Below are 139,007 nucleotides of genomic sequence, written 5' to 3' on the forward strand. Positions count from 1 at the left end.
AGGATGGTGTCCTGTGTCACACCTGTCTTCTGAGTTAGGTAAGCGTAGAGGTGCGGGTGACAGGTATTGATGCTGAGATGGGATGACACGTGCAGGAGCTGAAAGAAGGACCTGAACTGACACACTTCTGATCACTTATCTGTCTCTTAATTTGCTCTCATTCCCCCACTGACTGTCCGTCACCTGCCCTGCACTGCTCGAGGTGCTGGGATGCTCCCTGAGTCAACATATTGGACAAAATCCCCTCCGTGGAATCACAATCCGTGCTCCCACGAGACCCCCAGGCAGAGTCAAGTCTGAGAAGCGCTGTTACTGGGCATTTGGCCCCAGCAGGCATGAGCAGGAAGGCTGGTTAGGTGGGGAGATTGCGCAATAAACAGGACTGAGCCCAGCTCCTCCCCTTCCTCACTCCCCTCCTCATTGCCTGTCCCACCCCTCAGCTGGGATAGGAAAAGCGCTGTCAGCCCCCAGCTTTCCTCCGAAGCCCTCCTGCAAGGCCACGAACATGAGCCGGCTCTGCCTCTCCATCGCCCTTCTCGTCCTCCTGGGCACCCTGGTGACCTGCACCCCGGGGGATAAACACAAGAGCCATGCCAGAGGTAAGTCCCGCACACCTCTCCTCTGCAGGCTGGGGGGGGGGATGAGGGGAGTCCATGGACGGGGCTGGGGGGCAGGGCTGGGGTGGGTGCCGACAGCCCTCTCTGGAGTTCTCCTGGGAAGTTGGGCAGTTGTAACTCCAGGGACATTTCATGACTCTCAAAAGGAAAAACAAATTAAACTTAACATTAAAAAATCTATATCCCGCCAAATCTACCAGATCAGGAATCCCATCTCTGAGACTCTCTATTCATGCTCAGTGCCGTTTCCCTGAACCTCACTGTAGTGTAATAAAAAGATCAATATTTGATCCTTGTCCTGGTCCTGGAACAGACCTCCTGAAACTCCTGGAATTGACTGTCTTTTTTATGGTAATGAGGTGAGTAAAGGAATGGGACCTGAGAGACCTGCAGGGTGGGGCTGGTCTCCAGAAAAACTCATCATGTGTTTATAGGCTAGAACTTTCATCACCCCGCATCCCGGCACCTCTGGGGTGACGGGAGGGTATTGAGATGGAGCTCAATCACCGATGGCCGATGATTCAATCGATATGTCTATTTATTGACACCTCAATCAAAATCCATAAATATTGGGGTTCCGAGCGCTTTCGGGGTGGTGAGCACACGGAGGTGCCGTGAGGGTGCTGTGCTCCACTAGGGCATGGGGCCTCCGCCCACCTCTGCTCCCGCTTTGCCCTGCGCATCTCCTCCATTTCGCTGTCCCTGAGCTTTTTCCTCCATAATAACATGAGAACGGTAAGTAAAGGGTTTTCCTGATTTCGGTCACCGCTTCTATTGGTCATTGAACATGGAGGTGGGCTCATGGAACCTCTAATTTTTAGCCAGTGGGTTACAAGTGTAACTCAGGATCGCGTGGCTGGCGTTTGAAGTAAGGACAGTCTTGAGCCCTCAACCTGTGGGATCTGCACTAACTCCACGGATTTAGTGTCAGAAGTGAATTGCCTTCTGGGATGCCCAGTGGATATTTGGGGAATTGGTTAATGTTGGTAGAGACACCACATATTTGGTGTCAGGGAAAAACCCAGACTCACTCTTCCCTGTGATTCGGGGGCTCAGGTGAGACTCAGAGATAGGGGAGTAATGAACGTGGGACACTGCACCCAGAAAACCCTTACCAGTCACCTGTATTTTCAGAATTCCTGCAGAATCAGGTAGTTTATCAAATGGGTTGTGATATGATAGTATCTTGTCCTGACCCTACGACCCACATGCCGTGTGTCCTGGGGCAAGTCTTCTGCAGTTTCCTCACTGAACACGGGAACCATGTTACATGGGTTCTTTGAACAGCTTACCAGTCATGAATTTAAAGAGTTTAATCACATTTCACGGCCAATTTTCTCTGTTTTCCACCAAGATGTGTTAATCTGAAAAAATTTCTCTACCCACCTCCTTTGGGCAAGAAAAAATATTTAGGTGTCAAATAATGATTATTCCTTTAGTATTAAAATTAATCAGAAAGATGTGGGACCACTGAGCTGAGCAACTGCAGGGAAAGCAAGAAACACAACGCTCGTGTGAGATGTGGCTCCCGGGACCAAGGCTGATACAAACATAGTAAAGGCTCAAGGCCCTTTCCCTTGTCCCGCCAAAATTTTTAAAAAATATTTATTTATTTGGCTGTACCAGGTCTTAGTTGCGGCATGCAGGATCTTTCAGTTGCAGCATGCGGGCATGCAGAATCTTTAGCTGTGGCATTTGAAATCTTAGTCGCAGCATGTGGGATCTAGTTCCCTGACCAGGGATTGAACCCGGACCCCTGCATTGGGAGCACAGAGTCTTAACCACTGGACCACCAGGGAAGTCGCTCCTTTGTCCCCTTTTGACTGTTATTTTATTATCCCTTTAAGATACAGAATGTTAAAGGTAGATTGATAATTATGTAGAGCTGCCCCATCATCAAGTAGACTTTGCACTAACAGGAGTTCCATTATATCCATTCTATTCAATGACTGTGCGCTTGGCATGAGCATGAAATGGGAGATTCGTTCCCTGGCCATATATTTATTAAGTCCCTACAGGCTTGGTTCTTGGTGTGGGGAAAGAGCTGTAGACAGAATACGGAAAAATACCTTGCCTTCTCGGAGTGAGACCGACAATAGCAAAAGGGGGAATCCTCTGCTACGTTACGAGTGTTTGGAAGGTAGAGAGTGATGGGGATAAAGGAGGCTGTGCTCTTTCTGTAGACTGATCAGCGAAACCCTCTGTGATGAGGGGGCCAAGTTGGAGCAGAGGCTGCAGCAAGAACGTGCCTGGTGTGAAGCAGCAGCAGCAATTACCAGGGTGACTGGAGCTGAGTGGGTGTTGGGGGGGGGGGACGTGGAAGGAGATGAGGCAGAGAGGCCATGGGGGCAAGTAGGACTTTATAAGAATCAGAATTTGACTCAGAGATGGGGAGTCACTGAGAGATTGATCGCGGGAGCAATGGGGTAGGACTCAAGTTGTAACAAGATCTGTGCGGCTGCAGTGTGCAGAGTGGCCTCTAGGGGGCCAAGGGCAGAGACAGAGGCCCGTGGGCAGGCTGCTGCAGGGGTCCAGGTGAGCCGTGATGGAACGTGTAGCTATGTTGTTCCCTGGGTCGATGCTAGTCCTTTTGAATAACATGAATGTCTTGCTATGAAGGATTCATTACCTAGTCATGATGCATTAAATCATTAGCCATTGGTGACTATTCAACCTCCAGCTCCTCTCCAATCCCTGAGGTTTGGGGTTGGGGGAAGGTGGATGGAAGGCCTCAGAGGAGAGTAGGAATGAAAGTTGCAACTTTCCTGTCAGGCAGTGGTTTCCTCTGGCAACCAGAGCCCATTCTGGGGTTACTAGGGTCTTCCCAAAAGTCACCTACTTCACATAACAAAAGACACCATTATTGCTCTCAGCATTTAAGAAATACCAAGGTTTTTAGGAACTTCCCTGGTGGTCCAGTGCGTAAGACAGCGCGCTCCCAATGCAGGGGGCACAGGTTCGATCCCTGGTTGGGGAACTAGATCCCGCATGCATGCCGCACCTAAGAGTTCATACCACAGCTAAGAAGTCCGCATGCTGCAACTAAAAGATCTTGCCTGCTGCAACTAAAACCAAAATAAATAAATATAAAACAAACAAAAAAATTTTTGAAAAAGAAATACCAAGGTTTTTAGGAACTCCATGCCAGGAAAATGACAAAGAAAAAATGTATATATTTCTTATTATAAATCACAATATCAATATAGTGTCAATATTCAATTTCTACAGTCCCCATGAGGTAACAGAAGTGAACACACTGGTATGTTTTCTTCATGCCTTTCTCCATTACAGCCTGATTCCTTCACACTTTTTTATTAATGGTGGAAACCTTTTATCATACAATTAAGTGAAGAGAATAGTATTATAAAACCCAGGTACCAGCTCCAATAATTATTGATATATGGAGAATATTTTTTACCTGTGTCCTCCTTTTTTTTGGTAGAGTTTTTTTTTTTTTCCAACTTTATTGAGATATAATTGACATGGGTAGAGTTTTTTGCTGTTTGTTTTTGGCTGCGTTGGGTCTTCATTGCGGCGCACGGGCTTCTCATTGCGATGGCCCCTCTTGTTGTGGAGCACGGGCTCTAGGCGCACAGGCTTCAGTAGCTGTGATAGGCGGGCTCTAGAGCGCAGGCTCAGTAGTTGTGGCGCACGGGCTTAGCTGCTCCCCCACATGTGGGATCTTCCCGGACCGGGGCACGAACCCGTGTCCCCTGCATTGGCAGGCGGATTCTCAACCACTGCGCCACCAGGGAAGCCCCAACGTGGGTAGTTTTTTGAAGCTAATCAAAGGCATCATACCAATTAACCTTAAATACTTCATGAAGGAGATATAAACTTTTACATGATTATCATGTCATGTCACGCCTAGCAACATTAATAATAATGTCCCAGAAAGCAGGTTGTCAATGGCCTTTTCAACTTGACCAGCCCCCAGAACCCTAACATTCTCTATCACAAACAAACTGGTGGTTTCAGCTGTGACCTTGTAGACCGAGCTGTGATGCCCACCCTCCTAACTGACTCAGAGGCCCTCCCATCTCAGCAGGTTCTCAGCCTGCCTTCTGCCTGGAGCCTCATTACACGGGTCCCTGCAGGGCCCGGAAGATCAGGTACTTCTACAATGCCAAGTCCGGGCACTGTGACATCTTTGTATATGGCGGCTGCCGAGGGAAGAAGAACAACTTCCTGACTGCAGAGAGCTGCATGAAGACCTGCGGTGGTCATGCGGGGACACGAGGGTAAGAAAGGAGGCGGGGCAGCGTGGGAGGGGAAGGGCTGGGGAAAGAGATGGCGCTCAGGGGGCCATGCACCATTCACACCTGCACAGTGTCTTTCCTCCTCGCTGCCTCCCAGGAGAAGTGGCTGCGGTGTCTTGTGAAACCGCACACTGAGCACATCCTCCACGGGCCAGCTTGGCAGAAGGTCACCCTAGAAGCCCCGTCATGAGAATCTGAGCCTCCTCACGTGCTCCCCTTTTCTCAGATGGCAACACTGAGTCAGCCACCCTACAGAGCAGGTCCGCAGAGCTCCTGAGCTCCTCACCTAGGCTTGGAAACTCACTTCCTTCTTGGTCATTCCGGTTCTGGAGTGGCCTTTGGCTGCATATTTCTGGGAAAGTCTAGGATCCGTCACGATGAGCGGTGTCCAGGTCTGGGGCTTCAGAGATGTCAATCAGCAAGTTCCTTTCTTTTTGCAGAGGACCTGCGAACTGTGCTCCCCTGAAACTCTGAACTCAAGGAGGACGCATGCAGGGCTGGGCTGTGGCTGCTTCTGAAACAGTGTGGTCTCCTCTGAGTCTGTCTCAACACCACCCTCCTCAGCAGAACCCTGCCTATTTCCTTCCCAACATGGGTCTACTTGCTTTAGCTCTGTCTCATCCAGTGGGCTCTAAGCACCATGAGAGCAAGGCTTCCCTTTATTCCTAGCACTTAGCACAGGTCCTGGCACAAAGGAGACAGTCCATAATTATTTGAGGAAGGAAGGAATGAATGCAGATGCACATTCCTCACAGTGGCAGAGGTCTTTTCAATAAAGAAGCCCCTTTCCCTCACAGTGATGTTGCACATTTTCCAATATGTGGCTTCAAACTGTCTGTCTTATATTCCAATAAATTCATATTCAAATTAAACTAACTGGAGTGGATTCTGTTGTTTGCAACCTAAGAACCTTAACCAATAGGGTCCATGGAAATGGTGGTCCTTCTCAGTAGTCTGCAGAGCAGCTGTCACCTCCCTTTTTCCTGTCCTCAGACTAGGCCCTACCAGGTATAGGAAGCAAGCCCATTACAGCACCATCTACCTCTTAATGGCCACCACAAGCTACCCAAAAACCCATGGGACAGACACCTCAACATGAAAGCTTTCATTCCTTGGGCCAGGTCAAATCTGGGTGCACATTGCTCTCCTGGACTCTCCGAAGGAGAAAAGAAGAAGCATGTGGCTTAATTGTCCATTTTTCCGAGGAATCCCCTTGCCTGAAGTCACATGTGGGGAGGGGGCTTCTTACTTCAGTTAAGGAGGGGCTACTACCCTTTTTGAGCACCAGGCTCTGTGCTACATTTTGCCTGCATTCTTTGATTAATCATCCTAAGAATCCTTCAAGGGAGGAAACGGCAAAATAGCGATGTCACTTAACTGCTGTATGAGTTTCCTAACACAGGAGGTCCAAGCTCTCCCAAGTAGAGTGACTTTGACAATGTTTTCATATTTCTGCCTCTGGGAAGATGTGGGATGGAGGTACCTTTGGAGAACAGAGAGTATCTGGTTCACTACAGATGAGGAGATTGAGTCACGGGGACCACAACAAGTGTAGTATTTAAATAAACAAGGATACAGATTGGTGCTGGTTCTGTTACTCACTTCTTTGTAGTCTTGGGCAAATTTCTCAACATCTCTGAGCTTTACATTCTTTAATTATAAAATAAGGATAATGCTTGTACTTGCTAATGTCTCTAGCCAGAGACCACTAAAATCACTCCCGTTCTAGTTGAACTAGTTGGGTTTATTACTCACTGCAGCAAGGAAGAGCAATCACCTTGGAAAACAATATGGTATCTTATTAAGAGAATGTTAGAAAGAACTTATAGGACATGGGCTTGTGTTGGGTGATTTGGGGGAGGGTTTCAGGAAGCTGGCTTTCCTCTGGATGAATGCTGTCAGGAAGTGGGGAAGTTCTCCGAATGGGTATCTTTATCTTAACTCTAAGAAGGGACGATTAGATAGAAGTTAGAGCTGTATTTGGTAAAGCAGCATCTGTTACTCACATGAGACAGAATAGGGGGATGCTTGGTCATTTGGGTGGCTTGTATAATTTAGTTGGTTTTGCCTGTGTTTAAACATGATTACAGAGTGTCCTGTTTTTGTCATGATATATCATGGTCCCAGAATGGCCTTGTTTGATGTTGATGTCTTGTGAAATGTTTACATTCATCAGGAGAACGTAAGGCCAGTGATGGTGCCAGGTCAGCCCCCGAATCAGAGGTTGCTTTTCTCCTTCTCTATCAATCTCAGAGAATTATGGTGAGAATTAAGAGGATGTGATACTTGTAAAATGCTTTGCACAAGTGTTGAGACTAAGCCCTCAATGAATGACTGTTCTGATAACAATAATGGTAGTAAATAAGTTGCAAATTGTAACAAATAATTTATTTAATATATTAATAATTATTATTTTATAAGAATGTAATGGAAAAGGACTTATTACTAATTAGAAGAATTTGACTTCACTAGGTGTGGATATTGCTGTGTGATCTTGGGCAACTCCCTTCACCTCTCTGAGCCACAGTTTCTTTCTTTGCAGAATAGGATGCTGGTATCTGCCTTAAGAAAGACACGGGTACTTTGGGAACTACATTGATTATGGTGCCGAAGTTCTTTGAACACTTCTGACCAGCCCATTTTTTAAGAAAATTTATGTATAATTGATTTACAATGCTGTGCCAGTCTCTGCTGTGCAGCAGAGTCAATCAGTTATACACACAGACATTCTTTTTTTATATTCTTTCCATTATGGGGTATCACAGGATATAATATAGTTCCCTGTGCTATACAGTAGGACTTTGTTGTTTATCCATTCTAAATGTAATAGTTTGCATCTACCAACCCCAAACTCCCAGTCTATCCCCCTCCTTCCCCGCCAACCCCTTGGCAACTACAAGTCTGTTCTCTCTGTGAGTCTCTTTCTGTTTTGTATTTTTGTCTTTCTCTTTCTGACTCACTTCACTTAGTATGACAATCTCTAGGTCCATCCATGTTGTTGCAAATGCCATTATTGCATTCTTTTTATGGCTGAGTAATATTCCATTGTATATATGTACCACATTTTTGTTGTTTCCATGTTTTGGGTATTGTGAACAGTGCTGCTATGAACATAGGTGTGCATGTTTTTTTTTTTTAAAGTCTTTTTGGCTATAGTCTTTTTTGGGATAAATTTATTTATTTTATTTATTTTTGGCTGTATTGGGTCTTCATTGCTGCACACGGGCTTTCTCTGGTTGCAGGGAGCAGAGGTTACTCTTCGTTGTGACGTGCAGGCTTCTCACTGCGGTGGCTTCTCTTATTGCGGAGCACAGGCTCTAGGCGCGTGGGCTTCAGTAGTTGTGGCGCACGGGCTTAGTTGCTCCATGGCATGCGGGCTTTTCCCAGGCCCGGGATTGAACCCATCTCCCCTGCATTGGCAGGCAGATTCCTAAACGCTGTGCCATCAGGGAAGTCCCTGCATGTATCTTTTTGAATTATAGTTTTATCTGGGTATATTCCCAGGAGTGGGATCGCTGGGTCGTATGGTAATTCTATTTTTAGTTTTTAAAGGAACCTCCATACTTTTTTCCGTAGTGGCTGCACGAATTTACATTCCCACCAACAGCGTAGGAGGGTTCCCTTTTCTCCATACCCTCTTCAGCATTTGTTATTCGTAGACCTTTTAATGAAGGCCATTCTGACCGGTGTGAGGTGGTACCTCATTGTAGTTTTGATTTGCATTTACAAAGATGCAAGCCTTTGTTTGTTGCATCATTAGCAAATATTTTCTCCCACTCTGTAGGTTGTCTCTTCGGGTTTTTTTTTTTTTTTTTTTATGGTTTCCTTTGCTGTGCAAAAACTTGTAAGTTTGATCAGGTCCCATTTGTTTATTTTTGTTTTTATTTTTATTGCCTTGGGAGACTGACCTAAGAAAACGTTTGTACGATTTATGTCAGAGAACGTTTTGCCTATGCTCTCTTCTAGTTTTATGGTATCATGTCTTAAGTTTAAGTCTTTAAGCCATTTTGAGTTTATTTTTGTGCATGCAGACCAACCCACTTTTTTTTTAAACATCTTTATTGGAGTATAATTGCTTTACAATGCTGTGTTAGTTTCTGCTGTATAACAAAGTGAATCAGCTATATGTATACATATATCCCCATATCCCCTCCCTCTTGCGTCTCCCTCCCACCCTCCTTATCCCACCCCTCTGGGACGAAGTGAGAGAGTGGCATGGACATATATACACTACCAAATGTAAAATAGATAGCTAGTGGGAAGCAGCGGCATAGCACAGGGAGATCAGCTCAGTGCTTTGTGACCAAACCATTTTTAAAAGCACGTGGAGTATTAGTTTCCTTCGTTCCCGGCTGCTTTTAGATTTTTCTTTTCTTTTCTTTCTTTCTTTTTTTTTTTTTTTTTTTGATGTAAACCATTTTTAAAGTCTTTATTGAATTTGTTACAGTATTGCTTCTGTTTTATGTTTTGGTTTTTTGGCCCCGAGGCATGTGGGATGTTAGCTTCCCAAACAGGGATCAAACCCACACCCCCTGCATTGGAAGGCAAAGTCTTAACCACTGGACCACCAGGGAAGTCCCCCTGGCTGCTTTTAAAGTGTGCCGTCCACTGCATTTTAAAAAAAGAACAAATAGGATTTGGGGGGATGTCACCTTTCATAAGACCCCTCAGGGAATTCCTCAGTGCCCAAGGAGTGTCACTGTTTCCTGAAATGGTCCCTTTCTTCTTCAGAGGTCACCTAAAGCCCTTTTGCTGCAGTGATAGGTCTCACCCAGTTCCAGTCTCTTGCCCACCCCATCCCGCCCTTTATTTGACGCTCTGGTATCTCAGAAATGTAGGTGGGGTTGGGGGCTTCTGCTGGCTCTCTTTGGGATCAGGTCACTTGCTGTTCAGCCGTTAGGACCCACACTTTGAGGAAGGCCCTGCCTGCCCCCTGGAGGCAGCACGAGGAAGTGCGACCTCCACCTGAAGCCGCGCACACCCCCTTCCCTGTGAGGCAGGAATATTGAAGTCTTTTGGTAGCTGCCTTCAAAAGCTGTTGTTGCGGGCTTCGCTGGTGGCGCAGTGCTTGAGAGTCCGCCTGCCGATGCAGGGGATACAGGTTCGTGCCCCGGTCCGGGAGGATCTCACATGCCGCCAAGCGGCTGGGCAACTGGAGAGACCACAGCGGTGAGGCCCGCGTACACAAGAAAATTTAAGAAAGCAATACACGTTTGTGTTAAAGACAAGCCATATGTAAATGTGTGAAGTTTAAAAAGTGGGTCCCCTGTTTTACACAGTGCCAACCATCCTGCCCTCCAGAATCCCACGTCCTAGGATTTTTAAGCAAGAAAATAAATGTTCATACTGCTTTGAAAACGAGGCCAGATTCTCAAGCTTGGCTGCGCACTGAAGTCCCCTGAGGAGTCTCTGGGTCCCACACTCAGAAATTCTGATTTGATTGGTCTGGGATGAAGCCTGGGCATCGGGACATTTTTTTAAAGTTCCCCAAGAGATCCTAATATTCTAGCCAAGATTGAGAATTGCTGCCTAACAGAAGGTCTTGAATTCCCTTCCTAGAATGGCCTCTTCCCTATTCTGGGTTAAGTTTCTCCCAGTATATTCAGCATGGTCAATGTCATATGCAGTGAAGATTCACAAAATGGTTCAGTGAGGTGAGTTGACCCATGTGCTTATTTGTTTGAGGGATGCTGTCCTTATTTGGGAAAGTGTAATTGTCAAAGTGGAGTTTGTTGCATCCCATAAAAAGAAACACTTAAGTCCTGAGTGTCCAAGGCTAATGGTTGAGGGAGGGTGTGTATGAGTGTTTGATAAATTCCTTTGTGTGATAACTGGACCTAAATGTAGTTAGGAGTTAAAATAACAAGTGATTCAGTAAAAGAGGCCAGTTTCCTTATTTGCTGATTACTCATGGATATTTAAGATTATTTAATGTAAATATCTTTTTCCTAGTTATAAAAAATGATACTTGTTCACTGGCATTCAAATGATACTAAAAAGAATTTTTAGGGAATTCCCTGGCAGTCCAGTGGTTAGGACTTGGCACTTTCACTGCCATGGGCCCGGGTTCCATCCCTGATCAGGGAAGTAAGATCCACAAGCCACATGGCGCAGCCAAAAAAAAATATTCTTTTTAAAATAAAAATCCCTTTAGGGCTTCCCTGGTGGCGCAGTGGTTGAGAGTCCGCCTGCCGATGCAGGAGACACGGGTTCGTGCCCTGGTCCGGGAGGATCCCACGTGCCGCGGAGTGGCTGGGCCCGTGAGCCATGGCCGCTGAGCCTGTGCGTCCAGAGCCTGTGCTCCGCAATGGGAGAGGCCACAACGGTGAGAGGCCCGCATACCGCAAAAAAAAAAAAAAAAAATCCCTTTAAATTCTACCACCCAGAGATAACTACTCTAAATATATTGGTGAACAACTTCCATGTCATCATTCTACTGGTTTATACATATATTTTACATCTGCAGATCATACTAGATCTCCGATTTTGTAATTTGGTTTTTTTATTCAACAAAAGTTATGGACCTCTCTCCATGCTGATGCGTACAGATCAACACTATGCTTTTTGTTTTTTGGCCACACTGTGCAGCATGCGGGATCTTACTTCCCCGGTGCCCCGGCAGTGGAAGCCAGAGTCTTAACCACTGGACCGCCAAGGAAGTCCCAACACTATGCTTTTTAGTGACTGCATAATGGCCCATGGATCCCCTGTTGGTGAACATTTACATTTTTTCCAAATTATAATTCTTCGCAATTATAAACAAAGCTACAACAAACATCTTGATGTCAAGTTATGAGAGGCTGTAGGACACAGCACTTGGGATTTGAAATTGGATATGGGTTTAAATCCCAAGCCTCTCTCAATTTACAGGTCTTATGATTTTGGGGAAATTACCAAACCTCTCCGAGCCTCAGTTTCTTCATTTGTGAAGTGGGGACAGTAATACCCTCTCCATTAGGTTAAATAATGGCAAGTATAGCGAACACCACTTGAGTAAAAGCATCTTGACCCAGCTGCTTTTGCCCATGGTCTGGACTAGCTCACTCACATCACCTCCCTTCCTAGACACACACACACACACACACACACACACACACACATCGTTTGTATGTTCTAGAGGCTCTTGGAAAACCTTCAGAGGTAACCTGAACAGTCCCATCTGTTAGCTGTACAGACATGACCAATCCTATACTGTGTTAAAGATTCTGCACTCATACTTGTGGGGTTCCTAGAAAGCCCCTCACCCTACCCATCCCTACCTCTAGACCCCAGAACCCAAGCCAGAATAGCCCACACCCATTCATACATTTACATCTGTTGACTGAGCACTTACTTGTCCTAAGTGCAGTCAGGGCCAGATGGAGGACAGCCCCTGTGCCTCCAGGAAGCTCCTAGTCTAATAGAAGGTAAAGGAAAGTAACAGCCAGGATGATAAGGAACATGAAAGCTAAGTCCAAGGAGGGGAGAGGCACACAGCAGCTTGGTGTATCAGGGAAGACTTCCTGGAGGAAGCAACATCTCACCTGGTTTTGTCAGTCAGAGTGAACCTAGCAGTTGAGGGGTGTGTGTGGTTGGTGGAGCAGGGCATTCTGTTTGATGGGCAATCCACCAAACCACTATGATGGGAGAACTGGGGGAGGGAGAGGCAGACCACAAACTAGCTTATACAGTTGAGCCAAGTGTCAGAAGAAGAGACAGACAATGGGGGTAGGGCAGACATCTGCCTAAGGACTTGTTTTACAGGAATCCAGGGTTTACGACCAGGAGAGGTAGGCGGTGGTGGGCTTCAAAGCCTGTGGGTGGTCTAAGGACCACCTGCAACAGAAGCTCCAGAGGAGCCTGATAAAAACATAAAAACTCGAAGGCTAGGCTACACCCAGAACGACTGAACTCACAGGGTCTGGACCCCAGGAATCCGCATTATTTCACAAGTGCCCCAGATGATTCTAATTCAGTCTGGTTGGAAAACCACCACGCAGAGCTCTTCCATCTCTCCAGCCCTACGCTTGGTGATAGGGGACTGGTTCTCAGGGCTCCTAAAAGGCGCACGATGATTCATTTTCCTGGTCATGGAAATGCTGACATAAAACACTCCCAGCCAAACCCAGGGAGTTCTGGGAATTACAGTCAGACGGTGGTGGGCGGGGAGGGAAGCAGGAGACAGAAGGAATTTCTGGCAGGGGTGGGAGGAGGTAGGGGAATTTTATTTGGGTGGTTGGTTGTTTCTTTGGTGGGGAGTAGGGGATGGGGTAGGAGGTCCTGTTCAGGCACCCAGCAAACACACCCTAGTCCCTGGCTCTTCCCAGGCCTCAGGGACAGGAGGCAAGGAAGCAAGGAATTAGGCACTTTTTATTCCACACCCAGTAAACCTCACCTACCACAGAGCGATACGAATTCCTCAGCACACCCTGTTATCCAGGCCACCGTATAACAAACCTTTCTGCAGTGATGGAAACATCTGTCCTCGCTGCCCAGGGCTGCAGCTGCTAATCATTTCTGGTTACCGAGCACTTGAAGTGGGGCTAGTACGGCTGAGGAAGTACACTTTCAATTTAAATTAATTTCAATTCAAACACACATCTGGCTCATGGCTACTGTCCTGATAGCGCCACTCTAGGCCTGGCCCAATCCAGGGGTCAGCTTGGTTCGGAAACTGCCTCGGGGGAGGGCAGGCGGCAGGAGGAGACCTGGGGGTCAGTCGCCGCCCACCTCGGAGAGGAAGAGCAGCCCCACTGTGAGCAGGGCACGCCTCAGAGAGGGGGGACGCCTCGGGCACGCCGGATGAGGTTGGCCAGCCGCCTGGCCAGGCCGCCCTTGCTGGGCGCCTCAACCTGGAAGGTCCGGGTGAGGAGGTTGTAGAAGGAGCCGTAGCACACGGCCACCACCGTGCACGTGAGGCAGATGACGTTGTAGGGCATGCTGAAGTCCGGCGTGGGCAGGTTCACCAGCAGTGGCTCCGTGTAGAGCCGCACAAAGTAGCTGGAGCTGTCGGAGACTGGGAAGCTGGGGGTTGGGAGGGAGAAGTGAGGCTGGACCGGCTGCTACCCGGCGCCGTCTCGCCACCCCCTCCTCGGGCCGCACTGGGCCAGTCTCGGCAGTAAGGGTTTTCAAAGCCTTCTTAGCCTCAAAGCCTTTCAAAGCTCAACACAGAAATCTGATCACACGAGAGCAGCTCCGGTGTGCCGTGGGAGAGGGAGGGGGCCCTGCCTTCGCTTGGCTGCCTCTTCCTTAGCCTTCTGGTCTCAGCCTAAAGGCCATCTCCTCAAAGCAGCCTTCCTGAATTACCCACCAGACTACTCCCCAGTGACCCTAGCAGCCCCCCTCTAGACTGGGCACAAGAAGGGCACGGGCAAGTCCGTTTTGTTTACTGTGGTACACCTGGTGCTCTCTGAAGTACCTGGTATCTGATAAGCGCTCAATTAAATATCTGTTAAGAGAAATAATGAGTACACTTGGGCTATATATACTGCGCTTCTCACCTGTTGATTCTCCTAGTAGCTCCTTAGGATCATTCCATAAAGACTGTGCAAATATTAGAGGCTACTAGGATTTTAATTAGGACTGAGGGAACCTACTCATCACTTTGGAAGAAGCCCCAGCCCACCCCGAAGGAACCTGATCCTCTGAGCTGGTGTCACCCCAACGCCCAGCGGCTGAGGTCACACTTACAGGGTGTTGAAGAGGGGACTCTCTTCCCAGTCCACGGGTTGGGCGGCCACCTCGCTGGGCACGAGGGCACTGAGGACAGATGGGCTGCAGAGAAACAGACAGATATTCTGTGAGCCGTGTTCCTCACGGCTCCTCCATCAAGGGTAAGTAGCAGAGAGGGTGGGGGCAGCAGGTCGGGGGAGCCCACCTGACATAGAAGCCGTGGTTGGGGTCCGGGGTGTACTCGGTCCACTTAAGCAGCGCCCGCTCAAACTGGATGGAGACCTTGGTGACCGAGCTGGCCGGTAGCTGAATCAGCATCTCCAGGAGGTGGGGCTGCATCCGGTCCTGGGCAGGCTGGTAGTGGATGTAACCTGGGGACAGGTAGGGTCCACCCATAGCTCTTTTTTTGTTAGTTAGTTAGTTAGTTAGTTAGTTATGGCTGCATTGGGTCTCTGTTGCTGCACGCGGGCTTTCTCTAGTTGCGGCGAGCGAGGGCTACTCATCATTGCTGTGCGCGGGCTTCTCATTGAGATGGCTTCTTTTGTTGCGGAGCACGGGCTCTAGGCGCACGGGCTTCAGTAGTTGTGGCTCGTGGGCTCTAGAGCACAGGCTCAGTAGTTGTGGTGCATGGGCTTAGCTGCTCCGTGGCATGTGGGATCTTCCCGGACCAGGGCTCGAACCCATGTCCCCTGCATTGGCAGGCGGATTCTTAACCACTGCGCCACCAGGGAAATCCCACCCATAGCTCTTTCCTGGGCTCAGACTACCTGCACCTCTCATCCCTACCTATCAAGGCCTTGGGGCCTGGATCAGGGTGCCTAGAAGGAGGGCTTTGGATCACAGAAGCCAGGCAGGCTCACAGGAGGGAGGAGGATTGCAGAAAAGGGAAAAGGTGTTTCCAGGGCAGCCATCCCAGGACGTGCTCAAACTAATCCATCTTCACATCATGAAAACTGGGCCACGAGACATCAGGTGCCTCACGTGATGTGCCTGGGAGTCCACAGAACCACCTGGGAAGTTTTCTTGCCAAAAATATAAGACCTGAATCTAATCAAATTTCTAAATCTAACCACTGATACTCAAGAATACACAAGGGACAGAGGAACATGTCAAACACAGGCAAATCCAGAATGTAGAACATCCTATACAATAAATGACCTAGTTTTGCCAACAAATAGATTAAAAAAAAAAAAAAAAGCCTGGGAACTGTTTTATAGGTTAAAGGAGATTTAAGAGTACCACACCAATCAAGACGTGAATAACAAGGGAAATGGGGGTGAGGGGGAGTGTATACGGGAGCCCTGTACTTTCTGCTCAACTTCTCTATAAACCTAAAACTGCTCTAAAAAAATAAAGTCTATTACTTTAAAAAAGAGAGGGAGAGAAACTTAAGAGCATATCAAGCAAATGTAATGTGACAGGTTATTTTGGTCCAATTCAAACAAACCAACTATAAAATTATTTTCAAGAACACTGGGGAAACAGGAATGACAATGATAGATTATATATTTGTATGCTTTAGTATTTAAAGGTGAATTGATACAATGTCTAGAATTTAAGATACTCCAGCAGAAACATAACCAAACCAAAAAATAAATAAATAAAGGGAGAGATGAAACAAAAATGACAGGAAGCTGTGAAACAGAATGGAGAGCTCAGAAATGAACCCACACTTATATGGGCAATTAATCTATGACAAAGGAGGCAAGGATATACAATGAGGAAAAGACAGCCCCTTCAATAAATGGTATTGGTAAAACTAGATAGCTACATGCAAAAGAATCAAACTGGACTACTTTCTCACACCATATAAAAAAAAAACCTCAAAATGGATTAAAGACTTAAATGTAAAACCTGAAATGATAAAACTTCTAGAAGCAAACATAGGCAGTATGCTCTTTGACCTAGCAATATTTTGGGGGGTATGTCTCCTCGGGCAAGGAAAACAAAAGCAAAAATAAACAAATGAGGTTACATTAAACTAAAAAGCTTTTGCACAGCAAAGGAAACTATCAACAAAATGAAAAGACAACCTACCGAATGGGAAAGGTATTTGCAAACGATATATCCGATACTGGGTTAAAACGCAAACTATACAAAGAACACATACAACTCAACGTCAAAAAAACACCCCACATTACAAACTGGGCAGAGGACCTGAATAGACATTCTTCCAAAGAAGACATACAGATGGCCAACAGGCACACAAAAAAATGTTCAACATCACTGATCATCAGGGAAACGCAAATCAAAACCACAATGAGATTATCACCTCACACCTGTCAGAATGGCTATCATCAAAAAAACAGCAAATAGGGACTTCCCTGGGGGCACAGTGGTTAAGAATCCGCCTGCCAATGCAGGGGACATGGGTTCGAGCCCTGGTCTGGGAAGATCCCACGTGCTGTGGAACGACTAAGCCCATGCACCACAACTACTGAGCCTGCGCTCTAGAGCCCACGAGCCACAACTACTGAGCCCAGGTGCCACAACTACTGAAGCCTGTGACCCACAACAACTGAGCCCGCAAGCCACAACTACTGAGCCCGTGAGCCACAGCTACTGAAGCCCATGTGCCTAGAGCCCATGCTATGCAACAAGAGAAGCCACCACAATGAGAAGCCCGCGCACCGCAACGAAGAGTAGCCCCCACTTACCACAACTAGATGCCCACGCACAGCAACAAAGACCCAACGCAGACAATAAAAAAAAAAAAAAAAAAAAGACAACAAATGACAAGTGTTGGTGAGTATGTGGAGAAAAGGGAACCCCAGTGCACTCCGTTGGGAACGTAAATTGGTGTAGCCACTATGGAAAACAGCAGGGAGAGTCCTCAAAAAAATTAAAAATAGAACTACCACACAATCCAGCAATTCCACTCATAGGTATTTATCTGAAGAAAATGAAAACATTAATTCAAGAAGATATATGCACCCCAACGTTTACTGAAGCATTATTCACAACAGCCAAGATATGGAAACAACATACGTGCCCATGGATAGACGAATGGATAAAGAAGATGTGGTACATATAAACAATGGAATATTAGCCATAAAAAAGAAGGAAATCTTGACATTTGCAACAACATGGAAGGACCTAGAGGATCTTATGCTAAGTGAGATAAATCAGACAAAGCCAAATACTGTATGATATCACTTACATGTGCACTCTAAAAAATAAAAACAAATGAACAAACATAACCAAACAGAAACAGTCAGAGATACAGAGAACAAACAGGTGGTTGCCAGAGGCTGGTGGGGGTGGGGAGAGAAATAGGTGAGGGAGAATGAGAGGTACAAATTTTCAGCTGCAAAATAAATGAATCACAGGTATGAAGTGCAGTGTGGGGAATATAGTCAATAACTACGTATAATATTTGTATGGTGACAGATGGTAACTAGACTCATCATGACGGTCATTTTGAAATGTACAGAAACACTGAATCAGTATGTTATGCACCAGGAACTAACATAGTATTGTAGGTCAATTATACTTCAAAAATAAACAAAAAAGGGGACTTCCCTGGTGGTCCAGTGGCTAAGGCTCTGCGCTCCCAATGCAGGGGGCCCGGGTTCCATCCCTGGTCAGGGAACTAGACCCCACATGCCGCAACTAAGAGTTCACATGCCGCAACTAAAGATCCTGCATGCCGCAACGAAGATCCCGCACACGGTAGAAAAGATCCCGTGTGCCGCAACTAAGACCCGCTGCAGCCAAATAAATAAATAAATATTAAAAATAAAGAAATAAATGAACTCATAGAAAAAGAGATCAGATTTGTGGTTACTAGAGGTGAGGGGTAGGTGGAAGGGGAACTGGATGAAGGCAGTCAAAAGGCACAATCTTCGAGTTCTAAGATAAGAATTCGGGATGTCATGTACCACGTGTTAAATATAATAGGCACTGTTGTACATTATGTATGAAAGCTGTTATGAGTAAATCCTAAGAGTTCTCATCACAAGGGAAACAGTTTTTTTCTATTTCTTTAATTTTGTATCTGTACAAGACGGTGGATGTTCACTAAACTTACTGTGGTCATCATCTCATGATGGATGTAAGTCAAATGAGTATGCCGAACACCTTGAACTTATCATGTGCTATATGTCAATTATATCTCAATAAAACTGGAAGAAAGACATCAACAACAACAAACAAAAAATAGGATATGAAGCTGGAGACTGCTGAGGCTGGATAATGGGTACATGGGGGGTTCATTACACTATTCCATTTGGGTATGTGTTTGAAATTTTCCAGAGCAAAAGTTTAAAAAAAACAAAAGAAACAAACAAACAAAAAAATGAAAAACCTACGAAATACATACGTAGGATGTTTGAAGTAGAGATTTTGAAGGTGGTACAGATAGTGGGGCTGAAAATAAGTAAAACTATTAACCACAGGCTTGAAAATATGGGAAACAACAGAGGGGTTTAGAGAAGATTCTAAGTCGAGCTGTTGGGAAGTGCTGTAACCTCTTCCTAGGAAGTCGTCTTCTGTATGACTAGTCTCCCTCCACTCCAAAGGAAAACAAGTGCTTTTGTGCTATGCCTGGCATCTCTTAGAAAGCACTCAGTAAATATTAACTCCTCCTTAGAAAAATAATAGAAAATAAAAACAAATTTTAAAAATCCCACCTCTTTACCCCACCCGAGGAAGCAAAACCATCTATTCCAGCTGTTATCTTGTTTCCAGTACTCTGTTTTTCTTGCTAACCCGTTCTCCACCTGAAAGAGCCTATGAATCATCAGAAAACAAAAACATGTGCCCAGAGCACCAGGAAGCAGGAGGAAGCAAATGAAAAAGATATGGGAACTCCTGCCCTTATCAAGTCCTATTAAGAGTCACCAGAACTATGTGGTTTAACTCTGTTGGCTTTATCAATACTTCCAGATCTGCCATTGGTGAGGTTACCCTTTCCATTTCTCAAACTATTCCTAACTCATGATGCCTGTGTAGACTGCCGAGGCACTTCGGAATGACGCTGAGAACTGAGGCTTTGGGGGACCTCGAGGGGAGGTAGGGGGCTGGGTCAGGATTCAGTACTCACTTGGTTTGTTCTCCTTGCCCTTGGAGGTGATGGTGAGGGTGTGCACGTACAGCCGCAAGTACCAGGGCACAGTGTCCAGCAACAGCACGGGGAAGGCACGGTACGGGTGGGTGTTATACAGCAGCGTGCTCAGCTCCCCGTTGTGCAGCCCGTAGCCGCTCACGTACCGCTGGGCGTACAGGAAGGGCGTGGTTGGGGCCTCTGTTCAGAGAAAAGTCAACAGTTAACCACACCTTTTTAAAAAAAAAAAAAAAAAAAAAAAAAAAAAGCATCACTCCCCACCTTCACTCCCTGGACCAGGCTGAGTCTCAAAGCCAGGGAGGGGAGCGGGTAATGCCTTGCCATCAGAACTGGGAAACCTGCATTCTGGAACCATCTCTGTCTCCCCCAACCCACAGCAATGATAACAGAATTACTAATATTTACTAAGTACTTATATGGGCCGAGCTCTGTGTCCCTTCCAACCCAAACCAAGTGCTCCTCACGATATTCCACACTTTTCCTTGGTAACACTGAACATAATCACAATTGTTTGATGCCTGCTTCAACTATCAGATGTTAATGTTGCTCGAAAGCCGGGTACTTCTTTTTTTTTTTTTTTTTTTTAAATTTTTATAAATTTATTTTTTTTATTTATTTATTTTTGGCTGCGTTGGGTCTTCGTTGCTGCACGCGGGCTTTCTCTAGTTGCCGTGAACGGGGCCTACTCTTAGTTGCGGTGCGCAGGCTTCTCATTGCAGTGGCTTCTCTTGTTGCCGAGCACGGGGTCTATGTGCACGGGCTTCAGTAGTTGTGGCTCGCGGGCTCTAGAGCACAGGCTCAGTAGTTGTGGCGCACGGTCTTTGTTGCTCCGTGGCATGTGGGATCTTCCCAGACCAGGGCTCGAAACCGTATCCCCTGCATTGGCAGGCGGATTCTTAACCACTGTGCCACCAGGGAAGCCCAAAACCCAGGTACTTCTGTCTTCAAAAAAATTTTTGTTGCCTGAACGAATGAATGCATGAGTGACCTCCATGTTTTCCATTAATTACCTCGTCTGATCCGCTAGGTATTACTGTCCCCGCGTTCAAGATGAGGCAGTAAGGTTAGGAACCTGCCAAGGGCACAGAGCTTAGAAGAGGTGGAGTTAGAACCAGGATGTCTGACTCAAGAGTTCTGGGTCTAAACACAAGCCTGTCACCTCGCGGTGAAGAGGCAGGACTGTGAGTCTCCCCCATGAGCTGAACCCTCTGTAGCCTATAGGGGCTGCAGCCGCCCTCCTCCCACCCACCATTCCCTAGGGGTCTCTTCCACTTGAGCTGGAGGTTGAGGCTGCGCGAGTTGTTGATCACGGCTGTGTCCAGCAGGTCGTAGACGGCATAGGTCTTCCGGGTGCCCAGGACGACGTCCTGGTACGTGGTGAGCGGGGGCGGGTACACCTCCAATGTCTCATTGTCCTGGGGACACAACGGCAGGGCTGAGAAGCGAGTGGAGGGGCAGGCTGGCCTTGGGGGCTGGGGGGGCGATGTGTGTGGCTGGAGGCCTTAGTCTTAGTACCTGGCTATAGTTGGTGAGGTCCACATAGACTCGGCTCTCCGAGGCCAGGGGGCAGGGCTCTGTGAGGGTTCGGGAGAACATCCGAAAGAGGGACCAGTCTGAGGAGCAGAGAGGGGTTGAGCAGGGGCGGGACTAGGCCTGCTCCGCGTAGATGGGGTGGGGCTGGCAGTGGGTGGGCAGAGATGGGCTGCCAAGGTAGCTTACCTTGCTTCCCCTGCCCCGTGATGAAGGCATCAAATACAACGGAAAGGGTCTGCCTCAGCTCCCAGGAGATGCTGGCACAGCGTGCATCCTACCACAAGGGCCAGAAGGCAGCAGTGAGGACCTACCACTCCCCCAGCCGCACAGCCCCAGGGACTACTACCCGGACTCAATCCCTCGTCTATTCTGTGTCTCCCCAGCCATCAATTTGCTACCACCCACTACCGAGCACCGGCCCGCGTGCCAGCAGCTTTATGCGCATCACTGGGATGAACCATCGGCCGACCACCAGAGGAACTGATACTACTGTTATTCTCATTTGACAGATGAGAAAGCCAGGGAAATAAAATGACTCACTCAAGGTCAAGTCAGCTGGTGAGTGGCTGAGCTAGCAGCTGCACCCACACGGCTATCACTCTTAACCACGACGAAGACTGAGTGAATGCCTGCCAGGCAACCACTTGGTTTCCTTGGTGCGTGGCCAGTGCCCTGAGTCATCATCATCACACTGACTCCCACTGACTACTGGCTCAGCCCTCAGTAGACACTGGGCTACGTGCTTTACCTGCTCCTTTTCTCAGAGCCCCTGGATGGCCCCCATCACCTGTTCCCCATGACTTACTCTGCAAACAGGGCGAATATGCACTGCCTGGGAGTGGTAGCTCGTGTGGAACAGGCGATCGGCCTTCAGCAGCACGGAGAGGCCTGCCTGGAGGAGGTGGCAAGAGAGAAAAGGCCAGTGCCCCGCACGGCAGGGCACCTGGGCATGGGGCCGAGGTTATCTGTCAGGCAGTGAGGGGGCATCTGCCGACTCCATCCACTCCCTGGGGCTCCCACCTACATTTAGGCCCCTCTGGCCTCACCTTGGAACTGCAGGGCAAGAGCTTCTTCCACGGGGTGAGGTTCTCAGTGCAGACGACCTCCCGAGGCAGCACCGCATAGCGCAGGAAGGAGTGATCCGTGCCTGAGAGACGGAAGCCTGTCTGGGGAAGCTCTTGGGGCGCCCCTCCTCAGGACCCACACATACTCTCTAGCACCACCGCCCTAACAGTGTCAGCTCAGGGGGAAGCGGGGAGGACACCCTCCTCCCTTTGGGAAGGCAATGCGGAGACAGCAGAGTCTCGGGAAACCTTCCTCTGGGGCCTGCACACCCAGGGGATTTATGACCTGGCCCCGCTGAGGAAGAAGGAAGCAGAGGGGAAAGGAGGCAAAGGCTTGGGTAGGAGGAACAGGAAGAAGGAAGGGGCTGCGGAGGCTGTCTCACCATTGGCCAGCCCCAGGGGTTTGAAGGAGGCGCTAGGCGTGACTGTGTTGGTGGAGTCGATGAAGTTGAGAGAGGCGCAGAAGATCCCTGAGAGAACGTTACTGAGCTCCTTCCAGGACTTATCCACGCTAAACGGAGACACAAACCCGCTCACTGTCCCGGGGCTGTGTCTGCTTCCTCCCTCCAAGCCTGCAGCTGGCTGCCAAGCCATGAGGCCAGCCAGCTGCTGGAGCCAGAACTGCCCCGATCGGCCTGCTTCCTGGGTCTCCCCAATCAGCCCCTTCTTCCTCACTCCCCTCTGGCCATCCCTGCATGCCCAGAGGCCTCTGCTTGGGTGGTTCCTCCTCCCGCCTGGTAATGCCCTCCTAACTCCTCCTGCTCCCCTTCGAAGCGGTTCCCTCCTCCAGGAAGCTTTCCCACCCTCCTCAACCACAGCCTCCTCCTGGGCTGCTGCAGTTCTGACCATCCGAGCCTCTCACCAGGGTCCTCCTGGGAAATGGCTGGATGGCAACAGCATCTCGTCCTAAGCATCTTTTCTCCTCAACTAGGCTGTGAGCAACCTGAGGACAGGGAGCAAGTCTGGGTCACCCACGTGCCTCCCACAATGCTATGCAAAACGCCCCACACGCCAGAGGCTGAGATCAGCTCACTGATCCACCCTGGGGTGTGCTCAGCTGGGCAAAACGACATACTTCCCTGTGAATACCCTGGGTGAGTCCTGGTTCTACCCTCAGAGTGGGAAGTCTTTCATCTAAAGAGGCTCACTGAGCAAGGGAAAACAAGCATTCTAGGACCCCACAGAAACATCAAATTAAATTAGATTTTTTTCTTAGAGAAATACCAAAACAGATTTGCTCTTTATACTAATAACAGAATAAAACTAGAATTCTGAACATCACCTCCATATTATAGATAATTATGAGGGGAGACAGTGACAGCAGAGCAGCTAGGATAAAAGGCAAAGAAGCCAGGGTTCAGACAAGAGAGGAAGCCTTGGCTACTGTGGTGTTTGCTCCTCATTTGACATCACCTTAGAGCCGTCCTGGGGGTTTTCAATACTCCTCTCTTCAGAGCTTTCCAATTGCTCCAATCCTTAGGCCTCAAATAAAGATTGCAAACCGGAAGCCTGAAAGCTCTACCCAAACCACAGCCATGTTTCATTTGACGTGCACATTAACCCATGTGGCATTTCTTTAATTTTTTAATTACTTGGTGATATTTAAACTTGCCAATTTTCACATTAAAATCCAGATTGCTGGTAACTCTTTAAAAATGAGAGTATCTGACGACAGTAGGCCCCTATTCCCACGTGGCAACAATCCATAGGAGCTGAGTGGCAGCTGTCCTCCCAAGCTCTGCCACAGTCCCCATCACTCCCTATTCTGACTCCAATTTTTTTTTTTTAATCATACACGTGCTACTGATTTCCCATAGTCGGATTAAGAGGATACTGTGGTCCAACCGCAGTACCTAACCCCCCCACCACACACAAATAAAAGCAATTTTTCTAATACAGAGATCTGGTGTCTTGTAGGCCAATTCTAGCCCACATATATTTTGTTTGGCCCTTGTGGCATTTTGTTATTATTATGTGAATGAATGCCTTTTAAAAGGCTATCCAGTTTGCCGCAGCTTCCTACTGCCTTACATCCAAGCAAGCACCAGATATTGTTATCTGCCTCTGTAGATATACGCATACGCCACCTCTGGTCTGGAAGTATTAGGGGAAGGAAGTATATTCAGCCAAGTAAAGAATGCCACTAAGTCATAATATTTCTTACTTCCAACGCCATATTTACCCCCATGGAACTGCTGCCCCCAAGGGCAGTAGGAGGAGGACAACACCTGCCCTGCCATGTTCCCACCACGGCCTGCCACAGGCTTCAAGGTGGGCACTCACTCAGTGACGGTGTCTTGGAACCAGGCCCACAGCTCTGCACCTGATGGGGCCTGCAAGAAGGGTGTCCCCCAATATCGAGTCCTCCAGAAGCCTTGGGTTAACGACAGGTGCAGCTCCCGTAGAGAATACTTGGAGATCAACTGCCCCAGTGCTTTGGGGAAGAGCCTATAATGAGATACTGCAGAAAGAGGAGCAGGTGAGTGATGATCCTGGGGGGAGGGTTCTCAGCCACCCCAAAGAAACAATACACCCCAGTTCTGGGGTCAGAGGAATCTAAATTCCTGACCAGACTCAGTCACTTACAAGCGATGTGATCTTGGACAGGTGCCTTACCTCTCTATACCTCCAATTTCTTCCTTGTAACCGTTCACAGAACTTATCACCGCGCCCAGCACCCACGATAAACCGTAACCGTCAATAGCATCATCATCAGTGTTGTCAACAGAGGGTTTTAACTAAAGGTTTAGAGTGGCAGCCTGGAGCTGCGGAGAGAGCACTGGACTAGAAGTCAGGAAGAGTCACTGCTCCTCTCCGGGGCTCAGTTTCTTCACTGGTATAATGGGATTCTTCAAAAACTATCCCATCCTTCTGCAAGGACCATCTTTGTTTGTTTGTTTGTTTTGCGGTACGCGGGCCGCTCACTATTGTGGCCTCTCCCGTTGCGGAGCACAGGCTCCGGACGCGCAGGCTCAGCGGCCATGGCTCACGGGCCCAGCCGCTCCGCGGCATGTGGGATCTTCCCGGACAGGGGCACGAACCCGTGTCCCCTGAATTGGCAGGCGGACTCTCAACCACTGCGCCACCAGGGAAGCCCTGCAAGGACCATCTTTGTCGGGCCCCAAGCCCAGGGACCAGAACCTCACCCAGGGATCAGTCCTCGCCCCCAAGGCTAGCCTCCACCCCACTCCCAGCAGGTGCCACAGATATCTTTCTCCCGTCAGCGTCCTCTTCTCACCTTCTTCCCGCTGCAGCTCCGAATCCCAGCGCGTGCGGAACTGGAATGTGGCGGCTACGTCCCCAGAAGGCAGTGGGGTGATGACGAGCTCCTCCCGCAGGCTGTCGCGTGGGGGCTCTGCGTGGCCCCAGACGCCCGGCCCGAGAAGCAGCAGCACCAGCAGACAAAGCAGCGTTGCCGCCGCCATACCTGAGGCTGTTTCCGCCTCCCAATGGCCCCGCCCCCGCGAAAGGCCGGCCTCCAATAGGAAGAGCGTCTGAGAAGCGACTTCCGGTGCCGTCCCGGAAGCCAGGGTGCGGCTACCACAGCGACTGCCAAGATAGGCCCTTGAAGGGCTGCTGAGTGTAAAGGGGCGCTGATAGGGCACAAACGGCAGTGGGCACGTGGCGTGGCTGGGACGTGGATTGAGGACCCCTTTCCCCACGACAAAGTTCTTAATAATACCGACTCCCATTGTGCCTCCGTGATAGTTGAAGAAACAGACTTAAAAATGTTATTACTTTTGCAAGGTCACACTGCCGGGCTCCTGTCTCCCTGAGATTCGTGTCTCTATTTGCCCTGTCCGAAGCCTAGCCAAGAACTTTCCTGAAAAACCCTCAAATAACTCACCCTTTTATTATGAAAAATCTCAAACATACAACAAAGTTGAAAGGATGAATACCTGTTACAGTGAACATCTGTATCCCCATCACCTAGATTCCACTATTAACATGTTACTGCACTTGTTTTATCAAGTATCAGCCTCTATCTCCCCCAATTCATTTTATGTTTTGATGCATCTCAAAGAAATTTCAAACATAAGGACACTTCCCCTTAAATAGTTCAGCATGCATATCATTAACTAGAATTCAATAGTTGTTTACATTTTTCTTTTGGTGTAAAATTTACAAACAATGAAATGCTCAACTCTTTAGTGCACATTCATTGAGTTCAACAAGTGGATACACCTGTGTAACTCTTATCAAGATATGTTTGGAAAATCCCTGAAAGTTGGCTAATGCCCCTTGTCAGTCAATGTCTGTGACCCCTGCCTTCCAGATGCAACCACTGTTCTGATTTTTCTCCAGAAAATGGATTAATCTGTTCTACAGCTTCGTATAAATGAAATCATCATATAGTATGTATACTTTTTTGTAAAAGGTTTCTTTCATGGGAAGAATGTTTTGGAGAATCATTCATGTTCTTGCATGTATCAGCAGTTTGTGTCTTTTCATTTCTGTGTAGTATTCATACATTGAATATACCATAGTTCATCTGCTCTCCTGTCCATGTACACCTGAGCTCTTTCAAATTTTTAGTTCTTATGAGCTAGGCTGCTATACACGTTTCTTTGTAGGCATATGCTTACCTTTCTTTTAGGTAAGTATTTAGGAGTGGTCAAAGAATAGGTATATGTTTAATTTTACAAGAAACTGCTAGATCTTTCTCCAAAATGTGTCATTTCATACTTGTACCAACAATGTATGAGAGTCCCCATTGCTCCACATCCTGGTGAACATTTAATTTGGGGGGCTTTTTCGTTTTTGCCACGTTGGGTGTGTTTGCAGTAGTATCTCATTGTGGTTTTAATTTGCATTTCCTTGGTAACTAGTGATGTCGAACAGCTTTTCATGTGCTTCTTGGCCATTCATATATTTTCTTTTGCAAAAGATCTGTTAAAATCTTTTCCACCTCTCCCCTTTTGTGCTGATTTGAGTTGTAGGAGTTCCAAGCAATTCCTGCTTTGGTTTCCCCACCTGCCCAATGGAGTACACATTCATGAAGGATTTTGTAGACAGTCTTTTGGTAAAACTGACAACCATTTGGCTCTGAAGAACCAGAGATCTGGTGTCTTCCAGGTGTGCGTAGATATACCCCTGACCAACTGGAGAGGAAGTGTCAAAAAGATGTCTTTGTCCCATGATGCCCTCATTCTACTTACATCCAGTGTTCCTGCCCCCACTAGACATGGAATAGAAGAGACGCCATGAGCTTAGATGTCAGACAGATGTGGGTTCAAATCCCCACACCAGCCTTTAATCCATATGAGCATGAGAAACCTGAGTGCCACTCTTCCTCCTCTGTAAAACGGATAAACCTGCTTTCAGGGTTGTTGTAAGGATCAGAAATTAGGTACATGTAGAATCTGGAATGTAGTAAGTGCTTAATAGCGTCTACTAACCTTTACTCAAAGAGCTCTATGAGGCAGGCACTATTATCTCCATCTTACAGATGAGTAAACTGAGTACAGAAACTGAGATAATTGCCTAAGATCACAGTGAGTAATGGAGCCAGAACTCGTGTCCACACTATCAACTTCAAAAACAAATTTTCTAAGGGAGTTGCTGGTATGATTATGATTACTTTGTACTTCTATGCTTTGTTTCCTTTTGAAATTGCCTGTTCCCATCACTCAAGACCCAGCCACCCCCAAAGAAGACTTGCCTTCTCCCTCTCTAGTGTGCTACAGCCCACATTATAGTTCCATTATGTGGCCATGTCTCTTCCTGGAAGAGCTCTTGGCCACCTTAGTGTTTCTGTTGCGTAAGCAAGGAGGCTAGCACATAGTGGGGGCTCAGTAATGTTTGAATGAACAAACAACATCGTAACACCATTCCATGTTGTCCCCACACCGCCATACTGTTCACAGTATCAAGTTCTGTGCACCCCGGGGACTGCTACATTGTGAGCCGTCCTGGGAATCTTCCTAAGATGTGGTCCCTCCTGTTTCCTCCACAGCACAGGATTCTACAGGAGGAGTTTGTCTTCTTCCCTCCTCTCCAGAGTCTATGACAAGTCTATGCAATGGACAGAAGACACCACACTGTGGCTTGGAGACTGAAAGCTGGGCTGCTTGCCTCCGAGTTGGAGCCAAATCATCCCCCGTCTCCAAGGGCCCTGTGTGGCCTCAAATAAAACAGTCAGCTGGAGATGCTGGCTCTGGCTCTGAAGGCCAGCCAAGCCCCTGTGGTTTGGCAGAAGAAGAGGTCATTGTCCAAACAGGAAGTGGTCCTGGGGTCTCAGCTGACCCTAGATTTCCCCAGGCAGGGCTGGGGCTCATAGCAGCCGAACTGGAGGCTCCCCATAGGCTCACAAACAATTCCACCTCTCCAGAGGGCTGCAGATCCCTCTCCCAGGACAGGCTCCCTGCCCCAGACCCCACAGATCTTAGCATTGTGTGCCTGGGGTTGTTGACATGCTGACAGCAACCAAGCTAGGCTAGCTTCCCATCATTCACCTTGGAGGAGAATGGGCACATCCCAGGAGCTGAGAAGCCCTCAGAGCTGAGCTGTGGCTATTATGGGGTGCACCCCAGGAGAAGGCTCAGCCGCAGTCAGACAGGAGGCTGAGCCTTGCTACTCCAAAGGAAGGGACAAAGAACAAGAGGACACAGACCACGTCTTCTGTGTGCAGCAAAGTCATCGGCAACCCAGAAAAACCACAAAATTTAACATGAGGCTGGGCTCTGGCCCAGCTGAGTGGATGATCTCAACTTGGACACAGACACTTTTAGACAAAAGGAACACAACTCCCACAAGTTTTTCAGTAGTGCTAGGAAAAGCACTTAAGAACTGTCACTTACCATGGCCTCCTACAGGGGTGGAAGCAAAATGGGGCTATTGAGAAGACTGTAGCCCTGTCACTCAGCCTGGATGGTACAAAGAGCTTTGGGATTTAGGCCGAAGGTCACTGATTCCATGGATGGTTTGATGTATGACGGGAGGTGGAATGATTTATTTTTTCTAATATGAAAAATGACTTGATGTTCCTTAAGGCTAGGTCCTATAACCCTCCTTTTATTCCAGTCTCTCCCTGGGCAAGCTCACTTGCACCCATACCTACACTTACCTCCTATGCAGTGATAACTCACCTATTGATTTTCCAGCTCAATCCTCTGATCTAAATTCCACTCTCATGGGTCCAAGTGCCTACTCAAAACGTCCTCTTGGTCTCAAAAGCAACTCGAACTCAACATGTCCAAAACCCAATTTATGGCCTCTTCCCCAAACCTGGTGCTCTCCTAAACTCCCCATCTGGATGAAGAACCCTCCAAATCATCCTGCTGCACAAGGCAGAAGCTCAAGGATGGCACCCTTGAGCCCTTCCTCTCTCACACCCACCTATGAAAATATTTTGAAATTTGCCTCCCCAATATCTCCCCATTCCTTCCACTTTTCTACAACCCCCAACCTCCACCCGATTCCATTTTTATCTAGATGGCTGCAATCATCTCCTGGCTTCCAGCCATCCACTCTGGTCCCCTCCAATCAGTACATCTCTACCAGGAGTCCTTGCAGCCATTCTCCCCCTAAACTACTCCTACTCCACCTTCAGATCTCAGCTCAAAACCACTTCCTCCAGGCCAACACCTCGTGACCTCTCTTAATAGGCTATTAACTCCTTCCTAGCACTAGTCCTAATTGCAGTTTTACATTTGGGCCCCCAATAGACCCTGAACTCCATAAGAGCAGGGCGGGGTCGTTTTTTTTCCTTTTTTTGTGCCACTACCACATTCCCAAGGCCAAGCTCAGTGTCTTACACATGTTCAACACTGACATTTAGTATTTATTGAATGAATGTCATTTATTTGCTCATACCCTGCCTCAACCCAGTTAAGCTAATCATCACCACTATCTTCTAGGCCACCGTTGTCTCTTGCCTGGATTACTGTGTTATGTCTGTCTGGAGCCTGTCCTCTTCCAGTATGTTCTCTACACTGCAGCCAGAATTATCTTTTTAATAAGCAACATCAACCACTTGTAATTCTTCATTACTCCCAATAAAGTTCAAAGTCGTAACGTGTAAACTGCTAGTTATCTACCCAATGACTGCTGTCCTCTTGTTTCTCAGTAACATAACCCTGATTTTGTCAAGACAGCAGGGTGCCGTACGAAAGGACGACCCCGGCCTCTGCAGTAGCCAGGGTACTTCTGAGAGGTTTGACAGGAAGTATAGGAATCAGACGCATTGGTAATTGAAACTTGAAGGGTTATTGTCTTTCCAAACGCCAGAATTTCCTTTCTTCTAGATAATGTTGTGTCCCTATGTCTATAAAACATCTGTAAATGAAACATCCCTCAGGTTACCAAGTTCTGGCCAATGACATGTAAGTGGACGCTATTGCTTAGAGCTTCCAAAAATGCTTGTCCAAGTGGGACTAGGCAGCAGGCCGTGCCTTTTTTGCCCATCCTTAATTTCTTCTCCTGCTTTCTACCAGCTTGAGACATGATGGCTGGGGCCTCAACAGCCATTTTAGCCATGAGGTATCAATGAGAATTCCAGCCATGGGCCTTAGATGGCTGAGCAAAAAGAGCCAAGAAGGACCTTGGTGTCCAATAACTGTGGAATGACCATATAGCCCTGTACTTTGGACTTCTTTTATATGAGGAAACCAAATTTATATCTTAAGTCACTGATATTTTACTAGCAAACTGAAACTTGATACAGGCTTCAAAGCATTTCATGACCTGACCTTTGTCAATCTTGCCTCTCCCTTCATCTGCTCAAATTCAACAATTCAGTCAAGCTGAATGTTTTTCAGTTCCTCAGGACTTTTCTCTCCATTTAAAGTCTTTCCAAGCTGCTCTTTCTGCCTGGGTTACAGCCCCACCTGGCTAACTCCTACTCATCCTCTGCATCCCAGCTTAAAAATCAGCTCTTAAATGACCATAAAAGCTAGGTTAAGATGCCCATTTTCTGGTAACAGAACAGTTCCTCAGCATGCTACTTATTATGCTGTGAATTGTGGTGTTTACTTGATTTTCTCTTCCATGAAGCCAGGCAGCCTGTCTTGTTCAAAACTGTATTCCAAATCTGCAGCTAATTCCAAATAACTACTTCTTGAATAAATGGAGTAAATGAGTCATGGGAATATGGTATCGGTTAGAGAGCTAAAGAAATGTATTGGGTTTGATATCTGTACAATGTGAAAAGATGAAGTGGAATGGTTGGCATATTATTATCTGTTTATTATTCATACCGTGCCCTGTTCCAAAAAGGATGTAAGGAAGCAGGATGGCTGGAGTACCATCTCACTGGGAGTGTTAAGGAGTTCACGTCTATTTAGAGACACTCTATCAGGAGACTGCAGGATAGTTTGGAGGAGGGAAGAGTGCTAAGAAAAGCAGTGGCATCTTGTCCTATCTCATTCCATCTCCTCACTTGCAGGCCCTACCTCAGGAGTAAGCCAAAACCTGGCAGGGAGGTTGCAGCAGGGAAAGGTTAGCAGTAAAGCAGGAGCGGGTTAATTCCCAGAAAGGTACACCACCCACCATCCTTTCCTCCCTCTGGTGCCTACTGCAGGTAAAGAGCTGGTCTTCTCCGAAGCGCTCTGGCTGGGCCTGGGGTCTCAAGTGGAGAATAGGCAGCTCAGTCAGTCTGTAGGTGGGGGCCCACTGCTAGCTGTAGGCTCCAGGCTCTGCCCCGCCATCTCCCCCATCCTCCTCCTCGTCAGACTGTGCCAAGGGCGTGTCTGCTCCGCCGTCACTGACATCCGGGCTGTGCGGATTGGTGGAGGAGTCAGAGGACAAGGAGGAAGTGCGGGATGTGGTCCTGTCTGCCATGGGCATTGGCAGACCCGGCTCCTCGGGAAGGTCGTCCACCCCTGCCCAGAGAGAAGAGCCCATTAGGGCCACGAACAGGGCTTCAGAGGACTCGTAGAGGCGCTCGCGCCAGGAGACACTGAGGCCCAGAGGGGAGCAGGGACTTGACCAGTCACCCGGCCAGGCTCCTGACTCCCAGTCCCTTCCACTTCACCGCACCACATCTGGGCTCTAGAGTCAGGGCAATCAAGTCAAGAGTTCAAATTCGACCTACGTCACTTCATTGCTACTGAGTAGCTTTGGGCAAGTCACTTTCCCTCTCAAGGACTCTGCCCCTCCTCTGTAAAAAAGGGAACCCGACATTCCGGAGAGTTTTGAGGATGAAATCTGAGAATGTTCATAAACTGTCTGGCATATAGACCACCAATAAATAGCAGTTTTAAGTAAAAGAATATCAGTCTTATAGGTTAAGAATATGGGCTTTGGAGTCAGATAGCTCTGGTTCGAATCCAGCTTTTCCACTTTTGGCTATGTGACAACAATTTCTCTGAGTCTAATGTCCTGTCCCTCTTTTATATATATATATATATATATATATATATATATATATATATATATATATATTTTTTTTTTTTGCCACATGCCACGTGGGAACTTAGTTTCCTGACCAGGGATCGAACCCACGCCCCTTGCATTGGAAGCTTGGAGTCATGACCACTGGACCACCAAGGAAATCTCTCTAATGTCCTTCTTTATAAAATGGGAATAATCCCACCTGCCCTAATAGGACATTGTAAGGACTGAGATAATATATGTAAAATACCTTAGCACAGTATTAGAAACCTAATAAAGTGCTAAATAAATATAATATTAAGATGACTAAACCTGCTTAAGTTGTCTAATATAAAAATCATATTTTTATGTTATTTTAATTATGTTAATTAGCTACATTAATTTCACAAATATAAAATTGACAAAGGCTAATAAGGAGGTTGGGCCCTCCTAGAGTTTTGGATTAGGAATCTGTAACCCAGCTTCCCTCAAGGTCAACTTCCCTAAAATCGGAACAGACAGCTGTTTCATGGGTGGAAATGCCCACTCTCAGCCCCTACATGCATACTTCCCCAGTGCAGCCTTGCAACCTCACTTCAGAGCCCTGACATCCGGCTCTGGCTAACCGGTGCCCAAGTGCCCCAAGTAGAGGGGAATACCAGGAGCCTGGGGGGTCGGTGGAAGATCTTCGCAAGGCAAGAACACGTCCGCTCCGTCCTGATCCCCAAGGTCGATAAGTTCCACTTGCTCAAGTGTGTCCACGTTCACCTCCATGGATGAGATACTACCTATGGGGGCTGCAGATCAAGAAGGGGGCAAGTCAGGAGGAGCCAGGCCAGAGCTGATAGGATGGTCAGAGACACATGTCAGGTCTGGAGATAGATGTTTAGAGGACCAAGAGAACTAGGGGGGAGGTACCAAGATTCAGGACCTATAGGACTTCCTCCCTGCCCCACCCTAGTCCCTCTCCCCAGGACTCAGAACTTACGTCTGTGCGACTCGAGGTGCAGGTGGGACAGGGGGAAGACAAACTCTGTCTCAGGCTGTAAAATGTCCTCAAAGAATTTCTGCCGCTCTCGAAGGCGGAGCTGCTGGCGCTCCAGGGCTGCCCTCGGATTTGGGTCCATGTCAGCTCCTGGAAGAGCAAGTACAGCTATGAAGTTGACAGGGGATTCCGTGGGGGCCTGGCCTTGGGGAGCCCCCCTGCAGCCAGCATCCCAGCACTGGGGCCTCTGGACTTGACTACCTCCTCCCCTTTCCTAAAACAAAGTCCATTACCACAAACTTCAAGTCAAACGCAGAGGCGGGGCTGACCCTAGCTCCACAAAGGGGACGCCAGTTCCAGGCACAGCAAAAGAGGCTCCTCTGTGTTCAGGGAACACAGTCAGTGGTCAAGTCTCAGCATCATGCCCTTCGGAGAGGGGCTGGAAGGGCTGGCTCAGCTCAAATGGGGGAGGTACTTTTTCCACTTAATGGACCCAGCCTTTCCTCAGAAGGTTGGGCAAGAGGACAGAGAGGAAGGTCCCTTCCTCCAGGCTGCAGCTCTGGTTCCTGGCCATTCTTCAAAACCCAGACGAAAGCTAAAGTACCCCCTCTCCTACTCTCCCTCTCTACACACACACACACACACACACACACACACACCACCACCACCACCACCAGCATCCCCTCCAAACTCTGCTCTTTAGTCACAGACTTGACTTCTACACTTGGCTCTGCCCCTAAGGAAGTCAGCTTTCCAGCCTCAGTCTCCGCATCTGAAAATGGCATCATCCTCCTACCTGCCTCCAGCACAAGACACAGCCGGTGAAGGTGCTCTGTAAAACGGAAAGCTCTGGTCCCCGTGCTATTTAGAGGACATCATCTCTTCTCTGGCCCCCACAGCTCTTTATTTGAGCTCCTCTCCTCTGACACATCTCACTGTCTGATCTCCCCACTAGGCATCGAGTAGCAATCGGAAGGGTGCAATTCAGACCAGGCCTTCTGGTCCCCAGTGCTGAGAGCTTTCCAAAACACCATTCACTAGGATTCGCTCCATTGCCTTCCTGAGCCCATCACCGGAGGCAAGGGAGTATCAAGCTTGAGGACCAGATCATTATCCTCCGCCTACTGCCTTCCCCACCACATCTGGACTCGGCATATCCGAGACCGTGGCCAGCTCCACCGGCGCTGGGGTGGGCCGCGAGAGACCCAAACCCAAGTGGGCCAGGCAGGGCCAAGGAAGTGTGGGGAGACCATGTGGCCCGGGCTGGCAGCGGAGGAGGGAGGCGCTGACGCCGATTCCTGGGAAAGGCTCTTAGCGCTGCCGCCCAGGTCACAATACTAAAAATACCCAGGGCCTCTGGGGCTGTCTGGGGGCGGGGAAGGGCGACAAAGAGGGTCGGGGTCGGGGAGCTGGAGGGGACCAAGGGCTCCGGGACGCCCCCTCTCTTTCCCCCTCACCCCATCAACCCCAGGAAACTGGAGGGGCTGCCCCCTGGGGAGATGCGGAGCTAAGCGCCGGGGAGAGGAAGGGGGTTGTTTACATAACTGAAGGTCTAGGGGAGAGGGGTGGGGAGAGCTGAAGAGATTTGGGGGGCCGCAGGAGGCCACGGGCCCGGCCAGTGGAATGGAGCGCTGCCTCTTCGTCCTGCCCCACCCGCACCGGAGTCAGCGAGAGAGAAAGAATTCCCTAAAAGGGGAGACGCCGCGACCGCGGGGGAAGCGGGGGAAGGCGGAGGGGTCCGCCGGCCGTTCCGCTCGCGCTCCGGTGCCCCCGGCCTCCCGCTGCACCTGCGCCCGCCCAGCGGAGCCCCTACCTGCCGCGCCCAGAGCCCCCGCTGACTCAGGCTGTCCGCTCCGGCGCGACGGCGGTGGGGGCGTGGTAGCGGGCCGCGCCGGCCGGGGTGGGGCTGCGCCTCCGGGTCTCCCCCGGGACGGACGGGCCCTGGGAGCCGGGAACGAGGAAGAGGCGGGAGGCGGAAGTGGGGGAGGGGCGGCGGCGGGCACACACGCTTCTGCCGGTCGCCCGGCGGCCTCAAGGAGCCCCTGCGGGCGCGACCGTTCGTAGTTCCAGGGCGGGCAAAAAGTTCCCGGCACGCGTCCCTCCTCCCCGCGACCCGTCGGGCCCCTAGGCGCTCCGCCCGGCTCCGCGCGCTCCCATACGCGAGTTCTCAGCCCCTGCGCCCGGCTGCTCCCCGACTCCCGGGCAGCCCCGACGCAAGCTCCACGCGCCGGCACCCGGACTCCCCAGCACCCTCGGCCACGCTCGGCACGCTTAGGCGCGCACCTCTCGAGAAGGCGTATGCAGGATCAGAGGGGCTGGGGACTCGCTGCCGCCCATCAGGGCAGGTGCACCGAGGCGGAGGTCCCCTAATCCTGGGACTCACCCCGCAGCCCCCGGTGCCCGGCTCCGGGATGGACAGGGCCGCCGTCCAGCCTTCCAGCGCACTGGGCGGGGTGGGCGCGGGAACGGGGCGGGGCGGGGTGGGGGACGCCGGCGGGGAACCAACTCCTCCGGGGTGCCAAGAGGGGCGCTGCGCGTCCCGGCTGGCGGGGGTGGAGGAGCGAAGCGGAAACTGCGGGCCCAGAGGAGAGACGCTTGGCCCTCTCGCAGTGCCTCCTGGCTCAGACCAAGGCCAGAAGTCTCCTGGACCGAGGCTCTGTGCTCATTCTCCTCCTCCTCCCTTCCACCCTGTGCCCGTACGTAGCTCCAGAAACGGTGGGGCGGTGGGGGGGGGGGGCGTCTGTCGGAGATGCTTCTGCCGTGGGGTCACTCGATCATTCGTTCAACAAACATCCGCGAGCAAGCCAGAAACTAGGAGTCATCCTTGGCATCTCCCTGTCCTTCGCTGCCCACATTAAAACACATCTCCATTAACTGACGGTTCTCTTTCCTAAATATCTTTCCAATCCACCGTTCCTCTCCGTTTCCACCACCATCTCTCCCTTGGCTCCTACGGAAACCTCTCTGGTTTTCTTGTACTCTGGTCCTGCTGCGCTCCATCCCCAGGGCAGTTTGTCGTCACTGTAGAATGGAGAGTGCTAACCATGGAACCCCACATCAGTCATTTCAAACACGCAGGTCCGATGTGCCACCCCCTGCTTAAACCCCTCCTTTGTTAGAATGAAATCCGGGTGCTGATATCTGAGCTGAGTCTTAAAGAAATGAGTTCAACTAGCAGAGCAGAGGGGGAAGGGCATGTACAGAGGGACAGAGGTGTGAAAAGTCCGGACATATTCAGGCTTCCCTGTCAGGGGACCAGCACTCAGCACAAATACCTAAAGCTCTGCCTCTTCTATTGTTACTGAGATCCCTAAACAATCCTGTGAGATAAGTACAGCAAGCAGCTTTCCCATTATTTTACAAGCAAGGAAACCAGTTTGTGGGAGGCAAAAAGTGCAGTGGTTAGGAGCACAGGCCTGGGAGTCAGGCCCTCTTGGGTAGTAAACCTAGCTCTGGTGTCTAGCCAGCTGTGTAAACAATTTCTCTGATCCTTGATTTCTTTGCCTATTAGGTAGGAATAATTAATGCCCACCTCCTATGAGATAATTCATATAAAATGCGTAGTACAGGACTTGGGCACTCTGGAGATGCTCAATAAACAATAAACAGTAGTTGTTTTGACTGTAATCAGTTCTGGGAAAGGGAGGAAACCGCTTTCTTCCACAAGTTTCTGAAATTATAGGAAGTAGGCTCTAACCTTCTACAGAGCTTATTATGTGCCTGTCACTGTTCTAAATGCTTTGCATGTATTAACTCTTTTAATCCTCTTAATAATCCTGTGAGGTAAATACTATTTTTACTTATTTTACAGATACAGAAACTGAGATATAGAGAGGTGAAGGAACTTGTCCAAGGCCTTACAGCAACTAAGTGATGGAGCGGAAAGTCAAACCCAAGTAGGCTGCTTCCAGAGACTGTGCTTATAACCATGGCTCCCAGCCTGCTCTGCTTTTATCCTGTTGCAGTTTTCATCTTCTGAGAAATGTTTTGGTCAGTCTGATTCTTATTCCTCATTAATGGATGGAGTAGATACTTGGTCCCGTTTTCTAGCGCAGAGGAAAGAGGCCAAGTCAAAAGTACACTGGATGAGAGCTCAGCTCCCAAAGTCACCTCCCCCCTTTTCAGGCCTATCCCTGGGAACAGGACTGCATGGATTATTTTGAGCCGTCCCCAAGATGGTGACAAATCAGGAACCTCTCTGTCCCTTTGCCAGATATTTGCCACATACAAGTGTGGAAGGGGAAAAAGCATCTAAGTTAGAAATAATTCACAGGGCTAAGCTGGAAGGTTATAAGCCAAGAGAAAGGCCCAGGCAGCAGACCCAAGGGTGGATGGCAAAGGGAGTTGAAAGGATCAGTGAAAAAATAGATGGCTTAGACTTCTGGGTTCCATCTAGGATTCCAAAAGCTGGGAAGAGCATCATTACCACACTAATAATTTTTTTTAACTGTTAGGTAATTATAAAATTATTACTTTTGTCAAACCCATCAGTGAGCTAAGGCTGCAGAGCAATCAATTAACCTGAATTCCAAAGAAGGACAGGCACCTCCAAGAAGAAATAGGATGTAGGCACTGGCACACCTCTGAAGTAGGAGGAAGGCAAGGTTTCCATGCAAACAGGCAAGAAGAGTTCAGCTACACTTTTTACTGCTAAAGGCCAGGTGTGGCTAGCATGAGAGTATAGAATCCTTGGGACTCACAGACACTAAAAGTAATCAAAGAAACAACAAAACCAAACTTCGTTCAACTCCTGACAAGATTGGCTCAATTCTCAACACTAATGGCCTAAGAAAAAAGAGATATGACAATTTCCAGGCAAAAATCATATTGACCTCAGCCTCTACTGTTCTACATATTACGTCCAGGAATCAAAAATTACAACACGCACATCAAAAGCAGTTTAAGAAAAACAAAAAACCCTGTTGTCAAGAGACAAAGCAATCAACAGAACCAGATACCTCTCTGGAGTTATCTGCCAGAAAATTTAAAACAAGTATAACAATGTGTGAAAGGCTTTGTTGGAAAATATGGACAACATGCATAAACAGAAGGGGAGTTTTAGCAGAGAGATGGGGACTATAAAAAGGAGTCATATGGAAAATGCTAGAAATTTTTAAAACCTGTAACAGAGATGAAGAATGCCTTTGACAGCCTCATCAGTAAACTCAACACAGCTGAGGAAAGAATCAGTGAACTTAAAGATAGGTCAACAGAGACTACCCAAACTGAAACAGAAAGAGAAAAAAAAGAGTGAAACAAAACAGAACAAAAACCCCAGAAGATCCAAAGCTAACATGTGCATAATTTGAATCCCAGAAAGAGAAGAGATAGAGATAGAAACACACACACACACACATTTGTAGAAATAATGGTCAACAATTTTCCAAAAATAATGAAAGAACCACAGAGCCAAGAAAATCACAGAATAGGGCTTCCCTGGTGGCGCAGTGGTTGAGAGTCTGCCTGCCGATGCAGGGGACACGGGTTCATGCCCCAGTCCGGGAAGATCCCACATGCCACGGAGTGGCTGGGCCCGTGAGCCATGGCTGCTGAGCCTACGCATCCAGAGCCTGTGCTCTGCAACGGGAAAGGCCACAACAGTGAGAGGCCCGCGTACCGCAAAAAAAAACCAAAAAACAAAAAACAAAAAACCATTAAATACCAACAGACACACACACACACACACACAAAATATGATCTATCATATTCAAACTGTTGAAAACCCAAGATAAAGAGAAAATCTTGAAAGCATCAAGAGGAAAACGACACAGTACCTACAGAGGAACAAAGATAAGAATTACAGCAGATTTCTCATTAGAGAAGAATTATATGACTAGAAGATAATAGAATATCTTTAAAATGCTGGAAGAAAAAAAAGACTGTCAACTTGCAATTGTATAAGTATAGACTTAGCAAGAAACTCTCTCAAACATGAAGGTGATATAATAATTCCTTTCAGATAATCAGAAGCAGAAAATTAATTACCAGCAGATCAGCATTACAAAAAATGGTAGACGTTCTCGAGGCAGAAAGAATATGATACCAGAGAAAAACCTGGATCTATATAAAGAAATTAAGATCTCCAGAAATGGATGGAATAAAGGTAAATATGAGACATTTTTTTGTTTGTTTTTAATCATCTTAAAAGATAATTGGGCTTCCCTGGTGGCATAGTGGTTAGGAATCTGCCTGCCAATGCAGGGGACACAGGTTCGAGCCCTGGTCCCAGAAGATGCCACATGCCGCGGAGCAACTAAGCCCGTGTGCCACAACTACTGAGCCTGCGCTCTAGAGCCTGCGAGCCACAACTACTGAGCCTGCATGCCTAGAGCCCGTGCTCCTCAACAAGAGAAGCCACCGCAATGAGAAGTCTGCGCACCACAACAAAGAGTGGCCCCCACTCGCTGCAACTAGAGAAAGCCCGCATGCCGCAACTAGAGAAAGCCCACACGCAGCAATGAAGACCCAACGCAGACAAAAATAAAATAAATTTTTAAAATAAATAAATTTATTTTTTTTAAAAGATAATTGTCTAAAGCAAAAGAGTAGCAATACATGGTGGGTGTAGAGCATATATTAATGTATGACAATCACAGTAGTAAAAATGATGGGAATTAGAAACACACTGTGAAAGAGTCCTTCTGCTATATAAGAAGTGGTATAATATTATTTGAAGATTGACTATGACTAATTGAAGATATATATTGTAAATGCAAGGGCAACCACTAAAAAAATGTTTAAAGAGGTATAAATAACAAGCCAATAGTGGAGACAAAACAGAGTCATAAAAGCATTGGGAGGCATCCTCCCTGGGCCTCTTTGTGTTCAACACGTCAAGATTGTAAGGATCTGACTTCTCTTTCACCTGGGCCCTTGCGCAGGATTAATACAGCTGGCAGCTCTGAGAAATAAGACCAGGTCTTTCTCAGACAAAGGCAGGCTTGCTGACTGCTTGCTATAAAAGTGCTGGGCCTGGGTTCTTCAGCCATGATGCAAAGCCACTGTGTGTGTACCATGCTTCTGGGACCACTGTATCACTTGTTGAACTTCGGGCTGAAGGAATCAACACAAAACTATGCTGATGTTCATGTTGTTTGATGTTCTCTGAGTAATAAACTGTCTTGATTGGATGCAGTAAGTCTTATTGTCTCTTTTTGGTACCCATGAGGTTTTTCTCTGACAAAACATAATCAATTAATAGAAAGTAAGGGGGAAAAAAGAGGAAAAACCCAAAAAAGCACAGATGAAAAATTAGAAAACAAATAGTACGATGGAAGATTTTCATCCAGTTGTGTGAATGAATAGCAACCAATTAAAAGACAGGTTAGTAGATGGGGAAAAAAAGCAAGAGGCAATAATATGCTGTCTACAAGAAACCCAGTTTAACTATAAGGAAATATATGAGTCAAAAGTAAATGGATGGAATAAGATATACCATGCAAACACTAATCAAAGTAAATTGGAGTAGCAATATTAATATCAGAAAAAGTAGACTTCAAAAGAAGGACTATTACCAGGGATGAAGACGGACATTACATAATGATAAAAGGTTGTTCATTTCACCAAGAAGACCTAACAATCATAAATGTGTATGTGTACATCTATTAACAGAGCTTCAAAAACATGAGATAAAAATAGACCTAAAATAAGAAAGAGAAAAAGCCATAATACAGTTAGAGGATTCAGCGCTTCTCTCTCAGTAATCAATAAAACAAGTAGAAAAAAAAGTAAGGATCCAGAAAACCTGAACACTCCCAACTAGCTTGTTCTGATTAACACTTTTATAGCACTTTACCAGCAGAATAAACATTCTTTTCAACTGCACATAAAACATTCACCCAGATACATCTTCTGGGCCATGAAACAAACCTCAACAAATTTCAAAGAATTTAAATCATACAAAATATGTTTTATGACTATAAAAGAATGAAAATATAAATAAAAACAGAAAGAGATCTGGAAAACACCCCAATACTTGGAAATAAAACACAACACTTCCAAATAACCCATGAGTCAAAGATGAAGTCCGAAAGGAAATTAGAGAAATATCTTGACTGAATAAAATTGAAATGTAGCAACCAGCCACCAAAAAAGCTCCCAATGTTCCTTGCCTTCTGTTTATTCATACTTTTGTGTCGTCCTCTTCTGCACTGTATCAAGGTTACTATATGTGGTCAATAAGACATGGCAGATGATGGTACATCACGTCCAAAATCAGGATTAAAAAAATTGGAAAACCCAGAGCTTCCATCTTGGGTGTGTGTTCTCTCTATTGCTTGGATCACTCACTCTGGGGGAAGCAGGCTATTACGTTGTCTACAGTCCTACAGAGAGGCCCATGTACCAAGGAACTGAAGGTTCCAGCCAACAGCCAGTGAAGAACAGAGGCCAGCCAGCAACCCCATGAGTGATCATGGAAACGGATTCACTGGCCCCAGTAGAGCCTTTGGAATGACTGCAGCCCAGGCCAGCAGCTTGACTGCAACCTCGGGAGAGACTGCGGCAGAACCATCCAGCTAGAGCAGTCCTGGATTCCTGATGCTCAAAACCTTTGAGATGATAATACTTCTTTTTTTAAAACTGCTAAATTTGGGGATGAGCTGCTATGCAGCAATAGATAACACATAGGGATTTCGGTATTGAACAGGGTGCCACTATCACAGCACTCTGAAATATGGGACTGGCAGTGGACTGGCCATAGATAGACTTGGGAAGAGTGTACAAAGTCCAAAATGCCTTGAAAAAGCTCTTAATAGAAGCCTCGTGCCTTTGATAAGATTGCAGCCAGGGTATACAGGAAAGTCAGGTAAACACTATTGGGAACTGGGGAAAGAGGAATTCCTGTTATGCTGTGACACAGTTTAGCAACCCTGTTGCCTGTGGTCAAGTGGAAAGCAGAAATCCCAAACGAGTTGGGATCTGGCTAAGGATATCTCCAAATCAAGTGTCAAAGGTGCCACCTGGTGTCTTCTTGCTCCTTGTAGTAAAACGCGAGGGGAGAGAAACTAAAGCAGCAGTTCTCAAATGAGTGATGGCGCCTGGGGCGGGTAGCCGGGGGTGGGGGGGGGGTGTTTGTGTGTGTGTAGGGACATTTGGCAATGTCTGGAGACATTTCTGGTTGTCAAAACTGAAGAGGGGACTTCCCCGGCCGGTCCAGTGGTTAAGACTCCGTGGTTCCAATTCAGGGGGCGTGGGTTAGATCCCTGGTCAGGGAACCGAGATCCCACATGCCGCATGGCAAGGCCAAAAAAAAAAAAAATCTGGAGAGGTTGCTACTGGCATCTAATTAGTAGAGGCCAGGGATGCTGCTAAACATTTTATAATGCACAAGACAAAACCCTCTTACCACCCACCACCTCCTCCCTCCACAAAAAAAGAATTATCCTGCCTGAAATGTCAGTAGTGCTGAGGTTGAGAGATCCTGAACTAAGAAGAAGGACTGTTAAATATGAAGGAGCCAGGACTTCATGGTAGAAAATTCTCACTCTCTCTAAATGGCAAATGATAGTAAAGTTAGAAAATGGTTTCCTAAATTGAAAAAAGAGGGGATATATGTATATGTAGAGCTGATTCATTTTGCTGTACAGTAGAAACTAACACAACATTGTAAAGCAACTCTACTCCAATCAAAATTAATTTTAAAAAAAGAAAGGTTTCCTAGCAGACCTCAAATCCAGAGCATTACCAGAAGAACATGGTGCGAGAATGTGACTATCAAATCTTTTGTTTGCATCTCAGGAAGATTCAAGACAATGCATCAGAGTAGCCTTCAGTCAGATAAAAGACCTCTAAAGAAATTATGGGTGTGCCTCACAGATCCTTTGAATCAAGCAAGAAGGATTCTAGAAAGCTTAAGGGTGTTGCCCCTTAGCCAATTCAGCAGAAGCCTACTAGAGAGAAGGGCTTATCTCAGAGAAATTTGGGGCATGGCTTTTGTCTAATAGTGTGGATCTAAATACGATTCAGAGTGACCCACAAGTTCTTAAAAGGATTCTATATCCAGAAACATCTCCACTTGGACTTAGAGGGATAAAGAGAGTATAAAATGAAAAAAGGATTTCTAGTTCTGAACAAGATGGAGTAGATGCCTTCCTCTCTTTCCCTCCCACTAAGTGCAGCTTAACATGCTGGGCATTATATATATAAACCAAACGTAAACATAGTTGGCAGAGCAGCTAGGAACCTGAGAACACAAACGACACAGCAGTGAGTCCCTGGGTTTTCTTTTTGCTAGGGCTCTGGAGAAGCCAAACAGGCACAGACAAAAATTACCCCCATGAAAAGCCTGTTCTCTCTTGTCAACGGATTGGGAAAGAGGCACCCTAGCAAGAAAGAAATCTTTTGACATGAAGTGACCCCTCCAGCAAAATACCAGAGGAAAAACCTCACTCCCAGTCTTTGTCTTGTGGTAACAAGGCACCTCTCCCTCTCACCTCCAGCTGGTGTTATGTGAGAGGAGGTGGAATGGGGAGACTGGGCTTCATCATTGCTCAGCAGTAACAAGTACCCCTCCCCACAATTTCCATGATGTCAGTGAAGGCCATGTGGGGAGGTAGGCTGCCCTCCCCATCCAACAGTAAGGAGGCACCGCTCCCTCCCCTCAACGTAAAGGTGGCCAAGTGTGGAGCCTAGATGTTCACCTCTGCCCAGCAGTAATGAGGCAACCAAACTTCCAACCCTCCCCTCCCCCTACAGAATGGTGCCAGTGGGGGCCATGTGGGCAGCCTGGACTTTCTGCACTCCCACGTGGTGGCAAAAAGTTGGTGCCCCTATGTCACTGGCCCAGGACAGTAGAGGCCTACCAACACAGAAGAGTTAAATGAGATCCAGAGTCTCACCACATAATTTCTGAAATATCCAGGTCATAAATGAAAATAATTCACCATACCAAGAACCAGGAAAATCTGAACTTGGACAAGTAAAGACAATCAACAGATGCTAGTGGATCACAGTGCTATTGGAATTACCTGATAGGGATTTAAAAACAGTCATTATAAAAATGCTTCATCAAGCAATTGCAGGACTTCCCTGGTGGCACAGTGGTTAAGAGTCTGCCTGCCAATACAGGGGACACGGGTTCAAGCCCTGGTCCGGGAAGATCCCACATGCTGCGGAGCAGCTTAGCCCGTGCACCACAATTACTGAGCCTGCGCTCTAGAGCCCGCGAGCCACAACTACTGAAGCCCGTGAGCCTAGAGCCCGTGCTCCACAACAAGAGAAGCCACCACAATGAGAAGCCTGCGCACTGCAACGAAGAGCAGCCCCCGCTCGCCGCAACTATAGAAAGCCCACACACGGCGACAAAGACCCAACGCAGCCCAAAATAAATAAATAATAAATTTATTTATTTAAAACAAAACAAAAAAAACACAAGCAATTGCAAACTTTTTGAAATACTGGATTGGCCAAAAAGATGTTATGGAAAAACACAAATGAACTTTTTGGCCAACCCAATAAATGAAAAAATAAAAATCTCAGGGAAGCAAATAGAAGATACAAAGAAGAACCACATAGAAATATTAGAACTGAAGAAAAAGTAACTGTACTAGGTCGAATAATGTCCTCCAAAAATTCATGACTACCTAATACCACAGATTGTGACCTTATTTGGAAATAGGGTCTTTGCAGATGTAATTAGTTAAGATGAGGTTGTACTGGATTAGGGTGAGCACTAAGCCCAATAACTGGGATCTTTATAAGAAGACTATGTGAAAACATAAGAAGACACACAGGCGAAAACACCATGTGAAGATGGTGGCAGATAGCAGAATGATAGATCTCAAGCCAAGGAATGCCAAGGATCGCTGGCAATCACCAGACGCTAGGAAAGAGGCATGGAACAGATTCTCCCTTGGAGATTCCAGAAGGAACCAACACCTTGATTTTTGGACTTCTGGCTTCCAGTACTGTGTGAAAACAAACTTCTGTTGTTTTAAGCCATCAAGTTTCTGGTAATTTGTTACAGCAACCCTATGAAACTAACACAAATTAGTTTAAATTTTTAATTTAAAATTAAAAAAATAAACCCTCACTGGATAGGCTCAATAGAAGAATGAAAATAACATATGAAAGGATTGGTGAATTTGAAGATAGAACAGTAGAAATTATCCAATCTGTAAAACAAGGAAAATTAGATTTTTTTTTTTTTTTTGCGGTATGCGGGCCTCTCACTGTTGTGGCCTCTCCCGTTGCGGAGCACAGGCTCCGGACGCACAGGCTCAGCGGCCATGGCTCACGGGCTTAGTTGCTCCACGGCATGTGGGATCTTCCCGGACCAGGGCACGAACCCGTGTCTCCTGCACCCGCAGGCGGATTCTCAACCACTGCGCCACCAGGGAAGCCCGGAAAATTAGATTTTAAAGAAGAAGGAAGGAAGGAAAGAAGGGAGGGAGGGAGGAAGGGAGAAAGGAAGGACAGAGCCTCAGCAACCCATGAGATAATAACAAAAGATTTAACATTTGTGTCACTGGAGTCTCAAGTGGAGGGAAAAGAAGTGGAACTGAAAAAGCATTCAAAGAAATAATGGCTGAAATTTCCCCAAATTTAATAAAGACCTACACCCCCTCCCTATTTTTGAATTCTCCTTTTTGAAAAGATCAATAAAACTGACAAACCTCTGACAATACTAAAAAAGAAAAAAGAAGAGAGAGAGTGACCTAAACTCTCAATATCATGAGTGCAACAGAAGATATCCCTACAGACCCTGCAGATGTTGTAAAGATAATAAGGGACCAATAGGAACAATTCTACACACATAAATTCGACAACTTAGATGAAAAGGACCAATTCCTCAAAAAGTACAAACTGCCAAAATTCATCCAAAATGAAATAGATAATTTAAATAACTCTATAACTATTACAGAAATTGAATTTGTAGTTAATTAAAAACAAAACACCAAAAAACCCACAAAATTCTTGAAAAAGAAATCCCCAGGCCCAGATAGTTTCACTGGAGAAATCTACACAACATTTTTAGAAGAATTAATACCAATTTTATACAATCTTTTTCAGAAAATGGAATAGGAAGGAACACTTCTCCACTTATTTTATAAAGCTAGTATTACCTTGATACAAAGACCAGACAAAGACAGTACTGAAATAAAACAAAACACAATAGACATATTTCATCTAAGTTAACAGATTTGAGGGCATAGAATTATTCACGATGTTCCTTTATTAGCCTTTAGATGTCCCTGAGATCAGTAGTGATGGCCCCTCTTAAATTTCTTTTTAAAAACTATTTATTTAAAAAATAAATAAAATAAAATAAAATAAATTTTCTTTTTATAAAAATATATTTATTTATTTGACTGCGTCGGGTCTTAGTTGCCGCACTTGGGATCTTCACTGCCATTGCGTGGCTCTACAGCGCCCTGGCTTAGTTGCCCCGTGGCACGTGGGATCTTAGTTCCCCTACCAGGAATCGAACCTGGGTCCCCTGCATTGGAAGGTGGATTCTTAACCACTGGGGCACCAGGGAACTCCCTTAAATTTCTAATATTGGTAATTTGTGTCTTCTTTTTTTTCTTGGTTAGTCTGGCCAGAGGTCTGTCGATTTTATTTACTTTTCCAAAGGATCCGGTTTTGGTTTCATTGATTTTCTCTATTGTTTTCCTATTTTCAATTTCATTGACTTCTCCTCTAATTTTTATTACTTCTTTTATTTTGCTTGCTTTAGGCTTAAATTGCTCTTCTTTCTCTAGTTTTATAAGGTGAAAGCTTAGATTGATTTCTGTTCTTTCTTCTTTTCTAATATACACATTTAATGCTATAAATTTCCCTCTAAGCACTGTTTTCACTGCGTCCCACAAATTTTGATAAGCTGTATGTTCATATTGTTCAAAATATTTTTAAATTTCTCTTGAGATTTCTTCTTTGATCCATGTGTTATTTAGTAGTGTGTTGTTTAACCTCTAAAATATCTTGGAATTTCCAGCTATCTGTTATTGGTCTCTAGTTTGTCTCCATTTTGGCTTGAGAACACACTTTGTATGATTCCTACTTTTAAAAATCTGATCAGGTAGGCTTTATGGCCCAGAATGTGGTTTATCTTGAACGTTCCATATGAGCTTGAAAAGAATGGGTATTCTGCTGTTCTTGGATGAAGTATTCTATAAATTTTATAGAATTTTATAGTATAAAAGCCAATTAGATCAAGTTGACTGATGGTGGCGCTCAACTATATCCTCACTGATTTTCTGCCTGCTGGATTTATCAAGTATTGAAAGAGTCGTGTTGAAGTCTCCAACTGTAGTAGTGGATTTATCTATTTCTCTATGGCGTTCCACCAGTTTTTTTGGGTGTTTTTTAAAAATTATTTATTTATTTATTTGTCTGCGCTGGGTCTTAGTTGCGGCTCACGGGATCTTTGTTGCCACGTGCAGGATCTTCGTTGCAGCATGTGGGATCTTTTAGTTGCAGCATGCGAAATCTTGGTTGTGGCATGCGGGATCTAGTTCCCTGACCAGGGATCGAACCTGGGCTCCCTGCATTGTGAGCACAGAGTCTTAGCCACTGGACCACCAGGGAAGACCCCGGAGTTCCACCAGTTTTTACCTCACATATTTTGACACTCTGTTGTTAGGGACACACACATTAAAGATTGTTTGTCTTTATGGAGGATGGACTCCTTTATTATTATTTAATGCCCTTCATCCCCGATAATGTTCCTTGTTCTGAAGTCTGCTTTGTCTGAAATTAAGATAGCTACTCCAGTTTTTTTTTTCTTTGACTGGTGTTAGCATGGCAAATCTTTCTCCATCCCTTTGCTTTTAAACATCTGTGTCTTTTTATTTAAAGTGGGATTTTTTTAAAGACAGTATATATTTGGGTCTTATTTTTTTTTTGTAGGTTTTTTTTTTTTTTTTTTCAGTACGCAGGCCTCTCACTGTTGCGGCCTCTCCCGTTGCGGAGCACAGGCTCCGGACGCGCGGGCTCAGCGGCCACGGCTCACGGGCCCAGTCGCTCCGCGGAACGTGGGATCCTCCCGGACCGGGGCACGAACCCGCGTCCCCCGCATCGGCAGGCGGACTCTCAACCACTGCGCCACCAGGGAAGCCCTGGGTCTTATTTTTTTTATCTACTCTGACAGTCTCAGTCCTTCAATATTTAATACTTAGGCCAGTCACAAAGTGATTACTGATATAATTAGTATAAACATCTAGCATGTTTATAACCTTTCTATTTGTTGCACTTGTTCTTTGTTTCTTTTTCTTTCTTTCCCTCTTTTTCTGCTTCTTTTGTTTTAATTAAGTATTTTATAAAATTCTATTTTCCTCTCCTTCTTTAGCTTATAAATTGTACTTCTTTAAAAAATTTTTTAGCTGTTTCTCTAGTCTGTAACATATGTTTACAACTAATTTAAGTCCACTCTCAAACTATACCAGTTCAAGGGTAGTACAGGTACCATATAAAAGGACCTATATCCATCAAAAAAATAGACATAAAGGGGCTTCCCTGGTGGCGCAGTGGTTGAGAATCTGCCTGCTAATGCAGGGGACACGGGTTTAAGCCCTGGTCCTGTACACATCAGCTTTATCTGTAATAGCCCTAAATGAGAAACAACCCAAATGTTCTTCAGTGGGTGAATGGTTAAACAAATTGTGGTACATCCATACTGTGGAATAATACTCGGCAAAAAAGGAACAAATTAGTGATACACACAACTGGACGGATATCAAGGGCATTATTCTGAGTGCAAAAAAAGCCAAGCTTGCAATGTTACATACTGTATGATTTCATATATATAACATTCCTGAAATAATAAAAATATAGAAATGGAGATAGGGGACTTCCCTGGTGGTGTAGTGGTTAAGAATCCGCCTGCCAATGCAGGGGACACGGGTTCGAGCCCTGGCCCAGGAAGATTCCACAGGCCGCAGAGCAACTAAGCCCGCGAGCCACAACTACTGAAGCTCGCTTGCCTAGAGCCCGTGCCGCAACAAGAGAAGCCACGGAGCAATGAGATGCCCAAGCAACCTAACAAAGAGTAGCCTCCCGCTCACTGTAAAACAGAGAAAGCCCACGCGCAGCCACAAAGACCCAACGCAGCCAAAAATAATTTTTTTAAAAAAAGAAAATTAAAAGAAAAAAATTAAGTATGTATCCCACTTTGAAATATATATATATATACCCCAATAAATCTAACTTTAAAGAAAGTAAAGTACAAACTATGAGATGAAACAAAATAAAACGATGAAAAAAAGAGTAGACCCTCACAGCCATCAGGATAGCTACTATAGAAAGAAAGAAAGAAAGGAAGGAAGGAAGGAAGGAAGGAAGGAAGGAAGGAGGGAGGGAGGGAGGAAAGATAACAAGTGTTGGTGAAGATGTGGCAAACTAAAACCCTGTGCGCTGTTGGCGGGCATGTAAAATAGTGCGGCCGCTATAAAAAACAGAATGGTGGTTCCTCAAAACATTAAAAATAGAGGGACTTCCCTGGTGGTCCAGTGGGTAAGACTCCGAGCTCCCAATGCAGGGGGCCCAGGTTTGATCCCTGGTCAAGGAATTAGATCCCTCATGCCTCAACTAAGAGTCTGCATGCCACAACTAAGAAGTCCACATGCCGCACCTAAGACCCAGCGCAGGCTAAATAAATAAATATTAAAAGAAATTAAAAATAGAATTACCATATGGCCCAGAAATTCCACTTGTGAGTGTACACTCAAAAAAAATTTTAAGTAGGGTCTTAAAGAGAGATATTGGGGCTCCCCTGGTGGCACAGTGGTTAAGAATCCGCCTGCCAAAGCAGGGGACATGGGTTCGAGCCCTGGCCCAGGAAGATCCCACATGCCGCAGAGCAACTAAGCCCGTGCACCACAACTACTGAGCCTGTGCTCTAGAGCCCATGAGCCACAACTACTGAGCCCACGTGCTGCAACTACTGAAGCCCATGTGCCTAGAACCCGTGCTCCGCAACAAGAGAAGCCACCACATGTGAAGCCCACGCACCGCAATGAAGAGTAGCCCCCGCTCACCACAACTAGAGAAAGCCCGCGTGCAGCAACAAGAACCCAACACAGCCAAAAGATAAATAAATAAATTTTTAAAGAAAAATAAGAAAAGAGAGATATTTGTATACCCATGTTCATAGCAGCATTATTCACAGTAGACAAAAAGGCGGAAGCAACCCAAGTGCCCACCAATGGATGAGTAGATAAGCAAAATACGGTCTATACGTACAACAGAATATTATTCAGCCTTAAAGGAAGGGAATTCTGCTATAACATGATGAACCTTGAGGACATTATGCTAAGTGAAATAAGCCATCACAGCAAGACAAATATTGTATGATTCCATTCACATGAGGTCCCTAGAGCAGTCAAATTCATAGAGACAGAAGGTAGAAGGGTGGTTGCCAGGGCTGAGGGGGAGTACGGAATGGGGAGTTGTTATTTAGTATTGAGTTTCAGTTTTGCAAGATGAAAAGAGTTCTGGAGATGGATGGCGGCGATGGTTATGCAACAGTGCGAATGTACTGAACACTACTGAACTGCCCACTTAAAATGGTTAAGACGGTAAATTTTGTTATGTGTATTTACCACAACTAAGAAAAACAGAGTGGCGGTTTCTCATTCAAGTGCCTTGGATTTGGTCCAAAAGGCTGACCAGCTGTGTGTCCTTGGGTGTCGCTATTCCCATAAATGGTTTTTCCTGTGTAAACGGACGAGACAAACAAGACAGAATATGGGAATTTGCTTTAGGAGCCATTGCTGGGGTACAATGTCTGGTCAGGGAGAACGCCCTGCCCCCTTGCGGATGAACTCCCTAAGCTTCCAAAGGGAGGGAAGTGAGTGACGATGAAAAGAACAGACTAGAACAGAACTGGCGGAGGCGCCGGGCCAGCCCCTGGAGCTCAATCAAGCCCCGTTGCCTCGCTTGCTGGAACGCTCCCGGGATGCTCTGACCCTCAGGACAAACTCCAAGCCCCTCAGCCTGTGATCAAGCCCTTAGCAGTCTGTGTCTTGCTCACTCCTCCGGGTTTGGCCACCGCCGCTCTGGGCTCCTACTTTCCACTCCGGCACATACACCGGTTCATAATTCCCTCCCACACCTGTACTTTTAAAATCCCCTCTTTTGAGGGTGCCCTGCCCAGCCCACAGCCCTCTGCCTGGAGACCACACTCCTCCTTTGTTCCTCGTCACCATCTCTGCGAAGACTTCCCTGGCCTCACCACACTGCTCCTCTGTGTTCCTGCAGCGCCCGCCCCCCAGCCCTTGTCATAGGTAATGCCATGTATTTCACTATTTCACGAAATACTTAGTGGGCACCTATTGTCAGCCAGGCACTATTCTAGGCTCTGAGGGGTTAGCAATGAAGAGAACACCAAAAGTCCCTGCCCCTGAGGAACCCATATTCTAGAAGGACCTCTCCCCTGGGCCTGTGCGCCATCCTCAGTGGGGAGCGCACAGCGGGGCCCCAGCCCTGGGTGCCCAGGTGCTGAGTGGCGGGGGTAGATGACCCTGATGCAGCCCACCAGAGTCCAGCGGGGTCCAGGAAGAGCTGAAATCGCGCGGGGAGAGGGAAGCAGAGGAGCCACGGAGAGTGCTGAGGCAGACAGAGGGAGAGGGCCGGGGCTGTGCTCCGTGCCTTTCCTCCCAAGTCACCTCTTCGGTTTCTTCCCTGGCCCACAGGGTGTTTTACCACCGCTTATCTTTGCCCTAATAATAAAGGGCATGGACATGGAAGAAGCTATTCAGTAGTCTGGTCTTGGTCCATCACCCCTAAAAGGCAGAGCTAAGCACCCCAGATGCACGCACACCCCTCCGCCTGGGTATGGCGTGGATTTGGCTCCCACGCTGGGTTAGGTACCAGATTGGTTGACTGAGTGAGGTGGCGCCCGAGAAGCTCTATCTCGCAAGCTCTTCTGATTATTCAGATGCAGCCAGCTGGGCAGATTACTCAGAGCAGCCTGAGCTGTTAAAATCTCCCATGATCTGTCCCCAGCCCTTCACCACGACTCCGCCTCCGCCCTCATCTCCTGACGCCACTCCTTCCCCCTTCCCTCACCTCCTCCAGGCCTCTCCTCAGATCTCATCTTGTCGGTGAAATGGTCCCATTCCATCCTTTTTAACACAGCAAAGCTTCTACCTTTGTTCTCCCTTTCTGGCCCACACTGTTTACTTTTCTTCACACATTTACTCTCATCCAACGTTAACAGAAGCGTGTTGGAACCAACTCTGAGGGCTTACAAAAGCCTATGACATTTTTAGGAACTTGCCTGGCTGGTTGTTAAGCGATGCCATCATTAAAAATTAAATTATACCAACTTCATTAAGTTAATGACATTAAAAACAAAGGTGAGGGGCTTCCCTGGTGGCGCAGTGGTTAAGAATCCACCTGCCAACGCAGGGGACACGGGTTCGAGCCCTGGTCTGGGAAGATCCCACATACCACAGAGCAACTAAGCCCGTGCACCGCAGCTACTGAGCCCACGTGCCACAACTACCAAAGCCCGAGCACCTAGAGCCCGTGCTCCACAACAAGAGAAGCCACCGCAATGAGAAGCCCACGCACTGCTACGAAGAGCAGCCCCCGATCACCGCAATTAGAGAAAGACCGCATGCAGCAACGAAGACCCAACACAGCCAAAAATAAATAAATAAATAATAAATAAAATTTTAAAAAATAAAAGATAAAAACAAAGGTGAAAAATGCTCAAACTCATCCCTTTCTAATTTTTACTACCTTTTGCTATTATCTATGATATTGAGAATCTTTACAGCTATAGAAATATGACAGAAATATATAAAATATAATGGCATGCTACTGTGCATTTCTGTTCGACTCTGTATCCAGTGACATCACACTGGTAGCTTGAAATCAGCCCTGGTAGGAGTATTCACACCACAGAAACAGGTAAGTATGATAAATCAGGTTTTGATTTATTGTTCTGTTGATTGTCTAGACCAGCAGTTGGCCATGGGCCAAATCCAGCCCACCAACTATTTCTATAAATAAACTGTATTGCAACACAGCCAGGCCCACTCATTTCCATATCTGTGGCTGCTTTCACATCCCAAGAGCAGTTGAGTAGTTGCAACTACATGGCCTGCAAAGTCTAACATATTTACTATCTTGCTCCTTACAGAAGAAGTTTGCCAACCCCCAGTATAGCCTTAAGAAAGTAATGGAGGAAATGTTAATAATGTAGATTAAATGTAAATATGCCCTGTCTATAGCTGCTACAGGAAGATCTCATTTTATTTCGCTTTACTGCGCTTCACAGATAGTGTGGTATTTACAAATTGAAGGTTTGTGGAAACCCTAGTTGAACAAGTCCATAGGCGCCATTTTTTCAACAGCATTTGCTTGCTTCATGTCACTGTGTCACATTTTGGTAATTTTTACAGTATTTCAAACTTTTTCACTATTATACTTGTTATGGTGATCTGTGACCTTTGATGTTGCTACTACGACTTGCTGAAGGCTCAGATGATGATTAGTGTTTTTTAGCAATTAAGTATTTTTAAATTAAGGTACGTACATTTTTCAAGACATAATGCTATTATTGCACACTTAATAGACTACAGTATAGTGTAAACATAACTTTCATATGCACTGGGAAACCAAAAGATTCAGGTAACTCACTGTCTTGCAGTGGTCTGGAACCGAACCTGCCATATCTCTGAGGTATGCCTGTACATTGTAAATAGCTACACACACGCAAAAAAAACTGAGCAAATATACTCCCGGTATTTAATACGGCAAATAAGTCGATCAGGTCATTGAGAAATGAGTTGAATTCCAACATCTTTGTTCTTTCACTTTTTCACTTTCTTACGTCAACATTCATGTTGGAACTGCACTTGTTCATCAGTTACAACCGTAGGTTGACTATGGATGCAAGAGTTAGGCAAAATTCAAGAGAAGTATACTGTAAGAATAAATTGGCTATACCGAATTCACAGTAAAGAGTATTGTAGAATTTTATTAGATTTCTTTCCGTAAAATTTATGATAAACACACATTCACACACATATACACACTTTGTTTCAGAGAGCCCATTGTTAAACCTTTACAAGCACACACGCTCTCCACTAGAATGTAAGTTCCTTGATGGTAGGAATTGTTTTTTTTTATTCCAGCGCTTAGAACACACCTAACACATAGCAGATACACAGTCAACATATGTGACATGAATGAACATATGAGCATAGTTGGGAACCCACATTTCATGGGTTGACGGTCAGCCCTTATGTTTCCAGCTCCAACATTATCCAGCTGTGTGGATAAATTATTTAATTTCTTTGAACCCTGGCTTCTTTATTTAAAAAAAAAAAAAAAAAAAAAAAAAAAAAAAAGGGCTTCCCTGGTGGCGCAGTGGTTGAGAATCCGCCTGCCGATGCAGGAGACACGGGTTCGTGCCCTGGTCCGGGAAGATCCCACATGCCGCGGAGCAGCTAGGCCTGTGAGCCATGGCCGCTAGGCCTGCGCGTCCGGAGCCTGTGCTCCACAATGGGAGAGGCCACAACAGTGAGAGGCCCGCATACCGCAAAAAAAAAAAAAAAAAAAAAAAAGACAGGGGAATAAGACAGGGGAATCTTCCTACGTCACAGGGAGGTGGTGACAATATATGCCGCTTTCTCCACAGACAGGAGTTTCCTCCTCACCCTCCACCCCTGCCAGCCACATAGTCCTCGGAGACCCAGCCCTACCACTGTCACACATTTCAGTGATGTCACACTGGGGCTCCCTAGGAGCCCCAGCACAATCAGGCTGACGCCCAGACTGAGCAGTGGCTGAGCTGAGAGGCAGGGAGCAGGCAGTGCCTGGTACCAGGCTTGTTCCATCTGTCTCTGAGGCCTCACAGCTCCAGTATGAGTCCATCAGCAAAGAAGAGGCCCAAGAATAGAGCGGTTTCCAAGGTTGGATTTGGGACTAGACCCAGTGGGGGTCTCAACAAAAGAGTCCAACCATGCCTAGGATGGGGGCCTTCCAGCCTGGGGGGAAGAGGGAGAGGTGAAGGGTGAAGGGAGGTCAGGAGAGTTAGAATGGGCTCCTTGTTTCCACCCCCAAACCAAGGTGACAAAACTCCCAGTCTACGGTTGGTCACACCAAGCCCAGCCCAATGGAGAGGCATTATGGAGGCGTTCGGGGGGTTCCTACTGTGTTAGCATTCTCTCTCTCTCCCTCTCTCTCTCCGTCTCTCTCTCTCTCTCACTCTCTCTCTCTCTCTCTTTCTGTCAGATGCAAGATGAGGAACCACAGGACAAGATACAGCAGCCTGTCAGCAAAGTAATTGAGAGGAAACGACTTAAAGGGGTGAGGTGCCCCATTTTGGTGTCTGCTTAGGAGAGCCTGAGCCCTCATGCAGTGCTGCTCCTAGCTGCCAGGCCAAGTGACCTGGAAGGAGTCACATGGCCCTGCCGTGAGCTGAGCCAAAGTCCTGGTGGCGGGGTGGGACGCTATCCCAGGAAGGCTGAAGCTTCAGTTTTTCTGGCTCCTCACCCCTGGCAGGTGCTGAAAAACTTGTCGCTCTTGAAGCTGCTCAAGAGCTTGAACCCTCGGACCCAGGAACTGCATAACCTGGCCAAAAGGTGCTGGAATTCACTGCTCAGAGTTCCGAAGATCCTCGAGGTCTCCTCTGGGTGAGCATGGCCCGCCCATGGCCCCTATCATGGGCCCAATAGCCACCTTTACTAGAAACAGGCACTACGTTAAGGAATTTCGAAACCTGCATTTTGACTAGGCTCTGGGAGAAAGGTAGTTATTTATTAGCCCTATTTTACTGATGAGGAGCTGAGGCTCAAGAGATGTTGTAACTTGTCCCATTAACTGGACTGGTAAGTGGCAGAGCTAGGATTTGAAGCCGTTCCCGGCTGATATGAGAGCTGTTGTCATAACCCTGGTCATAATCATCCAACCACGGGACTCACCACCACCTGGTGCTCTGAGCAAGAGGGGCCACCCCTCTGCCTCTCCCAAGCCAACACCACGCAGAGATTCACCCGCAAACTAGCCATTCTGCAGAGGCTCAGTTTCCTCACAATTCACATCAGGATGCTAAGAAAGCGGACATGAGGCACCTGCTAAGTGCCAGGTACCATGCAAAGCATTTTCCCACTTAGTTGATTCTCAAAAATTTTATTACGTAGACGGAATTACCCCAGTTTTACAGATGAGGAAACTAAGACTCTGACAGGTTACCTTTCTTGCCCCAAATCACACAGATGGTAAGAGGCAGAAGCAAATTTGAACCCCAGTTTGTCTCCAAAGCCTGTGCTCTCCAAGCCGCTCTGCCACTTCCCTGCCTCCTGCTTGGCAGGACTGTTGTGAGGGTCCTGGGCCTGACACCCAGTGGGCGCCCAATCAGCGGTGGCCATTGTTATCCTCGGTATTGTCATTATCCTGAGCCTGAGGCCTCTCTCTCTCCACACACACTCAGCTAGGACGGGGGCTGCCACATGGTAGGGGGCTCAGTCTACGACAGACACCCCTGGGGAAAGTCTCCTAACACCTCTAGTTAACTCCACCCCTCTGGCTCCTCCCCCTGAGCTGGCCTCCTCCATGCAGGGGCTCAGGAAACACTGAGCCAGAAGGGTCAGGATCATCTAGGCCCAGAGATTTCCAACCCTTTTTAAAGCAGCAGAGCCTCTCTTCAAATTTCTGTCCCCAAGCCCCAACTGTGTTGTTGGAGGGAAGCTATCCTGCCCCTCACCCTGGCCCTCCAGGGGTGGGGGGGTGGTCACTTGAGATACTTTCTAAGATTTCTTGGAACACAATTTGAAAAAAACAAAACCAAAGACAAAACACTGCACCAGTCCACTCCATCAATTGAAATCCAAAGAGGAAGAACCCTAACCTAGTGACCGATGCAGGCAATATATATTTCTAGGTGTCCTAACTACTAGCCATTGCCTCAGGCCTTTCCAACCTCTCGCATCCCTTCTGCTGGTACTTATCACCACATCCCCTGCCCCCAGGAACAAGACCTCTGAGTGGTAGAGAAGCTTCTTTTCAGGCTCTCTCTAGCTTTCCTGACAGGCTCCCTGAGCTGACTACAGAACAGCTGTCTCGGGGCTAGCTGGAGGACCAGGGCCTTGGTCTTGCTCTGCTGACTGCCTTTCCTCTCCCTGCCAGGCACGAAGACGTCTCGGATACAGTAGGACAAAATCACAACGCTCTTCAGGAGGCTGGGTGTTCCAACAAGAAACTGGACTCCAAGAAATCAGAGCCCCTGAGGGAGTCGGAGCAGTTAAGGCTCAAGGCGGCACGGCGGGCGAGGCGCCCGGCACGGCGGGCGAGGCGCATGGCACGGCGGGCGAGGCGCGTGGCACAGCAAGCAGTGCCGTGCAGGGAGGAGCGTCTGGAGCCTCTGGAGCCTGTGGTCCCCATGACATCAAAGGGTCATGGCCTGCCCACTGGCCCTGGAGCCCAGGAGAGGCAATCACCTGCTGGGAACGCCGGGGTCGTCTTCCTGAAGACCCACCAGTACAGAACTCCCATGGAGGGCATGAAGCAGCTGGATGTAGCTGACCGGTGTATCTGGTTTGAGGGGCTGCCCACACGAGTCCACCTCCCAGGGCCCCGGGTGATGTGCAGATCATCCGCCCTGCGCCGGGTCAAGCGCTGCTGTACCCGCCTCTGCTCCGCATCACTTGAGCTGCCAATGGTCCATCCATACAAGGTGTGACAATGCCACTGCCAGGCTAGGGTGAGACAGCCCCAAGCCAGGCCCTGAGCTGGGCCCAGAGTCAGAGGGCTTAGGATCCAGAATCTTGGGGTTTGTGGCTGGCAGTGCTGGGAGGCCCTACCTTCATGCCCAGAGAGGGAAACCCAGAGAGGCGGAAGCCATTGACCAAGTCCACACAGCAGGGCAGTGGCCAGGCTGGGTCCTCTCAGGACCCAAGTAGGGGCTCCGGGGAAGGAGGGCACTGGAAGTGTGGTTCTGAGGCCTGTGGTTCTGAGAACTGTGGTTCTGAGGCCTCCACTGGCTGGAGGCCTCAGGAGGGGCCATCTGCTATGGCTCAGAATCTCACAGAAGTCTGAGTAAGTGAGTTTAGGGATTTCCAAATGTGGGGCTAAGGGGAGGGGGCGTGGTCAAGTAAGGCTCGTCTGCATCTCATCCCCTCTTAGATAAACTCTCCATTTGTTTTATTTATTCGTGCCTCAAATAAGACCTACTCTGAACAAAAGGTCCTTAGCAAAAGAAAAAGTAGAACTACTCCAGCCCCTCCACTGAGGTCCCAAGAAAGGAAGGGGTGATGGGCCTGGGGGTCCAGCTGAATGGGAAGCTGCCCGTTCAGCAAACCGGGCATCTCCAATCTGCCAGACACCGCAGCGCCCTGGTCCCTGAGCCCTCTCCCTGGGCGCCAGCGCCCTCTGGGGGCGGTCTTAGCTCCTAACTGACGCTGAGGTCTCTGCTCGCAGGTGTGACCTTGGATGGGAGCCAGAGGTGTGCGGAGAGGGCGGAGATCGCACAACCGTCTGAACGGGAGGGATGGGGGGGATAATTCGCGAGTCTACAAATAAAATGTCCCATATGGCGTTGAAGAATACTGTCGCTGGCTCTGCCTCTTTATCTGGGGCTGGAAGGGATGGAGGAAAGAGGTCCTCCACGGAGGTAAGGTGGGGGAGGGGGGAAGAGTGTGAATCACGACTTCAGGTTAACTCCACTCCATCCCCAGGTCCCTACGGTCAGTGTAGAAGCCGTAACAAAGAAGCACGCGGGCTGCTCCCCTCCCCCGCCTCTGCAAACTGGCCTCCTGAGCGGTGCTCTCCATTAAGTCATAGAAGGGGGGCGTTGGTTGTGCGCTTCCTGGGTGCTAGGTGCCTCACAATGGTGCTGCAGGCCAAGGAGAGGAGGAAACACCGCGGCGCCGAGAAGCGAAGGTCTTGCGCAGGCTCACGCTGCTGGTTAGTGGCACAGCAAGAACTCTAATCTGGTCTCCTGGCTGCTCCCCGCTCCATTTCCCGAAGGGGGAAAGGTGCAACGCAGCATCCAGCCCGTCACGCACGTGCATTGCGCCCTGATTATCACGGCTCCGGTGTCAATAAATGCCAGCCGGAAATGTGAAATGTGCCCCGCGTGGTCACGGAGAGCACCGAGCCAGGCGGAGCATTGGTACTTCGTCCCACTGCTCCCGTGGGACACAGCACGTCCGCCCTCCAACCCCAAGTCCGGTCGGGGTCACCCTCTGTCGGTAGGATCCACAGGGCCCTTAATCTGCAGTTGGGGAGAGGAAAACAGAGGGAGCCCAGGCTTTCTCTGGACAAAGACTATGATCCTGATCCTCCGTATTCCGCTGGAGACAGGCTGTGTGCAGCGGGCGCCCTCGGGAGAGCAGCATAGCCATCGAGGGGCGCAGAGCCCTCCACCCTCACTCCCAGGGAGCCAGGGCACTGATGGAGATCCTCAGATTGGGAGGGAGAGAGAAGGATGGGAAAGGCTCCCGCTAAACCGGCCGGCTCGCACCCCTCCTCTCCACTGGGGCTCAGCACCCTGACTGAGCATCCGCCAGGCGGCCGCCAGCGGAAACCGGGCCGCGAGAACAGCCTGAGCGGGGTCTGGCGCTGGACCGCTCTGCACCGCACTGCTGAGACTCGGAATGGCGACCTAACGCCAGCGCAGCGCGCTCCCTACCTGCGGCCACCCAGGCGCGGCGCTCCCGTCCCGAGCACCCCGCCCCGCCCCCTCCGCGCAACCTCCACTCCCGTAAACTTCACTTCAAGCTGTCTTCCCGCTAAACTTGCAATCCAGCCCATTTCCTGGGTAGTCTCCATTTCGGTTCCCTTGCTGGGCATCATCAATCACATCAACCTTCTATTCGATCTTTCCTCCCAAGCACCTTCCGTTCCATCAACCTTCAAGTAAACTTCTGTCCAGCGTGCTCTATCAGCGGGCGATTAGGGCAGCGCGCTCCCAAACAAATAATCAAACCGCGTGTGTGTGGGGGGGGGGGGGCGGGGGAGAGGGAGGAGGGGGGGCTGCACTAGTCTTCATGGGAACCTTCCCCAGGGAGCCCCAAGTGGGGGCCCGAATAGCCTGAGCCTAGGCGAGATTGGCAACTTCTGCTTTGCCCAGTTGGGAGCCAGAGCTGGGCCCCAGCTGCCCACGGGCAATGCCATCAAGTGAGCAGACAGAAGCCTGTGTGCCTAGGCTGGGACCCAGCATGGCCAGGGTGCCGCTGGGGAAGCAAGGATGCAGGCCTCATGCATGTGAATGGCTCCCGGCAATGCACTCCTTCCAGCCTCATCCCTTCCACCTGCTGGCATTTAGGCTCAGGCAACCTGCCTCCCATAACCCCAGAACTAGGGTCTCCCCACTACCATTCTCCCATTGTTTAACCACTTCAACCTGAGGCCCCTCTTCGGGGCTCAGTCAGATCCTGATTTGGGCAGGATGCTGCAACCCATAATCTCAGGGATAAGAGACCGCAGGAGAAATGGCTCCCTAACAGTTAAGTGGGGGAAAATTGTTAATGATTGAATTTTAACAAGTCACACGACCTCTCGGAGCCTATCCCGTCTGTTTATTAAAAGAGGGATACTAATAGCCATTCCAGAGGGCTTTGGGCAAATCAGGCTTGTAGCTGAAACCAGTCTGTGGGACGTTGAACGTTTGGCCTTTTTTCCAGGCCTCCTTGCTGTAATAGAGCCAGTACTGGCCCTGTTTCTCACTTATGAGCAGCTGTCTAACTGCCCACCTTTAGGGAACTAGCTGCTTGTTTAAAAAGCCAATCTTATGTTCACAGTCACAAAATAGCATCTGGATCCCAGAGACCGTCCCTCTCCCAATCTGGGCCATGTACCACTTAAACGTGATTGGTATATGAATGGGGATGAGGTTGCTGAGGCAGACAGGCCTAGCTTCTTATCAGCTGTTTGATGCTGGGGAAAGCTGTTTACTCCTAAGCCTCAGTTTCACGGTCTGCAAAATGGGGAAAACGGTGGTGCCTATCTCATTGGATTAAGTTAGAAACATAAATCACTTTACAGTGCATGGCACATAGAAGCTCAATACTTGGTCGCAGGAGCTCAATACTTGGTGGCTGTACCTAGGTCATGGGCAAGCCTGTCCCCCACCTAACAGTTGAGGCTTTGAAGAAAGATATCTCCTCTGTAAAATGGGAAGGGGGCAGTGGTCGCATAATTCTAACTGCTTAGATTCATGGATCACTTTCTTATACGTCAGGTGCAGCACTAAGTGCTTTACATTATGACATCTCACTGAATCCTCACAAAAACTCAGGGAAGTTCAACCCAGGGAAGGTTAAGTAGCTTATCCAAGGTCTCACGGCTGGTAATGGCACTCCAGGACTTAACCTTGCACTCCATTGCAGCTCTCTAAAGCCTTCTAACATTGGGTCCCTAGAATTCTCCCTGGCTTGGCCAGGTAGGCAGGTCAGGGATTAAAACTCTCAGCTCCCTCTCCTCCACTTGTTTCAGTGTTGTTCCACCATCCTTTGCTACTTTCCTACAGAAAACCTCAAGCACGCAGTGGCTTTTAATTCCCTCTCTACAAAGAACCTCTCTTGTGCCTGGAACTGGCCTCTCCTCCCCCAGCCCCTGAGGCTGTAGTCCCTGGGCTACGGCTGACAGCCCTCGGGCACTGCGAGAAGGAAGCTACCCTGATCTGGGAGTTGCTGAAGAGAGTCTTAAGACTCTGCTTTCAGGGGAAGCTAACCTGTTTGAGCTGTGCCTCACAGAAGACTCACGGGGACCTGGAGCTTCCTGCCTCACTGGTGCCTGCTGGCTGCCATTCTGGCCCCTATTTGGCTCTGATCTGGACAGGCCTGCCTAGAGCTAGGGGTTAGAGGCACCCTCTGAGCTAGACATCCCTTTCTACTTTCCCGTCCTTCTTGCGGGCTATAAACTATTCTGAGCACCAGCTATGCACTAGTCTCCACTTGTCTCTCCAGATCGTAGTGGATGGGATGGGGCGGGATGTCTAGGGGGCAGACCTAGGTGTCTAGATGTCAGACCCCTAGAAAGTCAAGAGCTACACCAACTCAGTGGTAGGGTGGAGGTAACTTTCTGATCTAGGTACTTTCCTTTATCCTTTGGAAATAAAAATATTTCCAACATTCCTACGTTCACTTGGAAATCTGTGGCCATATTTAATGTACTGCCTATCAGTTTTTCTTGGAAAGCAAGTAATATTTATAAAGCTTTATACATCCTTAGTATTTAAAACAATACAGTAGGATGAGAAAGTATGATTATAAGGTGCAGATTGTTTAACCACTAAGAACTTAAACATCTTTAACTATCAATCTCTTCAGAATGAGTTTATTAATGTCACTACCGCAACCCAAATCCTGGCTCTGCCAGCTCCCAACATGTAACCTTGGGCAAGTTCCTTACGGTTTCCTCATCTGTAAGATACAGATGATGCTATTTCCTACTTCAGAGGGTTGTTGTGAAGATTAAGTGAGCAAGGAAATGAAGAGCACTTAGTCTACTGCTGGACATCTCTTTATGAAGCACTCAGTGGATGTTAAATATTTATTACTTCCATTGCCCAGTCCTCTCTGGAACTTGCCTCTAGACACGGCTTTGTCACTTTAGAGTTCATAAAGATCTCAGGAAACTCACATATTTTTGACCCCCAACTGTCATTCAGCTTAGTCATGATATTATTAAAAAACAAAAAAACCCCACCTTGGCTCCCCTGACCTTTGGCAGTTTTCATAAATCCAACTGACACTCAAGGGGCAGAGATCTGTCATCGAAGATGTGTAGAAGGATAGCATCAGCCTTGGTGGGAAACTCCCATAGAGGTGCGCTGGAGCTGCCACGACCGGAGCTGGCCACGGCAGGCTGCGGCCACGTGATGTGAGTGCTCTGAGGCTTTCCTCAAAATAAAGTTAGTCACCTGCGTTTATAGAGTCTGGGGTGTCTGGGGGGAAATCCATCCGCCCAGGGGAAGCCATTTCAGCTGGTCATACCTCCTGGACCCCGCAGCCAGGATGAGAATTCCATTAACAACCTGCTTCCTCCCAGCTTGGCTAGAGTGCCGAGTTACTGAGGTGCCTCGCCCGAGCATTTTTCCAGCCTCTGCCCAGGCATGTTCACTCTTAAACCTTCACCCTGTCGGCCTCAACCTCCTATTCTGCAGGGCTAGGAGCCAGGAGGCTAGAAAGGCTTCCTGGGGAGATGGCAAAAGTCCCCAACTGTGTAGCCCTAACACTGAAAGCTGAACACTGACAGCTCTCTCAGGCAGGCTCTGGAGGACCCAAAGGGGAGCAGCAATGGTTTCCAGGCAGAAGTGGGTCTAGACCAGTGCATTCCACTGGGCACGTTCAGAAGCCACTGGCAAATGGGAAAGGTACCCTGAGAGTCATGGCAGTTCACCCAAGGCATGGCGGAGAAGGCTGCAGGCGGGGGTGGGACACAGGTGTCCCCCGGCACTTAGTGTTTTAACCAGTTGGAGGAATACTCGGGTTCAGGAAAAAAAAGAAGGTGGCCTAATCATTCTTTATAGCTCCCAGCTATAAAGAATGTTTGGCTATGCTGATCTCTCCCAGTCCCGAGCACAGCATTACAAAATAAGCACAGGCAGAACCGTGGAAAATACTGTATTTATGTACACAGGAAGGGCAGCTGTAAGCCCCTCACAGAGGACACTCCACCCCAAAGAAAAATCTTAGTAGCAAATTCCTATCTCCCTCGGCACTATCAAGTGCACCTCAAGCTGGAAGGCTGGGCTTCCTGTGTCTGGGCGCCCACTGTACCCTTCCCACTGTGTCATTCCAAACAAGGCAGGAAAAGGGAACTACTGCCAGAACGGAGATCCAGTGGGAGCTGGGACGCCTGGTCATTCCTGGAGAACAGGCAGGGACTCTAGTTCGAGGGTCAGATGGGGAGCGACGCTAAGAGTCTTCTCTGGGTCCTATGGCCTGCTATGCTGAACGCTGGCAGCAGGGTGGAGACCCAGTAGAGAGAACCGGAAGAAGGTCAGTCACGGGTTCACTGGTGTACACACACGAGTGTAGCAGGACACAGGTTGTGCGTTTTCTTTCTGCTTGATGCCTCCACCTGCGGTCCTCTCCCTGACAGCAGCCTGCTACTTTGCACCTACATCTCTTTCTGTGGCTCTGGATCCAGAAACCAAGTGTTGCTCCAAACAGAATAGCTGCAGTTCAGCAGCATGGCAAAGCTCATAGCTGTCCCAGGGAGGTAAGATAGATGGCTAGAAGAGTGGTTCGCTGTGATCAGATATCCTTGATTATTTTTTTTTCCTTTTCCTTTTTAAAATAACAGGCTGGTGACAGGTATGGTGGCTCAAGAGTGACACGGTTCTGATTCTGTTACTACCCTGAAAGAGGTCCCCCTTGCCGACCTCCCAGATACCAAGGCTTCAGTGGACAGAGGCCGTACTTGCAGCTGTGATCCTGCCTGCTACCTGCCTTCTTGATGGGGCCTCACTCTCTCTCCCACACCAACAGAGACTTCACATTTCCCGGGTTCCTCTCAGGCCTGGGCTGGACCTCATCTGGACAGTCGGAGCAGCCCAAGGTGTCAAGTGCCCAGCTGGGTGTCCAAAGGACCCGACTCTAGACACTGGACTTCGGGGCTGAGTTGAGGGGTATCTCCTTGAGCTCCGACCGCATGCACAGGTACTCCCCGATGACAGCCATGAGTGCAATGCACACGGCCTGGACCAGCCACCAGGTCAGCGCCGAGGGGAAACGGGAGCTGTAGAACCAGCAGCCCAGGAGGTGAAAGAAATGGACAGTGACAGTGAAATCCAGACACTGCTTCCCTCGCCGGATGAAGTACAGCAAGCCCAGGGCACTGTGGGGAGAGGACAGCAGTGAGTTGTCACTGGGTTGTCCTGGCCTTAGATTAGGTTATTCGGGGGAGCAGGGACAATTAGGATGACAGCGTAGTGGTCAGAAGCAAGCGAGAGAAGTGGGAGGCAGGGGTTACATTATCAGATGCCCAGAGGAACCTGGCAGGTAATGCTGAGAGTGGATCAGGCTGGGGAGAAGGAAAAAGTACGAGCTTGATGATCAATGCAGCTGCCACTCAAAGGGATCCCAGAGATTGGTGCGGACTGTGGCAGCATGAAGCATACATGTTTCATCTAAAGTGGGGCCTGCAGCCAGGCAAGTCACCATGCTAGAATGCTGGCCTGGAATCAATCCATCATCCCATTTTTTAAGAGAAGCCCGAAATCTGTATTTTTAACGTAAAATGTCCTGATTTTCAACTAAGTGAAAAAAGTCTTAAACATCCTGCATGGGTTGACAACTGTGTAAACCAAACAGAACATATCTGGGAGCCAAATTCAGGTCAAAGTCACCCCACCAGTTTTCAACCTCCAGTGTAAGGTCAAGAACAGTAATGTGAAAGGCATCATTCCAAGTACCTCCTGTGAATTAACTCATGTAACCCTCACCACTATGAGGTGGGTAATATTATTAGCCTGATTTTACTGATGAGGAAACTGGTGCTTAGACAGATTAACTTGTCCACAGTCACTAGACTAGTGGTAAAGCTGAGAGTCAAAGCCAAGTGAGTCAGCCTCCAGAGCCTAAGCTCTTAATCACTTCCCTAAACCACCTCTCAGTCAAAGCCCTCAGGGTACAGATGAGGACCCAAGGCCTAGAGAGAAGGGAAGGAACTTGGCCAATGGCACATGGGCCAAGAATAGACTGACTCCCAGTCCAATCCTTTCCTCAATCTGATTCCACATCAGGGAAGTGATCTGAGATGAAAGCTGTCCCAAGGCAGCATGCACAGAGTGACATAAGAGCTTTCCAGCTGAGTCAAAACAGCGATCAAAGAAACCCTACAGTGGAGCCAGTCCCAGAACTGGCCTCTGCCACCCATTTTAGTCCAACGCTGCCCAGGAACAAGTGCCAGCCTGTTTCATGTCCGAATTTAGGAAGTTAGTTCCAGTGCTAAGACCCCAAAAGCTGGATAGCAAAACTGGTGATACTCACCAGGTGAGGGCATTGAGGACGAAGGACATCGTGGAGAGCCGGCCTGGAGGCGTGGAAAAGCCCAGGATCTGAGGGGGAATCACAAATGGAAATATGCTGGCGAAGTGACCTGGCAGAGCCCCAGGCTCCAGGACCCCAGCAGCCCCACTCAGGAACAAACATCATTCCAGGACCACAGAAGCCAATAGGCCTCTTCATCTGTATGGCAGCCTACTTCCACCAAGCTGCTTTTACAGACATCCACCACTGTATCTCATTTGACCCCTCACAGCAGCAGGGAAGGGATCATTATCCTCATTTTACAAAGGAGGAATAAAAATTCAAAGAAGTTAAGTCAGTTGCCCAAAGTGACAGGGTAAATAAACAGCAAAAGAGTTAGAACGGGGTTCAGCAAGGCTCCTAAGAAGGTACTACTAGGCACGTGGTGGGTGAGTGACCTCCACCACTGTCCATATGGTACTACCCAATACCAAACATCTGCACACTTTCAGCTTTCAAAGGCCTTGACATACATTATCTCATATTATCCTCACAACAACCTCATAAAGCTATTATTGTTGTTATCGTTACCTCTTTTTGGATAATAACTTGCCCAAGGGCTACATAGAGAATAAGCAGCAAGAGGAAAGATTCCATCCCAGATCTCCTGGCTCCAAGAACTGTGCTTATTACCATATACCACAGCTGCCTCTCTGAAGCAAAACACCTCTCCACCCTCCCATTACACTTTATAAGGCACTTTCTTACTCCTAGCCCCCTGTGGCCCTCAGAACATTTTGCTGAGGATTATTCTATTGCAGAAGAGGAAACAGGCTCAGAAAGATAAAGCAACTTGCCCCAAATCCCACAGCTGGTATGTTTCAGCCTACACTGGACACTAAGCATTTCTGAATCCAAAGCCAGGCTCTTTGTACTGCAGTACACGACCTCTATGCCAGCGGTCTCATGATTTTGCAGACAGGAAAACTGAGGTTCAGAGAGATGACAACACTCGCCCCAGGTCACACAGCTAGTACATGGAACTTAGAGACCTGACTCTAAAGTCCAGGAAGTTCCCACTATACTCCGTGAATGCTCTTTTATCCATCCCCCCCCCGTCCCCAATTTGGCACCCGAGAATCTGGGGCTCAGAGAAGTGAAGTCACTTTTTCAGTGTCATAAATGAGATGTATCAGGTTGCCTGGAACGCAGGCCCCTTCCTTTGTACTAATCTGCCTCCCTGTCATTCCATTTTATGGATAGGGCAGCCGAGGCTCGGAAAGGTGATATCCCTTTCCCAGGGCCGCAAAGCGAGAAGGTGGCCCAGCCAGGTCTAGAGCCCAGTAGTGTCAGACCACCCGGTGAGGCCGAGGCGCCGCCCGCGCCGGCCCGGGGACCATACCTCGGCGTCGAACATCTGGTCCAGCGAGGGGCTGCTGCGCACCAGCCCGTCCACCAGCGCCAGCCACAGGCCCAGCGAGCCGTAATACACGGTCTGCATGAGGACGATCTGCGACAGGATCAGCAACGGGTCCCACACGTAGCTGCGGAACTGGCCCGCCATGCCGGCCCGCGGGGCCCGGCCGCCGCCCGGGCCTGGGTCAGCGCCACCGCCGCGCCATGGGCCCCGGGCCGCCCCGGCACCTGAGAGGACACACGCCGGGCCTCAGCCCGCCGGCCGACACCATGGCAACGTCGCCCCGTCCGGGAGGAGGGACTGGGACCGAGGGGGCGAGCCCATTCCGGGAGTGGGGGGGAGGCCGGGGCGGACAGACCCATTCCCGGAGTGAGGGGAAATCCTGCCCGTTTCAGCAGCTGCTCGGGCCCCGCTCGTACTCGAGCTCCTGTGGGGTTCACTCACCGGGTGATGGACTCGAGGATCGAAGCTTCCGAGCGCAGCCCAGCCTCACCGACTGGCCCCCGAAACTGTGCTGACAGGCAGAACCATGGAGAAGAGGCCCTATCGGCCTAGAGAGGCAAAGCTCCAGCTGCAGCTGAGACGGTAGCGGCTGCGTAGGAAGGAAGCGTTTCCGGGGACAGCGGTGGAGGGGCGGGGCTGATGTTGCGCAGGCGTAGCGGGTGCTGTCTTCGGCTGAGCCACCTAAATGAGGGTAGGGAAGCCCGGAAGCGAAGTATGCACATGCGCACAAGAAACAATGAAGGCGAACGGAAGTGGGGCACCAGAACGGTAAAGCTAGCGTGCCCTCTAGAGGGACATCTTGAAGAAAAGGAGGACGGCTAGGGTAGAAGGTAGAGGAGTGGTCAAGGGCGAGGGAGAGATGTTTGGGAATTAACGAGGTGATAACGTCGACTCTATTTTCAGCCTAGATTCCCAACGTTTTCTTTCTCCTAATTAAATCCTGGGATAACTTGAAATGAACTTGCCAGCAATTCCACACATGATTTTGCTACTGTTTCCGGGTTACAAATGGTAAAACTAAGGGCCAGAGAAGGAAAGGAATATACTGTCTCAAAGACATAGAATTAGTGGCAGTCAGAATTAGAGTTCAGGTGTTTCCAATACCACAGCACTGATTTCGTGCCCTACTGAGTGCCAGGAAAATTTGCACACGTTCGAATGAGACAGCCCCTGCCCTCAGACACAACCTAACTGTATTTAGAAGGCAGAGTAGTGGGTGTTTTATAATGTGGATATCCATTTATATTTATATATCTATATATATTTAAATTGGGGGGGGGGGGGAGTCCAGGTTCTGAAGTCATACCTGGAAGCAGATCCTGATGCTGCCTGCCTCCATAGCTGTTTCTCTCTGCCTTCTCTTCTGAGTCCAAATAGTGTGGACAGTCAGTAAATACGTGCTGAATGAGTCAAGAATAGAGAAAGGGCAACAGCAAATTGATGAGTCATTTCACTCCTGCTTCAGCCGACCAAAACCCATCGATTTCCTTGATCCTAGGTTCCCCTTCTCCGGAATGGAAAGAAGGGAAGTAACTGGTTCCAGGAAGAGTCCAGGTTTTCTAGCCTGCTCTACTAGCTGTGTGATTAGCAAGCCACTTTCTTCGTTAAACCTCAGCTTCCCTGTTTATGAAATGAGGAGTTAGACAAGATTAATGTTTTCCATCATGTAATCTACCCTCCACTAATTATTTTCCCATTAAAAAAAGCTTATCAAAGAAAGACCCATGTAACTTGCCAATCAGAACTTCTGAAGAGCATATGTTAACCATGTTATCACCTTGAGTTGTTACAATTCCAGACAAAGGTAAAGAAACTTGAGACGCTATCAAGAGTAAGTGTGTGATTTCCCTTATCATTTGGAAATATTGTAAACAGTTCACTTGGACTCCAGCTTGGAAGTCATTAAGGCTCAAAGATTTCTGAGGTGATTTCCAGTTCAGCTGTTCTTTTAGGCACCTCATTTCAGCTCAGCAAATCTCTCTGGTGTATTAATGACTCACATGATCTAGTGCTTCTGAAAAAACATCTTGTTTATTAAGTATCTATGTGATCTTGTTTCATCCTCATAATCAGAGAAGGTATGGGAATTCCCTGGCAGTCCAATGGTTAGGACTCTGGACTTTCACTGCTGAGGGCCTGGGTTCGATCCCTGGTCGGGGAACTAAGATCCCACAACAGCCAAAATCATCATCATCATCAGAGAAGATAGATATTATCCCCCACTTTAGAGGTGAGGAAACTAAGGCTCTGAGAGTGGGGCGTGACTCTACCTAGGTCAGAGAGCTCATAGGAAGCTGAGCTGGGATTCAAACCCAGGACACCTGACTCCAAACAGCAAGATACCATTCCAGAATTTTAAAAAAGAAAAAAGAAAGGAAGGAAGAAGACAGTGAAATATGTGTGGGATAGTGGGAAGGGGGAAAGGAGCAGTGAATCCCTAGGCTTAAGTGGTGATTCAGGGTGAGGGATTAAGGAGAGGTTGGAAGAGAGGCTCAGGAAAAGTGCTTGAGAGGTTCAACTTAGTTTCGGCAGGCAGCTTCCTCTTTCTTCCAGGTGCTAGATGGTGTGTCTCTTCCTCAGTTGGGCCCGCTCAAGTCACATATGGGCCTTCTCCACCCCATCTCCTCCCACAGAAGGAAGGCGTTCCCTCCCCTTTCTCCTGAAATAGAAAATGCAAGTAGCCCTGAGGCGTTGGGGCTGGTGGATAGCTGGTGTCTGAGTCATCCCTGGATCCTGGAGCTCGCCTTTGGGAAACTCCCATGGGCCTGCCAGATAGCAGTTTCCTTTTCCCTGTAGAATTTCAGCTCTTGAATTCCTACCTTTCCAAGCCCCGGAAATGGGCAGTGTCCCAAGTCTTAATTTGGCTACAAGAAGGAAACTAAGCTGGGGAAAACCATGGTAATACTCTTGGCCAGTCTTCGTGACCCATTTTGAGAATTTGTCTGCAGGTGGCCTGGAAAAGGAAAACGAGCTTTGGGTTCAGACCACAAAGCCTGTGCTAGGGCCCTGCCGACTTGCCATGTGACCTTGGGCAAGTCCCACGCTGGATCTTAGTATCCCAAACTATAAAATCAAAGAGGTTCATTGGACTCCAACTTCCAAATGCAGTCCATGGCCCTGAGGCATCTGAGTCACCTGAGGAAAATATACAGTCAGATTCCCAAGCCTTGCTGCAAACCAAAGTCTGAATCTCCAGAAGCAGAGTACAGAAATCTGTAAAGAGCCCCCCAAGTGATTCAGAGGTACATCCGCATTTGATAATTACAGAACAAGATGATCTGTAATTGACCTCAAACTAACTCTCCCGCTAACAGAAAATTGTGCTGTGACTTTGCCATGTCCAGGGCTCTCTTTGGGCCTCAGGGTTTTCTTCCCCTGCCAGTAATATGAGTGGGTTGGACTAAAATAGCTGATCTCCAAGGGCCTTTCCCACGCTGCCAAGTTTGTAGTTTGCAAACTTATGAATGAAATTTTAAACTTTGGGTCAGAGGCAGAATGACAAAAAGCGACAAGCTGGGACAAAGTGTCCTCTGGGCGCAGAGGAAGAGACTGCCTCTAGTCACTCTGTCATTGACGTCACTCTCACACTGGGCTCCCACTGTGCGCACATAAAGACAACTCCCGCTGGGGTCACTTTCTCAATCCACCCCCGTAAATCCCTTGGGAAATGCCCTCTTAGAGGTCTATGGACATTGGAACCCTTCTTGTCTTTGAACACTGTCTCTACTACTGTCTTACTGGGTGACCTTAGGGGAGTTACTTTATCTCTCTGAGGTTCAGTTTCCTCCTCTATAAAACAGGGGTCAGAATATTACCCATGTCCTGGGCTTTCCTGAGAATCAAATGTGTGTCGGGCAGTGTCCCACTGCCAGATATGTAGTCAGTGTTATGTAAACATTAGCAATATTAATTACTGTTATTATTTCTTCCCTTGGAATGTGGGAGTGCTAATAGCTGTTCTCTCAGATTTATGGCAAAGATCTAAGTAGATAACAGACAGAGTGAGCTCCTATTACCTGGCACATAATAGGAGCTCAGTAAATGTGGTACCTTCTCTTCCTAATCCCATCCCCACCCCCGAGTTCTCCAACCCCCGCCCCCCCCACAACCCGACCCCCGCCACTTCTCCCTTCTTCCTCCCCAAGGCTGCCCTACAGCCTCTGCTCCGTGATCTTTTTCAGGGAAGGTATGCAGGAAAACACTTAAGGGAGTCACGTGTCTCAGGTTATGCAGCTCTGTGCTTACATTTTTTGGAAACTCCACGTGGGAGGCTAGCGTTTGGCTGCCAGTCCTCTGCATGGGTGATCATCCTGAGCTCTGGCCAGTGAGTCACTCTCTTAGAAGGGAAACCAGAGAGTTCATTCATTGCCTGCTTGTTTTTTCCTCTGCACTGAGAACCCTTTGTTACCTCCACTGTTTTAAGGGCTGCATGTGCCTCTGTTTCTGGGGAAAGATATTTGCTGAGCACCTACTGTGTGCCAGACACATATTATCTCATTGAATCTTTTCTTTCTTTCTTTTTTTTTTTTTTTTTTGGCCACGCTGTGCAGCCCAACCAGGGGTGGAACCCATGCCCCCTGCATTGGGAGCCAGCGTCTTAACCACTGGACCGCCAGGGAAGTCCCCATTTAATCTTTATTTAATTTCCAAAACGAGCCTGTGGATTGTAGGTATAACGAATGGTGCTACTTAACAGATGAAGAGCCTGAGGCTGAGGAAAAGGACGGTTCATCCAAGACCACACTGCCAGTGAGTGGTAGAGCTTGAACTCCAACCCAGGTCCGCCTTACTCCACACATACCTCTTCCCAGTGCACAGTAGAAAGTGCACTGGACTTTACAGTTTACATAGAGCTTTCAACTACATGATCTTATCATCCCAACAGCCCTGGGGAGGTGGGTATATACATTTTCCCCATTTTACAGATGAAGAAACTGAGGCTCAGAGAAAGAAGTGACTCAGCTCAGTACACAGCTGAGGTGTGGTTGGTCTTGTCAGTTGGAATGATCAGAGTTAAGAAGCCTCTGGAGCTTTAATCTTTCCACTCCAGCCTCCCACTTCTTTACACCAGAGGGGGTCGAGGAACTGGTTTGCTGTGTTCTGTGCTCAGTGGTCAGTGGTTTCTACAAATCACCTCTCTGTGGAGGATGGAGGATGGGTGGAGCTCCCACTGGGGCATTCCAGTGGGTGGCTGGGCCTCGGAGCAGAGGGTGGTGTTTCTCTTGAATCAAGAACTCTTTTCCAGGGATTGGTTACCCAGGCCAAAGACACCGTGGAGAGAAGTGAGGTTTTCTGAAACAGTTACCCCAGCCCTTCAGGTTTTCTGACCCCACTGTGTACTATACTCTCTGCCCCTCCCTAGAAATTGCTCCTTACTCTGACCTTGAAGGATTCAGGGCTTTATTTTAAGAAGAAAAGATGTTTTCTTCACTTTCCTTTTCGTCTTCATTTACTCAGTCAGTCAGTCAGTCATTCATTTAATAAATATTCATTCAGCATTTACTATGTGCCAAGAACCGGTCTGAGTATACAGATAGAAATGAATAGGGCTTCCCTGGTGGCGCAGTGGTTGAGAGTCCGCCTGCCGATGCAGGGGATGCGGGTTCGTGCCCCGGTCCGGGAAGATCCCACGTGCCGCGGAGCGGCTGGGCCCGTGAGCCATGGCCGCTGAGCCTGCGCGTCCGGAGCCTGTGCTCCGCAACGGGAGAGACCACAACAGTGAGAGGCCCGCGTACCGCAAAAAAAAAAAAAAAGAAATGAATAAAATGGGGACTTCCCTGGCAGTCCAGCAGTTAGGGCTCTGCCATTTCACTGCTGAGGGCGTGTGTTCATTCCCTGGTTGGGGAACTAACATCTCGCAAGCTGTGCGGCGCAGCCAAAAAAGAATAAAGAGAAAATATCTGCCTTCGTAGAATTTTGCTCATGGAGGTAAGAGACAATAAACAAGTCAACCAACAATGTAAAATGGAACATCAAGCAGTGAGAAGCACTATGAACAAAAATGGGGGTCGGGGGGGGGTGAGCTTCCGGGACTTCCCTGGTGGCGCAGTGGTTGAGAGTCCGCCTGCCGATGCAGGGGATACGGGTTCGTGCCCCGGTCCGGGAAGATCCCACATGCCCCGGAGCGGCTGGGCCCGTGAGCCATGGCCGCTGAGCCTGCGCGTCCGGAGCCTGTGCTCTGCGACGGGAGAGGCCGCAACAGTGAGAGGCCCGCGTACCGAAAAAAAATTAAAAAAAAAAAAATGGGGGTCAGGGGACAGAGGCAGTAGAGGATGGAGGGTGAGAGCTGTCACTTCAGAAATGGCAGTCAGCAAAGCCTTTCCGGAAGAGGTGGCATGTAAGCAGAGATCTGACTGAAGCAAAGGATGAAGCCAACTGGATATCTGGGGAGAATATTCCAGATAGAGGGAACTCAAGTTCAAAGCCCTCAGGCAGGAATGAGATCGGCATATTCCCAGGAGAGCAAGGAGGCCAGTGTGGCAGGGTCTGAGTGAACAGAGGGAGGAACGAAGGTTACACCATCACCCTTGGCCAAGAATTGACAGCTTACAGTTTATTTTTCAACTTACAACACCCCTGGGAGGTGAGTGGGGTGGCGGGGTGGGGGTAGGTGGGAGGGATGGGAAGAGAGGGGCAGATTCACTCATTCACAAATATTTATTATTTTCTTAATAACAAAAAAGTTGGGGGGGGGGCGTGCCACACAGCTTTCGGGATCTTAGTTTGCTGACCAGGGATCAAACCCAGGCCCCCTGCAGTGGGAGCGTGGAGTCCTAACCACTGGACTGCCAGGGAAGTCCCCACAAATATTTATTGAGTGCTTACTATGTAGCAAGCACTGTGTTAGCCTATGGGCATCTAAAACAGATATAGTTCCTCCCTTCAGGGGTCTTCTAATCTAGGGGGAGAGATAAACAATAAAGCAGGAAAATCAAGAAATAATTGAATAAAGATAAATTGCAGTGAATGTGATAAAAGAAGCCATGTAAAAGAATTTGGGCAGGAACGTAATTTGGCCTCAGGGGAAGGTCTCTCTGAGGAAGTAGCATGAAAGGAGTAGCCCTGAAAGATGAGTGGAGTTAGCCAGGACAAGGATGTGTCAGCACATTTATACCAGTCCCTATGTCATCACACAATGATTCTCGTTTATTAAAGGAGAAAACAGACTCAAGGCATGGGATGTAAATCGCCCATGTGATAAGTCAAACGGCCAAGCCAGGCTTCCACCGAGGTTCTTTACCTCCCTGCCCTGTTACCTTCCGTTGCACCAATAGCTTTTGCTGTTTGCAAAGAGCAGATTCTGATTGCTGTGGCATCTAGAAAATAATTGTGCTATCTCTGCCTTGACCAGATGTGGCTAAAGGCTGGGGAAAAAGACCTCATGGGAACAAGGAAAGATGGGAGAAAATGAAAAGTTGAGCTGAATGATTGGTGAAGGGAGGTGATAGGCTGAGAATGGAAGTGCCCTGCTCTGTGCGCTGCACTCCAGCCCTTGGTGCTGCCGGGTGTGAATCACATGGCACTAAGCCAACCACATCTACGTGCTCAGAGGATGCTCTCTATCAAGGACTCAGAAGCAATAGGGTGTTGTGGAAAGAGCCCAGGGCTAGAAACCAAGGGATCTGGGTTTAGATGAAAGCTTCGTAACCTGGGAAACTCACTTCATCTCTCTGAGCTTTCGTTTTTGTTTTTTGTTTGTTTGTTTGTTTGTTTGTTTGAGCTTTCGTTTTTAAATGGTTATAGTAACACCAGCCCTGGCTACCCTCTAGGACTGTTTGGGGTGTATAGATGCAATAACCTAGATGAAATCCGTTTGAAGAACTACATGGTACTCCGTGAATGGTTGGAATTATTAATATCTGTGTCTTTCTCTAGCTGTCAGAGTAGGGGACTGCAGGGGAAGCAGTATGCAGGAGGTTCTCAGGGACCAATCTCTCAACTTCCTCTCTGCTCCCTTGGGGACAGTATAATTCAAAGATGTTTTTGCGGGGAGAACAGGAATGAGAGCTGCGAACTCAGTGGGACAACACAGTGAGACAGAATCAATGAAACCTGATTTCAATCCTGTATTAGTCAGCTGTTGCTGCATAACAAACAACCCCCAAATCTCAGGGGCAATCAGCATGTATTTCTCAATGGTGGGTTTGTAGGTCAGCCAGGGCAGCTTTGGTACAGCTTTGTTGTCATTTCTCCTCTCTGAGCTTGTTTTCTCATCTGTAAAATAGAAGTAATACTACTTTAAAGAGTCAGAGTGAGGATGATGTTCAACCTTCCCTTTTAACTAAACAAACCCTCTGTTCAGGATATGTTAGAAGCTAGATGATGTTCACCCTCTAGACCCACTAGTAATCCAAGAAGTGGTCTGACCTGAAAGCTCTCTCTCTAGGAGACAATGAAGGCTACTGGCCAAGCCAATCAGACTGGCTGTCCCCCAAATTCAGACTAGAATAGAGAGCCAGTAAGTCAGTAAAAGAGACAGAGGCACACATCCAGGAAGAGGAGATACCCTCAAATAAAGATCAGGCAGGCTTCAAGAGCTGAAGATAAGTCTGCCAGCCCCTGGAATCACCTCAGCTATTGATATCTTCCTTTCAGTTTCAGTCTTTGGCCCCCCTATATCCCTCTAATAACCCCCAAGCCCTTTTGTCTTAAGGAGTCCTGAGTGAGACATTGCTCCCTGCACTTGGAAGCATTGCACTAACACGGAGAAGATGCATATAAAGTTGCCAGCCCTGAGCTTGTCATATAGTATGTTCTTGGCCCCTGGTAGCTACTGTTCACTAATCAGGGAGCTGCTTAAGTGCAGGGATGGGGTCTCATCCACCATGGTTTTTCAGAAGACCTCTCACATAGAAGATGTTCATCAAATGTTTATTACGGGACTTCCCTGGTGGCACAGTGGTTAAGAATCTGCCTGCCAATGCAAGGGATATGGGTTCGAGCCCTGGTCTGGGAAGATCCCACATGCCACGGAGCAGCTAAGCCCACGTGCCACAACTACTGAAGCCCACGTGCCTAGAGCCCGTGCTCCACAACAAGAGAAGCCACCTCAATGAGAAGGCCACGCACCGCAGTGAAGAATAGCCCCCGCTCGCCACAACTAGAGAAAGCCTGCATGCAGCAACGAAGACCCAACGCAGCCAAAAAAAAAAAAGAAAAGAAAAAAAAGTTTATTACATAAATGACCAAATGAGTGAATTTCTATGTCTGAGCCCCTATGGAAAAACATTCAAATGGCATTTATCCATTTATCCACATAGCAAAGAGCAAAGAGTCACTGAATATCCACTTGTGCCAGATCTTGGGCAAGGTGCTAGGGATCTCTCCGTGGACAAGACCATATCCCTGCTCTTGTGAAGCTTATGTCTGGAGTTGAAGTGGATGATAAACAAGAAAAGGGATCAATATATGATGTCAGGTAAGAGAAGTGCTATGACAAAAAAAGTAAAGCAAAGCAAGGAAAAAGAGTGACCGAAAGAGGGGAGGGCTGTTTTGAGAATTCTTTAAAATACCTTGTGGATGCTGACTCACTGTGTGGGCCTTGGTTTGCCTGTCTCACAATGGGAGTGCTGTTGGATTGAATGGACTGGGAGAATCATTCTGAGCCCAGTGTTCCCAGTTTCTGTGGTTATGTAAGGCAGTGGCTGGACATTCCACAGCCTCTGGAAACCCCAGGTTGTCATTATCTGGAGCTGAAGAGAGATTTGCATGGAGCAAAGAAGACCAGAGAGGGTTGGTGCCATTCTGGGAGAGAGAAGGCCCCAGGACTCGCTCTCTCAGATGTTCTGACAATAGTGACTTGATTCCCTGTTGTTTATTGTGTGTGAAGACCTGTTGGAGTGGGAGCTTCCCAACTCCAGACTCTCACATGTAGACCTCTGTTATCATAACAACGGGTAATATCTATGTGCAAGTTATGTGCTAAGAACCATACTGTCAACACTCATGATATGGGAACTATAACAACTCCCAAGTTACAAATGAGTAAACTGTGACACAGAGAGGTAAAATATCCTGCCCCAGGTCACCCAGTCAGGATTACAGCCCAGATCTTTCTGACCCTGAAGGCTGGGATCTTAATTTCTAACTCTAACACGAGTGAGAAAGGGATGTCTGCCAAAGGAGAGGGACAGATGAAATACAAGATATCTCAGGGGAAGGAGAGATGAGAGGTAGAAGGAAAGAATGAGGGATTTGCAAAGGCTTCCTGGAGGAGGAGGCCTTGGAGGTGGGTCATTAAGGACAGGATTGGTCATAGCTTCTTGAGCTTGGCTTCTCAGTCTGGTGGTGCAGGGAATTGGGGACTTCAGTTCAGTTCTACAAACCTTGGACTACTGCATTTTGTTTTGTGAGAGCCAAGAAAAGACCTATTAGAACTTTTTAAAGGGGCCCAGGGTCCGGTCAAATTGCTTTTAACTCTTTGGGGGTCAGGACTTCTTTGTGGATCTGAAGAGAGACTCAAATTTTATGCCCCAGGAAACTTTACATAGAGACACATACCCAACAGAAGCAGGGACCATCCACGCACTTTTATTCCCAATTCAAGGAGCACAGTTTAAAATCCCACAAATTCACAAATAACTACATTCAAACATGTTGGATGCTTTCAGAGAGATTCTAAGAACTTGAACAAGCAGAGATTAATTTCTTTTTTATTTTTGATGGTTTACTGAGATTAATTTCTTAATTTCAGAAGGTTAGGATAGATTTATAGAAGAGCTTCCACTAACTGTCTCAACTTAGCACTCCTCAATCCTTTCTGCTAGTTACTTGTTAATGATTATTGAAAAACTATGTAGAATGGGCATCATCAGGAAATCTACAAACAACAAATGCTGGAGAGGTTGTGGAGAAAAAGGAACCCTCTTGTACTGTTGGTGAGAATGTAAATTGATACAGCCACTATGGAGAATAGTATGGAGGTTCCTTAAAAAACTAAAAACAGAATTAATTACCATATGACCCAGCAATCCCACTACTGGGCATATACCCAGAGAAAACCATAATTCAAAAAGACACAGGCACCCTAATGTTCACTGCAGCACTATTGACAATAGCCAGGTCATGGAAGCAACCTAAATGCCTATCGACAGACGAATGGATAAAGAAGATGTGGTACGTATATACAATGGAATATTACTCAGCCATAGAAAGGAACGAAATTGGGTCATTTGTAGAGACATGGATGGATCTAGAGACTGTCATACAGAGTAAAGTAAGTCAGAAAGAGAAAAACAAATATCATATATTAACACATATATGTGGAACCTAGAAAAATGGTACAGATGAAGTGGTTTTCAGAGCAGAAATTGAGACACAGATGTAGAGAACAAATGTATGGACACCAAGGGGGGAAAGTGGCGGGGGAGGGGGGTGGTGGTGTGATGAATTGGGAGATTGGGATTGACATGTATACACTGATGTGTATAAAAGGGATAACTAATAACTTCCTGTATAAAAAATAAATAAAATAAAATTCAAAAAAAGGTTTTACAAAAATTTTAACTGTTTATAGAGATATAACTGATGTAAAATAAACGACATGTATTTAAAGCATACCATTTGACATAAGTATACACTTGTGAAACCTGTCATACAAACTTAGATAATTATTAAGCAGAAAAAGTAAGGTTCTCCCCTCCATGAGTCACATATTCCTGAATGAATATTGCTTGTGCTAGAATGAGATAGGTTTTTAGCAATAACTTTATGCCCATTTTTCTTTTTTTCTTGCTGTCAAACAGTGGTGTGCCAAAGGCAGCTTGTACTGGTTCAATCTGGGGAAATTTTGTGGGTACTTGTAACACATAATGATTACTAAAAATTAAATTATATAAACTTACAGTTAAATGAACTGTATTTAAAAGAAAGGAAATAAGTACTCAAAAGTCATCACTTACTAATTATTTCCCTACATTTTACTGTTATCTATGCTCTTGATATTATCTGCAATTATTGTGTCTGTGCGGTAGAAATACTGCTCATCTCTAACCAACTCTGCGTTCAGTGACATCACATTGGTAGCTTGAAATCAGCCCTGGGGGAGTATTTACACCACAGAAGTTGTCCAATGTTACAAATTAGCACTACCTGCTTCACCCAACCTATTGTTACACACTTACCAGCACAGGGCTGGCTGTAAGTGCTGAGAAACCTTCTTCAATTAATGAAGTTGATGGGAACAAAAGGAGTGTTGTTACGGTGATGTGATGACAGATAACTGAAATTGCATAGTGACCTATCATCAAAAATTATTTTTAATGATCTATCTACTGACAACTCGATTAGACCCTCCTTCCATTCTGTGGAAATCAAGGATTGCAAAAACCATCTGACTTGTAAAGGATTTCTTATTCTGACCTGAAATTCATTTATTTTCTCAGTTTATTTCCAAATCCTAAGGAAGAGTATTGAGGAGAGCTGAAAATAATTGCTCACCTTTAAACCTGTAGGGAAAAACATGATCAGGGTTGGAAGCTTGCTTTACTGTCAAGGCTCTCTGCCTCAAAAGATTTTCATCCTTTGATAATAATTAAGGTATGGAAGAGGGAAGGTTACTCCCAAGTGTCCACTTTGTGTATGAATTCATAATGTGCCAACAGAGGCCAAAGAAAGCCATGCTTCAGCCTTAGAAAGATAGATACATATGTATTATATGTACATATATCTTTATGTATCTTTATGGTATATACACAGGTGTGTGTGTGTGTATGTGTGTATATATATATACACACACACAAAATGAAATCAGAAAGAGACAAGTCTAGTCACTTTGGGCACTTTGACTGATTGTCATAGAATACTCCCCCCTAATAATTCCAACAGTACTTGTACTTGGGGTCTCAGAGAATTTTACCAAACCCCTCCCCCCTCCCCCCCACACTCACACACACACATACACACTGTAAGGAGGATATTCAGGGGATAAGGAGAAAATGAAACTATCTTTTACAAAGGGTGGGAGCAGATCTCAGAATTAAGATAAACTTGTCCACCGGTTCTCAAAGAGATCAACCTTTTTAAGAAGCTCAAAATCTGGAAAACAAATCCCTTAAAACAGAGGTCAGCCACCCTAAGACTAAAAAGTCTGCTCTGCAGCTTGTTTCTGTTCAGCGCACTAAGAATAGTTTTACATCTTTAAATAGTTGGGGGGAAAAAAAAATCAAAAGAAGAATGCTATCTCGTGACACGTGAAAATTATATGAAATTCAAATTTCAGAGTCCATAATAGTGTTTTATCAGGAAACAGCCACTGTCCTTCTTTTAAGTATTAATATTTAAGGCTGCCTTTGAGCTGCAGCGCTAGAGTTTGAGTAATTGTGACAGAGACCATCTGGCTCGCAAAGCCTAAAATATTTAGCTCTTTACAGAAAATGATGACTGACCCCCAAGCCTGCGCCTTAAAACAACCCGCATTCACTGCCCATTTGGAAAGTCTTCTGTACCTCAGAGGGCAGCGTACCCGGTTGGAAGGGCGCTGATCTAAATTCACGACCCTGGATAAGTCCTTCCTTTCCGTGGACCTCAGTTTCCCCAGTTGCCCAGCTGTAAAACGGGGTTAGGCACAGTGCTCTCCCGTCACCTGCCTAGCAGGGGATCGGGGATCCGGATTGCTGGAGGCCAGGGACTCGGGTGGACTGAGCGGCCCGGTCCACGGGAAGGGTCCCTCGGGTTTCCAGCTGGGCCGGCAGGCGTAGCGCCCCGGAGGCCCAGCTTTCGTCCGGGCGGGGTGCGGGCGACGGGGGCGGGCCGGGGCGGGGCCGGGGCGGGACCGATCACCGCCTATAAGAGGGAACGCGCGCCAGCCCTGGCCACCAGCCTTCGCGCTCTCTCCGGACAGTGGTACGATGGCCCCCGCCCGCCTGCTCGCGCTGCTGTGGCTCCTCGTGGGCGCCCTTGCCGTCGCCGCCGAGTCGGTGGGTCCTGAGAGATCCCCGGGGGGGCGGACTGGTGCCTCCTTTGTTCCTGGGATCCTGCGATGCGGGGGCAATGGGGAGGGGGATGCGCCGCCCCCAGCTAGACGCAGAGGCCAGGGACACTTAGTTGGAAACTTGGCTCCAGGGTCCCAGGGAGGCTCCGGGGAGAGGGGGGTGGGGGGCTCCCCCGCGCGCCGTGCGTCCCCAGCCTGTTGAGCTTCCCGCCTCCCTCTGGCCTCATCCCCTCCGCGGGCTCAAGGCTCGGACGTGACTAAGCTGGTGTCACCTCGTTTCCCCTCACCCTCTCGCCCCTTCCCTGGTGACCCTGGGGCAGGCTCGGAGCCCTGACGCCCCTTCTCGCCCTCTAGAATCCGAGATGGCCTGGGAGTGAAGGGGGCTGCCTGTACTAGGAATGGGGAGGGGTTTAGGGGTCTGCAGGGCCTTGTTTCACACACCGGGGCAGGGAGTGAGCCCTGACCTCCGTTCTGGCCGCAGCCCTGCCACTGGCCTGTGGCTCCGGGCAAGTCCCTAACCCCTTCTGAGTCTCGATTTTCCCATCGGCACAGAGCGTATGGGGGACTGGGACAGGAGGTGACCAGTGCTTCTTTAGGGTCCCTACAAAGTTGGGACGCTGATTTTTCAAGGGCAGACTGGAGGGGACGGTTTAGGCTCAGCACTTGGCCAGGAGTCAAGCCTCTGCTCTCCGCCAGAAGAGCGTTTAGCGCTGGGGAAACCTAAAGCTCCCCCTGTGGGGTGGGGTGAAGGGGGGCTGGGGGAAGAGAAGGTCTCAGCGAGCCCCGAGGAGCCTCCTTCTCACCACTTACTGGTCCCTGCTGTAGTTTACAAAGCCTGGGGCCCACCAGAAGCTCCCAGCAGCCAGCTGGGAAGGAGTGAGCCAATCACATCTGGGAAGATGGGGTGCAGGAATTGCTGAGAGGCGATCTGACCCCCGCCCTCCAAAAAAGCCTGGGCTTTGTGCTTCCTTGGTGCCCATAAACCTTGGTTTTGGGGAGAGCAAGTCCAGTGGCGTTCAACCATGAATGTCAATTCTTTATGGGGCTCCTATTCCTCTGGGATTACTTAGGGGAGCTCGTTTCTGCCTGGCAGGCTTTATCTGAGGTATGGGTGAGACCCTGAGCTATACCCACCCCCGACCCCAGCCCCCCTTCCTCCCTGTCCCCACGTACAACTGCAGCCCTGAGTGATGACGGCAAACATTTAGTGCTTATGGTACTGTTCTAATAGCTTTCTAATAGCTGTTGTAATGGCTCTATCAGCTAGTTTAATTCAGCCCTTCTGTTTACTGTTTTAAACTGGTCCTGAGGCTACAGAGGTCAACTAACCTGCCCAAGGTCGCATAGCTGATAAGAGGCTGAGTCAGATGCAAATGAAGCAGACAGGCTTCCAGGTCCCTTTTTTTCCTCTTTTGCACGTATCTTGACGTGTAGTCTGATGCTATTCTGAGTGGCTGCTGTTATGTCTCATCCCTGGGTCACTCTTTAGAATCCATAAAAGAGTTGGGCTGGGCTGGCCACAAGGAATTCTGGACTAGAAGGAAACCGAGGCCCAGAGTGAGGGGATGACTTCCCCAAACTAAGAAGGGCAACCTTGCCAAAAGGTGAGTGGCTGAGTTAGGACTCGAACCCAAGCCTGCTGCTCCCCGTGCAGTGCTCTAAACTAGGCCCCTGAAGGATGTGTTGGCGTCACAGTTGTGGCGGCGTCGAAGGAATGGCATGGCATGTCGCATTGGCCTGGGTGGTGTGGGGCAAAGGGGAAAGACCCCGGTGGTGGAGAGGTAACGTGCCAGTCTTGGTTCAGGGGCTGCCAAGCCTGCTGGTGCTTGGGGGGGGCGGGGGAGGAGCAGGCAGCTGTGCCTGGGGGCAGTCAGAAGGATGTGGTTTGGGGGAGGGTATGTGGTGACCCATCAGCTGGAAAAGTGAGCCCTAGGCAGCTGCTGCTTCCTGAGAGAGGTGTCTGACTCTCTTCTCCTGACCTCAGCGCTCCCTTCCTGGCTAATGTTACGAGATCTTCCACCTTGAACTGGGTCACGGGGCTTCCCCCCTTTCCCCTGCACCCTGCCCCCAGCACTTTTCCTCCCAAGGCTGTGGCCAGAAAAATCAGACCTAGTCACAGCTGGATTAGACCACAGAGATGATCCAGTCGACACTTTTCTTTTTGCAGGCGGAGAAAATTGCGGCCCAGAGAGAAGGGTTTTGGTAATAACAATTGTCGTTTGTGGAGTGCTTTCCATATACCAGGTCTGGTGCATTTTATGCCCACTTTACAGATGAGGTAAAATGGTACCATCTTGGGGTAGCAGAGAGCTCCCAGGCCATCAGAATCTCTGTCCTGTAGTCCCCCTCCAATAATGCTATTGGGGCCACTGCCCAAATTTTAGGTTTAAGCCAAAGGCCTGTCCTCCCCGTGGGTAGTGGCCTCCTTTCCCCCCTCTCAGTGCCACAGGTTTTGGGAAGGGAACCCAGGCTGAGCCAGACTCTTCTCTGTTTGGTGGGACTTGCCGTCCTAAACCAGTTCTTCCTGTCCAGCTGGAAGCATTCCCCTGATCTGCCTTCCTGCCACTCCCTCCCTGGCCAATTAAAGGCAGCCTTGTTTTGGGAGCTGGACCCCCGCCCCGTGGTATTGCTGCCAGGGGCACAGACATGGCACCAGTCCCAGTCAGTTCTGGGGAAGTGTCCTCCACGCACCCCGTGTACTTTAGCTAAGAGATGTTTCTGGTCTTCTTGAGAATTCTCTCCTTGACTGCACAGAAGTAGCGGTGGGGACGGAAGCCCAGGGGGTCTAGGACCCTTGAGTGGCCAGAGAGAGTCCTTTGGATTTCTTAGAAGCTCAGAGAGCTACCAAAGGAAAATATTTGGGGCATGCTTTGGAGGGCTCTGTGAGACTGGATCCCTTTCTCTCTCTGGGTTGACATCCCCCATCTGTAAAATGGAGTTTGAACTGAATAGAGAGCCCCTTCCACCTCAGATATTCTATTAATAATTAAGTAGCTACTCTTTGAAAGGGTTGTGGAAACCATACAGACATCTAAGGCATTCCCTCCCTTGAAGAAACTTATGGTTCATGAGGGCATTAACATACCCCATCAAATTCTGAGCCCTTCCTCCTCCACCCCTCTTCCAGCCCGACACACCCAGGCCGGGAACTCTGCTCTATTCACTTTCAGTGAAATACCTGGCCCGTAGTTAGTACTCAGGAAATGTTTGTATGAATGAACAAATAAATGCGTGCATGTAACTTCATTCTAAAAGGTGCACTGAGGTTATTTATTACTAACATGATTGCCTCCCAGTGATACTGTGAGATAGCTATTATTATCTCCATTTTTATAGGAAAGTGATGCTCAGAGGAATGTAGGGGCTTTTGCCAAAGTCAGAACCAGGTCTGTCAGGTAACACAAGGTGTCTGATTGGCAGGTCCTCGGAGAACATTCCAGATGAGGAAATTGGCTGGATTTGACAGTAGATGCCTTGGGTCCTCCTCCTGAATCTCTGGGTGACCTTGAGCAAACATGCCTTCTGGGTCTCAGTGTCCCCAACTCTGGAATGAGGAGGTTGGACCAAAGCGCCCTCTAAAGGGTCCTTTCTGGCGGGGGGAGGGGAGCTTTCTTGGCATCCTTGGTCAAGAGCCTATGCAAGAAGCAACACTGGGGAGGTGGGTGGTGGAGACATTCAGCTCCTGCCATCCCCAGCTCCTGGAAACAGAGCTTTTCCAAGTACTTGGAGTTCTGAGCTGGCCTGAATGAGGGGGCGGGAAGCCTGGCCTGGCTCTCCTGCCCCAGGTCCCTCTTGGGAGGAGTTGGCTCCTAGCTGTCCTCAGCCTCCTGGACTCGTGACGACTTAAAATTGGGGGAAGGGGCTGGACAGGGCTCTTGTGAGTCACTGGAGGAACGTGGTAGCTGGCCTGCCTGAGTCACCCATTTCCTTTCAACCTCTTGGCTAATAGGATGGCTCTGCAATGGGAATGTTGGCATGGGCTCCAGAGTTTTACCTTGTCCTTTGGGGGCCTTAAATTAGGGATAGTCAACTATCCAGGGCCTTGAAAGGACATACAGGAAATAATTAGTACTAGGCCCCAGACCTTCACAGCGCCTTACTTGTGTGTGGCCTTTGACGGAATAGAGTTCAGCCAGTCCTCAAAATTGACCTCTGCAACTGATTTGTGGTTGCCAAGGGGGAAAGGGGTTGGGGAAGGCATGGAGTGGGAGTTTGGGGTTAGCAGATGCAAACTATTACACATAGAATGGATAAACAACAACTCTGTAGCACAGGGAACTATAGTCAATATCCTCTGATAAACCATAATGGAAAAGAGCATAAAAAGATTGTATATATATGTGTAACTGGATCACTTTGCTGTACAGCAGAAATTAACACAACACTGTAAATCAACTGTACTTCAATTTAAAACAAAGTTTACTTAGAGCAAAAGAGAAAAAAATAATTGACCTCTGCAGAGCAGGTAGCGCTTTCCCCCCCATCCCTTAAAGCAAAACCGAGGCTGCAATTGGTCTGAGTTTACAGAGCAAAGATGGTACAGTCCAGATTTGATCCCAGGATTCTGATTTTTCTGACGCTCTCTCTTGCTTCTTGGGATTGGAACATTGATCTGGATTTAGGCAGACCTGACTCCAGAGATGTGAAGCTCCCCTCTTACTAGCTCCATGGCTTGGGACAGGCCACTGGACCGCTCCAAGCCTCTGCTTTCTGGTCTATAAGAAGATGGCGATTGTGGGGAGGCTTGTAAGAGATGACAAGGCCTCAAGTGGAGCTCTTAGGATCCCGCCTGGTAGGCAGGAGGCCTTCTTAGTAAACGTTCCAGCTCTGCCCAGGCTGTCTTGATGCCAGATGGTCCTTTCCTTTTGAGGATCCCACCCTCAGGGCCCCAGGAGAGCTCTCTCCCCTCCCCCCAACAGCTGCAAGGTGGGAAGGGAGGAGTCTAGGGTGGGACTGACAGAGCCCAAATCTATTTGTTTGTCTTAGAAGTTTGTTAATCATCGGATGGGTTGATATTTAAACAAGAACCAGTTCCCAGGAGCCCCACCCCTCCTGCGGGGATCGGTTGGAATCCCCCTGCTGAGCAATTTTCAGCCTGGAGAGAGACGGGGTAGGGGGACCAGGCAACCAGGACACTGCGCAGGCCTCAGGGCTTGGCCTCCCATGCTGGAGGAGCCTTGTGCCGTAGGGGGAGGGCCGGTGTTTCCAGTCCAGAGGCCGAGGGAATTGCAAAGAAACGCCCTGGGCTCTGGGGGAGGGAGTGTGATTGTGGACAGAAAAGGTACAGTGTTCTGGAATGCCAGTTTTCATTTGTTTTCTTCGGGTGATGCCTAGGGAGAGAGGAGGAGGCTTGTGTCAACGGTTGGGGCCTGATTTAACCCTAAGAGTTCAAGCAACCTGACTTGGGTGGGTTTGTTATTAACTCACTGATGATCTTTGGGCGTGGTCCCCTCTGGCCCTGTCCCCGGGAGGCTGGGTGACTGGAAAATGGGTACGTACGTTTCACAGTCAGAAAAACCCGAGTTCCCATCTCAGCTCGGCTGCTCAGCCAGGGACACGCAGTTAGTTAATAAGTCATTTGGCCCGTGTGAGCCCCGGCGTCCTCTATAAAACACCTGTGTCACTCCGGGGTCGTCATCAGTGTTTGGCAAACTTGTGAAGTTCTGGGTTAAGTTTAGTTTATCGTTAGTGGCTAGACAAGGGTTCTTAACCTGGCCAGAGGTTGGCGTGGGGAGGTGGTTCTCTGTGTGCCCGCTGAGAAACGTAAACCAGTAGTTATGGTTCTTGGGGTTCAGAGCTTTTTATCCCTCTCACAGGGCTCCAGGAGTCCCCAGAAAGATCACTCTGTGATCCTAACAGTTCTTTCCAGCTTCAGCCTTCTGTGGTCCCCCCTACCCACCCCTGTGACTCCCTACCTCCCACCCCACCGCCAGGCCCTCCTACTCAGCCCCCTCCCCCCTGCTTTACTCTGCATCCCCCCCTCCCCCCGCCTTCAGGCTTGGAGCTCGGCTGCCCCAGTTTTCTCTGGCACAGTAGCAGAGGCTGCTAGTCAGGTGACACCTGGGGTAATGGAAAGGGGAGGCAGGGAGAGGCTGGTATGTGTGGAAACAGTGACTTGGTGGGGCCCGGCCCATCGTGGCCAGGCCTGCGGGGACTGGCTGTACTGTGCCACCTCGGGGCATGGGGGCAGTGGTGACCAACGTCTGGGACACTCCTTGCCCTGGGGAAGCCCGGCCAAGAGACGTCTGTGGGACAGACTGACCCGATCTGGAGCTGTGGCTTCCCCAAGTGGCGGGGGAGGCTGGGAAGGGGCAGGAAGCCAGCACCCAGGGCTGATCTAATCGGCCGAGACAAGGCTATATCGACTCTGCTCTAGAGAACACGGGAGGCTTGTTTATACCCCGCCCTCGGATCCAGCAGGGACCTCGGATCCGCTGCCTAGATTACCAGCCCAGCTTCAATGCACCTCTGTCTCTGCGGCCCTGGGGGAACCAGCCCCCTCCCGGCTGTCTCCACCGGTAATCGGTAATCGGAGCAGTCCCCAGCTTGGTTACCAGACCTCCAGACAGAGGAAGGCTTGTCTCTTTGAGAATCGCCTTTCATAGGTGGGGAAGTCGAGGCCCAGAGAGAGAATCTCCCACGATCATCCGGGGTGTTAGTGACAAGGATGCCGCATGAGCTTCGGCCAGGGGGATGTCCAGAGGCTCCAGAAGCTCCCCCCACCCTTCCCCTTCCAGCCTCTATTACTAGCTGGCACCCCTGGGTCCTGGAGCTGCCCTGGACGGGCAGTGGGGATTGGTGAAAAGCTGCTGGCAATGCCAGGCCTGGCTTCTCTCCTGAGCGATTGTGTTCCTAGTAACCCGACCTTGGAGTGGGCAGGGCCGACATTCGAACCCCCATCCCCAGACCTGGCTTAACCCTTCTCATACCGGCGCACCAGGTCCTGGATTGGTGTGTGGTTTCTTCTGGCCTTCTAGATATTTTCTTCATCCCCAAGGCAGGTCAGGAAATACTCTGGGGATACAGGTCCCCAAGTAGAGTTTCAAGTGTCTCTGGTCACTGCCGTTTGCTCTTTTTGGAAAAATGCAGTTGGTCTCTCCTCTGCCTCTGTCTGCTTAGGACAGGTGCTCCAAGCTGTGTGACCTTGCACAGATCTCTGCCCATCTCTGGGCCTTTCTCTCTTCTATCAGGGGGCCTGATTGGTTCTTGAAGAGTCCCTGGTCTCGGAAGCAAAATAAATACAAGTTATAAGGGTATGTCCCTGCGCAGTTTGCAAAGCACCTCCCCACCCACCAACCACTTTTCTAGCAATGCAACTGCTTCTACAACTTTTCCCAGGTCTCTCTGACCCTTTGAGCACTAATCCCCTTAGCCAGAAGGAAGGCAGATGGGGATTAATAATAGCTGCTACTCATTGAGCACCTGCTATGTACCAGGCCACGTGCTGGGTCCCTCACACACCCCAGTGCGTTTCACTTAATCCTCATCCTTCAGCAAGGTGCTACTAGCCCCGGTTACAAAAAGAGGAAACTGAGGCTTTAAGATGTGAAATAAATGCCCAGGCTCATATGGTTAGGGAGTGATAGGACTGTAGTTTGCTGGTGGAACTGCCTTTACGGGTCACCACTGTGCTGGTGGACCCTTCCATTGCTGCCAACATCTAGAGTCCTGATTGTGGCACCCAGGTTTCGCTCATTCTAGGGGGTATGTGACCCTTCGGAAGGAGCATGGGGGAGGACCAGACCATGCCTGTATCAATGGCCCCTTCTGGGGGATCTCCTGCCAGGACCACTGTGCTGGGTTCAGCAGTTAGGGCCCAGGGTACTAAGCGTCGCAGCTTCCCCCCAAATTTGGCTTGCCCAATTGACCTTCTGGTCTCACCCCCAAAAGAGTGTCCCTGACCCCTGGGGGTGGCTTCCTCCCCTGGGGAAGGGCCAGCTGGGGGAAGGCTGCTTCTCTTTTTCTCCCATCAGTTCACAGTTAAGCAAGCTCTGACCCTGAACTTCTCCCAGGTGTCCCAGCCAAGTTTCTGTTCTTTTGTTTAAGCAATATCACTTTTACCTTTGTTTACTTCCTGACCAGGGGAAGGGGTGCCCTGGAACCCTGGCCTGGAATTAGTATGCTCTGGGCTGTGGCACTGGGGTGGAGAGGTAAATTGTGGGTGGCAGTGAGAAGTCTGGTTGTGGCTAAGACATGGTCTTGAGAAAGACCTAGGTTTGATTCCCAGCTCTGTGACGTTACATGAATGACTCAACTGAGGCTCTCTTTCCGGCAACATGGGTAGAGCACCTTACAAGGCTGTTGTGCGAATAAAAAGAGCTCATACGGAGAAAAACCCAGCTTGGTGCCCGGCACGTCGTGGATACTAGTGCCTGGCCCCATGATTTTCCTGGGTGACTGAAGCTGTAGGACTTTGCAGTAGGGTTGGTGACTTTTTTCCTAGCTTCATGTCAATCGCCTAAGGACTGGATGTGGGTTATATCTGGAGTGACAGCTGCTGCCTGTGGATTTGCTGAGACCTTTAGGGGCAGCCCAGACCCTAGAAGTGGGAAAGGAAGACAAGTCCAGCCCAGGAGCACAGAGACCTAGGTTCTTTTTTTTTTTTTTTTTTTTAAGGCACCTAAGTTCTAAGTCCAGTTTTGCTTGGGTGACCTTGGCAAAGGCCCTTATCTTTTAATCTGGGTAGCAAATGAGATGGTTGGGCCTCAGACACCTTCTGTTAGGTAGGCATTAGTCTTTACAGCACAAAATAGCGCCTACCCCTCTTCTTTTCTATGGAGAGTCTGGGGAAGCATCCAGCATCTCTAAACCTCCAGGCAGCAACCCCAGGTGCCCACGAGGGTCTGCTTATTCAGCTGCTGATTTCTGTTGTGTGTCTATGAGTAGGACAAAGATAGAGAGAGACCTGAGGGCCCAGAGAGGATGCCTGGGTGTGCACACACGTGTGACCTCGTGCTCCCCAGGCAGGGATCGAGGTGAGCCAGGGGCAGGGTGGAGTCCCTCTTTGGCCACGGCTTGGCCTGGCTGCTGGGGGGGCCTGGTTCTTCAAAGCCACCTCAGACTGAATGGGCCTTGTCTGAAAAGAGGGTGGGGGAAGGGAGGGTTCTTGGCATCCCCCCATCCACACACACACACAAAGGGATACTTGCCCACAATCCCAGGGAGCCTGGTTGAGTCTTGCTGGGCTAGTCTTAGGGATTCTGCCCACTTGGGAATTTCCCTCTTGTCAGGGGTCTTGGGCAGAGAAGGGGCCACTTCTGTAGTTGGAGAGGATTTAATCTCTTGTGTCCTCCATCAGTATGCCTCACAGAGCTCCTCCTAAGCCCTTTGACTTGCTGTAGGAGGGCACCTGGGCTCATCTAATGCAGCCTTTAGGGATCCCTGCCCATTTATGTATTGGTTTGTTGGTTTGTTTGTTTATGGCGCACCACATGCCATGCAGGTTCTTACTTCCCCAGCCAGGGATCGAACCCGTGCCCCCTGCAGTGGAAGCTCCGAGTCCTAACCACTGGACTGCCAGGGAAGTCCCAATCCCTGTCCTTTTAGAGCCAAGATAGGTATCTGATGGGATCTAATCCTGGCTAATTCTGGCCATTCCTGACCTTAAGAAAAGTCATTTATGCTCTCAAGGAACCTGGTATAAAAATGAAGGGTTAGGCATGACCCGGTGACCCCCAAGATGGCTGAACTGGGAATCAATCTAGTTTTCAGCCTGGGTTTTGCTGCAGACTTGGTCTTCATTTCCTGATGTAAAACAGAGCTACTACCAACCAGTCAGTGTGCTGATCCGGTGGGTTGTTTTGAAACACTCCTCAGCACTTTCACCCACTAAAAGAAAGGCAGGATTCATAAATAACCAGTCGTGGCTCCTGGGAATGAGAAGGTAGGGGAAGTTCTCAGCCTGAAACAGCACAGTGTTGGGACCCCAGCCCCCATCTCGAGGACTTTGAGGTCTGCCTGGTCTCCAGGCCAGATAAGCAAGTGGCCAGAGTACCCTCTTTCCCTCCTGGGCTGGGTTTGACCTCCACTTGACAGGGCTCCCTCCTAACCGAGGTAGGTGGGCACTCTGTGTACACATGTGTTTATCCGTATGTGGCTAAAGGCTCAGGTGACCCATGCCTGGGTTCTGGTCCAGTGTGGGCACTTTCTTGCCTGTGTGATCTTGGGAAAGTGACTAATTTTCTGAGCATCTCCCTGCCCCCCACCTCTTAATACTTCTGCAAATAAGGGCTATGAGGAGGAGCTCATTCACGCTAAGTGCTTAGTCTGGGAAGCCGCCCGGGTCCTGCTGTTTCTGATTCTGGGCCCCAGGGGAACTTGCAGCAGGAGATGGGGGTAGAGCACAGGGACTCCACCCTAGGTACAGGCAGCTTGCGCAACCACAGAGGAGCCTTCCTCCAGTGCTGCCAAACTGAAGCCACAGGCATGGGGCTGTGCGGGGGCTGGAATTCCAGCGCCGGCAACCCCACAGCTCCTGATTCCCGAGTCATGAAGTCATCCCTCACCAGGGCTTAACCCCTTCTGGCTCCCCACCCCCACATGTAGCAAGCCTTCAGCAGAGAGTCTCGCCTTGGCGGTGGGAGGGAGTTGCCTGCCCATTGCCTTCCTCCCGGCCTGACCCTGCTCTCTTCTGGGAATCCAGCTGCCCTTGACTGGGTGGAAGGGGACCTGGTATGATAGGCCGGTTCCGCCCACCTCTCCCCGGAAGCCTGGGCCTCTCCCACAGATGGTAACCTTGTCTTAGGAACGGATGTTCCTTCTCAGGCTCTCCCCTGTGTCGCTGGCAAGTCTCAGCTGGGTGAAGGACAGCTTGGGGCTGTCAGTAGCAGAGCCCTGGCCTCTTTCCTCTCTGAGCTATGTAGCTAACTCACTGTGTGACCTTGAGCAAGTCACTGCTGTGTCCCGGGGCTCATCTTGCAAATTTGTCTGAGGTCGCACAGAAAGTTAGGGGCCAGGAGGGGCCCGGGACCCAGGTCTCCAAGCTCTGCCCTGATCCTCTTCCAGCACCCCTGCTCACCTTCCTGAACGCCCACTTCACTGCCTCTCCGGGGTTCAGGGGCTGCTCTAGGGCACTGGGGGGCGACTGGCTGATGTGTCTCCTGTTTTTACCCTAGATCCGAGAAACTGAGGTCATCGACCCCCGAGACCTCCTAGAAGGCCGACACTTTTCCGGAGACTTACCGGACGACGAGGATGTTGGGGTACCTGGGCAGGAGCCCCATGACTTTGAGCTGTCTGGCTCCGGAGATCTGGGTACGGAGGGTGTGGTGGGCAGGCTGGGGCCCGGGACTGGAGGGAACCCATCCTCTTCCTCCTACAAGGGTGACCCCACCTTGAAGCTTGGATTTTCCTATCGTGCCCCTCCCCCTAAAAAGGGGGGAAACAAAAGTTGCCGGATCAACCCATCCCCGAGACCCTCTCTGGGCAGATGGTTTGCTGCTTTGAGTTCAATTTTAGTTCTACGTTTTCTTTGCGCCAGCCATGGACGTGAGGAGGAGGACTGCTGAGTGCTTTTCTTCCTTTGAAAAGGAAAGGGAGCTGCTCAGAAGCCTGGGGGCAAGGTGACAGAGAGGTGTGGGTGGGAACTGAGAACAAACCCCCTGCTTCAGAGGGGGTGGGAGTAGCGAAGGGGCCCAGACCACGAGCCGGTAACTCTCTCGTCTTCTGTGACTTCCTGGCTCTGGCTGCCGGGCCAGACAGAGCTGCAAGAAGCATCCCTCCTATGTGTGAGGTGGTGTAATAATTTGAAGTTTGAGCTTTGGAGACACGTAGTCCCGAGTTCAAACTGCCACTCGGTGACCTGTAAGCCTTGGTTTCCTCATCTGTAAGATGGGAATAGAAATGACAGTGCATTGGTGTCTGTGTTGTGGAGTTGGGACTGAGTGAAAGCCCCTGGCATTTACCACACACTCAGGAAATACATGAATATTGCAATTTCTAATATTTACTATTGCAGTCTAGATTCTTCTCAAATGAATCCCCTGGAGATCTTGTTAAAATACAGATTTTGATTTAGTGGACCCTGAAATTCTGAATTTCTAACCAGCTACTGGGTGATGCTGTTGGTCCTGGGATCTATATGGAGCAAGAATTTGGAGCTGACAAAAAAATCTGCCCAGCTACCAGCTCAGCATTCCTGTGAAAGAGCCAGGGAGGCAGGTCTCAGGAGCCCCATTTTACAGATGAGATGACTGTGGCTCGGGTGGGAATGATCGATCACCTGCTGGACACTGAACATTTGGGGGCCGATTGTGAATTCGAATTCCCACCAGCCCTGGGTCATTGACCTGGGGGTAACCGACCTCACATTCACACGGCCTTTCTGCCTTTACAGATGACTCAGAGGATACCCCGATCTTCCCGGAAGTGATCCATCCCTTGGTAAGTAAGCAGCTACACACTTTGGCCTCTCCTGTTCTTAGTACCTCTTTTTTTTTTTTTTTTTAACGGTACACGGACCTCTCACCGTTGTGGCCTCTCCCGTTGCGGAGCACAGGCTCCGGACGCGCAGGCTCAGCGGCCATGGCTCACGGGCCCAGTCGCTCCGCGGCATGTGGGATCTTCCCGGACCGGGGCACGAACCCATGTCCCCCGCATCAGCAGGCGGACTCTCAACCACTGCGCCACCAGGGAAGCCCCTTAGTACCTCTTGAGGGGAGCATAATAAGTGGGAGTCTGATGTCACTCTGAAGAAAGCTTCTATTTGTGGCCCTGGACTCTTGGGACAGACACAGCTGTGGGTCATGGGCAGGCCATCCTCTCTGCAGGGGTAATCACTAAGTGAGAAACACTTAGATGTTTCCAGCCTCTTTTTTGGTGTGCGTTTCTAGGTATTTCCCAACATTAATATCGAATTATACATACAGTTCTATGTACTTCGTTTTCCACTTAAAGTGATCATGAGTATTTTCCCACGTAATTAAATGTTTTTCCTATTCATTTTTATGGCCTGCATAATCAGAGTTCACCCAGTTTCCCTTATTGATGGAAAAGAGGTTTATGATTTTTTGAGCTCCTTCAATGACAACACGACAGCAAGCATCTTTTACACAAACCTCTGATTAGCCCCTTAGGACAGAGTCCCAGAGGCAAAATTCCTGCCTTAATGGAGAAGCTATTTCCGCAGTTTTGCCAAACCACCCTCCAGAATAGAATAGTAGTATTCTATTACTCTAGAATATTCTAGAACACCTGCTTCCCTGTGCCCTTGGTCACATTATTCATTCCCCTTTGGGGACAGATTTACTAGAAAAGTTGACAGCATAATTATTGAGATGTTGTTGCTGATTTCTGCTCTAGGACCATGTGGTTTGGCCAGCGAGATGCAGAACCAGATTCCTCACCTGGCTGAATGTCCCTGTCCCCTGCCCTGGGTCCCTCCCCAAACCACGCTGAGTGTTGGTCTCTTTTCCTTCCCTCTATCCAGGTGCCTCTAGATAACCACATCCCTGAGAAGACAGGACTTGGGAGCCGGGTCCCCACCGAACCCAAGGAACTGGAGGAGAATGAGGTCATCCCCAAGAGGATGTCACCCTTTGATGGGGATGAGGATGTGTCCAACAAGGTGTCCATGTCCAGCACAGCCCAGGGCAGCAACATCTTTGAGAGGACAGAGGTTCTGGCAGGTAAGGTCCCATGTTTCCCACAAGATACCCCGAAGAGGGAGAGGGCTTCAGGTGGGGGCAGAATAGAGCTGCAGGCAAGGATGCCTCTAGCCCATTAGGCAACTTGGTACCCCTTCCTTACAACCCCTGGGTGCCCTGGGGCCTTGAAGGATGACACGTCCCCTAAGAGGTGACTCTGACTCTGTGTACAGCCTGCTGGACAGAGAGGAAGAATTACATATCAAGGACTAAAAAAAATAGATGCTGAGTCATTCACTTGCCCTAAGTCCTTCTCTTATTTACAAAGCGCTTTCCCAGCCTGAGTTTAGCACCTGGGGAGTCAATTATTAAAAGTTTAACTTCCCTTGAAAACTTCCCCTGAAAGCCCAGAGGCTCCTTTGGGTTGGGCTGTCTTCCCCTCCCCCTGCTGTCACTTGGCAGCCTTGTGACCTAGGCTGAGAAGCTTTCCAGCCTCAATTGATGAAGTGACCCTCAGTTTCCTTGTCTGCAAATGGGTACAGTGCTATCCCCTCGGGTTTCATGACTTCATGAAAAGTAGAATCTAAAATAACTTGGCAAACTGTAAAGGGCTGTTCTGGTTTGTTAGTATAGTTCACAATAGTAGATGGTTTAGTGTAGTATACTTGTAGTAGGTGGCACCCAGGGAAACTTCATGTGCCAGGTTAAGAAACAGAGGCCTAGAGAGAGTACATGTTGGGCAAGAGCTGTAGCATTCTCGACTATAATGTGCTGTGTGACGAAAGCTCTGTCCCGGGGAGAGACTTCAGGGGTGGCTCTGTCTAGCCTGGCTACGGGGCCTTCAGCTGGGGTGGTATTTGGCTCCTTCTCTTCTTCCCGGGCAGCTGTGGGGGTCTCCAGAGCTGGGTTGGGGGCTTTGTCAGAGGGAACTCCCTTTCTGGCCAGGTTCTACAGGCTGAGGGCCAGTCTGGCTGAACCAGCCTGGTGAAGGGGCACCCTGGGCCCAGGCTGGGTTTTTCCCGTCTTCTGGCAAGCAGCTGGGCCGGCAGCTCCGAGGAGGCTGGAGGTACAGGGAAAGAGCCCTGTGCGCTGCCTGCAACCAGGACAGATAAAGGATCTTGCCTGCATGTTGCAGGGTATAACCCCTGGGGACATTGGGCCCAGCTCAGCGCTGACCCTGGCCCACGGGTCCCTGCGTCAATGTTCTTTGAACCTTATGTGTGATGTGGGTGGGGTGAGGAATGCTGTCGAAACTAGAGGGGCAACTGTTTCTTATGCACAGAGAGACTCAGACCCAGAGAAAGCAAACCGCTTACTTTGGGTCACATAGCAAGAGAGAACCAGGTCATCTCTTAATACTTCCCATGGAGAATTACACAAGTGTGAGATCTTCAGTTGAAAAGTTATATTGTTGAGCTAGCTGAGGTGGGACCCTCCATTCCAGTAGTTTTTAAACAGCAAGTTTATCAAGTGCTTGTCATATGCCATGTGATTCATGCACCTGCCTCATTGAGTCCCCATAACAACCATATCCGACAGGTATGGTTATCTATACTCTTACAGATAAGGAAACTGAAGCTTGGAGAAGACTAGTCACTTGTCCAAAGGCATAAGACCAGACAGTGGTAGACCTGGCATGGGAACCTAGGACCACAGGCACTTCTGAGACTGTCTTTGAGCCTTGACCTTGTGGGGAATCCCAGCACAGACCAAGGGTCTAACAGAGGAGTGATCAGAGGGAAAGGCGATAGAAACGGGAAGGGGGTTGATACCTGATAGTCCACGTCCTTTTTCCTGGTATTTCCTGGGGGTACTTTGTTGCTGCCTTTTCGTCATTTTAGTCAAGAAAGAGCCCGATTTGGTTCTCTGCCACTCTGTCCCCATTCTGTGCATGGATTTGGAGTGTGTGCAGGGGCAGAAAATTAATCTTCTTAGGTTAAGACTGAATTAGGGGACTCAATCTGCTACCGAAAGGTTTCTGGGAGATATCCCTGCCTGCTCAACAAACAGGAGTGAGCCCTCCGGGCAGCCTGGTGTCATACAGAGAACATAACGTTCACCTGAAAAGCCCACACCTGGCTGTCACTAACCAGGTGCCCTCAGCCAGTGCTCCTGTCTGAGCCAAACTGTGTCATTTATTAAGCACCTATTGTTGTGCCAGAATGATTTAGGGTACTAGGGACACAGGTATAAACCACGAAGGTTCATCATGAATGAGTGTTGAGCATATGCTATGCACTGTTCTGAGCTCTCTAAGTGGATTAATTTCTTTAATCCTGGGGACAAACCTATGAGAAAGGTACTATTGTGTCCATTTTGCAATGAGAGAGATGAAGGACTTTTATTATTTAGATCCCGCAGCCAGTTAAGTGGCAGAGATGGGAATGGAACGTAGGCCTTAAGCACTGAGTTCGTACGTAGGGACGTAAACCACATGTATAATTCTTTTTTTTGGCTGCACCGTGCGGCATGTGGGATCTTAGTTCCCCGACCAGGGATCAGACCCGTGGCCCCTGCAGTGGAAGCATGGAGTCTTAACCACTGGACCGCCAGGGAAGTCCCAAACCACATATATAATTATCTATAACGTAGGAGTGTGGACACATTCGCATGTGGTAACTGTATGGTAGCATATACCTGCGTGTGTATAGAATGTATATACCAGTCTATAGAAATGTAGGTCTGCACACAGGGTCAGCTAGAGAGCTCGCTGTGCTGAGGACCATGGGGTAAGTAGGTTTAAGGGGGATTTCCACAGCCTGCAGTTTCTCTTCTTCCTGGCTCAGGGCCGAGCTGGGAGTTGGCCTGGTGTTGAGATAGAACCTGGCTTTGGACTCAAGCAGATGTGGGTTGGAATGGTGCCTTTGTCACTCCAGTTCTATGTTTTTTTCAGTGACTTACAGTGACCCCCTTCTCATTAATGAGGTTGTGAGAATCAAATTCAGTAAGGCATCAGCAGAGCACACCCGGGGGAGTGATGGCGAGGATGTCTAGTGGTCGGAGAACCGACCAGGCGGAAGTGGCCAGTGTACCCCGAGGTCGCGACGGGCAGCCTGCTCTCACCTCGCCGCTCTCCTCTCTCGTCTCCAGCTCTGATTGTGGGCGGTGGCGTGGGCATCCTCTTTGCCATTTTCCTGGTCCTGCTGCTGGTGTACCGCATGAAGAAGAAGGATGAGGGCAGCTACGACCTGGGCAAGAAACCTATCTACAAAAAAGCCCCCACCAACGAGTTCTATGCCTGAAGCTTCCTCCTGAGCACCTGCTTGGACTTTACGGGGGAGGGCCGCTGAAGGATTTTGAAGGATTTTGAAGGGTGGACATTAGGGGAGGGGGAGGGCAACCCAGTCCTGATCTATCAGCATCTCCAGCTCCGATTAGGGTTTCAGTGTCAGAAGAGACATCATCTTCTACTGTTCCTGCCTGCCTCTTCTTGATTCTCTGGGCCTCCATTGTCCCAGCAGAAAAACAGGGTTAAACTTGGCCTTTCTCAAGGCCAAGTCTGGGATTGGATCGTTTCTTCATCTTCCGGTTTAGAATCGAGGCCCAGCTGAGAGCCTGTACTGAACAGGGCTCATCCAGAGCCTTTCTAAGCTATTGTGTGAATCCTGCTGGAGGTCGGCCCCCACCCCCAGCCTTCTTCCCTCCCTCCCTTCCTTCCACAGCCTGGCCCCTCTGCCAGGAGCTGGGAGAAGGAACCAGAACCATCGATCTGCACGTGGAGATGTGTCCCTCAAAGGGCACCTGCAACCACACTATGGGAGTCTGTGGTACACCTTGGGCCATTCTAGGCTCTTCCAAGTGACTTTTGGAAATCAACCTTTTTTATTTGGGGAGGGTGGGGAGAAGAGCTGAAAGTCCATTGTGAAATGGACTTGTAGAATATTCATAAGTCTATTTTTAGTGGGATTTTTTTAAAATTGTTCATTCCTTTGTACAGAGCCTCTCTACCTGGGCAAGAGTACACAGAAGCCGAGGCATTCTCCTCCCTCTTGCACCTTTCCACAGTACCTGCTAAGTTTGTATTTAATGTTTTTTTGTTTTTGTTACTCGAAAAAGAGAGAAGAGTCGGAGATATAATTTTTATTAATTTTTTTTTTTTTTTAACTATTTATAGCTTCAGACAGGGCCTCTCCTTTCCTCTTGCCTCTTTTTCTTTAAATCCCCTCCCCGTGATTTTTGTTTTTTTAATTCTTCATACTTCTCTGCTTATGACCTTGGCCCTTTCTAAAGCTGCTTCCTCTAAGAAGCTTTTGCTGAAATATAGTTTTCTAGCAGATCCCAAAACATAACCTAGGGGATGGTGGGATATTTGTGTCTCTTTTTCATGTAATATATTATTATTCTTCCTTGGTTCTAGCAAAATAGATAAATATATTTTTTCAGGAAATAGTGTGATATGATATTCCCATGTAAAGCTGGCTGGGTGGTTGAGTGAGTGAATTTTTGTGTGGCTGAGTGGATTTTTGCCTCTTTCTCTGGTCCTGTTCCTTGGTGCCTTCTCCTGATTGGGCTGGAAACCTCTCTAACTTTTGCTGTGAGCCTAGCTGGGGTTCCTTCATTTGCTGTCTCCTAATTTAAGAGAAAATTGGAGAGCAGTGCTATCCAATATGGCAGCCACTAACCACATTGAAATCAATTAAAACTACATGAAGTGAAACGTGTGTTCCTCAGTTCTAGTAACCACATTTCAAGTGCTCAGCAGCCACATGTGGCTGGTGGCTGGTGCACCAAACATGTAGGCAGAGCCCACTGGCAACTGTTGGACAGCACAGCTCGAGAACTAAGCTGGTTTAACAAGTCACAGCGCCAGTTTTGCTGAGATGACCTTTGTCTCCCTAGACAAAGGGGGATGGGGGAGGGCTGATCAGGCCCTGGCTCTGGGCCCTGTTATCTGTGACCCTTCCTCTCCAGAGAGGAGAGGCCTGCAGAGGCCTAGTGGCTTAGCCAGGGCAGGCCACATCTCCTGACCCCATTGGCTGGGGTTGGGGGGTATTACCCTTGCTTCCCTCACCTTTCATCACCATAATCCCAGGGTCCCAGCTGGCTGGGTCCTCTTCCTCCCCTGGTGTCCTTTTCCTCTGGCCATGTTGGGAATGAGCACCTCACACTGTTGTCTGTTACTGATTTTTTGATAAAAAGATAATAAAACCTGGTACTTTCTAGATCGCCTGCCTCTATCATTTTTGAGTTCATCAGACGTCATCCTTTCCCTTGATCTCAGTGGAGCCTGAGATAATTGCTGCCAGACACCAGAGGCAGAGATGTAAGATGCCATGAAAGAGCCCGGAAAGCGGGGAGGAAAGTCAGAACGTGCACACTGGCCTGTGGGCCATGTCTTGCCTACCTCGGACTTTTGTTTAGGCGGCACCGTGTTGCACCGTGTTTAAAAAACAAACACAGAAATCCTTGAATTAGTTGCCAGCTATGGAAGTGAGGATGTTTCCCATAAAAATCCAGACTGATTCCCTACTTCTCTTCGGGGGAAAAAAAATCAAGATTTGGCAACTCTCAGGCTGCATGGCAACCACTGGGAGTTGCTGATGGGCGGGTGACCGTTTAGATGCAGGTTCTCTGCTTTGCCACAGTCTGTCCACCTGCTTGGCCTCTGAGCATCGAAGCTGGTGGGCTCTGGTCAGATACCACTGATGCCTCTCGATCCTCATAACAACCCTCTGAGGTGGGTAAGATGCTTTTTAAAAAAAAATTTAATGTAATTTATCTCGTTATTTATTTTGGCTGTGCTGGGTCTTAGTTGTGGCACACGGGATCTTCGTTGTGGCATGCAGACTTCTTAGCTGTGGCATACATGCAGGATCTAGTTCCCCGACCAGGGATGGAACCCAGGCCCCCTGCATTGAGAGCGCAGTCTTACCCACTGGACCACCAGGGAAGTCCCAGTCCCTCCCATCTGTTCGATCTGCATTATCCAATCCAGTGGCCACTAGTTAACATGAGAGTATTTAAATTAAAATTAATTAAAATTCAAAAAATTAAAATTCAGTTCCTTAGTGGCACTAGCCACATTTCAAGTACTCAAGAGCCACATGTGGCTGGTGCCTACTCTGTTGGATAGAGCAGATATAGAACATATCGACTGTGGTAGGGCTAGGTTGGATGGTGTGAGATCAGGTCAGGATCCCAGGATTTGGATTTCAGCTTCATTAGCTGTTACTTTGGGCTCCAATGGGCTCCAGAGAGGTAGGTCAGAACTTGGTCCATAGGAAGTGTTCCATAAGTGGCACTTTATTCTCATCATAAACACATCTTTTGGGTGAGGTATTAGTTCCAGAAGGCCCTGTATCTTTTATTGCCATGTAAAATTACCCCCAAACTTAAGGATTTATCACAATGTAAATATCTCACATAGTTGCCATGGGTCAGGAGTTATCTAGGTGGTTCCGGAGTCTCATGGGATTGTAGTCAAAATGTTGGCCAGAGCTGCAGTCATCTGAAAGCTTGACTGGGCTGGAGGATCCACTTCCAAGATGGTGCACATACATGGCAAGTTGGTGCTGGCTGTTGGCAGGAGACCTCAGTTCCTTGCCATGTGGACCCCCATAGGGCTGATTTGAGTGTCCTCATGACACAGCAGCTGGCTCTTCCCAAAGAGTGATCTAAGAGAGACAGGGGGAAGCTATAATAATGCCTTTTATGGCCGAACCTCAGAAGTCACACACTGTCGTTTCTACTAACTCCCATTGATCAAAGGGGTCAACGCTATTCATTGTGAGAGGGGACTACAGAAGGGCAGGAATACCAGGAGGCAAGACTCGTCTGAAGCCATCTTTATTTTTTTAAAAATAAATTTATTTATTTTATTTTTGGCCACGTTGGGTCTTCATTGCTGTGCGCAGGCTTTCTCTAGTTGCGGCGAGCGGGGGCTACTCTTGTTGCGGAGCACGGGCTCTAGGCACACGGGCTTCAGTAGTTGTGGCACGCTGGCTCAGTAGTTGTGGTGCACGGGCTTAGTTACTCTGCGGCACGTGGGATCTTCCCGGACCAGGGCTCGAACCCGTGTCCCCTGCATTGGCAGGTGGATTCTTAACTACTGCACCACCAGGGAAGGCCCCAGAAGCCATCTTAAAGGCTGGTTCTTAGAGCACCACTGCTGCTCAACTCTGGACAGGGGTTAATTTATGTGGAATGCTAACTCTGAGTGGAGCTTGGTATAATATTATTTCTGAGAATTGGGCAGGGGATGCAAAGTGGTTTTGGACAATATTGGGCCAGTTTTGTTCATGATCCTGCCAATCTTCTGGAGCAGCAGAAGCACTGACCCCTGTATGGGGCAGTTCCTTCCTGGAGCAGAGGGAGGCCTACCGGCCAAATAGATTCCCCCTTGTCAATAATTTGCTTTGTGGTTTTGGGGATTGGGATGGTCAGAATTCCAAGATGGCCCCCAAGACTTCTGCCCCCTGGAGTACACAACCTGTCTATTCCCTCCCCTTGAGTATGGGCAGGACCTCTAAATATGATGGATGTCACCCCCATGGTAAGGGCACATTGGGTAGTACAGGTGAAAGGATTTTGCAGATGGCATTTAATGTCCTGAATTAGTTGGTTTTAGTAAAAAGGGAGATTATTCTGGGTGGGCCAGGCTTAATCAGTTGAAGATACGTATAAGAGGGTCTGGGACCTTCCTGATGAGAGTGACGCTCTCCTGCTGGACCTGAAGAAGCAAGCTGCCATTGAATTCTGCAGCCACAAGGACATGGATTTTACTACCAACAGCCATGTGAGCTTGGAAGAGGGTCCTGACTTACAATGGGGCTATGTCCCGATAAACCCATAGTAAGTTGAAAATATATCGTAAGTTGAAAATGCATTTAATCCACCTAACCTACCAAACATCCTAGCTTAGCTTAGCCCAACTTAAATGTACTCAGAACACTTCTATTAGCCTACAGTTGGGCAAAATCATCTAACACAAAGTCTATTTAAAAATAAAGTGTTGAACCTCTCATGTAATTTATTGATACTGTACTGAAAGTGAAAAACAGAATGGTTGTCAGTGTATCAGCCGTTCACCCTCACGATCACGTGGCTGACTGGGACCTGAGGTTCATTGCCGCTGCCCAGCATCAGGAGAGAAAATCGGACTGCATCTCGCCAGCCCGGAAAATGATCCAAATTCGAAGCATGGTTTCTACTGAACGCGTATTGCTTTTGCACCATCGCAGAGTGAAAACATCGTAATTTGAACCATGGTAAGTTGGGGACCATCTGTATATGTATATACCAGGACACAACCAGCTGAGCCCAGGTGGGATACTCCCACCCTGGATGAGGTGCTCTTGGTGCACTTCCGGACCCCAGCCAGGGTCAGGAGGAGGACGCTTAGAACCAGATGGGGGCTTGGGGATGAGCTTGGCAGAGTGAGGCCCACTTCAATGCCCTATAACCAGAGTGAGTCCATAGAGAACTTGGTCACAAGGTTCTGCCTTACCCCCGCCCCCATCCCTGAACTTTACCTGCCCCTCCCGTCCCCCCAGGAGGCGAACAGCCAGCCATAACAGGTGTTTACCACTTAACCACAGAAATCATTATTGTAGCACCGCTTCCCGGCCTGCCTTTGTCCCTTGGAGTCTGGAACAGAGCCAGGTCTGCCTGGGGGGCCTTTTTGGGTGAATATGGTCAGGGCGGACTGTTGCAAAACTTAGTATATATCATCTTACTGGTTTCGTTCCCTTTAAAGCGAATTCCCCTCTCCCTTGCCATCTTCACGGTCTGTGCTCACAGCTGTCAGGGAGGAGGGGTCTGAGAATTTTACCTACACTGGTTATAATGACTTTCTACTTGAGGAAACAACTGAAAAGAAACAGAACAGAGAGAGAAACCCAAAGGTCAATGCTTAAACCGGAAGATTAGCTTTTTCCCAGTGGGGTCTCAGGCAGCATGGGAGCTGGTAAATTGGGAGATTTTTGGAACGGAGATTTTGACCTTATTCATAGTGAGAGTACACTATGTGCCCTACCCCATCCCCCCACCCCCCGTCCCCTGTAACACACACATTCTACCTACACGTAGCAGGGAATTAAGAGTATTAAGTAGAAAGCTAAAAGAATCTCAGAGCCCCAGACTTAGCATTAAAAGTATAGGATTCAAATCAGGTGCTGCCATCAACCTGCTCTCAGTTTCATGGACTTTCTCTCTCAGAGCCTCAGTTTCCCCATGTGTAAAATGAGGAGGAAATATGGACCACAGCAATGACTCTCAACGCTGTGGGGTTCTAATCCTGAGAGCATGGAAGGGTTAAGATGATCTTTAAGGACCCTAACAGTTCTTCAAACTATAAATGAAAACTCAATTCTTGAGAGGAGAACAGTGCCATCTGCTGGTTTCACTTTGCACTTGCAAAATCCAAATACCTGCCAATGCAATGCCATGCAATTTGGTATTTATTGAGCGCCGACTCAGTGTTCAAGGCGTTGTAATGCACCTCCTAAGACACACCAGAATGAGCTCCTTTCCATATGAAGACCACAGTCTAGAGGGGACAACTGATGCATATATAAAGCCCTTTGATCCAAGGTGGGCAGGACATGGTCCCAGTGGGATTCTATGGGAAAAAGAGGTGGAAAGCCTGGGGCCAGGGCCAGCTTCGTGGGCTTGTGACCTTGGCAGTCACCCAAGGCCCTGTGCTTAGCAGGGCCCTGCCTTGATTTCATGCTCTGCTATCGCTGTCTTGAAATTCTTAATAATTTTTGAACAAGGGGCCATATATTTTCATTTTGCCCTGGGTCCTACAAATTATGTAGCCAGTCTTGCCTTGTGGAAATCTTGAAGAAGTTACTCTGTGAGCTGAGTTTGGAGAACAGGGCAGCAGTGGAGAAGAGGAAGAAACCTATTCTAGCAAAGGGAGGGGGAGGGGGAGGGGAGTATGATGTTAGATGGATTCAGGCTCGCGGCAGGGAAGACGTCCAAGGACAGTCCAGCAGCTGGAACTCAGAAGACAGGCCAGGGTTGGAGCTGTGAGGCCACAGACTTTCAGGTGGGTGCGTAGGCAGAACCAAGTGTCCTGGGGTGCCCTGAGGGGAGTGCAAAAAAAGCCAGAGCTGCATGGCTGGGCCTGGGCTTTCAGGCCAACCTAGGTCCTTGGCTTCTGGGACTCCTGCCTTGTGGAGTGGTAGAGGAAGTTCTTGAGGGCAGGGCTGGAGAGGCCCTTGAGCCCTAACTCCCTGTGTGATGTGCTAAGAAACTCCTCTTGGCCTCTTTTCAAGTGGCTTCCTGCTTCGACATCATCACGGGGCAGTGAGCTCAAACTCTCCTAGGGCAGGCACTCATGTCGAGGACATTTTCCTCTCAATTTGCTCTCTGTGTTCCTCAGCCAGGATCCACTCTCAGGGGCCATGATAGGCTTTGAACAAGCTTCTCTTTCCCCATCATCATGGGTTTCAGCTTGCTGATGGCAGAGGACAGAACTTAGCCAAGACTTCGGGGAGCCTAAGAGCAAAGCCCATTTCGCCTCCTTGGGAAATGTCAGCTTCTTCTTTTTCGCGGGGGTTTCCATGTTCTAGGGGAAGAGTGTCACAGGAAATGAACTTAGAGTTCAAAGGAAGACCCAGAGGGGTGAGAGCTCTCAACCCACATTTCAGACCAGTTCTCCCCATTCAGCACCCCCAGGGGCTGGTACGAGTAGCTGGCACCTCTGAGATCTGCCTCATTGTTCCAAAAGCCCAAGCCAGGACCCGCCCCGTAGAGCGTGGACTTGGCAGAGGGTGGGAAGGCTGGGTAGGGATGAATTTTGATTTGGTCCCTGGGCTCCAAGCAAAGAAGCTACTTTCTTGGCTGGCTTAACGGCCAGTCAATCCCTGGAGTTCTCCCTGGAGTTGCCCTCGGAAAGTTTTGTTTTGTGTCCTGTGGTTGCCCCTGGGCCTGGGGTGCAACTTCGCTTGAGGTGGAGGGATAGTTAGTAGGGTAACTTATCCCCAGAGGCAACAGGTGGTCACCGGGACAGGGACTCAGGGATGCTGGCTGCTTCTGAACCCCCATTCCTCCTCCAGAAAGGGTCACAGATGTAAGCTATCTGCTCCATCGCACGTGTGGTCCTTTCCTCTGTGTGTATGGGGGGCGAAGTATACTGGGGCACCTCCCTCTGTGTGGAGGTGGGTCATACAGATCAGACTCTGCCTTGGAGAGGAGTTGATGCTAGCACAGCAGAGCAATCTCTGACCCTCAGGACTGCATTTTACTGGGCCTGTGAGAGAAATGCCTGGATAGACAGTTAAGATGGCAAGACCTGACCACCACACCAGGGACCTAACCAGCTACCAAAGTTGCGGACCAGAGACCAAACAGCCCGCATGGGTACTGTGCCTGGCTCCAGCCATAGGAAGAATAAGAAGGGTTAGGGCTTTGTATTGCAGGGTGAAACCCAGTACTCCAGGCCACGGCCCCCATGCTCCAGAAGGGACTCAGTGCTCTGAGTGGGATCCAGTGTTCCACGTAAGACCTGGTGCATCGGGGCAAGCAGTCCATGCCTCAGGAGCCCATTACCCCTTGCCCGGATGTGTGAAACTATGGATTTCCTCCTCTAGGGGAGACACAGCTGCCGGGAGGGGAAATGCTCTAGGCTTGGAATTTCACACACATTTCAGAGTGTATGAAACTGTATGCAAGACACATAGAGAGATGGAGAAAGACAAAGATGGAGGGATCGGGGATGCACAAATAAGAGAGATTTACAAAGTTACTGTGGGAGAGAGAGTGTGTGATTGATTTAGAGAGTGAACCAGACACAAAGACAGGGAAAGCCACACTCCTGACTGGACACAAGGGAGCGTCACTCAGCTTGTGTCTTCCTAGCTGGAAAAGGACGAGGGAGTGACCCGTGCTAGACCCACAGGGACGCGTTTCTACGGCGAGAGGCTTCTGCTGCTCGGGCTGCAGCCTTCCCTTCCGCAGCACAGGGGCAGAGGGCAGGGCCCAGGACCCAGAAAAGCGACCGGGGCTCAGGCCCAGCGTCCGGGCCGCGCCTACTACGTCTGGATGAAGAGGTGGAAGTTGGTGCGTGTAAACTCGTGATGGATGCTCTCCAGGAGCGCATCGGCGTCAGCGGCGGGCGCGGAATCGCCCAGAGGTCCGGACCGCACGCTGTACTCGGGGGTGTAGGTGAAGGAGAAGGCGCTGGGGTAGAAGAGGCCGTCGGCACGCACGAGGCTCACGGGCACTGTGATGGGTGTGCGCAGCCAGCGCCAGTCGCTGCCGAAGGCGGCTACGTCTGGTACCACGCACACTAGGGACCGCGGGCTCCTGGGGGTGGGGCATCGAGGTCAGGGCTGCAGTGATACTGATGGCATGCATCCCCCCACCCCTAACCTGCTCCGTTCCCTGGGACCCATGGGAGTCCCCTCGCCCCCCCTCATACCTGTACATGGTTTCGGCCTCCACTTCCCCGAACCAAACCTTGAGCCCCGCGTGGAGGTTTTCACCGTGGAGCTCCAGTGTTGCCACATCGCCCCCGCCGCTCAGCTGGGGGAGGGTGAGATCAGGGGGTGTGGGAGAAGAGGTGGCCGAGAGCCCGCAGCCCTCCCGCACCTGCACTCCCACCCTCCAGCGCAGTGGGTATCCACGCCCGCCAGCGCCCCCCAGCGCCCGATTCACCTCGAGGGTGCTGATGAGAGGCACCGGAGTGACAGGCTCCCGGGTACACGCCAGGCTGGTGCTGAAGGAGAATTCCACTGACTCGGTGCCGATGATGGTCCAGCAAGAGCTGTCGTTGAGCAGCGCCTTGTTCGCCTCCTTGGGGCACGGGGAGGCCTGGGAGGGGACCCGAGAGGATGGGGATGGGGCAGAAGCCGCGGATGGTGGCTGTCAGCGTGTCCATCCAGCGCAGTGCAGAGGCTTCCGAGTTCCTAGCGTCCCGGTCCTCGGCTCTGCGGTTTACCTGCCGTGCGAGCTTGGACAAAACCCTTAAGTTCTCTCTTTAGAGTTAAATCAGCTCGCTGGACTTAGCTGGTTTCTAAAGGTGTATTTTCTTAGAATTCTAGAATTCTATTTTTTTTCAACATTGTGCAATTCTGTTCCCTAACATTCCAAAATTTAAAAATTCTTTGGGAGGGATTATTGTTCGATAATAATGTTATTTTCTACATGTTATGGTTTCCTCTCTTATGATAATATAATAGTTTATTTATATTTACAGTAATATATTGTTACTATAATAATAATAGTAATTTTCCACAATTCTGTCTTAACATTCTACGATTCTAATAGTCTTTGCTCAATAATACTCAATACTATTACTTATTATTATTTTAATTTACATTCTACAATTTTATATCACAACATTCTATGACTTTAATATCCTTTGGGAAGGAGTATTGCTCCACACCAGCATCACTATTTTTTCTACATTCTCTGATTCTGTCCCGATAGTCTACGATTCTAACATTCCACGGGAGGCAGTATTGCTCAGTAAGTAGCAGCCATGAAGATGATGATGGTGACCTTACATTCTACGTTCTCTGCGTTCTGACTTTCTGGGACGCCTTGGTGCTGATATTCTCAGCTTCTCACCTGAAACTGCACCACCTTCTCTGTGGCGAGACATAAGTAGGTGCCACCCTCTCCCGGAGGACCACCTGGGAACTGGAACGCACACTTGTGCAGCTGGGAGATGGGCTCATCCACGTCGAGGAGTGCACACTGTTTAGCTACTTTGCGGATGATCTACAGCAAAAGGGTGGGAGGAAGCGTGGCAGCAGGTTGCCTGGGTGCCCACAGGCTTCCCTTCTCTCTTTCTGCTACTTCGATAGCCAGGCAGGACACTGGCATATTCCCCCCACGCCAGCACTCTACCTCCATCCAGCCCCACAAAGCACTGAGTATCCCAAGTGAGGATAGGTGTCATCACGCTTTGGGTTCTCACTCTCCAACGCTGCACTTGTGGGTCACACCTTCTGTGTGGATCTGGGGGGACCCCTCCAGCTGTGCCCTTCCTTCCCATACCATCGGAGGTAGTGTGATGCCTGTGACCGTGCAGATCAATTGCACCAGGGAGCCGTAGTGGACGTAGCCCTCTCGAGGTGGGAAGTCTCCCTGGGAACAGTGTTCATCAGCTGGGAGTAAAAAGAAGGAAGGAAGGAAGGAGGGTTTCAGGGGCCCCGAGCTTCTGCCCCAAATCCCACCCTTCTTGCCTCTGGCTCCAACTCACACTGCACATGGGTCTTATGGGCAAGGCTGGCACACAGGAAGGCAGCTAAGGCTGAAGATTCTCAGCCTGGTGATGTCATTTGTGGCCATCCTTGCAAATGGCTGCCCCCTAGGGTGGGGGCTGAGTTGAGGGAAGGGGCTGGACACTGGAGTCTGACTAGCTTGGATCAGTCACCAACTCACTGGGACCTTTGACAAGTCTTTTTGGGTTTCTGAGCCTCCATTCCATGGGGCAAATTTTACTTTCCTTGAGGAGTTATGATGAAGATTTTAAAAGGGAATGCAGGTGAAGTGCCCAGCCCCAGGCCTGCTGGTGGGATTACCCAGGTGGAGAGTGAAGGCAGCCCACTGGCGTGCACTGGCCACGAAGTCCCCATCCTCTACAGAAAGGTAGCGCGTGGAGACCGTCTGGGAGCGCAGGCGGTTGAAGAGGGAGACCTTTGAGCCCGAGGATATGCACACTGTGAGGGGAGGTGGAATCAGTGCCCCTGCCTGGCTTGGTCCCTTGGACTTGCCAGGTAAGTTCCCATTCTCTGTCCCCTGAGACAGTCTGGCTCAAAATCCCAGACACACTGGGCATTCATATGTCACTGCTATTTATCTAGCACCTGCTGTAATCCTGCTTCTGTACCTTTATCTGGTTCTTTTTGCTTGCCTGGGCATCCTTCAGTTCAATAAACAGAATTTTATCAAGTAGTTACTAAGTGCCTACTTGGTGGCTGGCACTGTGCTGGGTACTGGGTGCCAAAGGGTGAATTAGACCCAGTTTTGCTCTAGAGGAGTTCACAGTCTCAGAGGGGAGACAGGGAATAAATATAAAATTTCAATATGATATAGTGAGGGCTGGCTGGGTTAAGGAGGGCTTCCTGGAGGAGGTTATACTCTCAGCTGGGAAGCATGAAGTAGGTAGGAGTTGCTCAGGGGGCTGCATAAGCAAAGGCTGCGTGGTGTGAAACAGCAGTATATTTCTAGGGCTTGACATTGATCTCTTCCAGCCTTTTAACACAGACTCAGAGCAGCCACTTTGTTTTCTATTTGGATTTTGACCACCTGGGAGAAAGCACTGGGTCATCACCCTCTCTCCCCTCACGGTGATAGGCATACTGTCAGTGTGCAATGTATACTTAACCCAAGTTCCTATCCATTGCATAATGATGATAGCTAATGCTTATTGCGTTTCAGGTACTGTTTTAAATGCTTAAAATGTGTTAGCCCTTTTGCTTCTCTTAACAGCCCTCTGAGGTAGATAATATTATCTCTACTCAAGAGAACAACTCCCTCTAGATCACACAGCTAGCCAGTGGCAAAGCCAGGATTGAAACCCAGGCCGCCTGGCTCCAGAATCTGCACCCAAAACCATCACACTATACCACTTTACCCCTCCCTGGCCCTTTCCTGACACCAAGGGCCAGCCAGAGCACTGCCTGGATCTGAGACATTCTTCAAGGTTTTTAACAGACAGTAAGTAAGGTGTAGGAGTGGGAGCTGGGCTTCACCATCACATTGACTCAAGTTCAAACCTTGGGTGGGCCACTTTCTAGCTGGGCAAACTTAGGCAAGTCACCTATAAGGTGACAGGCCCAAATATTTCTTTTCCTCCTTCCTTCCTTCCTCCCTCCCTCTCTCTATCTCTTTCTTTCTTTCTTCCTTCCTTTCTTTTCTAGCCACGCTGCATGGCATGTGGGATCTTAGTTCCCTGACCAGGGATTGTACCTGCATGCCCAGCAGTGGAAGCGCCGAGTTTTAACCACTGGACCGTCAGGGAAGTCCCAGGCCCAGATATTTCTTAAATGAATGGATGAATGTTCCAAACCTCATTTTCCTCAACTATGACTCACCTTACAAGGATGAGCATCGAACAGGGTGATGTATGTATATACCTGCCAAGAAAATCCCCCATCCCCTACTTCCCCCTTTCATCTTCCAGCGAGGGTAGCAGTGATGTTGTCATTGTCATTCAGGCTTTGTTTCCTCATATTTTCAAAGCCATCAGCCCTAGGATTTGTCACTTGGCATCCAGGGCAGTACTTATCTCAAACTGTCTCTGATCAGCTGTGTGTGTCTCTCTCCTCTGCTAGGCTGTCCGCTCCTCCAGAACAGATACTTGCATATACATCAGGCACTGAATAAATATTTTCAACTGAATTTCCCCTGCCCTTTCATTATCACTTTTAATCTGGTTTTAGCGCAGCACCTACCGGCCATTTTGGGGACCCCCGACCTCAAGTCGGCCTCTGTCCCCTTTCCTCTAATCTTGCCTCTCCAACTTCTCCCACTCCCCGACCTAAGCCACACCTACTTACCCAGACCCCGCCCCTTCCGGCTCAAACTCCACCTCTCCCACTCTGACCCCACCCCTACAATCCAGGCATCTCCCCTCCCCGCTCCCAAACCTAGCGGCTTCCAGACCAGGGGCACCTCCCCGCCCCGCCCAGCGGCCAGGCTCCACCCCGCTCACGGTCGGTGTTTTTCAGCGACTGCTTCTTCTGCGAGGGTTTGGAGATGACCTTGATGAGGCGGCTGTGGAAAGTGCCCAGTTCCCGCCCACCTCGCAGCACTAGCCGCAGCACCAGCCGGAAGTGCTTCCTCTTGTCTGCGTCCGAGATGTACAGGGTCTTGGCGCAACCGAATTCCTACAGGATTGGCGGTGATGGGGTCGTCTCATCCCCCCCCCCCCTCAGTCCCTGGATGAACTGACTTTCCCCAGTTATCTGACGTCCGCCCCGTCGGACGTGACATAAAGCTGCACGTCCAAGCTCTTGGGCTCACCCTCAAGGCAGAACCCCGGTCTCTCGGCATCCCCACCTATCTTTTGGCTTCTGCAGGGGAGTAAAGGAGCCCCCCTGCACCAAAGAGAGAGGCAAGGATGGGAGCAAGAATCGAACCCCCTTCCCATGAGCTCTCACCCTGGAGTCCGGCTGCTCTTCGAAATTCAACTTCTGCGTCTCGGCAGCGCTGCCGGACGCGCCGTCCAGTCCCATGTAACCGCAGACGATGGGCCCGGTCTCCCCTGCCTGGTGGGCTGGAAAGGGACGCGAGCGGGCTCTGGAAGGACTCAAGTGTCAGGCAAGCTTAGTTCTCGCCGCCAGAGGGCGCGTTGAGACTGCGACTGAGAACCGCCCTGCTCCCGAGCCCTACTGAGGGTCCCCTTACAGAGGGAGGCGCCCGGCATCCCTGGAGTCCGCCCTCACCTTGGCCCTGCACTGGCTTCACCCTCCATCCGGGACCTGCAAGGTAGACACAGGGCGGGGGGCAGAAGAACCTGCGGAGACATGTAAGCGCTGGACTCGTGTATCCATCTCCACTTGACTGTCCTGTAGGTGTCTCAAAGGTAGCAAAGACCCGACAGAATCCTTGATTCCCCCCACCACCCACACCTTTCTCACCGCTCTCCCCAGGTTTCTCCATGACTGTGAACCCCATTAACACCCGAATCTTTCTTTCGTTCACATTCCTCATTCAGTCCATCTGTAAGTCCTATCCACTACCTTTAAAACATATCCAGAATCCACTGACTTCTCACCACCTCCACCTTCGTCCCTGTACTGCCATCACTTTTTGCCTGGACCTCTGCATCAGCCTTCCAACTGGTCTCTCTGCTTCCACTCCTACCCGCTTCAACCTGTTTTTCACACAGCAGCCAGAATGTGTTTTTTAAAAAATTTTTTTAGAGTGTGTTACTCATCTTCTTAAAATCCTCCAGTGGTTTAAATTCAAAGTCCTCACATGATCTGGGCCCTGCTTACCTCCCCAACTTGACTTCCTGCAATGCCCACCTCTTTCTCTAATCGCAGCCACTCTGACATCTTTGTGTGTGTGTGTGTGGTATGTGGGCCTCTCACTGTTGTGGCCTCTCCCGTTGTGGAGCACAAGCTCCGGATGTGCAGGCTCACGGGCCCAGCCGCTCCACTGCATGTGGGATTTTCCCGGACCGGGGCACGAACCCGTGTCCCCTGCACCGGCAGGCGGACTCTCAACCACTGCGCCACCAGGGAAGCCCAACTCTAACATCTTTTGTCTTGGAACAGGACAAGCTAGTACTGTGTCAAGGTCTTTGTGTTTTCTGTTCCTTCTAATTGGAACACGCTTCCCCGTGATCTTCTCATGTCTGGCTCCATTTTCACATTCAAGTCTTAGTTCAGAAGTCACCTCCTTAAAGGGCCTTTCTACCACCTTGATCTTGCTAGCTAAAGTACATCCCTGCTCCTCAGTTTCTATCACCTTACCTCGTTCTATTTCCTTTCTAGCTCTCATCACAATCTGGAAGCCTCTTGTTTACTGATTTGTGAGGAGTTTATTGTCTGTCTCTCCCACCCTAGAGTGAAGATGCCAGGAGGGCAGGGACCATAGCTGTCTTGTTCAACTGTATGCCCGATGCCCAGCAGTGCCAGAGAGCCTGACACATGATAAGCACTCAGTAGGTAGTTGTGGAATGGAAGAATGAATGATTGGGTGAATGAGTGAGTGAATGGAGACTAGAAATTCACAGGAAGGTTCTGCTATAAACCAAAGTCAAGGCGGATGGTGGCTGAAGGAAAAGACCCCTGATTGGCCAATAGCTGAGCCCTGAGTCCTCTCCAGGTTCTAAAAGACACTAAAAAGGGAGGGGCACATAGGGCAGAAGGTCAGGTCGCAGGGACCTTGGAGGGCCACTGAGGGACCTACCGCTTCTCATTTCCATATGATTTCTGGGCCACCTTGGCGTGCAGGATCCGCACCGTTTGCTCGCACTGTTGCTGTAGGCACTGGCGCACACCTTCCCTCAGGACCGAGGCGGGCTCTGCGGATGACCTGGGAGTGGGGACAGGCCGGCCGCCCGCAGCAGGGAGCGTCAAGGGGCGAGGTGGCATAGCACCCGAAGGGGGCAGGTGGAATGCAATGTATGGGAGGAAGGGACCGTTCTAGGTCTGCCCCCTCGGGGTCAAAGAGAAGAAGGCTTAGGCAAGGGAGGGGACTTGGGTGCAAGCTGTGGGCTAAATATTTGGGTTGCGTGGTGCTCACTGAGGTCTGCCTGGAGACCACCCGGGACCACCCAGGTGCCATTCCGCAGGTCTGGCTCCATGCCCATTGCAGCCTGGAGCACTGGGGAGAGGCCCCAGAGGCACAAAGGCCCCGCTTGTGCCGGTCTTGTGATGGAGGCAGAGTTTGTGAGGGTGCCTGGCTTCCCTGCACCCTGGGGGGAACCCATCCCGGTGCAGTCTTGATGGGCGCGAGCTTTTGCTGGACCCCTGGACCAGAGCGCCCTCTCGCCTACCTGCAGATGCCTGGAAAAATGGACGGGCCCCCAAACTGTGTGCCCAGGATCCTGGGGGAATATTTTCGTCTTTTCCAGGTTAAAGCAACACTCTCAACCCCCTTTCTCCCAAGAGAAGGCGCCTGTTGCTGTCTTAGCTTTCCTTCTCCTGATTACAGGGCCTCCATCGGCCCTGTGGAGTGGGCCAGTTAGAGCCTAGGGGCCTGGTGGCATCGCCGCCTGGGAGTTTTGATGGGTGAGGGTGATGGGCCCAAGACCTAAGTAATTGCAGAGACCCTGGAAAGGCGTCGGTGATGGCGGAATTTGAGGGACCACCAGGTGGGGCCTGGGAAGAGCAATGAACCCTGAGGCTGCCTTTCTGAACCCTTTACCCTCTTCGTAGGATCCGAGTGCGGGGCCTCTCCCCACCCCTGGAGGGGACGGCGGGGGACAAGAGCCGGGCCGCGCCCTCGGAAGCGGAGCCAAGCAGCCGGCGGCCGAGCCAGGCCCCGCTCCGCCCCTTGGGGCTCTCCCCGGGGAAGGGCCTCGGAGGCTTCCAACGCATTCCAGCTGCGGAGAGCGTAGCCGCCCAGCCTCCAACTGTAGCCCGATTCCGGCCCCGCAGCTGGCGTCTGCAGCTCCAGGGGTGGCGGGAGCAGGGGTCGCCGCGCTGGCCCCGCCCCAGCCCTCGGAGGAAGGGGGGTAGCTTCCTACCAGTGGGAGGGGTCGCGGCCCGCGTTCCCCCTCCCCACCCGCCAGCCCCCGGGTTAAATGCGGCCGCTGCCTCCACTCGCTCCAGCTGCCTGGCCGTCCGCACCTTGGGCACGCTGCCCGAGCCGTTACCTGGTCCAACTGCCCGGGAGGCTCCGCCCGTCGGCTCCACTCCGCGGCCGCGCCTCCGAGCTGTCCGGCAGGCTCAGGTGAGTCAGAGGGCCTGGGTGCGTTGAGGGGTCTGCGGGGAGCAGGCATCCAGCCAGATCAGGCGACCGTATTTAAGCGCGGCTGCACCGCCTACGATGCCCCCGTCTGACCTGCCGTGCCCTTCCCCATCTATGTAGGGTCCTTTCCAAATTGAGGCCCCAGCAGCACGGCCGCCAAAATGGAGAGGGGGGAATTTTTCCCTGACCTCCTCCCTCCAGGAACCACCAGCCCCCCGCCGCTCCCCCGAACGCCCTCAAAGTGTTTATTCTTCAGCCAACTCTTGAGGAATTATTCGCAGGCCTCTCCTCCCTCAAGTGTCCACTTTCCCCACCCTAAGGGCATTTCTTCTTAAAGCAATGATTAACCGCCTCAGAGGCGCTCCGGATTCTAGTGTCAGCCTTGTCACCTTGCCACGTTGCTGTGTGACCTGGGCAAGACATTACCCTCTCTGGTCCTGGTTTCTTCCTCTGTAGAATGAGGGGTTGGAAAGGTGATGAACTTTGAGGAAAGCGCTATTTCGACTTTCTAGGATTGGGTGGAGGTGGGGTGCCAGGCGAGATGTTGGCTCAGGCCAAGAGCAGGATAAGGGGAAACTTAATCAAAGTTTAGGGGCTCAGAGCCTTCTGCAGGTAGGAACGGATGGGAGGCAGCGAAGGCCCCTTGTGCCTTTACCCTCATACTCCGCAGGGGTGCTCACCTGCCTAGACTGTGGCCCAAGCTGGAGAAGGCATTCCACACCCTCCCACCTCCAGCTGGCACATCTGGCTTAGTCACCCTCCCATGACGGGTCATGCCAGAGGGATTTTTGTTCCTCTACCAGGCCTGAAAGGCGAAGACGGTGAGGATCCAGGACGGGAAGGGCGCCTGTCGCTCCCCCCAGGCACCCGACCTTGCTCAGAATAGGACCATTCACGGAATTGGGGAGGGGGGCGGGGCTGCGGTTGGATTAGGGGCAGCTGGCCCCCTCTGCCAAGAAACAGAAACAGAAAAATGGCTAACACAGCTTCAGCAGGGGGTGCGGGGGTGGGGGTGGGGTGGGGACCCCAGGGAGCGAATGGAAGGAAAAGAGGTGACGCCTAGGGACCAGGTTGCCAGACAGCTCAGAAGGGAGAAGGGGAGCCAGGAGTCCTAGGTTCCTTTGCAGCTCGGCGGGCCACCTTCTTGGGCCTCACTTTTCCCCTCTGTACAATGGGAGTCCTTCATGACTCTCAAGGGGCGTCGCCAAGGGCCGCGGGAGAGTGAGCGCTCACCTGCCCCCACAGTGTCCATGGCTGCGCTCCGAGGCCCGGGCCGGCTCGCGTCCGGGGCGCGTCCAATGCCACTGTCCCTGAAACCCTGCGCAGTTCTGCTCTTTGGCCCTAGCGCCGGATATATTCTGCCCGGGCCTTATCTCCAAGGCCCTGGGGCTCCCAGCCCCCTATTTGCTTTGGGCAGGGGCACCTGCTGGGCAGATGTGGGCTTCCCACGGCCGCCTAACCAACGCAGCCAGACGCGCGAAGGCCCCCCCTGGCGGCGTCTCCTGAGAGCTGGCGGGAAGGGGCGGCGCCAAGTCGCGACTTCATCTGCGTGGAGGGTTTAGGCCAACGCGATGCAGGCCTGCATTGGGGAGGTGCCTGTTTGGCTGAGGGGTGGGTTGGGGGGTGGGCGGGAGGACAGTCACACAGAGGCGCCTTGTGTGCAGAGAGGAGGGGGCGCGGTGGGGAATGGTTTCCCTCTTCAAAGGTTCACGCGGGCTGGTTCTCGGAACCCCACAGGCTTCGGATTATATCCTGGTGCAGCCACTTTCTTGCCGCGCGACTTTGGGTACTAGCGCTGAAGTTTTCTGAGCCTGTTTCCTCATCTGTGCAATGGGAACAACAGCAGCCTTAGACCCATAGAACTGTCGAGAGGGTTCAATGAATGCCACGATGCATGAGAAACGTTTGACATCGTGGCTGGCATTAAGGAAAGGCTTTTCCTTTTTATTTTATTTTATTTTAAATATTTATTTATATATTTAGCTGTACCGGGTCTTAGTTGTGGCATTCAGGATCTAGTTCCCTGACCAGGGATCAGACCCAGGCCTCCTGAATTGGGAGCGTGGAGTCTTACCCACTGGACCACCAGGGAAGTTCCAAGGCTTTTCCTTTTTAAATTCTGTATCTTTTTAATCTACTTTCTATTTATTTACTCTTCTGCAGTTCTGCAAAGCGGAATTCCTTGTGTTTCCAGCAATCTCACCGTGATGAAATTTTTTTATTACAAAAAATTTCAACATACACAAAACTAGAGAGATTAGTAAAATAAACCCATGACCCTCCTCCCCCTCAAAATGCCCATCACCTAGAATAAGCGCTCTGCAAATTCTATTGCTTTGCCATTTTCCTTCCTCCCTTCAGGCTCTGATACCTCTGTTCTCTGTTCCCCGAGGGCAATGAAGGGGCTTCTATGTTCGCTGCTGCCCATGTTGCTGTTCCTTCTCCAGCCCTGGGAAACCCAGCTCCAGTTCGCAGGTGAGCCAGAGCCCAGCCCTCAGAAGCAGGGGGAGGGGAGCAAAAGCAGTTCTCCATCTGCAGCCAACTGCCTGCTGGGGAGAGAAAAACAAGAGCTTTGGAACCATAGGGGTTGGGTTCTCTGGGCCTCAGTTTTCCCATCTGTAGGATGTGGCTTGGAGGTACCCAAGTTGGGCTTAGTTGGAGTTTAATTTTTTTTAAGTTAATTGAAAAAAGTCAGGAGACTTCACATAAAAACCCCAATTTCGGGCTTCTCTTGAAAGGACCGAAGATCTGCCAACATGGGGTCCTCACGGCTGCAAGGCAACATTTGTCTGGAGCTGCCCACTTTATGAGCTATACGGGCTCTCTGGGTCCTCCGTCCTAACCCAACACATTCACTCATTTATTTATGTTGCCTGCCTAGCTCCCGTAGGCATTTGAGTTTGCGACGTCCCCTCGCCCACCTCCCAAATGGATAACACCTCCTCAGTATAGCCCTCAGAGCTGTAGGATAGAGATTTGGTGCTGTCTCCCAGCCCAGGCCCTCCTCAGATGCTGCGTGAGTGGATGGAGCTAACCTGCATTTGCTAGGTTAAGACTGTGCTGGGCGCTGTTACACTGGGAGAGCACCATTCCGCCCTGGATTTCTGTGGGGTTATCCCGGGAGGTGAGGCTTGGCTAACCTAGGAAAGTCCTCCCTGATCTCCTCTCAGGTCCCAGGTGCCGTACTGGGCCCCTGGATTTGGTGTTCGTGATTGACAGCTCGCGCAGTGTGCGCCCCTTCGAGTTCCAGACGATGCGGCAGTTCCTGGTGGGCCTCCTCCGGAGCTTGGATGTGGGGCCCAACGCCACGCGCGTCGGCGTGATCCAGTATTCGAGTCAAGTGCAGAGCGTCTTCCGGCTCGGAACCTTCTCACGCCGAGAAGATATGGAGCGCGCCATCCGCGCCCTAGTGCCACTGGCGCAGGGCACCATGACCGGGCTGGCAATCCAGTATGCCATGAACGTGGCCTTCAGTGTGGCCGAGGGTGCGCGCCCGCCGGAGGCGCGCGTGCCGCGCGTCGCTGTCATCGTGACCGACGGGCGGCCCCAGGATCGCGTGGCCGAAGTGGCGGCGCAGGCGCGCGCCCGCGGCATCGAGATCTACGCCGTGGGGGTTCAGCGCGCGGACGTGGCCTCCCTGCGCGCCATGGCGTCTCCCCCGCTGGACGAGCACGTCTTCCTCGTCGAGTCCTTCGACCGTATCCAGGAATTTGGCCTTCAGTTCCAGCGCCGGCTGTGTCGTGAGTGAGGGGAGCGCTGGAGCGAGACTCGAGCTCTCCAACCGCTCCGATTCCCATTCCCACCACAGTGAATCCCATTCCACTCCCGGCTGGCCCCGCCCACGCCATCTTTAGCCCCGCCCAACAGGGCGTGGAGTTTGCCCTGGCCTACCGAGGGTTGTGTGGAATTCCAGCTCTGCCCATTTTTGCTCAAGGCTTCGCCCACAAGGAGCAACGTTCAACGTGCCCGCGTACCTTGATGAGCTGTTGTGGTTTACCACAGGCTTAATGTCTAACTCCAGAACCGCCTCTCTACGCAAGACGCACCACCCCTCAAGGCTGAGAGCCATCGCCCACCCGGGAGTCAAGCCCCGCCCACTTGGGGATGACCCCGCCCACTCTCGTCTTAGCTCCTCCCACAATACTGCAAGATCTGTTTTCGTCACACCTTGAGTTATGCCGCTTACCTTGATTTAGCATCTCTCTTCTTCCTCTACTTTATTTACACCGTGTAGTCCTCCCTTATCCCACTGACACCTCTGGCCCCGTGCTCCCGTCTTCCGAGCCTATTCACAGGGGCCACTGAGGCCCTATACTTTCCCTAAGCCCTTCCACCTGTATTGGCCCCTCTCAACCGAGTCATATTCCATCTAAAGACATCCTTGAGCATGGGGTCTGCTGTGACCGCATTCAGCTCTCTCTTGGAGGGTTCTCCCCATCTGTCCCCTGCTGATTCTACTCTTTCATGTCCTCAGGAAAGGACCTGTGTGCTGAGGGGGGACACGGCTGCCAGCACCAATGTGTCAGCTCCCCTGGCACGTTCCACTGTGCCTGCAACCCCGGCTACAGGCTAGCAGCAGATGCCAAGAGCTGTTTGGGTGAGAGCTACCCCCACCCTTCAGTCTCACTGGTCCTGAGCCTTCTGTGGCCCCCCATTGGCCTAGCATCAGTACAATGAGTCTGGAAGGGCCTTTGCAGGTCAAAGTCCAGCTCCCTCACTTTACAGGTCTAGGAAAGGGAAGGTGTCGCTTGGGGTCACGTAAGTCCTTGGTGGGACCAGGGCTAGAAATGTTGACCTCACAGAGGTCATACAGTTAATACAGTTAAGTGTATTTTCTATAGCCTTCTCTCCCCCCTCTTTCAGGCTTATCTCCTACCTGGCTCCAAAATAGCTCCCAAACTTGTGTAATTTCACAGGCATATCCTTACTGTTTCTGTTACTTGACAGATTTGGGGTCTCCATACATCCCCTACATTCCCCACCCCCATATACACTGCTCATTCCTGCTTCTGCATCTCAGTTCTTTCCGGGCTGCTCACCTGGGCTGCTCTTGCCACTCTTCTTTGTACCTGCAGATCTCTCAAGGCCTGGTTCTTCATTTTTGCTTTCTGAAAAGCTATGACACACAATGCCTTGCTTATACAGTTGGGATTCCTCCCCCCCCCCCGTGTATATATGTCCAATCCTTTGATCATAACGGCAGCTGCCATTTACTGTATGCCAGATTAGCATTAGACATTAAGCTAGGAGCGTTACATGCATCATCTCTCAACCTCACAACATTCTGGAAAAAGAGGTCCTGTGTTTCCAATAACCCAGATGTCAGCTGAGGTCTTCTTGTTTCTGGGGCTTAGAAAAGGCTGGCGTGAAACCCCATTTGATGACCTGTGAACATTCAAAACCCTTCTCAAGATCTCTGGGAATTCCCCAAGTGCTTACATTCTGTGATCACCTCTAGCTCTGAGCTTCTTCTGAATTCAAGTTATGGGTCCTCACGCAGTTTCTCAATCACACATGCTGTTCTTGTCCTGTGCATGTACATCAGCCTCTTCCTTGGTTGACTCACTTGTGCACACAAGGGCATGTGTGTTTATATGTTAAGTCGTGCATACGTCTATTTTAGTAAAGGTGGGGGGTGGACAGAGGTGTGACTTACATCTAAGTGAAGTCAAACACACACACAGAAAAAGAAACACCCATTATTTATAATTGAATGTTAGGCACCCTTGATCCTGAAAGTCCTCAGTCACCCCACTGTAGGGGATTTTCCATTGGCAAACTCAACCTACAGTAAATCATCTCCACACCATCTCTCTTGTTCTTTTTTTGCTCTCTTCACTCCCCATCTCTTTTCTAGGAACCCCACATTCTCACACTTTTATGCAGGGCATCTCATCTCTCTCCAGCCCCTATTCCCCAGCTCAGCTCTAGGCCATGTTTGCACATCGAAGCCAATAGTTCACCCTCCTCAGGAGGCAGTTGTAAATAGCAATTGTTCTCTTCCATCTGTTCATCCCCATTTTGCAGATGGGGAAATAGAGGCTCAGACAGGTAAAGTGGCAGAGCCTCACTAACTCTGGTCCTCCTCTGTGAGTTAGTGAACATCTTGAGGGCAGGGGTCCTGTCTTCTACAACTGTGGATTCCCATTCTTATGCCTGGCTCAGTCATGAGCCCACTGGGATACATCTGGGGCTTGGATTGGGAGGGCCGCTTGGCTCAGTAGGAAGGGGGCCTTCGCTTGGAGAAATCACAGATGGCTGGGTACCACCCCAGACTAATTAAATCAGGATTTGGGGGGGGGGGTTGGGGTCTGGGCATAGGTATTTTTTAAAAGCTCCCCAGGTAGTTGTGCTGTCAGGGCTGAGAAGGGCAGCCCCAGGGCATAGCCTGACCTCACCTCTTCCTCAGCCCTCGACCTGTGCACTGAAGGGACCCATGGCTGTGAGCATCACTGCGTCAGCTCCCCGGGCTTCTATTTCTGTCGCTGCCGAGCTGGCTTTGTACTCCAGCAGGACCAGAGGAGCTGCAGGGGTGAGTGAACCCCCCAGTTAGCATCTGGACCGAGGTCTCTGATGGCTCCAGTCAGAAGTGACATCTTGCTGTCTCTTCCTTCCCACCAGCCATTGACCACTGCAGCTTTGGGAACCACAGCTGCCAGCATGAGTGTGTTAGCACCTTTGGTGGGCCACGGTGCAGCTGCAGAGGGGGCTACAACTTGCTGCCCGACGGCAGGAGCTGTCAGGGTGAGGAGGGGTCTCCTGCATTTGTGCAGAGAGACGAGGGATCTTAGCTGGTGGAGTCCACCCTGACTCGTTCTGTCTTGTCTCTCCTTTAAGCCCAAGACCTGTGCAATGGCGTAGACCATGGATGCGAGTTCCAGTGCGTGAGTGAGGGCTTCTCTTACCGCTGCCTGTGCCCTGAGCGGTGGCAGCTCCAGGCAGATGGCAAGAGCTGCAGCCGTGAGTTATGGGTGGGAGGGGGTTCTGTCTGCCTCTGACCCACTGCCCACATTATGAGTATCCTTGACTCTGTCCTGTCCTCGCTGTGGCCCAAGAATGTGGTATGAGTGTGTGTGTGTGTGCACTGGTGGTGCTGGAAGTTGGAGGATGTGCCCTGACCTGCCTCAATGTCTTTCCCTTCAATCTTCTACCCTGCTGCCAGGGTAGAAAAAAATACATATTTGATCACATTTCTCCCCTGCTCGAAAGCCTTCTGTGGCTCACCAGTGCTTACAAAATGAAGATCAAATGCCTTACCCCTGAGTTTTTCAAATGGTGGGTGTAACCACAGTGGATACACAAATAGCGGGTGTAACCACAGTGGATAACAAAATCAAATTACTGGGTCAAAAACTAGAATTTTTTGGGCTTCCCTGGTGGCGCAGTGGTTGAGAATCCGCCTGCCAATGCAGGAGACACGGGTTCGTGCCCTGGTCCGGGAGGATCCCACATGCCGCGGAGCAACTAAGCCCGTGAGCCATGGCTGCTAGGCCTGCGCGTCCGGAGCCTGTGCTTCGCAAAGGGAGAGGCCACAACAGTGAGAGGCCCGCATACCGCAAAAAAAAAAAAAAAAAAAAAAAACTAGAATTTTTTTTAAAAAAAGAAAGAGAGAAAATAGAGTTTACTGCATGGATGTAGAAAGAGTAAGTATTGTTTCACGAAACTTAATTTTAGTTATATGTGAGTATAGGTGCATCACGATGTATTGTTACATTATTATTATTAATTATTGTTATTATTTTTTTTACTGTGGGTTGTGGTCAAATTTTTGAAACCACCGCTTTAGGTCATTATAATCTAGCTTGAGACAGCCCCATCAGCCTGTCTCCTGACAAAGTTGAACATCTGAGCCATACTGGCCTGCCCATTCCCAAACGTGTCCAGGGCTCCCAGCTTCCATGCCTCTACACACATTGCCCCCAACATCTAGAATGTCCCTTCCTGCCTTGGAGAACTCCTGCTCATCCCTGAAGATCAAATCACATGTCACTACCTCCATGCAGCCTTCCTCACTAACTCCAGGAAGAATGAATTACTTCTACCTTGCTCCCTGCAAGCCCCTCTATTCAAGCACTTTCCTTGATGGTAGCAAATGGCATGCCTCACTGCTCTTCTCTATCCTGATATCCTATGGCTCAGGATTATGTTTCATTTATTGGCGAACCTCCTTCAGGGCCTAGCAAGGTCCCTGTCTCAGAACAGGGGAGGCGATCTTGTAGAGAGATTAGGAGCTTGGGTTTTGGGGTCAGACAGACCTGGCTTCAAATCCTGGCTCAGCCACTACTAGTGGTGGAAGCCAGAGCAAATAAATGACTTTATCCTCCACAATCTCAGATTCTTAGAAAATGGGGATAATACCCAAGGTTATTGGGAGAATTGAGAAAAAAATATATAAAGCACCTAGCCTGGGCTTCCCTGGTGGCGCAGTGGTTGAGAGTCTGCCTGCCGATGCAGGAGACACGGGTTCGTGCCCCGGTCCGGGAAGATCCCACATGCCGCGGAGCGGCTGGGTCCGTGAGCCATGGCCGCTGAGCCTGGGCGTCTGGAGCCTGTGCTCCGCAGCGGGAGAGGCCACAACAGTGAGAGGCCCACGTACCACAAAAAAAAAAAAAAAGAAAAAAAGCACCTAGCCCAGTGCCTGGTACATGGTAAGCTGTCAAATAGTAATGTTTCCGTTTTTATTTATTATTGTTAGTAGTGGTAAAGTGTTTAGAATTCTGTCTGATACATAGTAGATGATCAATAAATGGTAGCTATTGTGGTGATGATGATGATTAAAAAGATGCTTTTAGCACATTGCCTGGCTTGTGCTAAGCACTTAATAAATGGCAAAGATGATAACGATGCCACTGATGATAATAATAATTATCATTATTGAGCACAGTGCCTGGCATAGGAAGGACGTCACACATAGTACCTGTTATTATTATAATAAATGTTTGCGAGTGAATGAATGAGCAGGTGGCTGCTGCCAGCCAAGGATCTGATCCCTTAATCTCAGCTCTTCTCCTCGGGTGGGTGTAGGGTGCCGGGAAGGCCACGTGGACCTGGTTCTGCTCGTCGATGGCTCCAAGAGCGTGCGTCCGCAGAACTTCGAGCTGGTGAAGCGCTTCGTGAACCAGATCGTGGACTTCCTGGACGTGTCCCCAGAAGGCACGCGCGTGGGGCTGGTGCAGTTCTCCAGCCGCGTGCGCACCGAGTTCCCACTGGGCCGCTACGGCACGGCGGCCGAGGTGAAGCAGGCGGTCCTGGCTGTGGAGTATATGGAGCGCGGCACCATGACCGGGCTTGCGCTGCGCCACATGGTGGAGCACAGCTTTTCAGAGGCGCAGGGCGCGCGGCCCCGGGCGCTCAACGTGCCCCGCGTGGGCCTGGTCTTCACCGACGGCCGCTCCCAGGATGACGTCTCAGTGTGGGCGGCGCGCGCCAAGGAGGAAGGTGGGCTCGGCTCGGGCCGCGCTGGCCTGAGGTTGGGATGGATGCGGGCAGGCGGCTTTCCTGAGGCCTAGGGTAGCCCATGAATCCCTCGACCCTGCAGGCATCGTCATGTACGCCGTGGGCGTAGGCAAGGCGGTGGAGGAGGAGCTGCGAGAGATCGCCTCGGAGCCAGCCGAGCTGCACGTGTCCTACTCCCCCGACTTCAGCACCATGACGCACCTGCTGGAGAACCTCAAAGGCAGCATCTGCCCGGGTGAGCACATCGGTCTCGGGACCCCTCCCCTTCTCTCACTGCTCACCCTCCGACATCTCCCGGTCCTATTCGTTCCCGCCCCCTTCGTTGAGTGACAGCCAGGGGATGGGCTCGCTGGACAGAACCTCTTTACTCAAAGTGTGGTCCGTGGACCGGCGGCAGGGCTGTCACCTAGTGGTTTGTTAAAACTACAACATTTCCAGCGCTCTCCAGACCTACCGAATACAGTTTTGCACTTTGATGAGACCCTCAGGGGATTAGTGTTATGTTAAAGTGTAGGAAGCATTGGACTAAACTACCTGTTCCGCAAATTAGTGGGCGTTCAGAATAATTTGGGGGGAATTTGTTCAAAGCCACGCCCAACTCAGCATTGGTAAGGGGAGCCACATCATAAGCCCTTTACCTTGTTGGAATTCAACTTTACAGACCCGGCAAAGGGGCAGGACTGGGTGTGTTTCAGGTACACAAAGATGTGTATTAAGTATATACATTTTTAATATCTATTTATTTCCTTGATTTCCCCATCTGCAAAGTTAGGAGCCTTTCTGGAACTGTTATCAATACCATTGATAAACATGACATACAGACTAAGATATAACTTTTAAATCATAACAGCAACTCTGTATTGAAGGCCAAGTGCCAGGCATTGTAGTGTAATATTAAAAATGGCCCACATTTACAGAATTCAGTGAATCTAAGATAACATCCATTGTAAGATTCATTATTTTCTATACTCCTGAGAAAAAAAGGATGCCAAATTTAACTGTAAGGCAACTGTTTTGATTTCAGAGATGTTGAAATGTATGAGGAAATAGAATTGGATCAGTGGGTCTTTAAAAAAATAGTTTTTTATTTTTGGCTGCGTGGGGCTCATGGGATCTTTTGTTGCAGCGCACAGGCTCTGTAGTTTTGGCATACGAGCTTAGTCCCCCCCCCCCCCCGCCCTGCGACATGTGGGATCTTAGTTCCCCCACCAGGGATCTAACCCCATGTCCCCTGCATTGGAAGGGGGATTCTTAACCACTGGACCACCAGGGAAGTCCCCTGGATCAGTGGTTCTTAAACATTAGTGTGCCTCAGACTCACCTGGAAGGTTTGTTAAAACACAAATTGTTGGCTCCAACCCCAGAGTTTCTGATTCAGTAGGTTGGGGGTGGAATCTGATCATTTGAATTTCTAATAACTTCCTAGGCCATGCTGATGCTGCTGGTCCAGGGACCACACTTGGAGAACCATTGGCCTCGTTGAAATACCCTATAAAGCGTTTCCTTGCGTCAGGGAATGCTCTAGATCTGCACCCTCCAATAAGGTAGCCACTAGCTACATAGGCCCATTTAAATTAAATTACATTAAATTAAATAATTGAGTTCCTCAGGTGCACTAGCCACATTTCAAGTGTTAAATAACCACCTGTGTGTTGTGGCTACCACACTGGACAAGGCAGATACAGACCATTTCCATCACTACATCAAGTTTCATTTGAACAGTGCTGCCGTGGACTCTTGCTACTCAAAGTGTGGTCCACAGACCAGCAGCATCAGCGTCACTTGGGAGTTTATTAGAAATGCAGTGTCTCAGCCCCTTCCCTGTTGAGAACAAGAATCTATATTTTAACAAGATCTGGTGATTCCAATGAGCATCAAGGTTTGAGAAACCTTCTAAGATGTGTACACACATGCACACACGAAAATCACTGAATCCTGAGCACCGCCGGACGAATAGGTGTTCTCATTGTATCCATTTTTACAGGTAAGGAAACTAAGGCTTAGAAAGGTTGAGGGGGTTTTCCAATACGTCACAGCTACCTAGCCGGTACTCATCCCAGGTCTGTCTGAATCCCAAACCCGAACACTCAGCCAGCCGTAGGCCGGGTGGAGGGATATCGGGGAGCCTCAGCCAGGGCCGGTTGGCCCTCCTCCAGCTTCTCCCTCCCCCACTCCCTGTGCCCGGCTGCCAGAGGAGGGCATCAGCGCGGGGACAGAGCTTCGGAGCCCCTGCGAGTGCGAAAGTCTTGTGGAGTTCCAGGGCCGCACGCTGGGGGCGCTCGAGAGTCTGTCGCAGAATCATATCCTTTGGGTCCAGGGGCGCGGGCTGGAGGGGAGAAGGGACCCCCGCAAGCCCTGGCGGCTTCCTTAACCGCTCACTGGCCCAGCTGACGGCGCGCCTGGAGGATCTGGAGAACCAACTGGCCACCCAGAAGTGAGGGCCGCTGGTGGCCCTGACCCGGGCAAGGGGGGCGGCCCCGCGGACTGGGCCCCCTCGTGCGCCTTCCGGGCGCTGGGGCCGGGCAGAACCTGGGTCCCCCAGGCTTGGGCTGAAGGGGAGGAGGCGCTGGCGGGCTCCCAGCGCTGCGCTCGAGCTGGCCTCGCCTGGACCAGAAGCCGGACTGCGGGGGATCGTGGGAGGGGATGTGGGGGACGCGTGCTGCGCTCAGTTCTTTGTAGGATTTCTTTTTTTGTTTTCTTTTTCTTACAAAAAAAAAAAAAAAAAAAAGAACAAAAAAATCTGGTTTCCACGGGGTCGGTGTGCGTGTCTTGCTGTGCCGCCAGGCGGAGGGGAGGCCAGACGGAGCGCGCTCCGGCGGCGCCCGGGCGGCGTCTCCTCGGAGAAAGGCGCATTGTGCGGGGGTCGGGCCGGGGGGCAGGGGACCGGGAGCTGCTTCCCCCCGCTTGTTTATTCAGCTGAGAACAGATGGCTCCTTATGTAGGCTGCGGGAAGGGAGGGGGCTCCACGGGTACCCTTGGGGTCTGGGCAAGTCTGCGCCCCTCCATCCCCCAGCGGATCGGACACCTCGCTCTCTGGCCGTGCCTATCTCCTGGTGTCCCCGAGTCTGGCTCAAAAACTGTTCGAACTGGGCGGGGCGGGGGCGGAGGTGTTGGTGAGGAGCTGGAGGCAGTAATCGAATCCCCTAAAGGGACGGGAGCGGGGAGGATAGGTGAGTTTCGCCTGGATTTTATCTCCCTGCACTAGATAGGAAAAGGAGGGGTTGTCAGCCAGGACCTCTGGCCCAGAGTAGCCTTCCCAGCCTGTGCTTTACCTCCAATAAAACAAAATATAAACGAACCCTCTTTAGGTAAAGAGCACAAACCGGTACAATTTCCCAAGTGCAAAGATGAAAATGCTTCCAGTCCTAGAGTGATTATGGGCAAATTACTCTGGGTTTGTTTCCTTATGTGTAAAATGGGGATTGAATTATGCCCAAGGGTGATGGTAAGAATGGGGGAAATTATTCTAAGGCATCTGACCTTGTGCCTGGTACTACGTGTTAGGCTCTCAGTTAATGGCAGCTTTTAACTATTAATAGCTAACATGGTTAGTCTTGGGCATTATTCAAAGTGATTTGCAGGTATTTTCATTTTATCCTCACAAACTTGTGAGGTAGGAATTATTACCTTTATCATTCCCTTTTACAGACAAGGAAACTGAGTCAAAGAGAGGTTAAGTTTCCCAGAGTCACATGACAAGTAAGAAGCTGAACTAGAGCTTCCCTGGTGGCACAGTGGTTAGGAATCTGCCTGCCAATGCAGGGGACACGGGTTCGAGCCCTGGTCTGGGAAGATCCCACGTGCCACGGAGCAACTAAGCCCGTGCGCCACAACTAGTAAGCCTGTGCTCTAGAGCCATGAGCCACAACTGATGAACCCATGTGCCGCAACTACTGAAGCCCGTGCACCTAGAGCCTGTGCTTCACAACAAGACAAGCCACCGCCACGAGAGGCCCGTGCGCCACAATGAAGTGTAGCCCCCGCTCACCGCAGCTAGAGAAAACCCGCGCGCAGCAACAAAGACCCAATGCAGCCATAAATAAATAAAACAAATAAAAATGATTTTTTTTAAAAAAGAAGCTGAACCAGTGTGTTTTCATTTCCTGTGGCTGCTGTATCATCACCACAAATTTAGAGGCTTAAAAAACACACAAATAGTTTTTGAGGTTAGCAGTCTAAAAGGGGTTGGCAAGGCTGCATTCCTTCTGGAGGCAATTGTTTCCTTGCCCTTTCCAGCTTCTAGAGACTACCCGAATTCCTCTCATCACCTGAACCTCTGCTTCTGGCATCATACCCCCTTCTCTAACTCTGACCTTCCTGTCTCTGTTGCATAAGGACCCTTGTGATTATATTGGGCTGACCCAGATAATCCATGATAATCTCCCCATCTCAAGCTCTTCAGCACATCTGCAAACGCTCTTTGCCATGTAAAGTAACATATTCACAGGTTGCAGAGATTAGGATGTGGACATCTTTGGGGGGGGGGGAGGGGGTGTGCATTATTCTGTCTACCACACAGGGCTTGAAGCCAGGAGGACAGAGCTCAGAGCAGGCACTGTTAAGCACGCATATGCCTGGCCCCTCACCGGCCATGGTGAGGAGGGAGAAAGATGATTGAGAAAAGCCCCCGAGCTGGGGGAGCCCAGGGCTGGAGGGGGTAAAGTCCACCTGACTATAACGGTAGCAGAAAGGGGACCCTTCAGGTGAAGGGATGGAGCAAAGGGCGGGTAAGGAGAGAGAAATCACAGAGGAGGTGACTTCCAGCCAAGCCTTAACCTACAGGGTGACAGGATGATTGAGGTCTCACCTGGACCTGAGGGTCAGATGAGCAAAAGTGCCCGTCCAACCCCTTTTTTTTTTTACGGCCGGGAAACCAGGCCTAGAGGGCAGAGTTGTCTGTCCAAGATCACAGTGAGAGAACCGGGGGTCTGATTGTACAGGGACCTCAACGATGGGGGTGGCACTGAGGCAAAGTTGAGGCCTCCTGCTTTCCCTCCTCCCTGGTGCTGGCCAGGATTGTCTTCTGTGGGGTTTCTTTTCTCGCCTGCTCTTCTCCTGCAATCTCCACAGTAGCCACTGGATGGCGCCTGGAGCTCTGATTTGGAGTTGGGTCCCAAGGCCCTTAGAGGCCTTGGGGGCTGGCACTTGTGCTGAGCCAGGCCTGCCCTTCTCCGAAAGACCCTCCTCCCCCTTCACACCCCTCCCCGCACTCTGGCGGACCCTACCACCCCCGCCTAGAGGCTGCTTCATTTCCTAGGCAATAACCACACACTCCTGGATTGGAAGACCTGCCCTGCTATTTACTGTGTGTAGGTGTTGACAAGGGCTGGTTCCCTTGTCCATTTCCTGATTCTCTTCTGGGGAGGCTGCAGGAGCCAGAACTCCGTTATCCACTCTTTGGAAGCTAGAATGTGGGCATGATGGCACAGTGCAGCTGTTAAGAGCACAGACATGGGAGCCAGACTGCCTATCCGAATCCCAGCTCTGCCATGAGCTGTGTGACCTTAGGCAAGTTTCTGAATTGCTCTGTGCTTCTGTCAAAAGAGACCCAGTTTTCTCATCTGTATAATGGAGATGATACTATTCCCTATGCCACTGGGTTTTTGTGAGGCTTGAGTGAGATAATCCATTTTATATTCTTAGAACGCTGCTTGGTACATAGTATGTACAAAATGTAAAAAACAAAAATGCACAGCTGAGGTTTAATAAATTCTATGCTTTCTCCTTGGGCTATGAATCTTGAGGGAACAAGACAAAGTTCAGGGACAGTTGGGAAGTCATTCAAGACAGTGCAGTGATAGTACAGTAAGTCCCCTACATGTAGACCTTCAAGTTGTGAACTTTTAAAGATGCGAATGTGTGTTCGCGTGTCCAATCACGTAAGTTAGTTCATGCGTCTGGCGTACATTGTCACATGCATGCATCCTGTACAAGTGGTTGTGCTTTTATGTGCTTTATTGTACAGTACTGTACAGTAGCCCAGGATGTCTGGAAGCAAGCATAAAAGCAGCAGTGTTGTAGCTGGTACTGTTAAGAAGTGCCAAGTGATAATGATGGAAACAAAAGTGAAAATAATTGAGAGAATGGGGCGACAAGAGGAAGAAGAAGTAACTGAAGAACTCCAGAGATTCACAACACAGGAAGCGGCAAGGGAATGTCCTTTATTTGAGGAGGCACTGTTAGTTTTAGTTTTTAAAATAAATTTACTTGTTTATTTTTGGCTGTGTTGGGTCTTTGTTGCTGTGCACGGGCTTGCTCTAGTTGCGGCAAGCAGGGGCTACTCTTCATGGCAGTGCGCGGCCTTCTCATTGCGGTGGCTTCTCTTGTTGCAGAGCACGGGCTCTAGGCACGCGGGCTTCAGTAGTTGCGGCACGTGGGCTCAGTAGCTGTGGCTTGTGAGCTCTACAGCACAGGCTCAGTAGTTGTGGAGCACGGGCTTAGTTGCTCTGCGGCATGTGGGGGTCTTCCTGGACCAGGGCTTCAACCCGTGTCCCCTGCATTGGCAGGCGGATTCTTAACCACTGAGCCACCAGGGAAGCCCGGCACTGTTAGTTTTTGAGTCACAGGACCCGAACGTAGAATGGTACACGAAGGTTACAGCAGCCGTTCAGAATGCGATCCAGTGCTACCATGTCACCTATGAAGAGAAAAAAAGAGCTACTACCCAGACATCACTGGATCATTTTTTCAAGAGCGTAGATAGAATTGAATCCAGCAAGGAACCAGAACCTAAGCCATCAACGTCAGGCGTGAGTGGAATTGCAGCTCGCCCTCCGTCTCCTATTGCTGACCGTCCTTCAGCTCTACCATCTCCCCCCTCCTCTCCCTCCCCCAGTCAGGAGCTCTTCTTGCCTGTTCACTCGATGCCAGCCCCTGGATGCCAGCTGCTGTACTGTACTACTGTACTTTTCAAGGTACTGTACTGTAAGATTAAAAATATGTTCTTTATTTTTGTGTGTGTTTTTTATGTATTATTTGTGTGAAAAGTATTATAAACTTATTACAGTACAGTACTATACAACCGATCGTGTTAGTTGGGTACCTAGGCTAACTTTGTTGGACTTTTTAACAAATTGGACTTAGGAGCACACTCTCAGAACGGAACTTGTTCGTATATATGGACTTACTGTATTAAGAGTCTGTTGATGGAACCCTAACCAGAGGATGCTTGCTGGTGACCTTGGCTGATTTTCTTGGTTTCTGACTTTTATTTCCACGAACTACCTGATATCCTGGCAAGTCTTCCAAGAACCAGAAATTATCAATGTGATTAAGTAAATTAAAAGTTTAAAGAAAAAAATTCAAATGAATCTTTCAACTGATTCATAAAAATCATTTTTTATCGTTCTAAGTTCTTTCATGATAAAAATACACAGTATACTAGGAACAAAAGAGAATATTCTTCACCTGATGAAGGGTATTTACAAATACCTACAGCAAGTATTATACTCAGTGGTGAAACTCAGGAAGCAGCATCCTTAAAGTCAGTACAAGGCCAGACTGCCCTCTATCACCACTGTGATTTAATATCAAACTAGTGATCGTAGCCCAATGCAATAAAACTGGACATAAAATTAAAGAGGAATAGGGGTGGGAAAAGAAGAGATAGAACGGTTAATGCTTACAGATAATATGAATGTCTTCAAATGAAATTCAAGAGAGTCATGGGTAAACTATTAAAATTCATGAGAAAATATATTGAGTTTGCAATTACAAAAGTCAATATACAGGGCTTTCCTGGTGGTGCAGTGGTTAAGAATCCACCTGCCAATGCAGGAGACACGGGTACGATCCCTGGTCCGGGAAGATCCCACATCCCATGGAGCAACTAAGCCTCTGCACCACAACTGCTGAGCCTGCGCTCTAGAGTCGGGAGCCACAACTACTGAGCCCATGTGCCACAACTACTGAAGCCCGCACGCCTGGAGCCCGTGCTCCGCAACAAGAGAAGACACCGCAGTGAGAAGCCTGCTCACCGCAACGAAGAGTAGCCCCCGCTCGCCGCGACTAGAGAAAGTCCGCGCGCAGCAACAAAGACTCAAAGCAGGCAAAAATAAAATAAATTTATTTTAAAAAGTCAATATACAAAAAACCAATTGCAAGCTTACACACCAAAAACTATCAAATAAATTAAAGAGAGAAAAAGCTCCTATTCACAATAGTCATGAATTTTATTACTACCTAAAAATAAACCAAGAAAAAGTTTGCAAGAATCACATGAAAAAATTAAAATTTATTATATGACTTGAAGAGGACTTGAATAGAGTGATACTCATTTTTTATATTTGTGAAGACTTAATATGGGAAATATTTTGGTTCCACTCAATAATTTATAGCTTTGATGTAATTGTAATAAAAATCTCAACAGATTTTTTTGAGGACCTTGAGAAATTGATCCTAAAATTTATGTAGTAGAGGAAAAGTACAAGAATAGCCAAAACAATTCTAAACAAGTAAAACAGAAAAGACTTGTGCTGCAAAGCACCAAGGTATGTAAAACGTAGATGTTAATGAAAACAGTACCAAGGAAGACTGGTTTGGGAATAAACAAATTGAGTAATAATAAAACACAGAAACACATCCATCTATATACAAAAACTTGGTACAAAATAGATGTGGTTTTATAAATTAATAAGGGATCAATGATACGGGGGAACAATTGGCATGCCATATTAGGAAAAAATGGAAACAAGATCCCTAATTCAAACCATTCACAATAAATAAATTCCAGATGGATTAATGACTTGAATGCAGAAGACAAACCTTTTGAAAATATTTAAATGGGTAAAACTGACTCCATCAAAATAAAAATATATATCCTTTCTTTTTTTTTTTGGCCACGCCATGTAGTTTTTGGGATCTTAGTTCCCCCATCAAGGATTGAACCCGGGCCATGGCAGTGAAAGTGCTGAGTCCTAACCACTGGACCACCAGAGATTTCCCTATCCTTTTTAAAAGATGACACCAAAAACAAAGTTTATGCTAACTGATATTTCTCTCTGGAGCTCATTTATCATCTGCACATCTGGCACATGAATTGCACAAACTATAGATGTGACCCTCACAGGGGTTCTCTCCTCTGACCCCAGCTTTGGACTCACGGAACCTCTTGGCTGCTTTCCATGTCTGGGCAAGTAACATCAGTTCTTAGGCAGTCCCTAATCAACCTCCCCCAAAGTATCCCCTCTTCCTCTCACCTTGTATGGCAGACCAAATTGGATGACTCTAGTAACTACTTAATATATTGTTATGAGGCTTAAGGGTGATACATCACGCAAAGTATTCAGCACTGTGCCTGGAACATAAATGCTCAGTAATTATTAGCTATAATTATGTAAAGGAACATTTATTAAATGGGAGAGTCAGGATTTGAAACCAGATCAGTGTAATTCCAAAGTCTGTGATCTTTTAATGACATATTTTCTCCCTCAAAGAAATCATAGTCTTGTGTGGAAACAAATCAATAGGCAAAGAAGTAGGTAAAGCGAGGCCCAGAGAAGAGCATCTAACATAAAGGATGTCAGAGACCCCCTACCCTCCCTTTCCCCAACACCAGTGGATGGCAAGGCAGATGGTATTTGTGAGTGAAAGAGAGGGAGCCAATCGGAGGCATGACCTTGAGTCTTACAGCCAGGAACCATGGTAGCCTTCCTTAAGAAGGAACAGCCACCAGTCTTTCTCCTGGTCCCTCTTTCTACCCTCGATCTTAAGAGGCCATCTTGTGAGCATAGCCAAGACTGGCCTTGAGAATAGGAGAGCCTACCAGCAGTGCCCTCAGTCTGTGTTGGGCTGTTGAGTCGTGGCAATACCGGTTCTAGACGAGACCTTCACCTCGTAGTTTAACCCTCTCATTATACAGATGGGGAAAATGAGGTTCAGAGAGCTGCAGTGTTCTGACCAAGGTCACACAGCGAGTCAGTGACAGAGGCTCTAGAATACAGAAGTGGATTACACAGACAGTCAATTGGACTAAGATCTTTTGAGATAAAATAAATAATCTGACTTAGCAGAAGACTTGATAACTTTCTGTGAGCTCCGAGGTATGTGTGTGTATCAGACAGAGACTATTTTGTAATAATAATTATAATTATAATGGCTACCATTTTTAAGTGTCTACTATATCCCAGGCCTTGGGCCAGATGCGCATTTACTCCGCATGACAATTGTAAGAAGAAAAAGTATAATGGTGCCTGCTTTACAGAAACTGACACTAGAAGGTCTTCTGACTTGCCCAAGGCAACAGATAGTAAATTGTGGTACCAAGGTTTGAATCCAGATTAGGTTAACATTAACATTCATACATTTGCCTACGACACTGTGCTGCATCTATGTGTCCCATTAACTTTTGTATCCCCAGGGGCTGGCATAGTGCCTGGTTCGTAGTAGGCACTCAATACATTTTTCTTTTTTTTAGTAAGTGAATGAATAAATGTCCTTAAGACTATTGGATATAGGGGGAGACGATAGAGGCTGGATGGAGAAGATGCAGTCAGAATCCAGGATCCAGATCAAATCAAGAGGGGGATGGGGCTTCCCTCGTGGCGCAGTGGTTAAGAATCTGCCTGCCAATGCAGGGGACACAGGTTTGAGCCCTAGTCTGGGAAGATCCCACATGCTGCGGAGCAACTAAGCCTGTGCTCCACAACTACTGAGCCTGCACTCTAGAGCCTGTGAGCCACAACTACTGAAGCCCATGTGCCACAACAACTGAAGCCTGCACACCTAGAGCTTGTGCTCTGTAACAAGAGAAGCCACCACAATGAGAAGCCCGCGCACCACAGCGAAGAGTAGTCCCCCACTCGTGGCAACTTGAGAAAGCCCGTGCATAGCAACGAAGACTCAATGCAGCCAAAAAATAAGTAAATAGATAAATAAAATAAATTTATTAAAAAGACAAAAAAAGAGGGGGATGGCCAAATAGAACAGGCTCCTGGGATAAGTTGGGAGTGACTAGATTCAGAGAAGTCACATCTCATATGTGGTCACTAATTTATTGTGTGACTTTGGATGTGTTCCCTCCCTTTGGGACCCTGTTTTCTCCTCTGTGAAACAGATTTGGCCTAAATCTATTCTGAATTACCTTTCAGTGCAAACGTTATATGATTTTAAGATGAGGACCAATGGTAATCAGGTTACAGATGATAGATATCTGGTACTGTCCCATCCTCTATGCATGCTGATCACTGCTCAAGTACAGTGCTTCCCTGTGAGCTCTTCTTAAAGTCAGGAGTCATTACCAATTTCTCAGTGACAGAGAACTCAACTCTTTTAAGATTGTATACATCGACGGAGCTATTATTCAGAAGCAGACACTTAGGTAATTCCAAACTCCAAACCTCATGGAGGTTTATATAGAAATAGAAATATATATAATAGAAATATATTGTATATATATACACATATACACATATGTGTGTGTGTGTATATATATATATACATATATATAATAGAAATCCTGGAAATAAAAACTGATTTTTGAAATTAAAAAGCTCGTTAAACAAAATGGAGTCCAGACTGGGTGCAGTTGAAAGAAAAATTAGTGAATTGGAAGATAGTACTGAGGGATTCACCCAGAACACAGCACAGAGAGATCAAGAGAAAAACATGGGAGAAAGGGAAGACAAGGGGACTATAAATAGAGGATCTAATAAGTAGCCAATGAGAGTTCTAGAAGGGGAATGGAGAGAATGGTAGAGAAGCAATATTCAAAGAGATAAAAAGAAGAAAGTGTTCAAAATTAAGACATACATATTCAGATTAAAGGTGTACATTTAAGGTTGAGCAGAGTAAATAAAAGACAAACATGACTCGACAAGATTTCCAACTATGGTTATTAGCTTATGCTTTTATTTGAAGCAAATGGATAAGGATTTAACTAAACAAGAAACCTAAGTCTCTCCAACAGTGGTCACTGATTGCTCACATCAATATGGATGTCCTGCTGCATTCTTATGAAGTGAATTCCTGAAAAGGGGTATATCCCTCTCCCCGCAAAGGGCATCCTCTGCAATATTTCTCTGAGATATGGCCATGGGAAACAATGGGCAAGGGTGAGGCTCCCAGAGAGCAGAATGGATCAGCCAGATTCACTGAACAAGGAAGTCACTCCATCACCAGGTAGGAAGTCCCCACATCCTTGTCTTATAGGATATACAAAATGTTCTGTAGACCAGTGACAGCCTGTATGTTGCTTTACATGTTTCCCTTTTGAAAATAAGAGGGGTTTTTTAAATTGCAGTTATTCTGTTCTCATTCTACTATTTTATGTTGGGTGCATTAGCGGTTGTTAAACTTACTTAATCCGTAGTCTATAAAGAGCCTTATCTGGACTTAACTGAGAGAACTGCTTTCATTTAGATTCCAGAACGAGATGAGTATAGTACCAGAAGCAACATTTTGTTATCTTTCTTCATGAGAGAGCTGGACTGCACTTTATGTAAGTGTTGGTGGTTTGGAAAGCGCTTGAATAAGTTTAAAAATTCAGCTTTTCTTTTTCCTGTTTTCTTCCACGGGGAGTATGACTCACAGTTTCTTAATGTCCAACAGTCAATTTTCTTTTTGTTTTACCAGACTGTGAAGCATTTCCTTATGACCAACCACAGTCTCTGTTTCATTAACCTCATGGTAAATGGATGTCTTCTTTTAGGGGGACACTCAGCCTTTGAAGGAATAAATGGCATAACCCTGATCTATCCATGAACCACCTCTTAGATAAGTATCGATAGGAAGATATGAGATCTACCATGTTGGTTATTTCCTCCAGCTACTTCCTCAGTGGATGGATATTTTTCACATTTGCCTAGATTCTGCTTTACCTGGTAGCTTCCCACTGGTTCACATTTGAGCCTAAAAGAAGAGTATAGCTTTCCCAGTTTCATAGGAATATGATCAGTGGCTGGGGGAGAAATTCAAACTTTGAATTGTAAATTCAAACTTTCTTGTGTGGGGAAACACTAAGTAGGAAGTGGGTGGGCCTTCTGTTTCCCTCTAAGGTGTGAGGATACCTGGCTGCCACACTTGTCACCCATGGGTCTCCAGACGTGAGTGAAGTGCCCTGACCCTCCCTGGTTTCCTTCTCTTTCTAAAGTCTACTCTTCCTGTCCCAGATCAGTGACATTCTACCCTGCTACCCTCACCACCATGTCTGGCTACTTCTCCAGGCCTCCTGGCTTCGGCATCTCCAATCCCCTTCTGTCATTATTGAATATTTTGTATGTTTCATCAGAGAGAATACTTCAAGTTAAGTTATAAAGACAACTGCAGAAGTCAGAACATGGGCTGAGGCTCCTGGGCTTTGTTTATGGCCCAAGAGGAAGCTGGGTGACAGGGTACCTTAGACTCACAATTATCATCATGGGACAGATGGAGGAACTGAGGCACAGAGAAAGGCAGTGGCTGCCTCATACATATAGAGATGAGCCATGAGAACCTGGTCTCCTGACTTATAGATTCTGAAAGGGTTTTTGTTTGTTTGTTTGGTTTTGGGGTTTTTTTGTTTGTTTGTTTTTTGTTTTGTTTTGTTTGAGAAACAGTGAATTTTAGCTAAGGGCAAAGATGCCATCTATTATCAGTGTGGGGAGATGGAAATATATCTCCCTTAGATCTGGGCAACTGGGTCTCCTGCCCTGGGCCTTACACCTCAGGGCTCTGTGCTTTGGAGCCCCTTCCTCAAAATCATCTGTTTTCCCTCTGCTGCCTGGGTCCTGGTCCTCCTTTCTCCCTTTTGGGGCTCTTCCCCACCCTCTATTTATCCTCTCGTTTCTGGCATCCATGGCAGTCACCCTACTGGACAGCAGCTCTGCAACACCAAGGGGCTCTTCCAATTTTTTGGGGGGGCGTGCCGTGCCATGTGGCACGCGGGATATTAGTTCCCATTTAATCGCATCTAATAAATACCTTCACAGCAACATCTAGACTGGTGTTTGGCCAAACAAC

General features: G+C 49.1%; 8 protein-coding genes, 1 long non-coding RNA gene and 1 other non-coding gene across 12 annotated transcripts; 5 read left to right on the forward strand and 5 right to left on the reverse strand.

The window, feature by feature from the left end:
* The first annotated feature begins 504 nt into the window (after positions 1 to 504).
* LOC136792563 (spleen trypsin inhibitor I-like) lies at positions 505 to 5,652 on the forward strand. The gene is made up of 4 exons (XM_067012980.1): positions 505 to 599; positions 4,648 to 4,858; positions 4,974 to 4,987; positions 5,546 to 5,652. The coding sequence occupies exons 1-4, from the start codon at positions 506 to 508 to the stop codon at positions 5,650 to 5,652; spliced, it is 426 nt and encodes a 141-aa protein (XP_066869081.1). The 5' UTR covers position 505.
* Positions 5,653 to 13,059: 7,407 nt separating this feature from the next.
* PIGT (phosphatidylinositol glycan anchor biosynthesis class T) lies at positions 13,060 to 25,660 on the reverse strand. Of its 2 annotated transcripts, none has more exons than XM_059037764.2 (12): positions 25,428 to 25,660; positions 24,473 to 24,650; positions 22,573 to 22,700; positions 22,172 to 22,272; positions 21,931 to 22,017; positions 21,312 to 21,399; positions 21,108 to 21,205; positions 20,842 to 21,007; positions 19,572 to 19,772; positions 14,733 to 14,898; positions 14,546 to 14,629; positions 13,060 to 13,879 (listed from the first exon to the last, which is right to left on the reverse strand). In XM_059037764.2, exons 1-12 carry the CDS (start codon positions 25,612 to 25,614, stop codon positions 13,627 to 13,629), a joined length of 1,737 nt encoding a protein of 578 aa, XP_058893747.2. In that variant the 5' UTR covers positions 25,615 to 25,660; the 3' UTR covers positions 13,060 to 13,626. The 2 variants fall into 2 exon arrangements, with proteins under 2 accessions (XP_058893747.2, XP_058893746.2); XM_059037763.2 differs by having other exon boundaries at positions 21,931 to 22,068.
* Positions 25,661 to 31,354: 5,694 nt separating this feature from the next.
* DBNDD2 (dysbindin domain containing 2) lies at positions 31,355 to 66,446 on the reverse strand. Its single transcript, XM_067013088.1, has 4 exons — positions 66,380 to 66,446; positions 33,489 to 33,635; positions 33,160 to 33,297; positions 31,355 to 32,010 (listed from the first exon to the last, which is right to left on the reverse strand). Exons 1-4 carry the CDS (start codon positions 66,390 to 66,392, stop codon positions 31,805 to 31,807), a joined length of 504 nt encoding a protein of 167 aa, XP_066869189.1. The 5' UTR covers positions 66,393 to 66,446; the 3' UTR covers positions 31,355 to 31,804.
* SYS1 (SYS1 golgi trafficking protein) lies at positions 33,547 to 67,996 on the reverse strand. 2 transcript variants are annotated; one of them, XM_067013089.1, is made up of 3 exons: positions 67,761 to 67,983; positions 66,380 to 66,447; positions 33,547 to 33,635 (listed from the first exon to the last, which is right to left on the reverse strand). In XM_067013089.1, exons 1-3 carry the CDS (start codon positions 67,920 to 67,922, stop codon positions 33,629 to 33,631), a joined length of 237 nt encoding a protein of 78 aa, XP_066869190.1. In that variant the 5' UTR covers positions 67,923 to 67,983; the 3' UTR covers positions 33,547 to 33,628. The 2 variants fall into 2 exon arrangements, with proteins under 2 accessions (XP_066869190.1, XP_058893866.1); XM_059037883.2 differs by lacking the exon at positions 33,547 to 33,635 and adding an exon at positions 63,991 to 65,225 and having other exon boundaries at positions 67,761 to 67,996.
* TRNAV-CAC (transfer RNA valine (anticodon CAC)) lies at positions 47,942 to 48,014 on the reverse strand. The gene has a single exon. It is a non-coding gene; the product is annotated as a tRNA-Val (tRNA).
* On the forward strand, positions 55,304 to 58,119 carry TP53TG5 (TP53 target 5). The gene is made up of 4 exons (XM_067012250.1): positions 55,304 to 55,351; positions 55,674 to 55,748; positions 55,944 to 56,074; positions 57,567 to 58,119. The coding sequence occupies exons 1-4, from the start codon at positions 55,304 to 55,306 to the stop codon at positions 58,117 to 58,119; spliced, it is 807 nt and encodes a 268-aa protein (XP_066868351.1).
* Positions 67,997 to 81,594: 13,598 nt separating the features above from the next.
* Positions 81,595 to 100,453, forward strand: SDC4 (syndecan 4). The gene is made up of 5 exons (XM_059037872.2): positions 81,595 to 81,694; positions 92,823 to 92,961; positions 94,043 to 94,089; positions 95,135 to 95,333; positions 98,382 to 100,453. Exons 1-5 carry the CDS (start codon positions 81,626 to 81,628, stop codon positions 98,531 to 98,533), a joined length of 606 nt encoding a protein of 201 aa, XP_058893855.1. The 5' UTR covers positions 81,595 to 81,625; the 3' UTR covers positions 98,534 to 100,453.
* LOC136792559 (uncharacterized) lies at positions 81,709 to 84,954 on the forward strand. The gene is made up of 2 exons (XR_010836513.1): positions 81,709 to 83,312; positions 83,876 to 84,954. It is a non-coding gene; the product is annotated as an uncharacterized lncRNA (long non-coding RNA).
* Positions 100,454 to 104,622: 4,169 nt separating the features above from the next.
* On the reverse strand, positions 104,623 to 112,972 carry RBPJL (recombination signal binding protein for immunoglobulin kappa J region like). The gene is made up of 10 exons (XM_067011763.1): positions 112,934 to 112,972; positions 112,637 to 112,707; positions 112,352 to 112,490; positions 111,904 to 112,078; positions 109,769 to 109,906; positions 109,242 to 109,351; positions 108,810 to 108,962; positions 107,895 to 108,050; positions 107,659 to 107,762; positions 104,623 to 107,543 (listed from the first exon to the last, which is right to left on the reverse strand). Exons 2-10 carry the CDS (start codon positions 112,663 to 112,665, stop codon positions 107,270 to 107,272), a joined length of 1,278 nt encoding a protein of 425 aa, XP_066867864.1. The 5' UTR covers positions 112,666 to 112,707; positions 112,934 to 112,972; the 3' UTR covers positions 104,623 to 107,269.
* Positions 112,177 to 127,827, forward strand: MATN4 (matrilin 4). Its single transcript, XM_067011762.1, has 13 exons — positions 112,177 to 112,776; positions 113,765 to 113,862; positions 115,082 to 115,598; positions 118,009 to 118,091; positions 118,787 to 119,356; positions 120,091 to 120,213; positions 122,026 to 122,148; positions 122,238 to 122,360; positions 122,454 to 122,576; positions 124,641 to 125,054; positions 125,155 to 125,307; positions 127,265 to 127,372; positions 127,452 to 127,827. Exons 3-13 carry the CDS (start codon positions 115,450 to 115,452, stop codon positions 127,508 to 127,510), a joined length of 2,028 nt encoding a protein of 675 aa, XP_066867863.1. The 5' UTR covers positions 112,177 to 112,776; positions 113,765 to 113,862; positions 115,082 to 115,449; the 3' UTR covers positions 127,511 to 127,827.
* The last annotated feature ends 11,180 nt before the right edge of the window (positions 127,828 to 139,007 follow it).

The sequence above is a fragment of the Kogia breviceps genome, chromosome 14, assembly GCF_026419965.1.
Source record: "Kogia breviceps isolate mKogBre1 chromosome 14, mKogBre1 haplotype 1, whole genome shotgun sequence".
NCBI classification, from domain to species: domain Eukaryota; kingdom Metazoa; phylum Chordata; class Mammalia; order Artiodactyla; family Physeteridae; genus Kogia; species Kogia breviceps.

Excerpts from the sequence above, each read along its gene's own strand:
- SDC4 (XM_059037872.2), top strand. The coding sequence starts at position 81,626 with ATGGCCCCCGCCCGCCTGCTCGCGCTGCTGTGGCTCCTCGTGGGCGCC. Across the intron at positions 92,962-94,042 it reads GTCTGGCTCCGGAGATCTGG|ATGACTCAGAGGATACCCCG; the intron begins GTACGGAGGGTG and ends CTGCCTTTACAG. Across the intron at positions 95,334-98,381 it reads GAGGACAGAGGTTCTGGCAG|CTCTGATTGTGGGCGGTGGC; the intron begins GTAAGGTCCCAT and ends TCTCGTCTCCAG.
- TP53TG5 (XM_067012250.1), top strand. The coding sequence starts at position 55,304 with ATGAGTCCATCAGCAAAGAAGAGGCCCAAGAATAGAGCGGTTTCCAAG. Across the intron at positions 55,352-55,673 it reads AGAATAGAGCGGTTTCCAAG|ATGCAAGATGAGGAACCACA; the intron begins GTTGGATTTGGG and ends TCTTTCTGTCAG. Across the intron at positions 56,075-57,566 it reads ATCCTCGAGGTCTCCTCTGG|GCACGAAGACGTCTCGGATA; the intron begins GTGAGCATGGCC and ends TCTCCCTGCCAG.
- RBPJL (XM_067011763.1), bottom strand. The coding sequence starts at position 112,665 with ATGGAGGGTGAAGCCAGTGCAGGGCCAAG. Across the intron at positions 109,907-111,903 it reads GTCGCTGAAAAACACCGACC|TGTGCATATCCTCGGGCTCA; the intron begins GTGAGCGGGGTG and ends CTCCCCTCACAG. Across the intron at positions 108,051-108,809 it reads AGAAGGTGGTGCAGTTTCAG|GCCTCCCCGTGCCCCAAGGA; the intron begins GTGAGAAGCTGA and ends GTCCCCTCCCAG.
- PIGT (XM_059037763.2), bottom strand. The coding sequence starts at position 25,614 with ATGGCGGCGGCAACGCTGCTTTGTCTGCTGGTGCTGCTGCTTCTCGGG. Across the intron at positions 22,701-24,472 it reads TTCCAAGACACCGTCACTGA|CGTGGATAAGTCCTGGAAGG; the intron begins GTGAGTGCCCAC and ends GTCTCCGTTTAG. Across the intron at positions 21,400-21,930 it reads ATATTCGCCCTGTTTGCAGA|GATGCACGCTGTGCCAGCAT; the intron begins GTAAGTCATGGG and ends CCCTTGTGGTAG.
- SYS1 (XM_059037883.2), bottom strand. The coding sequence starts at position 67,922 with ATGGCGGGCCAGTTCCGCAGCTACGTGTGGGACCCGTTGCTGATCCTG. Across the intron at positions 66,448-67,760 it reads ACCAGATGTTCGACGCCGAG|ATCCTGGGCTTTTCCACGCC; the intron begins GTATGGTCCCCG and ends ATTCCCCCTCAG. Across the intron at positions 65,226-66,379 it reads GTCCTCAATGCCCTCACCTG|TGCCCTGGGCTTGCTGTACT; the intron begins GTGAGTATCACC and ends CTCTCCCCACAG.
- DBNDD2 (XM_067013088.1), bottom strand. Across the intron at positions 33,298-33,488 it reads GCACCTCGAGTCGCACAGAC|CCCCCATAGGTAGTATCTCA; the intron begins GTAAGTTCTGAG and ends CTTGATCTGCAG. Across the intron at positions 32,011-33,159 it reads ACCGACCCCCCAGGCTCCTG|GGGTGGACGACCTTCCCGAG; the intron begins GTATTCCCCTCT and ends CTCTCTGGGCAG.
- LOC136792563 (XM_067012980.1), top strand. The coding sequence starts at position 506 with ATGAGCCGGCTCTGCCTCTCCATCGCCCTTCTCGTCCTCCTGGGCACC. Across the intron at positions 600-4,647 it reads ACACAAGAGCCATGCCAGAG|GCCCTCCCATCTCAGCAGGT; the intron begins GTAAGTCCCGCA and ends ACTGACTCAGAG.
- MATN4 (XM_067011762.1), top strand. The coding sequence starts at position 115,450 with ATGCGGCCGCTGCCTCCACTCGCTCCAGCTGCCTGGCCGTCCGCACCT. Across the intron at positions 119,357-120,090 it reads GTTCCAGCGCCGGCTGTGTC|GAAAGGACCTGTGTGCTGAG; the intron begins GTGAGTGAGGGG and ends TCATGTCCTCAG. Across the intron at positions 125,308-127,264 it reads CAAAGGCAGCATCTGCCCGG|AGGAGGGCATCAGCGCGGGG; the intron begins GTGAGCACATCG and ends CCCGGCTGCCAG.